Below are 118,172 nucleotides of genomic sequence, written 5' to 3' on the forward strand. Positions count from 1 at the left end.
AAATATTTAAAATCGTTTCAGGATAAATCGTTATCGTAACGATATTTCGTAAAATTTTAAAATTCAAACGCACCTCAGATTTTTCCTGTAATGACGATTCGAGATTTCTCTATAGCTACTTGAAGGAAAACTTAGTATTGTATTCTTAATCCTTAGTTATAAACACAAAAAATTTATGATTTTTCAGCTTCAAAATTACTTGCAAATTTTCGTATTTTCGACAGATTTCGTAAAAATTTGAACTATAAACGCTTATAAAAAAAAATTGTGCCTTTGTATTCTTATAATTTTTTAATGACTATAAGAATAACTTATGAGGAACTTTGTATTAAATTTTCAAATCTTAGATTTAAAAAGAAAATTTTTTATGGATTTCTAACTTATAAGAATTTACGAATTTTCGTGATTTTTACGTATGTTGTCAAAATTAAAATTTAAATGCTTGTAAAAAAAAAAATGTGGCTATACATTTCTTTTATTTTTCAACTGCTATTGTAAAATTATATTTTATGGGCCTTGCATTAAATTCTCAAATCTTAGAATTAAATAGAAAAACTTTTATGAATTTCAATCTAAGATAATTTGAACATTGCCGTAATTTTTATGTATTTAGTAAAAATTTGAACTGTAAATGCTTATTAAAAAAATGTGTAAGTATTTACAGTGATTAGTTTTTGAATTACAACCATATAAAAAAATCAGTTTGGTCAAAAACTGCGTAAAAATTCCAGTTTTTCTGTCATTTTTTTTTGTTTTTCTCGATTTTTTTGAAAACTGTTGGAATATGTTTACTTTTGACCTCTATTATGCACCAAGGATCTTCAATTTTACATCGAAAACCACCCCAAATTTTGAAATCGAAGCATTATTTCGACTAGTTATGCTGTAAACAGACACAAAAAAAACACATCATTGTAAAATCAATACATTCATCACTTCGTTCAGAATCTAAAAATGTCACAATTTTTATTTTATACTAAAACTCTATGTACGATGAAAACAAACCTCAAAAAATAAAATAATTATTTTAGATAATTAATTAAATTAATCTATACATATAATCAAATTTATCTATTTCTGTATCATATCTTCAAATATTCTTATTTATTATAAATATGCTTTTTTAAATGTATATTTTAAAAGCATATTTTGTAATCTTTTAGAGCATAAATATATGCATATTGTAATTCATAAGGTTTGTAGTGTATACCTACCTACTGTATACTTATCATTTTTAAACGATAAAATTTTTTATTATCTTCATAAACGTGCACACTATGCATCGATACAGTGCATAGAGCTTTCACAGTGCTTCGTTAAAATTTATTTTTGATTCACAAGTGACCAGTTCATATTTGTTTATAAGACTTATATTACATATCTTCATGTTTATTTCACGTTTCATGTGGAATGTATTAAAAAAAAATAATAATAAATAATATAAACGATAAAGCCATGATAGATTTGTATACTTAAATATTTTAACTAATTAAATCACAATTTTTTAAGGTACCAGTGACGTTAAAAAATGTTTTTTGTGGTTTATTCGAATTTGTAACGCCGTTTTCCGGGGAACCAATGTGGTTACAAACATTTTTTTTGCGGTTACAAAATGTTACATAATAAATTACATAATACCAAACAGTTTTCAAGTCGACATTTTGACCTTGGGGTGCCAGGGTAACACACCTATTCAAATACGCATAATTCTCATAAGATTATGACGTCGGTGGCTTTTTAAAAATAAAATTTTTGAAGCATTTCACCAACCTCCTTACCCATAATATTATCATTATTACATTATCAACAACATAAAAATGTATTTCCCACAACACAAAATATTTTCTCAGTATGGATATCGCAAACAATGCTCAACAGCGCCTCGCAATGTACCCAAGTGTACCTTGGCCGGGGGCGCTCCACCGCGGGTTTATAAATTATACTACATATAATGATATTTGTTGGAATTATAAACAAAACACCCTAAATAATGAAGTGTATAAGTAATATATTCACGCTATAGTTTAGCAGACGCTGATTATATAGTTTTATAATACTACTGCTTATATGTACTGTGTAATGTAGCCGGGTATACATGGTTAGTCGTTGTTTTATATTACGCCTCTGAGCACTATAGTTATTCCGGAGTGTCCGAATTGGTTCCGAAACGTCTGAATTGGTTCCCGGGTTCTTTCAAAGGGTATATCCGAATTAGTTCCCGAGTTGTTAAAGTTTTGGCCTAATAAATAATACCTATATAACAAACATTTTTTTTAAAATTAAAATCTTAATTTAAAAATATAATATAAATAATAATATATATAGGCGGTAGGTATATCGTTTTTTTTTTTTAATTCATCCATTTTTTTTATAGATATTATTTTCTATTACTGAGGTAAAAACTTATAACGAACATTTAAAAAAATTAAAATCTACTGATTTCGTTATTTTTATATATTTTGTTCATTTCTGTTTTTATAAATATTTCCTTATTTTTAGACTTCAGGTTTTATAGTTTGTTCGAACTTCGCAATTTTATATAAGTTTCAATTTGAACTTCTTTTAGTACATCCATAAATTGAAATATGTTCGGATGTGCGGACTAAAAGCAACTGTTGAATTTGCTGTGAAATGATTCAAAGCAATTAGTAGCTCATTCTATACAACTGGTATATTCAGCCCATATTGTTGGTGGAAGTGAGCTATCTTTTTCAATATAATTTTTAAAATATAATCGAAGAATTCATCAATTTTTCATTTATAATATTAAACATTTAATTTATATTATATTGTATTTTGCTTTTTTGTAAGTCTATATCGGGAACCAATTCGGACGTGTGCCGTCTACCTAGAATATCGGGAACCAATTCGGAAGTGTGTTGCCTGGAATGTCGGGAACCAATTCGGAAGTCAATTTTCAGGTATGGGGACCAATTCGGATGCAGCCAGTTATTCGTATCAATTATAATTATTATTATTATATTATATATACCCGATCTTATTATTATTTACCTTTAACTTCTGGATATCTGTGTACTTCAACAATATTAATGTGCAGGACAGACCGTTTTTGTTTCGTGGTACTACGCAGTTTCTATATCGTAAAACTACTGCGTAGTACAACGATATTACGCTTTATTTTTCTACAATACACAAGATTATTTTCTCGCGAAGGGTCCGGATTTGCCCATATATGGTAGGTACCGGCATTATATCATTATTCATTGTATTGTATCGGGCGTGTAAAATCAGCCTGTACTCAAAAATCCTAAATAAATCGTGTCGAAATTTGACAGGTACACACACATCCACACCTACACACATATATATTATATTTTATATATTATATGAAATCATTGTAGACTTCGGATTATAATTATTTGTATATCTACGTATGCAATTACACATAACATTTTTTTTTTTTACCAAGATTGCATATTTCATCGATTCGTGATAAAAACGGCATATAATCGTATTTTTCTCAAAGGTGAGCAAGTTAATGAAATTAATTAACTCGAGTTAATAGTTAACGAATTATGAATTTAACTCGATAAGTTGAAAATTAATATGGAAAAAAATGTAATATTATAATCGTATTTTAATTCAAGAAACACACTAAATAAAATATGTCTTAAAATCATTAAATTTTTTTTGTTTTTGTGTCTGTGTACAGCATAACTAGTCGAAATAATGCTTCAATTTCAAACTTTCGGGGGTGGTTTCTGATGTAAAAGTGACTGTCCTTGGTGCATTATAGAGGTCAAAAGTAAACATTTTCCAAACAGTTTTCATAAAAATTGAAAAAAACATTTAAAAAGGTGACAGAAAAGCGGGAATTGTTACGCAAAACCAGTTTTCGACCAAATCGATTTTTTATGTGGTTGAAATACAAAAACTGATCACTTTAAATACTTGAAATTTTCGCCAAATGTTTATAATAGTGTTATCTATATACAGTTTAATTTTCAAAATATTTTGACTTTTTTGAGATATTTATAGACAACTGAAATTTTAAATTTTTCTGAAAAATATTTTTGGGAGTGTCAATAAAATTTTTCTGGTCCTATCAAAATACTTGAAAATTTAATACATAGTTTTTCATAAGTTATTCTTATAGTGATTAAAAAATTATAAGAATTTTTTTTTATTAGCATTTGAAGTTCAAATATTGACAAAAATTTGTCTAAACCATGAATATTTGCGAATTATTATGTAGTTCAAAATTCATAAAATTGTTTGTATATATATCTAAGGTTAAAAAATTCAACACTAAGTTTTCCATATGTTTTCCTTCAAGTAAGAATACTCGAAGCATCATTAAAGGAAAAATTTTAAGTGCGTTTGAATTTTAAATTTATACGAAATAGCGTAACGATATAACGATTTACGCTAAAAATACAACATTACTAAATTTATATGTAGGTATATAAAATGTATGCCACAATGGTTACATTTTCGGTATTTTCAACAGTATACACAAAATAATCTCGATCAAGATGCAATTCTAACCTACCAATTAATAGTAATTTGTTTCATTAACGGTATAAGATATAGTAGATAGTAGGTATCATAATCACATAACATTTTAATTTAATATTATTATTACCTATTATAAGTTCGTAGCTGACTAGATAATATAATCACGTCATTTTCTATAAAATAATATGCAATATTGAATTCATTTCTATTATATCTTATACAAATTCAAACATATCTAAATTTTCCATTTAAATACTTGGACATACTATCTTCAACTATGGTCTTTTGTTTTTTATTCTTATAACACGGTATTTGTCCACATTTTGTAATTTGTATTATCTTCAAGTAATAAAATAATATAATTCAAACTTACCTATGATACCTATAGATAATATATATACGATAAAGATATATTAGATTAAAACACGTAAAAACCGATTTTTAGTTGTAATAGAAATAATATTATAGACGTTTATATATTATATATTTAAGAATCGATCAGCGTACCCTATTTATTACATTAAAATATCGATCGGCGCAGTTGATGTATACCTTTTTCCTATCCCATAATTTTTCTTTTTTTACCTGTGATTTTCGGCACAATTGATATATGCACCGCCTCGCAATGTACCCAAGTGTCCTTACTGGAAATTCAAAAAAATGAACGTTAAAAACGATTTAAAATTGAGTATTTAAACTTTAGTTCTTACGTTAGTAAGACGGAGATAATAACACATGCAGGCGTGGCATTTATTAGAAAGTAAAGAGTAATATACTAATTTACGTAAAATTTGGATATTTTTACCGATTACCATTTATATTACCACTCCTCGAACCACCTCTATTGGGTTGGCAGAAAAATGTCTACGGAAAAAAGCCCAGAAAAAAAACTTAATGGAAAAAAAGCCCAAAAATATAAATATAATGTGAACACTTTATATGTATTGGAATGACAACGTAGAGTTTTAATTTAATTATATATTTAATATCATATTACACTATAATTATTGTTATATTTTTACAGTCGACTGGCCTGCTGTAACTATTATTATTATTATTATATGACTATATTATGTACCTACTATTTTTGTATTTGAGTAGCCGTAATCCGGATATAAAATTGTCTATATTTGTTATACTTTTTTCCGTCAGGTTTTTTTTTCTGCGATTCCTTATATTGCTAACGATAAGTTATTACGGTTAAACCTTAGACGGTTATTAGTATACTTCTCTAGTTCCTGTACATAGTACCTACTACCTACAATGACAAAATTTGTTTTAAAGATTTTACTTACGTACGTCAAAATGATAGTAAATTTTTTATTAGATGGAGATTTTCAAAATATAGTTCGTTTAAGTAAAATATGATATTTTATATTCGTAATATTGTTCATTGTTATCATAATAATTATTTTTATTTTTTAGGTAATCTAACTGTGTGATCAAGATAATATTATAAAAGTTATATCATTCAAATTTTAAATTTTTTTGCTATTATTAATTAATAATTTAGATGGCTGTATACAACAGTTAGGAATATATTTAGGGATGTTTTTCAGATTACCGTAATAATATTAATTCATTCAACAGTAAAAAAAGTAAAACAGGAATGCGGTATGTTGTAATACGTCGAATACGAAACTTGAACTAAAATATTGAAACTTTTGTTGTGTTCTCTATTTTTTACCTTATAAACGATTAGTAAGAAAAATCGATTGCTGAAATGTTGGGTGTTACAATAGGACAATTGAACGTGCAGGCAATGACTGGTCATTTTTGGAATGAAATAAACTGGAAATAATATAAATATACACTCTTGGGTTGGTCGTCGCCGCCAGCGGCATGCCGACTATTGTTATTTTTCTACAAAGCCGTTAACACTCGTAGAAATCAAATTGTAGCTGTCAACCTCTGATTTATATATGGCATTAAATACGACCATTGAAATTGCTTACAAAAGAAAAAAATATATATAGAACATTCAGGCGTCTCCGTGGCGGGCGCCTTCATGACGACGGTCCCTGCATATTTGGTCTGAAAAATATGTCACATATTCTTATACATTTATATTATTTTTGTGCTATTGATATTTCATATATAGAATTAACCTTCTACGAATTACAAACCATGACTGGTCATTTTCGGAATGAAATAAACTGGAAATAATATAAATATACACTCTTGGGTTGGTCGTCGCCGCCAGCGGCATGCCGACTATTGTTATTTTTCTACAAAGCCGTTAACACGTGTAGAAATCAAAATGTAGATGTCAACCTCTGATTTATATATGGCATTAAATACGACCAATGAAATTGCTTACAAAAGAAAAAAATACATATAGAACGTTCAGGCGTCTCCGTGGCGGGCGCCTTCATGACGACGGTACCTTGCATATTTGGTCTGAAAAATACCATTGTATCCCCCTGAAACATGAAACGTACACGAGGTTATATTACACTCCAGGCACCGTACAATCGTTAAAATAATATTTGTGAAAGCTGGATTCCAGCTGCTGGAACAATAGGTAACCGCAATTACTCGGGCATAGTCATCCAACAACTTGGAAGCTGATTAATAAATTTCTTGAGGAAGTGGGGGTAGGTAAAACTAAAATATCTTTACATAATATGGAACCCGTAAGAATAAAAAATAAACATGGATCAGGAAAAACTGTAAAATTACAATATTTATGTACAAAGATTGTTAATAACGAGTTAACAATAGCAGAATTTTAAAATAAGATTGCTTAACAAAACGTGATATGGATTAAATTATTATTATTTATTGGCAAACGTATTGCGTAGATCAAATAATTAATTTATAATTACTACGTGTGCGTAGTTAGTGAAATTAAAATGTTTAATAAACTTGATAATGAATGCTATACATTATTTATATAGACCCCTGTTTTGGTGTATCACAACATTATTATTGTTTATAGGTACATAGTTATACATAGTTATAAGTACATAGTTGTTAGATGCATATAATATGTGTAGCCTATAAAACATTAGTTAAATGTAATGTATCCTATTATTCCTATTATATATAATATATGTGTGTTGTACACATGCTTATAGTTTTTGGTTTTAAAAGTTATAAATTTAATATTATCAATCACAATGTTTTACAATTTTAGTTTTAATAAGTAGTTGTTACCTAATAGAATAATAATAATAATAATAATAATAATAATAATAATAATAATAATAATAATAATAATGATAAATATGATCATTGATGATTTGATAGACATTTTGAACAATATTAAAATACATAAATTTACTTAACGTTGCAATTCTTATAGTCATTAGTTCTATTTAAAAAATTCAATAATGATTCTAATTAATTAACCAATGTGTGCATTGACAATGATGCATTTTATATCTCTCTATCTCTCCTACTAATTCCACAATTGCTCCAGGTTTATATAGTGTTCGTATATTCCAAGTACCTACCACATTTTAATTCCGATATCCAATTTCCAGTCTTTTTTCCCAATCTAGTCCGAGGCTTGTTGTTGTTCGATTCCTGAACAGAAATTGTTTATAAGGTCGGGTTGTTAACCCGACGTTCAACCCCCAACCTGGAGGGCAGACAACTCCGATCACTTAAGATCAGAGTGGGGCTATTGCAGCACCCAATGAAGTGCACTGGACGATAGGGATGCCACTTTCCCAACGCCGTAAAATAGTAATAATAATAATAATAATGATAAATATAATCATTGATGATTTGATAGAACAATTGAACAATATTAAAATACATATAAACTGATAAATTAAAGGCTGTATTTAACGTTGCAATACTTATAGTCATTAGTTATATATAAAAAATTCAATAATGGTTCTAATTAATAAACCAATTTGTACATTGACAGTGATACATAGAAATCAAACATAATATTATACATATACATCGAAATTGAAAATCAGTTACAAACATTGGCTATAGAAGGTATGTGCTTTTGAAATTATAATAATTTATGTATTAAACTTACTATATTTTAAGATAACAAAATTTAATTATTTAATCAATTTAAATTTATATATATATATGCATGTTTGACATCAGTAAAAATTCACAATGAATAATATAAAGTATTAAGTGAATTAAGAAATTAATGAATATCACAAATAAAATGGTGTGCATGCCGTGTAGAAATTTTTATGATTAACAGAGCATGGTTTAGTCACGAATTAGTAATAAGTATTAACACAATGTTGATTTTTTTTATTGTGTTTCTGTTATATTTGCATTAATGAAATGAGCAATATAAAAGATATTCTATTTATATATGTGTTTTTCTTCAAGGGTTTTCCTAGTAAATATTTTTTATATACCTATAAACCGAACCTAACTTATATTACAATTATATATATATATAACACATGTCATCATAAGTTCGAACAAATTACTGCTGGTAGTTGTGTAGCCTATAGGTTATTGAATAATACTGAAGACAACAAATTGTATGTTTTAAGGAATTGGAATTTATTTAGTGTAACCAATGGTTTATTTTAGGTAAGGGTAGCCTAAAGGTATTGCAATAAAATAAGTAAGAAAAAAAATGTAATTTGCCGATTGTACTTATTAATTAAACATAGGTATCAATTAATTTAATTATATTTTAAGTTTTGATATAACATTAAACACAATAAAATTAAAAAATGTTATAAAGTAGTAATATGAAACCTATTTATAATATATATATATGTATATGTATATCATTTATAAATTATAATACATATTTGCATGCCAACGACATAAAAATGATGACAAATCTACAATATTTTAAGCATAGTTACACTACTTAAAGGAATTGAAATTCAATTTATTAAAATATATTTTTACATTATATTTTTTCTTGTTTTGAAAGTTGTTTGAAATATTGCAAAAAATAATATTAATATATGTAAGCCAATGAAAAGGTCAGTAATGAAAATTAACAAACAATAGTAGAATTATAATATGAATTGAAGTAATTAAACTTGGTAATACAATATATCAGTATAATATTACATGTATATGTTTTAAGAGATTGAAATTGAGTTTATTGTAGTGTTTTTATGTTTACTTAATACTTATTATTACTTACATGTATGTAACAACATTGTCATAAACAATTGACCCACAAAGCTCCTACTTAAACTCTTATCTATGAATTAAATGTATTGCAATATACATGAAAAATGTCTATCCGATCTGTGTATTCAAACTACTTATATTTTTATTTATTAAAATGCTGGTCGAATAATAAAATAATATATTTAAAAATGAAATGGTGTGCATTCTTATAACAGTGTGATATACCTATATATTTAAGCATTTCAAGTTCAAATTTTGAAAAAAATAATAACCGTAGATTTGACTGATAAATACAATTCTAAAACTTATACCGAGTTTTTTTTTATCATTTAACCTAACCTAAACGTTAATAAATTTTGAAAATATTTTTTTACATTGTTTCAAGTCGTTTCTGTCTAAACTTTAAATGCTTATAACTGATAAACTACTCATCCTAAATTCAGTTGTTATGAATCAAAACATTTATAAAAATATTCTGCTTTGGAATATGAAATTAAAACTCTATGTTGTCATTCAAAAAAGTAAAATACTTAAAAAATGATAAAGATAAAAAATTTAATTTTTTAATAAAAACATTGGTTTTTTAACACCTTGAAACTATGTAAAAAATATTTTCAAAAACATTAATAATTTTTGAAATAATGAGAGTTCAATGATAAAAAGAATCACCCGGTATAATAAATCCATTATAGTTAAATTATAATCTGCGTGCGTCATTTGTTTTTATATTACTATAGGTATTCAGTAATTAAGAAGTTAAATAGGTTTTCAAAATTAAATCAGCATTCACAAACACTATTATTTAAATACCTAAACTATCACTTTGCCTACAACTAAAGAATCATAATATTTTCCTTGGTAGGTACTTTACTATCTAGTTTAGTGTTAAATAATATAAATATTGAAGATTTTCACACAGTTATAACAAATATGATGTATCTATATTAATTAATTAAACATTACACAAATGAACACAATTTCTAAATTTTTTCTTTTCAAAAACAGTACTTGAAAAATAACAATATCTCTTTATATTTGTTAAACTAATTTCTAAGTACAATAATTAGGACACTAGATAATTAAAGATAGGTAACAAATTCACAGCATGAATTTCCTAAGGATTTAGAGTATTGGTGGTTATGTATGGAAAGTAAAATATTTCTCTGCACCAACAGAAGTTGAGGCCAATTTATGCCACTGGTTTTTGAGTACCTTACAATACTACAACTTACAAGTATATATTTAACTCTCATATTTTTTTTAAGATATAATTACTTTATTTAAAACCATAAATGTGATAATGTGAGGCATACTTTTACCTTACCTGCGCCAGTATCCACCAATGACAACCGATTATCTACATATATACATATAAAAAATACTAATTTCTACTAGTCACCTGAATTGTCTTAATTATTATATAAATAATATAAGCAATAAAAATTTAGAGTATGGACTTGTTATTAAATTCATTGTAGATGGTTCTCAATACTCAGTAAAGAAATATGGGTTTCCTGTAGAAATCTACAGTATCAAAATCTGTGCCAAAACTACCCCAGATAATTATGTTCATCACATATAGATTCATCACCTAACCAGTTATCTTTAATTTTATTTGAAAACTCCATACCAATAGATTTCAATGAGTATGTTCTGAACGCCTTGCCAAATTGCTAGCATTATCAGTTTTTGTATGTGATATTTTAGAGTTCTAGATATTATATGTATGAGTTATTTCATTAATTACTTCTGCTATATTACAAAGTATGATTGCCTTTAATTCTTCTACTACCAAGAACGTATGAATATCTAACATAAGTATGCTCATCTATAAAGTGACATGACATACTTAAGTAACTTTTGTTATTGCAAGACCACATATCAGCCGTTGTGCATGTAACATTTTGTTTGGCTATTTAATCAGTTAAAATAGTTATGTATAATGTGTACTTCTTATTTAAATCTATAGAAATGACTCTACAATCTGGTAATGAGGTTGTATCGTCAAGGACACATAAAGCTTTTATGAGACGTTAGAATGATGGTGTATCGCATATTCGCATGTCACCAAAGGTTTCTTCCACAATAAACAAAAATATTAAAATATTAAGTCAATTATCTGAAAAATTAAATATTGACATACTTACAAAGTTACAAACAATACAAAAACAATAAACATAAAAATGTAAATGTAGTATAATTATTACATTTAAAAAAATAATTTTATTTTAACTTTAGGTATTTATTTACCTCAATTTTATCTATTCTTGAGTAATAAAACTTGATAGGTATATGATAAATTCTTACCTATAACCATGTATTAATAATTAGTGTTAGATACTTTGAGTATTTAACCATTGATATTCATCTTAAATTTCAAAATATTTTACTGAATAGTATTATATTAATCTATATTTATATTCTTCGAGGGTTTTATATTTTAAAAAATAGGGTTTGGTATTAAAATTAATTTTATATTTAAAATATGAAAGTAGATTATGTCAAACTGGCACATGCAAAAATGCATTAGAAACAAAATATCTTCATAGATTGTAAGTTTTATTATAACAATTTGGACACTGACTGACCTCAGAGGAATTAATGTATTTTACTAATAGGTAATACAACAAAACCAATAGTGACACGCTCAAACCAATTGAATATAAATATTAAATACATATTGATAGTAATAAAGTGCACCAACCTGATGATTCTGACATGCCGGTACCAGTGTACAACTACTTGATGAAGATTAGAAACTGATGATTAGCATAAATTACATATCATAATCCAACAATGATTATAATGGCCAGTTTGAAAAGAATTTATACCGAGTTATCTATATAACATAAGACTAGAACAAAAACTATTAAAGTGTTTGGTTTTATTTAATATTAAGTTGTTAAAAAAAAAAGATTTTATAAATAAATTATTATAAATAATTTTTAGTGACAACTGCATTTTTAATTCCTTATCTGATATACTATGTACTACCTATGTAATTTAATGTTTTAAAATAAAAATTTTCACTGGTAGTTTATGATGAGTTATTGAGTTCTAACTTATAAGCACGATTAATGATACACTGACAAGTGATAAAAAAACTGGTTGAAAAAATATGGCCCTTACCGATTGATCATGAAAAGGCATATAAAACTTAACTAATCTCTCCTGGTGTAATAAAAAATAGTATTATCTATGGATGTATCATAAATAGACATGTATCCGCTAGAATCGCTAAACATTAGGTCTATATGCATTTGGTGACTCAAACGGAACATTACAATAGGGGCAACATATTCATAATATTTTACACATCAGTTGTGTAACCAGTATACAAGGTAGGATTCGACCTAAAACACAATAGATAACAAAAAGTATATTTATTATTTATAGAAATCAAAAAAACTAAATTATATAAGAAAAAATCAAAAATTATATTTATTAAAAAAAAAAAATGCTTGGGCAAGTAAGTGCTGTTCTGCTGAAGGTACTGCAGTGTGCAAAAGGGTCACTGTAATGGATGTGTGATGGTGTGTAAAAGCTATAAATACAATAAATGTTAATGAATTTCTACTAACTACCAAAGAAATTGCAAATTTTCACAATTTTAATTTCACATGCTTATAAAAATATAAGTACTGGAGATTTACTCTTAACTTTTTTTTATTTTCTACTAAGAAAACTGTATGAGATACCTCACATAGAATAGGTATTCAATATATAAATATGTTATCTCAAAATGTTAAAAACTAAAATACATACATAATAATATAACATTTGTGTAACTATATATTTTAACTTTTAAGTAATATTCTGAGTAGAAATATCAAGATTTAGACTTTATATTTCAAGATGGTATTTGTATTTCAAATTTGGATGGATTTTTATTAAGAAATTGTCAGGTAGGTTACCTAGCGTACGAGTGTACAAGTAATATTTTACTACTTTATTTTTTATTGAACATATGTATTTAATTAAATATCCATAAATTATTTTTATTATTATAAATAATATTAAATAATAACTAAAATCTGAGTAAATATTTTGAAGTACAAAGAATAAAAAATATTTTTTGGTGCCTTTTCCCCTTATTGGATAATTCGGTGAATGGACTGAAATGGTTTGAGCCCTAAGTGAGTCAAATAAGTGGTGACCACTGAAAATTACCTAAATATACATTTGAAATATTATACTAATATATTAGGTATATTACCTTTATTATATAATTAGCGTCCTAAAGCTTGTTTAAAAAAAGATCAGTCAATTGATACTTATATGAATATGAATTGTAGTAGGTAGTATAATATACCTCTAAGACATCGAACTGGAGCACCTATTTGTGTAGGTACTGCTTACAAAAACAAGCAGAATAAAACAAATTAAAACAAGGTATTCCTAAGATGACAACACTACAACAGTAAATCATAAAGTAGTTTTTTGGTATTTTCGATACATATATAAGTTATAAAATAATATATATAATTTACATTAATATTATTAGGTAGTTGCATTCTTAGTTAATTAGAAATCAGTACTAGTTATTGTAGTATCTGAGTTAATATTCAGTGATTATTTAATATTAGTAACAATAAATTTGAGGGGCAAGTAGCTTTTCTTATTGTTATTGGTTATCATAGGCGCCAAGTACATGGGTGCTCGGGTGCTCGAGCACCCATTGAAAATATTCATTGGGTGCGGAGCACCCAATATAATTACAATAGGTAAACCGTTATCACCACGATATCATTATTTTTCCCGGTATTTTCATAAGATATTTTCACAATAACAAAAAGTCGTAAGTTGTAAATCTTTTTGTTTTATGTTCCTCGTCAACTCGTCAATTTTGCAAAAGTGACAAAGGTCTTGCTGTGTAGGTACCTACTGTGTATTCGACGATTTAATTAAATAGTAATTAATAATTATGAAGCGTCAAAATACGTTATTATCTTTTTTCATTAGAACAATTTGTAATCGGCAAAGACAGATATATTACCGATGTCATTGAATTTTATGGAAGTGATTTTAACCGAGATAAATTGATATTACATCGAGATATGTTCTTAGATATTGCAAAATCTAGAGAAGTCTCTATAAAAAGTTTACAAGACGCCGTAAATTTAATGAAATCTGAAAATTTGTGTGTTATGTTATCAGAATTTTCCAAGCTCCTACAAATTGCTTTAATTATTCCAGTATCATCCTGCACTGCAGAAAGGTCTTTCTCAGCATTAAGGAGGTTGAAGACATTTTTGAGATCAACAATGACACAAAATCGTCTCAATGATATAGCTATTCTTCATGTCCATCGAAATGAAGATGTGGATATTGAAAAAGTCGCTAATACTTTTATAAATAAAGCCAAAGTTCGTTAAAACACATTTGAATTGTAATGTAAAATATTTGTATTTTAATTGTTTAAGCTTATAATATTATAATATGTATTACTAAAAACTTTTATTTCATTATAATATACTCAGTATTCATTAAAAATTGTCTTATATTATATTGTAAATATGTTTTGTTACCAGTTTGTAGAAAATTTAGTAAACGGAGTGAGGGGGAAAAGCTACTCACAAATACTTGACATCAGTGGCACGTACAGGACTTTTTTTCTGGGAGATGGGGGTGGGTACAACCCATTACTCCCTCCCCGCCAATGCTTGCGCCATTGTTGTTTACATTGGTAAGAGCACCCAATAGCTTTTTGAAAACCTGGCGCCTATGCTGGTTATTGTTAGCTATAGTTGTAAATGAATTATGAGAAAATATCAAAATAAAAAACCGTTATTGTGGGTAATGCAAATCTGTATCTAAACCGACAATACAATATAAAAGCTAGATCCATTAAAAAATAAGTCAACATATATCATCAAAAAATATTCTAATTAATGCCTCAAAATACCTATTAGTTCCACCATATTTAAAAAAATTTAAACTCTAAATATACAAAGTATATCTATGTCTAACAAATAATGCATACAATTATTGAAATATTATTAGTTAATTAAATGACCAGGCAATTGTTATTTGTTTTGCAATATAAATTATTTTAAATGAATGAATTATTTGTCTTTTCATAATTAGTCCTATGCTACACACATGATAGAATTTTACATTTAAATAAAAATATGTTTATAATATTGGTTGATAATAACTTCAAATACTTGGTATGCATATTTCTTTATTATGTATTATAATTTTATAAAATACAATTATTGAAAATAATATTGATAAATGAAAAGTAAAGTACCCTTGATCACTTATTTTACAGAAAATTTAAATGCTTTTGTCTGTTAAACATTGGCCACTGCCAAGATAAATTTAAGATAAATTAGGTACAAAATTAAATGTTTTTGATATTAAATGATGTAAAAACTAGAATCAGGCAATATTTATTTATGTAAAAATATAAAAAAAAATGTTAGCCTGTGCGCCAGAAAAATCTGGAGCCAGAGTGATTTTTAATGGTATTTTTTGTGTCCGATGTCGAGCGCTTGCGTCTTTGACTGTATCTGGATATATTCGACTGCAGCAACGCGTACCCTTCGGGGAAACTCGCCTGTGAGTTGGCCAACATATGCGGCAAGCCATCGCACGATTTATTAGCGCTAATCGCCATCAGGTACATCATGCCTTCGACGTTTTTGTACATCTTGAATAAGCAAGAACAAAATAAATAGAAAAAACTTAATCAATTTAAACATATTATGTGAGGAAAATAACAAAAGAAATTTGGTGGAAGCACGTATATGTAGGGGCAAAAGATCTTATTCAATCTAATTCAGTCACACCACTATAGCAATTATGTTGTATGATTCCTATGTTTTTCCCGTATATTAAGAGGGCGCAACATCCGTATTTGTTGTCTCGGTGTTACAAGCATATAACATAGCAAATTCTCGCTCAGCACTTTAGTCAGCATACGTTTTACTCAGTTAGCTTAAAAATTATAGTGAATAGACCTACTATGAAACTTGATAATAAGAACATTATCTATGTTTAGATGTAAGTATTTTTATGATACTTCATTTTTTGAGCGAATTATGACAAATTTTATTTTACAATTTATCATACAAGCATAATTCACTTAAAAACTGGACTATCGTAAAAATATATCCAACAAAACACAGATAATTGTACTATCATCAAGTTTCATAATAAGTCAATTCACTCTAATTTTTAAGCTAACAGAGTAAAACGTGAACTGCTGAGCGTAAATTTTCTTTGATACGCGTTTGTAAGACTTAGACAACGAATACGGGTGTTGCGCCCTCTTAATGCTATATGTTATTATATGATCGAACTTTACGTTGCTTTGCGGCGCAGAATCTCTCCGTCTTATTTGATTATAATAATTTTGAATTCAAAATATGAAATGATTTTTTTGAATCACATTTTAATAACGAATTTAAATATGTTTACAAATGGACTGGTTGGAAAATCCTAAACTATTGTAAGCACAAAATACTTACGGCACATCTGACATCGTATTCGTCATTCGATTCGATGAATCGGCCGTATAGCCTCATGATCAAACTTCCATCGGTGTATGGATTTAATGGTGTCGAAGACGATTGTGGCTTACAGTTAAATACCATAACTGGTGGATCATTATCTGCAGAATAAAACAGAATTATAATACACATGTTCAATGAAAGTGTTATGATATTAGGTACAGTATTAAATCCTATTCATTTTACAATATTAGATAAACGTGTACATTATAAATCACTATTAGAAACGGTAAAAATACTAATTAAGAATTGAATGAAATGAAATTATTAATGCTCAAATACAATAAAGCAGGTATAGAATAATAACATAATGTATACAAATTGTAATTTCAAAAATTGTAACATATTTATATATTAAAATAGGTAACTTATACTGTAGAATAATTTATTTATAATATAATTTTTCGTACTCAATCGCAATTAAAATATACCTAACCTTTTTGAATTGTATACTTTTGATCAAATTAATGTCAATTTCAATAAAATATACTAAATTAAAGTGTTAGCAGTCTGATGATTGGTGGTGGGCGGAGGGGCATACTAACATTATAAGAGGAATAAATTGTAGTTTGCAGTAACATTGTTATGGTTATATTTTGTGTGATAATTATTATCAATGTTTTTCTTTTGTATAAAAAATAAGAAAAGCTTTATTTTTGGTATATTTGCTATATAACATATCGACTTTCATAACATTTAAATGTATCACATTTTTCGAAAAATGCGATGCATAATTGGTCCTGCCTGTTTAATATATGTATGGTACTATATTAAAAACTAAAATAATTATTTTTTAACACGTACCTGGCTTACACATACGTTGTCCAAGGTTATTCAAACTTCCAAATATTACGAAAAATGACATTTCTGTATCGTACTTAGTCTGAATTTCGAATTCGATGGTGGCACAACTTTCAACCTTTGACGAATCTTGATCATAAGAAATGACATCAAAATGTCTTGTTTCAATTATGGGGCATCTCCCACGGATAATTGGACTTTCTCTATCTGTATCTGTATGAGTAGCGAAGTTATATTTAAAATAAAGACAATATTTATACAAAATAAAAAAAATTGTTCATAAAATTTAATATGTACAGTATACAATAAGGTTAATGGTATTATAAATTCAATTTAACAAATAACGAAATGGGAAAATTCATTTCGGTACTTACCAAATTTAAAATTATCAGTTAATTGCATGCTGGCTGCCTCTCTGGGAATAATGAAAATACCGAAAAATGACATAATCACTACTACTATCGACGTCATTGTGGTTTTGCCTTTTTATATTTAGGTAAGGTTCAATACGACGAAGAAAATTGACGGAATCGAACTAACAGTTGAAAAATATTATATTATCTAGATGAGTGAGAGAAACGAGACGGATGAACTGGTGAACTGTAAGAAGTTGGTACCTATTCTGATTGCAATATGGTAGTGAAACACCCTTCGCAAGCTATTTTATATGCCGCCTCATCGCTAGTGGTGGCGGTAGCCATGGCCATCCCTTCCACCGGCTGTAAATAAAAGTGACATTATACCACAGGCTTTTACCGATTAATACTCCCGCCCACCAAACAATTTATATTACAGTAATGTAACGTGTTTATTCGTACAATCGTCCTAATAGCGCTGGTCGGTCCGAGCAGGGGCGTGACAAAGGGAGTATAATAATAATAAGAATAATAATTTTGTACACATTTTCTTGCCCATAATTGAAATAATATAAATCACGGTTTGAAAAATGCCACTCCTATACTTATGTGCCGTCCCTGGAGTGCAATGACGTAACCTACCCCTTGAGTCGGGACCGACAACGAAGCAATGAGCCAATGAACTTGCTCGCTGGCGTAGAAGAATATTACGAAGTAGTGTAAATAGTAAATACTCAAAATTATAAATTTATGTGTACGATATTATAATAATTGTGCTGGGTGAATAATTGTTATATCACTTATATCGTTGTATTGTGCAGTTTCTATATTAATAAACCACTGCGTACTACAACGCATACTATGCATTAATTTTTTACAATCCAAAAGATTATTTTCTACAGAAGCGTCAGATTTGCCCATATAAAATATGGGACCGGTATTAAAACGTTGTATTATGCCGGTTGTGTATCCATAGTCTGTTCCTAACATTCCGAAATATCACAAAAATAGTGTCGACATTTGGCGTAAGTACTGTAGTAAACCGACGGAGTCAATTTATTAATTTACTATTATATAATTGATATTGCTAATATACATTAGTGACAAATAACCGAAGCCAATGCGCATATTCAATGTCATAAAAAAAACACTTGTTTTATTATACTATTTCATATTTTCTTGGAATCTCTAAAATAAAACGGCAGAATCGTTTTATTATTTTTAATATTATATTTTAATACGCATCTTCAGTCTTGTAATTTAATTACCACTGCGAATTTATTACAATTCGTAGAAATATTTAATAGCTACGAACGAGAAACACTTTCAACTGCATTTGGCAACATGCATTTCGCCGCTATACATAAGTTCATTCCATTTTTATTTTTTACTTACATTACTAATTTCTCGGGCAGATACTATACGTTTTGTCCTCAAATTTATATACTTTGTGTCTTTTAGTCAATAAATAATTAATAATCTTAACGTTGTGTAAATTATAACTCTGTAACCGTCTCCTTTGAAAAACCTGATTGTCAATCCAACGTCGCTGAACTCAAATAATAGGCGTTAGTGAGGGATCTTTACAGTACCTACACAAAACCCACACACAAAAGTTTAAAGATATATTTGTCAAAAATAATAATTTTTCAAAAATGAATTATATAAACTAAATAAAAAGGTTTTCAAGGTATATATTTTTCTAAAAAACAGATTGCTAAATTGGAGTTAAAAAAAATAAACTATATCAGATTAAAATTTGTATTTTATTCTGTAACATAAAATAAAAATGTAAAATTTTATGCTACACGTACATGTATTAACTTTGTAAATTATATTAAAATTAAAATATTGATTAAAACAAAAGTTATTTAATTTGTCATGTTTTATAGTTCTTTGTCTTGGTTCTAGCTGCGGAGCATAGGTGTATCTCAAGGTCTATCCTAAGAATTTTTATCAAGAACGCATTAAACTTCGGCTACACCCTTCTATCATAGGTTACATATTTTAGATTCTGAACGGAGTGATAAATGTATCGATTTTACAATGATGTGTGTTTTTTTTTTTTTTGTGTCTGTGTACAGTATAACTAGTCGAAATAATGCTTCAATTTCAAACTTTGGGGGTGGTTTCTGACGTAAAAGTGAATATCCTTGTTGCATTAGAGTGGTCAAAAGTAAACATTTTCCAAACAGTTTTCAAAAAAATTGAGAAAAACGAAAATAAAGTGCCAGAAAAACGGGAATTTTTACGCAAAACCAGTTTTCGACCAAATCGATTTTTTATGTGGTTGTAATTAAAAAACTAATCACTTTAAATACTAGAAATTTTCACCAAATGTTTATGTTAGTGTTATCTATATACAGTTTAATTTAAATGTTTTGACATTTTTTGAGTTATATATAGACCACTGAAATTTTCGATTTTTATGAGAATTTTTTTTTGAAGTGTTCGTATAAAAAATTTTGGAAGACCAAAAAAATTTAAAAATTTAATTCAAGGTTCTTTATGAGTAGTCCATATTGTAGTTAATAAAAATTAAATATCGTTAATCACAAATTTTATTTATAAGCGTTTAAAGTTCAAATTTTTACGAAATCTGTAGAAAACGCAAAAATTCGCAATTCATTTTGAAGTTGAAAAATAATAAAAATTTTAATTTTTATAGCTAAGGACTAAAAATACAACACTTAGTTTTCCATAAGTTTTCCTTCAAGTAAGAAGTCTCGAAGCATCATTATATGAAAATGTTAATCGCGTTTGAATTTTAAATTTTTAGGAAATTGAGTAAACGATAACGATTTATCCTAAAACGATTTTAAATATTTGTTATTTTTCAAAAAGTATAAGTCGTAGATACTTGAAAATTTTACCAGTTATTTAGATTGTCATTTTCTTTACAAGATTTAATTTTGAAAATATTTTGACTTTTTTGAAATATTTATAGACACCTGAAATTTTAAATTTTTCTGAAAAATATTTTTTGGAGTGTCAATAAAATTTTTCTGGTTCTATCAAAATAATTGAAAATTTAATACATAGTTCCTCATAAGTTATTCTTATAGTAATTAAAATATAAGAATTTTTTTTTATTAGCATTTGAAGCAGTGGCGTGTTTAGTAGGAGGTTTGGGAGGTCAATTGACCCTCCGCTCATTTGAATTAGTAATCGACTGGCCTCTCAAAAATAAAAAATCCCAAACCTAGTAGGTAATCTAATTCCTCCTGGATTAATGTCATAATATTATGCTTTACGACTCGTAAATAATATTATGTAGTGCATAATAATAGTATAAATATAAATTATAATATTATTTTAAGTAATATTGTGGACTGTGGTACAGTGGCACACCGTAATCGATAATTCGTATTTCGTATAAGACGCTTTGTTATGAAATGTTAACGTCTCTAATAATAAATAACCGAACACAATGTATTGGGAATTCCTATATTTACATTACATGTCGTGCATCAACACTCCTCGAGAGTGTCCAAGTTTATAGATTTTCAGCAGTGAGCAGATACTAACAATATTGTGTGATAATAAATAATAATAATAACTATGGGTGCTAATAAAATTTTCGTATTTACATTGAGCATATTATAAGCGTTGATTTTATAAAATCGTTGTATATTGTTGTTAATTCTGTTGTTTTGTCTGTGTTTTTTCGCAATTTTTTTAAATTTTAATTATGAAACCCATTCAATCTGACATGAAAAAAAAACGGCTATCTGGTGGAGCTCGAAGAATAATAAAAAAAAAAGAAAAGATGGTTAAAGGAAATACTAGTATTTTATCTTTTATAAATACACATACACCTTCTATATTACAAGGTAAGAATTAAGGTTTTAGTACCTACCAATAAATATTAATTATTTATTATTCACATTATAAAATATATAAATATTACTAATCACTTATCTTTTAAAAAAGGTATGTAGAGTAACTTATTTGTAAATCAATTGGAAAAAACGCAATTTATTATACACAGCAATCGGCATACATTTATTACTGAAGTGCGGATTTTAATGCATTAAAAATGATTACTTTATTTTGCTTCAATTTTTATAAATTTAAACTATTAAAAACAAAATAAGTATAAGACATTTCTGTTCTAAAATATTAAAATAATAATTTATAAAATAATTTAAACTTAAGTAGGATTATTTATTAAAAATTAATAATTATACCTTAATTGCAAAAAATTATTATATCCCTTATTGTAACCTTTTCTTATCATAAACAATTTTTGTTTCTATAAACTTAATTAATACAATTTTCTAAAATACTATAGCTACCTATTGTGAAAAAAAACATGGTTCAATGTTAAATATCATGTAAATAATATATAGTAGATAGGTGTAAATAGAAGTAAATATGCTTTGAAAGGAAAATAATTCAGAGTATGCAAATTGATGCCACATTTGACATACCTATAGAGTATAGGTACATATTTTTATCTTTATATTTTAAAAGTTAAAAAATTTATTTCATGCTACCCAGATACTTTATATTAAGTTTAAAGAAAAAAATTGCAAATGCATATAACCCCTTATAGAACTTTCTACATTTTATCAAGTAGATGTTGAATAAGAAAATCTTATTTTGGAGTACAAGTCGTTTTGTTCTATTTATAACCAATTAATTGCAGAAATAAAAAATAAAAAAGTATTTGACAACAATATGTTAAAATTCATGATAGAAAATGATATGATTTCTTCATATCCAAATTTATCAACATTGTATAAAATATATTATACTCTGCCTATAAGTAGTGCAACTGCAGAATGGTCATTTAGTAGGTTGAAGCTTATAAAAACATACCTCCGTTCTACAATTGCTGAGGATAGGTTGTCTAACTTGGCGGTTTTAAGCATAGAAAGAAATGTTGCTGAAGATATGGATTACAACAATGTTATTGAAACATTTGCCAAAATGAAGAAAAGAAGAAAAACTTTTTAGATGCTCTGAATTAAAATTTGTAAAAAACGTATTCTATAGAAGAAAATAAAGGTACCGATTTATTTGTTCAACTGTTATTTCTTTAAAAAAAAAGTGTTACCAGTAGTTAATGCTTTAATATATTACTAATGGTTTTAAAAATTTCATAATTTATTATGAAGGTCTTTAAATAATTACCATTTTAAGGTAGTTAGAATTATAGAAGACGTAGAATTATTTACATTTTAAAATTGATAACCTTTTGTATCATTTATTTATATTGTTTTTCACAAAAAAACATGTATGAGTAGGTATAACATATTTTTTATTTAAAGCACTAAGTCATGATTCGAGTTAAAGAGGTATGAGGACATTTTTGTTTAAATAAATATAACTTGCTTTTAAAAAAGTTGCGTGACCTCTAAAAAATGATGGCCTCTACAAAATGTCTCTGACCCACCGTTTTAAATTCCTAGACACGCCACTGATTTGAAGTTCAAATATTGACAAAAATTCGTCAAAACCATGAATATTTGGGAATTATTTTGTATTTTTAAAATTCATAAAATTGTTTGTATTTATATCTTTGGTTAAAAAATTCAACTCTAAGTTTTCCATATGTTTTCCTTCAAGTAAGAATACTCGAAGCATCATTAAAGGAAAAATTTTAAGTGCGTTTGAATTTTAAATTTATACGAAATAGCGTAACGATATAACGATTTACGCTAAAAATACAACATTACTAAATTTATATGTAGGGATATAAAATGTATGCCATAATGGTTACACTTTCGGTATTCTCAACAGTATACACAAAATAATCTCGATCAAGATTTAATTCTAACTTACCAATAAATAGTAATTTGTTTCACTACCGGTATAAGATATAGTAGATAGTAGGTATCATAATCACATAACATTTTAATTTATTATTATTATTACCTATTATAAGTTCGCAGCTGACTAGATAATACAATCACGTCATTTTCTATAAAATAATATGCAATATTGAATTCATTTCTATTCTATCTTATACATAAAATGTGCTTGGGATTTTTTTCTGCAATTCCCAAGTCCTGCATCAATATTATTATGTTATATTTAATTCGCATATAAATAGTGTATTATACAATATTCATGATCCTAGCTAAATCATACATGTTTACAAGTACATGGTAATTATAACGTTTAAATCGTTTAATATTTAAAATTTGAAAATCACTTCATTCAAATACGCATAATTCCCATAAGATTATGACGTCGGTGGCTTTTTAAAAATAAAATTTTTGAAGCATTTCACCAACCTCCTTACCCAAATATTATCATTATTACATTATCAACAAGACAACAACATAAAAATGTATTTCCAACAACACAAAATATTTTCTAAGTATGGATTTCGCAAACAATGCTCAACAGCGTCTCGCAATGTACCCAAGTGTACCTTGGCCGGGGGCGTTCCACCGCAGGTTTATAAATTATACAACACAATATTATGATATGAATGTGCAGGACAGACCGTTTTTGTTTCGTGGTACTACGCAGTTTCTATATAGTAATCCTACTGCGTAGTACAACGATATTACGCATTAGTTTTCAACAATACACAAGATTATTTTCTCGCGAAGGGTCCGGATTTGCCCATATATGGTAGGTACCGGCATTATATCATTATTCATTGTATTGTATCGGGCGTGTAAAATCAGCCTGTACCCGAAAATCCTAAATAAATCGTGTCGACATTTGACAGGTACACACACATCCACACCTACACACATATATATTATATGAAATCATTGTAGTCTGCGGATTATAATCATTTGTATATCTGCGTATGCAATTACATATAGGTAATCGACTTTTTTTTTACCAAGAATGCATATTTCATTGATTCGAGATATAAATGGCATATAATCGTATTTTTTTCAAAGGTTAGCAAGTTAATGAAATTAATTAACTCGAGTTAAGTTCAGTTTAGAGTTAACAGTTAACGAATTATGAATTTAACTCGATAAGTTGAAAATTAATATGGAAAAAAAATGATATATTATAATCGTATTTTAATACAAGAAATACACTAAATAAAATATGTCTTAAAACACATACTACATAGTAGGTAGGTACATTGCCGATAACTCCTGAACTAATTACGAGAACTATAAATAAATACACATAAATTTAATAATATAATAAATTACTTTTTGTCAGTAAAATTCAATTTTTCGTAATTTTTTTTTTTTTAATTAAATTTTTAGTGCATATTTCCATGCATATTTCCATGCATATTTCCATGCATATAACACAGTATTTTCACTGCATATAATCAGGTTCATTGTAAATGATTTGTATTTTGTATACAATATATTACATGTTTTAATTCGGGTTTTGCTGCTGCAGCTATGGTCATACGAGAATTAAAATAGTAAAATGCATTCTCCTAGTAAATATTGATCTCTCTTTCAGGTATATAGTTAATCTTTCTATAAAAACCTTGTATCGAAAATTCGACTTTCCGAAGAACACACATCTCGTGTATTGTAACGCAGGGGCCATGGCAATATGGCATTCCCTTCAAGTTACCGAATGTTCGACTTATAGAGATTCCATTGTATCATAATATGAAATACTTGTATAAAATCTCTATAAATATATCTTAGCCATTTCAAGAATTAAAAACTACCTTCATGTATTGGCTGTTATAATTAGACAAAATGCAAAGTATATTATAATATATTATTTTGAAATACAAAAACCTGAGGTTTGAATGATAAAAATATTTAATTGTCCTTACTGGAAATTCAAAAAATTGAACGTCAACAACGATTTAAAATTGAGCATTCAAACTTTAGTTCTTACATCTTACGTTAGTATAAGACGGAGATAATAACACATGCAGGTGTGGCATTTAATAGAAAGTAAAGTGTAATATATTAATTTACGTAAAATTTGGATATTTTTACCGTGGATATTTTATCCTTGGATATTTTGACCGATTACCATTTATATTACCTTTCTTTGAGCCACCTCTATTAGGTAGGCAGAAAAATGTCCACGGGAAAAAGCCCAGAAAAAAAAAACTTAACGGAAAATAAGCCCAAAAATATAAATTGTGAACACTTATGTATATACCGTTTTACCATTTTATTATTTTATCCTTATAATTTTTTAAATTTTTACTTTATGGAATGACAACACATATTATTTCATTATAATATACTTAATATCATATAACACTATATCCAACAAAATATTAATACCATAATTATTGTTTTATTTTTACAGTCAACTGACCTGCGGTGACTTTTATTATTATTATTATATCTATATGACTATATTATGTACCTACCAATTTTGTATTTGAGTAGCCGTAATCTGGATATAAAATTGTCTATATTTGATATACTTTTTTCCGTCAGGTTTTATTTTCTGCGATTCCTTATATTGCTAACGATAAGTGTGATAATAACGAGATTGATGTGATAATAATGTCATCGATGTGATAATGTTTTAATATTACTATCATGGTCATTCTAGTGTTATGACACACGCTTTTTGTATAATATACTAGTAAACTACTGTTGTTAAGTTGTGCGTTGCATATTTAAATAAAGAAATATTTGTACGAGCAATTATTAAATATTGTAAATTATTAAAATAAAACATGGTGCAGTCATTAATTTGAGGCAGATTCAATTGGATGAATTTTGTATTGGCCGCACGAGACACTGTGAATACATAAAGCATAATACATTGATGCATTGAAATCCATATTTCACAAGAATTGAGTTCAATAAACCAAATTCACTTCAAATGACACGCAACTTAGCTGAAAATTTTCGTGTGTTCAGACGAAGTATCCAAATATATTTTGATGCTACGGAGTCGCATTTGAAAAAACCAGGAACTCAGGTAGCTATTTTATTAAATCTATCGGGGCCTGAGGCATTAAAAATTTATAACACTTTAAAACCCAAAGAAAATACTGTCCTTGAAGTATTGAAAGTTTTGGAAGCATACTGCATTCCACGAAAAAACGAGACAATGGAACTATATAAATTCTTTTCCCGCAAACAAATGGAAGGCGAACAATTTGACAAATTTTATGCTGATTTGAGAGAGCAGGTGAAGTCGTGTGGTTTGGGTTCATGCGAATACAAATTATTAAAATCACAAGTTATTCTTGGTGTGGCTGATCGATAATAAATTGCAAACAAGATTACTCTGTGAAGACATGTCCCTGGAGAAAGTAGTGAACCAGTGCAAAATCATGGATCAAATGGAACTCAACAGAAAGTTGGTCCAAGATGAAGTTAAATTGGTGTACAACATCGAGGACGGTCAGAAGAAGTTTCAAAACGCAAAAGGAAAGAAGGTGAAGACTACCTCAAACTATCCTAAACAGTCTACAGAAAAGGTACCGGGTAATTTTATGATGTCAAATATTAAATATATAAATGATTGTAGTAGATGTGGTAAATCACATAAGGTAAGGGAATGTCCTGCATATAAAAAAAATTGTAGTAATTGTGGCCTGTTAAATCATCTTAAGAGTAAGTGTAGATCAGGGAAAGATAAAATGGAAAATCAATTTGACAATTTAGAAATGGAGTTTTTAATAGACACTTTGGTGGTAAAGGTCATGAATATAAATCTAGCAGATAGTGAAATAAAAAAATCTTGGTTTGAGAATATTAAAATGAAGTAAAATTTTTAGGCTTCATATTTAACGAGCTTGGTGTTACTCCTGATCCAGAAAGAGTTAGAGTAATTCAGGAACTAAATAAACCAAAAAATAAAAAAGAGCTTCAGTCGTTTCTGGGTATGATAAATTATTTAAGATCTTTTCTACCAAACTTATCCGAAATTGTCACCACGTTTAGGGAATTATTAAAAAAAAATGCCTTGTGGAACTGGAATAAACAGTGTCAGTTAACTTTTATTAATCTAAAAGAATCTCTTTGTAATATACCTACATTAAAAAATTTTGATAACAAATCTGGATTAGAAATACAATGTAATGCTTCTGAAAAAGCCATTGGTTATTGTTTATCCCAAATGAAAAGTCCTATTCATTTTGCATCTAGTTGCAGCGTTTTGCACACCGAACAAGCAACACGTATGTTTCGCTTTCGCAGTTCGCGAGTTAGTGCTGACTAAGTTATTACAATTTTTGTTGTTGTTAATATTTACAATGCAAACCACGGCCTGTCGGACGGATGGTAAGTTTTTATAAACAAATATTTTTTTTAAGTGGGTCACACTAAAACTGACCGAATTGCAAAATGTATGCAAATATGGAGGTCGATTCAAATCTGCCGCATAATATAACAGTTGATGCTAGTATTTGGACACAAATACAAAACGACAATGCGACCTTGAAACAAATGGTAACGGAATTGCGATTAAACAATGAGAAATTACAACTTCAGATTTCTGAAATGAACGCTGGGAGCTCCAAAGAAATTTTGAGCTCGCCAAAAAAAATAATCAAAGGGACGAAAGAAGTAGCGAAAACTTCTGTAAAAATCCATAAACCACCTCCAATAACAGTATGTGGTGTAAATGATTTAAAAAAATTAATGATTAATTTAAAACTCGGAGAAGCTGAAGGACACGAGCAACAAAGGAAAACTTTGGCTAATGGTGAAATTAAGATACTAACAGGCGACGAACTATAAAAGTATTAGAAGAGCAAAAAGTTGAGTATCATAGATACCAACTCAAAACTGAAAAAAAGTTTCGGGTGGTAATTCGTGGATTACATCTTGAAACTGATCCCTGTGATATTAAAAACGAATTATCCGAGCTAGGACATTTTGTACATACTGTCACGAACATTCAAATAAAAAAAAAGTCGACCCTAACAACAAGTTTAGTGATCGAACTATTGTAAGACTTCCATTATTCTTCGTGGATTTGGAACCACAAGCAAACAACAAAGATATTTATAATATTAAAAACTTGTGTTATCATATAATAAAAGTAGAACCCCCAAGGAAAAAAAAAGAAGTTCCACAATGCAAAAATTGTCAACTATTTGGTCACACTCAAAACTACTGTTTCAAAACACCACAGTGTGTAAAATGTAGTGAAGGACATACTTCACTAAATTGCCCTAAGTCTAAGAAATCAAAGGCGAAATGCGCAAACTGTGGTGAAGCACATACTGCAAATTGGAAAGGATGTATCACTTATAAAAATGCAATAGAAAAAGCTCACCCTAAAAAAACTACAGCAGTACAAAGAATACAACAGAAACCTGCGAAACCAGTCACTCAAGAAGTTTCTTTTGCACAGATGGCTAGTTCTTCAAACAAAAATCAAAAGGGTCCACTGATTCAAACCCATACACAACAAAACCAAAATGTACCGTCGCTATCTGACGTTATGTCAGCATTAACAAAATTAAATGAGAGATTGAGCAGGCTTGAAAATAGCCAGCCGAAAACCAAAGCGCAAAAGAAAAAGAAATGAGTAGAACGCTTCGAATCATAACATGGAACGCTAATGGGCTTGTACAACGAAAACAAGAACTTGAACATCTTATGAATAACGAAAAAATTGACATAGCTTTAATTTCAGAAACCCACTTCACAACGTGGACCACTCTAAAATTACATGGCTATCGAATATATACAACAGAACATCCGAGCAATCGCGCTCATGGAGGAACTGCAGTAATAATAAAAGAAACAATTAAACATTATGAACTTGATAAACATCCTCAAGAATATTTACAGGCAACTAGTGTCCATATCAATGACGGCAACAAAGATCTAACTATCTCTGCAATTTATTGTCCACCAATACATAAATTAGATGACAAAAAGTTCACTGAATTCTTCCAGACACTCGGTAGCAGATTCATTGCTAGAGGAGATAATAATGCCAAACACACATTTTGGGGATCGAGATTGATTACCACCAAAGGGCGGAAATTGTTCAAATCAGCAAATACAATTAAAGCACAATTCATTTCAACTAGAAAACCAACATATTGGCCGACTGACCCAAATAAATTACCTGAACTTATTGACTTTTACGTAATGAAAGGAATTTCATCAAATTATACGGAAGTTGAAGGACTATTAGAACTTACGTCAGATCACATTCCTGTGCTTCTCTCATTAAGTTCTGATGTGATAATGAAACAAAAAAAAATGTCCATAACAAACAAAAAATCTAATTGGGACCTATTCAGAAATACCCTCGAAGAAAAAATAATACTTTCAACACGATTAAGAACAATAGCAGATATTAATATTGCCGTAAAAAAAATAACCTATGACATTGTTAGTGCAGCGGAAATAGCAACTCCGGTAGCTATCAATGGTAATCACCAGTTAACTTACCCACTAGAAATAAGAAAACTAGTCAAACATAAACGTCGAGCGAGACGAACATGGCATAGTACACGGAACCCAACGGATAAAACGGAATGGAACAGAGTAAGCAAAATTCTTCATGACAAAATCAAAGAAATGAAAAATGAAACATTCAAATCATACTTAAGTGGTCTCACTGCGACGGATAATACTGATTATTCATTATGGAAAGCCACAAGACTCATGAAGAAGCCCCGTGTTCAGATACCACCACTCCGCAAAGAAGACGGCACCTGGGCACGAAGCGAACAAGAAAAAGCCGAAATATACGCTCGGCATCTTGAACACGTATTTATGCCAAACACTATTGACTCTGAGCTTGACACCTTGCAATGCCAATCTCTTAATGCAGCACGTGAAAAAATCAAATATTTCTCACTGTTGGAAATTGCAAAAGAAATAGATAACTTAAACCCAAAAAAATCACCAGGCTATGATGAAATTAGTCCAAAAATACTGAAAGAACTTCCAAAGAAGGCTATCATTCATCTTACACACATATACAACGCTATTTTGCGCTTGGAATACATTCCAGAACAATGGAAACGGGCACAAGTTATTATGTTGCTCAAACCAGGAGAACCACCTGAAAATGTCACATCATACCGACCGATATCACTCCTTCCAAGTTTATCTAAACTTTTAGAGAAACTTCTGCTCAAACGCCTAAAACCGATTATAGAGGAAAAAATCTTATACCAGAACATCAGTTTGGGTTTCGCAACAAACATTCAACAATCGATCAAGTACATCGAGTTACTAATGTGATTAGTAAAGCTCTTGAAGAATAAAAGTACTGCTGTGGAGTATTCCTTGACATAGCTCAGGCTTTTGACAAAGTCTGGCACAAAGGACTCCTTATCAAACTGCGTGATCAGCTGCCACATACCTGGTGTGCACTTCTTGAATCATACTTGACTGACCGTCAATTCCGAGTCATACACGAAGAAGCGATAACCGAATGGAAAGATATATCAGCTGGAGTACCGCAAGGTAGTGTTTTAGGACCTATTTTGTATTTACTCTATACGGCTGATATACCAAACGATGATAACACAACATTAGCTATGTTTGCCGATGATACAGCAATTTTGTCAACACGTAATAGTCAGCTTACTGCAACCAATAACTTACAGAGGTCAATCAACAATATCTTTGCCTGGACAAGACGTTGGAAAATTAAGATTAATGGCGATAAATCGGTGCACGTTAACTATACGTTACGCAAAACCGAAACCATCCAAATAATATTGAATCAATCACCAATCCCACAACAAAATTGCAAAATATCTTGGAATGCACCTTGACTCTCATCTAAACTGGAAACACCACGTCCGTCAGAAAAAAATTCAGATTAAAGAAACAATGCGAAAACTTTATTGGTTAGTCGGACCTCACTCCGAGTTAACCATAGAAAACAAACATCTACTGTATGTAGCAATTATAAAACCGATCTGGATATATGGCATTCAACTGCGGGGTTGTGCCAGTAAGTCTAACATCGATGTAATACAACGCTGTCAAAATATTGCACTTAGGACCATCACTGCAGCCTACCGGTTCGAAAGAAACAATGCAATTCACCGTGATATGATGCTGCCTACAATTGCAGACGAAATTCAAAGGTTTGCTCGCAAACACGAGACGAGGCTAGATCACCATGTCAATCCATTGGCCATTCAATTATTAGATAACTCCAAGGATATCCGACGTCTTAAGCGTCTGAAACCATACGACTTAGTTTAAGATTTTAGATTAAGGCAGGAGACACTTCATTGGAAGTGACTCCATCAACGTGTAATATAAATATATATATATTTTATGTCAAGTATGTAAAATATGTGTAATTGTCAAACATATTTATAAAGACCTTTGGGTCGTTTAAATAATAAAACCCCAGGGCATTTAAAAAAAAAAAACCTTACCTTCTCAGGACCACCAATCACAACACAGCACGCACAAACGACACCACCGTAAGAGTTAAGTGGCGAATTAAAAAACCTTCTGGTCATTTTACATTCATAACAAACACGGCTATGGATAGAGGAGACCGTAACGAAATAAAAAATAATATTACCAGAATCAAATCCCCATAATTGTACCAATGGCTAGGTAAACCGTACCGACGGGAAACACAGTTACGCACGGCGGCACACCTGTGGTTTACGAGTCGGTACGGGGCACAGTATATAAGCCGGTCACATTTACGAAACGCCATCATTCGTCCGCCAACAACACTACCTGAAACAAGGCGACAACCGACGATACCGCAGCGAAGACATTCGTCAAAACGAGGCGGCAACCGACGTTACCATCACGGGAAGACAGTTGACGTTCCCGACGTGTGTACATCGTGCATATTCATTGTACGACATAATACCGAGGCAATTGTACTGTAATACGCCGTATGCAAATACCAGCGGCCCTTCACACAGTTCTGCTCACGGTTGATTCCAATTTGCGACTGACTAAAAGGGCTCTTTTTAGAGCCATCAACCATTCCCCTAGTGTGCCTGCATAGGTGTCACTACGAGTTGTATTATCATATACTCACGACTTGTTAGAGACCGTGAGAAAGTTAGTATATGCTCATCCCTCGTTAATATTATAATATTTATTGTTTGTAAATAAATTACCAAATGTTGTTAAGTTATCTGTCGCGCCTCTAAAGGCCTGATACCGCCCGCCGTGGCCGCTTCTTTAAGCCAGTCACGCGGTTCGGATATAAAAGTTATTATTATATGTCTTAAATTCAATAAACCATCTTGAGTATACCAAACTAATAATCAGTGTACGATTATTTCCGTACACGGTACATCGAGTATCGATGCACCGTGTCAGGTTGCATATGCTCAGGTAGAGTAGGAAATGTTGGCAATTTCTTTTGCCTGTTCAAAATTCCATTCATTAATTTATGGTCAAAAAATAAAAATATATACTGACCATCAACCTCTTGAACTATAATGAAAAAAGATATTCATAAAATACCTAATAATCGTTTAAAAAGACTTAGACTTAAGCTATTAATATATGAGATAGAGTTGCAATATTAACCAGGTCTTTTTATGTATGTTGCTGACCTTCTCAGTAGAAATTATGTAAGAAGAAGTAGTACTGGTAAGGAAGTTTAAGGGATGTAATTCATACTGTCAGTGATATTGAATTAAAATACAAAAATTCAAAAGAACAAGAGTTTATACACAAAACGCAAAATGATGAAGTACTTGGAAAAGTGATTGAGTATTGTAAATCAGGATGGACTAAAAAAGTTAATGAGGATGGTGAGCTCAAACATTACTGGAGGCTGAGGAACGAAATTATATGTAATAAAGGATTATTATACTACCAAACGAGGCTTTTAATACCAAAGGTACTTAGAAAATACATAATTAATAAGTTACATGAAACTCATATGGGGATTACAAAGACTAAAGCAAGAGCGAAACAATTATTCTACTATCCGGGTATAAATGCCCAAATTGAAAATTTGATACTCTCTTGTGCGGCGTGCTTAAAATTTAGTAGGTCTAAGATTAAAGAACCAATGTCATCTCATAAAATTCCAGATATTTCATTTTACAAAATTGCAGTAGATATAGCTGATTTTAGAGGAAAAAGCTATTTTGATTATTGTTGATTACTATTCTAGATGGATTGAAATCTTAAAATTATATAATAAAACTAGTGATGCTGTGATAGAAGTTCTTAAGGAAGTATTTAGCAGATTAGGTGTCCCTAAACAACTAATAGCAGATAATATGCCAAGAAAGTAATTGAAAATTTCAATGAAGGACAGTTAGTTGTTGTACAAGACAAATTTAACAAAAAATGGAGTCAAGGTAAGATTCTTAAAAAACTACCAGAGCCAAGAAGTTATTTAATCAAACTTAAAGGAGGTGGTACTTTGAGAAGAAACGCGCAGTGGTTAAAAAAAAAAATACAAAAATATGGTGAGCAAAATAGTGAGACTATTATTGATGATAATGAGGAAAATACTGAAACTGGTATGCAAAGTAGTGAAACTGTACTTGAAAACAATGAGAAAAATACTGAAACTAGTGAGCAAAATAGTGAAACTGCAATTGAAAATAATAAAAAAAATACTGAAACTAGTGAGCAAAATAGTGAAACTGTAATTGAAGACAATGAGAAAAATATTGAAACTAGTGAGCAAAATAGTGTAACTATAATTGATGATAATGAGGATAGTAATGAGACTGATGAAAAAAGAACAAAAAGGGGTAGAGTGATTAAAAAACTGTTGTCTGATTGAGTTAAATCTAATATATTATTAATTTAGTTTTGTAATGGTAATTATAAGATTAGTTATGAATTATGATTTCTAAAAATTATTGTTAAACTGATTTTATACTGTTAATTAATAATTATTATTAACTGTAAAATTGTTTTTCTTTATACACATTATTATTAACTGTAAAATTGTTTTTCTTTATACATATTATTATTTATTATTAATTGTCAGAATTATTAAATGTGAATTAATCTTAACAGGGGAGATGTGATAATAACGACATCGATGTGATAATAATGTCATCGATGTGATATGTCTTAATATTACTATCATGGTCATTCTAGTGCCATGACACACACTCTTTTTGTATAATATACTAGTAAACTACTGTTGTTAAGTTGTGCGTTACATATTTAAATAAAGAAATATTTGTACGAGCAATTATTAAATATTGTATATTATTAAATAAAATTATAAAATAAAACAATAAGTTATTAGGGTTAAACCTTAGATGGTTAGTATACTTCTCTAGTTCCTGTACATAGTACCTACTACCTACAGTATAAGGTACCTACTATCTCTAAGTAATTTTATATTTCTGTGACTGTGTAATTTTAGTCAAGCAATGATCTCCGAACAAAAAGAACAAACCAAAGTTTTATCTCAATTGATTACTTTTATGATGAATAAATAATTTCAATTGAAGAAACTTGCATTACTATGCATTGTTATAAAATAATTCTGTAATCAGTAAAATTAGTATTTATCTTAATTTGTTACATTAACCAATGTGAAGACTGACTATTTACCTATAAAATTGGAAAAATCAATTTTTCAAATTAATATTAGTATTTGTATTCATAATTTGTTAAAAACTTAAAATATATTATATGAAATGTTTTCTACTTCAAATAATTTATGTTATATCATCTTAAATAGATAATTAGTATTAATCTTAATTTTTTATACTGAACAATGTAAATACTGACCATTTACCTGTAAAAATAGAAAAATAATTTTTTTTTTAAATTTATATTAGTATTTTTATTCATAATTTGTTAAAATATTTAAGGTATATAGACTGATTTGTTTAAACTTGTTATTACTTATATTAAATGTTTTGTACTTGAAATTATTTATGTTATAATATAATCTTAAGTAAAGTTTTTTATTGAGTCAATAAATTAAGAAGATCTCTTCGTTTTTCTTCTCCTGTCCTTATTTCTACTCGGCTTGTTTCAACTCGTTGATGTGTGTTCACCATATAATTTTCGTCCCTTATGAAGGTATCTAAAAAATCGTCGTTAAGCAAACAAAAATTATGTAGAACACAAGTAGCTAATATAATAATTGAAGCCATTTTTATGTTATTAGTATCAATGAAAAGTAATCTTCGCCATCGTCCCTTCAATAAGCCAAAAGTGTTTTCAATCGCAACTCTGGTCTTGCTTAGTTTAGTATTAAATTTTCTATGTCTTATAGTTAAATTTCCATAGTCCTTAAAAGGTGTAATAAGCCAACTTGTATTGGTATATGCTAGATCACCAAGTAAATGATACTTTCCATAAAATAGGCTTTTAGGTCCTTCAGTTTCAATTTTTTTAAAACATCACTATTCGAAAAAACTCTTGCATCATGAAGACGGCCTGGGTAACCAATATTGACATTGGTAAACAAGAAGTTTGAAGTACAAATAGCTTGCATGATAATAGATTTGTTTAATTTTCGGTCAGTATAACAATCCTGTTGATCTAAAGGGGCTTTTATACAGAAATGTAAACCATCGATTGCACCAATAACATCTGGAAAATCAGATCTGGACTTAGTCTTTAGCCAAAATGAGAGCATCTTCTTTACTAGGCCACGCTATAAATTTTGGAGACAGTTTACATAATTCTAAAATTACATCTCTGGTAACACACTTTACAGTAGATCTTACCACATTAAAAACCTCTGCTACTGAGCCCATTGAACCTTCTTTTGCTAGGTACCATAATGTTATGAGAATTTTTTTTTCAACAGACAAAGGTTGATTTCCTCCAGAGTATTTTTTAGTTAAATTACATTCTTTTAAGCAGATCTGTACAAGTTTAAAAAATGTTTGACGCATCATTCGAAAATGAGAATGGAAATCACTGTCTACATAATCTTTTATAATCGTATCTATAGGATTCTGCAACCTTATATGACTTTGACGACTCAACAACAACTTTAGTATTCTTAAATTTGTTTTTCTTTTATATTGTAATACATTCCAACATAACTGTCTATATTTTAGAACAGTTGATTGCGACTCCATAATATAGCTTAGCATTACTAGTACTAATTCACTTTCATCATTCATAATGAATAAGGTATAAGGTTTAGATATTTAAATTAAAAAATAAAATAAGTATAGGTACATTTTTATTTAATTACCATTTTATAGTTATCACACTATCATTTATCAGTTATCACCACAAACTTAAAAAAAAATACTGTACAGTAAACAAAACGTTTTGGCGATATAGCAACCAAGTGGTTATTTGAGCAAACGATTCTAAATCAGCCATCAGGTTGCTCAAAACTGCGTCGCCAAAACACGCCTATTCTTTTACGATCTTTTGACGTTTTCAGTTAACAGTTTTTCACTTTTAAAAATATAGAATACTTTTGATTTTATATGTTCAATGTTGTCGTGTTGTATTTGTTAGTTTTGAGTACAATTTAATAACTATGAGTTTATTAAAAATCAAACGTGAACGCTCCACAAATTTTATTGACGGCGAACTGCAACTTCTTGTCGACCTGGTGGCTAGTCAAAAACATATTTTGGAAAACAAAAAAACAGATGCCGTAACAGCCAACCTAAAAAATAAAACTTGGGAAGCATTAGCAAATAAATTTAATTGCAAAAGCCTAAATGGATATCGTAGTCCAAAATGTTTGAAATTAAAATATGAAAATTTAAAAAAAACTGTAAAAATCAAGTTGCGAGATGTGAAATCTAAACCCTGTGTAACAGGAGGAGGACCTCCAATTCCATTAAAAGCACTCAGCAAATTGTCCCCTATGGAAGAACAACTAAATAATATGTATTATAGCATAAATAATAATATAAATAAAACTCACAGGTTGTCGGTGCACTGCTGGCCAGCCGCTGCCTAACTATATAATAATAACATAATCACAAAAACATGAAAAATGGTATTCACACAAATGTAATAAAATAGGCGATTAGCGCCGACACAAAGGTATAATAATTTAATTTGTATCACAATATAATAAGTAGGCCCTTCTGGCCTATATTCAGTTTCCAATTCTTTTAGTTTTTGTACAAGCATTTCATGACTGTATGTATTTTGATCTTCAATTCTGTCACTGTCAAATGCTGACACTTTACCACTAAAAGCTAGAGGGTTCAAAGATCTTAGTGCCGGATCAGACTAGCGTTTTTTCGGCTGCCGATAATACGCAACCGATCGGTAAACGACCGAGACACCTATAATTAACATTTAATCCGCGTTGTTGTGTCTAGACTAGACCGTTTCTCCGAACCGTCCGAAATCGGTCTGGAATAATCCGCGCGCTGTTGCGGTTTGGTTGCGACGATGCGTTTCCGCCGTACACAAAATTACATTCATTCATTACAGGGCCGTCTACACTGAGCGTTTTTCGGTTACCGTTACTTTTTGAATAGTGCACTTTTCAGTTTTTTTTTAATATTTAAATATTTTTTTATTTTAACACAATAAACATGTATTCAACCGAAAAACTTATAACCGAGGTTCAAAACTATCCGTGTATTTGGGATATGAGCTCAAATGATTATATGAATAGGGACCTAAAAATCTCATCTTGGTTGAAAGTAGCCGAAGCAGTATACAATTTGGAATGGGATAATTTGGAAGCTGCTGAAAAAGAAGAAAGAGGTAAGAAAATTAATCATATGATTATAATAATAGGTTAAATAGGTATAAATAAATAAATAAAATAATACTATTGAACAAAATAGTAAAGGTAAGTATTACTATACTATATGTACCTACTTATAATGTATTATGTACTGTATAATACGAAATTGTATTAAACAAAATAATAACATTATTTAATGCATATAATTTATACAATTAAATTCAAATACATGGTGATATCATAGATACAAAAAAAAAAATTTTTTTTTTAAATAATATAATTTATAATATAAAATAAAATATACCTATCATTCTTCTAAAGCATTCCGTATTAGAAAAGTTCCGCTCCATCAGCCATAAAATAATCAGCAAAATTATCTCTTACGTCTATTCCACTTCTATTAATATTTCTTCCACAAGATGTCAAATTATCCAAATTATGCACATCAGTTTCTTCATCGTAATTATACCCATCTCTCTTTCGGATAAAATTATGGAGAACACAACATGCTTTAACAATATCATCGCAAAAATCTGGTTCCACTAAAATAGTCGTGTGCAAAACTCGCCATTTATTGGCCAAAACTCCGAAAGCACATTCCACGGTACGTCTTGCTCTCGATAACCTGTAGTTAAACACCCGACGAGTGTTATTAAGTCCACGACCTGGAAATGGTCTCAATAAATTTGCGTGAAGACCAAACGCTTCATCAGCGACAAAAACATATGGCTGAATATTGTTTTCGGTTAAAGGCAATGCAACTGGGTCCGGAATTTGAAGTTGTTGCGAGTATAACATTTTTCCAAGCACACTTTGTCGAAAAACGCTAGAATCGGCTTCGCGACCATATGCGCCTACGTCGATGTATATGAAATTTAAATTAGCATCGACCACCGCCATTAATACTATTGAAAAGTATTTTTTATAGTTGAAGAACAGAGAACCCGAGTTTTCTGGATTTTTGCATCTGACGTGCTTACACAACGCTATCACAACGTGTTATCAATTGCTCCAAGACAGTTCGGAAAATTTGTTTTCGAATAAAACGTTTTTGAAATATCTATCCACTTTTCTTTATTTGGTTTTGGCATTTCTGTGGGTTGTAGGACTGACCATAAAACCTGACATGTTTCTCTTACAATTCCGTTTATCGTACTTTTTCCAATACGAAAGTCAAAATGCAACGCAGCGAAATGTGTCCCAGTTGCCAGGTATCTGTTAAAGTTTAACAAAAACCTATTTTTAATAAATAAAGTAATTATATGATGTGCATTATACAATAATTATTGTAATGGTTGTATTATAATTTTAAGGTATTTTTTATTTCATTTTAATTATATAAAATAAATTGTTAATTAATAAGTAATTTTACAATTTTAATTAATTTTATGGATGATTAAAAAAACTTGAAAATTGAATACACGATTCCTTATGAGTTGATCTTATTGTAGTTAAAAAAAAATCAAAAATCGTTAGTCACAGTTTTTTTTATAAGCGTTTATAATTCAAATTTTTACGAAATATGTCGAAATCACGAAAATTTGCAAGTAACTTTAAAGTTGAAAAATGATTTTTACATATGTTGTCAAAATTCAAACTTTGAATGCTTGTAAAAAAAAAATTGTGACTACGCATTTCTTTTATTTTTCAACTGCTATTGTAAAAATATGTTAGGAGCCTTGTATTAAATTTTCAAATCTTAGAATTAAAAAGGAAAACTTTTATGAATTTCTATCTAAAATTATTTGAATATTGCCGTAATTTTTACGTATTTAGTCAAAATTTGAACTTTAAATGCTTATAAAAAAAAATCGTGCCTACGAATTTTTAATATTTTTCAACTTCTATTGTTACAATGTGTTAGAAGCCTTGTATTAAATTGTCAAGCTTTTCTACCGAACAAATACATTTTTATCGATATTATAGAAAAAAAAACTAAAAAAGTTTAAAAATTAAAATGTCAGTAAACGGCTCAAAACAAATCTAAATATTTTGAAAATTTTATCAAATATATAAAACGCCTATATAAACATTCAGTCAAAATTTCAAGTATCTGTGGTAATTTGTTTTAGAGTTACACCAAAATAAGGAAATCGCTAAAAGTGAAAATCCAATGTTTGTAAAAATTTAAATTTCAAATGCTCATAAAAATTTAATTTGAATTTCCGGTGGAATTTTTATTTGTGATAAAAATTGAAAAACTTGTAAGGAATCTTGTATTAAATTTTTAAATCTTAGATTTAAAAAGAAAATTTTTTATGAATTTCTAGCTTAAAATAATTTTCGTGATTTTTACGTATTTTGTCAAAATTTAAACTTTGAATGCTTATAAAAAAAAATTGTGACTATGGATTTCTTTCATTTTTCAACTGCTATTGTAACAATATGTTAAGAGCCTTGTATTAAATTTTCAAGCTTTTCTGCCTAACAAATAAATTTTTATCGATATTAATTTTAAAAAAACTAATAATGATCAAAAATTTTAAATGCCTATGAATAGTTCAACTTAAGTCGAAATTTTTTGAAAATTACATGGCGGATAGAATATACTTATATAAACATTAGGTGAAAATTTCATGTATCTATGGTCATTTGTTTTAAAGTTACATCAAAAACCAAAATCAATTTTGTCGAAAAATGAGTGTGCGTAAAATTTCCCGTTTTTCCCTTAATTTTTAGTTTGTTTTTCTCAATTATTTAGAAAAGTATTAAGAATTTTTTACTTTTGACCCCCCCAAAGTACCAACTAGATTCACTTTCTGATCGAACGAGGTACTGAAGTCAAAAATCGAAGCATTTTTACTGTCCCAAAACATGATGACAGACACAAAAAAATTTTTTTTAAAAACACACATCATGGTAAAATCAATACATTCATCGCTCCGCTCAGAATCTAAAATCATAAAATTGTTTGTGTTTATATCTAAGGATTAAAAACACAACACTAAGTTTTCCTTCAAGTAGCTTTATAGAAAACTCGAAGCATCATTATAAGAAAAATTTAAACAAATTTTAAGTGCGTTTAAGTTTTAATTTTTTTTTTTCGAAATAGCGTAACGATAACGATTTACCCTCAAACGATTTTAAATATTTGTTATTATTCAAAAAGTATAAGTGGCAGATACTTGAAAATTTCACCAGTTATTTAGATTGACATTTTCGTTAAAACACTTTTTTAATTTTGGTATTAAAATCAGAATCTAAAAATTACATTATAACTCATGATAGCTTTAATACGTACCTAATATAAAATTAAAATCACAATAATTACTGAATATTATTTTTAATTTAGTAAAAGAGTTAAAGAATAAAAAATGGAAACATGTTCGTGATGCATATTTAAAATATATGTCTGAAGAAAAAAGTATTAGAAGCGGATCAGAAGCAACACAAAAAAAACCGTACGCATACGCACAAATCATGTCATTTTTAAATACAACTACTAAAAAAAGAAAGTAAGTGAATTAATTACTTTTATTTTGTTATTATAATTGCTTACTTATAATAATTAGAAATTAAATAGAGTATAGGTGCTACTCGTATATTATATAAGAATGATATTTTAAAAATATTTTTTTAATTTTTTGGCAATGTTTATGTCTCTATCTTAATTATGAAAATCAAACAATATTAATTTAATAAATCATTTTAAACATAAATGTATATTTAATTTTTAGAACGACCGATAATTTTGACAATGTAGAAGACGATACAGGACGTCTGCACTGTTTAAGCGATCTAGATGATGATTCCTCCGAGAAACCAGCGAACGTTTCATCTAACCTTATTAACTATAATAATACACCAAAAAAAATCAAATTACTCCATTTCAAAGTAATTTACTTGATCAACTAAAAAAAATCAAGAAATGACATCAAGTCCAGACATGAGTATTGTAATGTCGTTTCTTCCTTACTTAAAATTATTAAACGACGAGCAAAAATTAGAATTTCACCTAAACAGCCTTCAATATTTAAAAAATATTTTAAAATATCCATATCCACCCGTACAGCAAAATATACTCCATGAACCACAACATCAGTATCCCGTTCCAACTGCTCCTATACATCTTAATAATTATAATACAATGAACCAAAATCCATCGTCTAATATACATTATAATTCCATTTCTTATTCAAATGCTCAGATTTACCCATATTCATATCCAGCATATACACAACCTAACTATACTCATTCATCATCCTCTAATTCAGACCACAATATTCCAACCACACTTACACCCACGTCACAACCATTACCATCAAACCAGAAACAATAAAATTTATTTTGATTGACTATTTATAATAAATAATAATTATAAGGTATAAAACACAACCAGGTAGGTAATAAAATATACATGATTTTATTTTTTCTTATTATTAATTTTTTGCATATTGAAAGTTAAGCTTTATGCAATAATGTTTTCCTTTATTATTTTTTGTATTATGTTTTTGTTATTATTTTACAAATTTAATGATATTGTGATTTGAAGAAAAGGAGATATTCTAAACTTTGTAATGATATTTAAAATAAATTATAAACTTTTATTTCAAATAATTTTTTTAGTATATTAAGTACCTACTTTATAGTAATAACTAATAAGTATCGCTATCCATAATATTATGACATCGTTTTGGGTGTATATCGTCACCGAGCGAAGCAAAGATGTATTAATTTTACAACTGAGTGTTTTTAAAAAAAACATTTGTTTCTGAAAAACTTATTTTTTTTTATAGAAAAAATTCTACGAACATACATGTAGAGAGAGGTTTTTTTGTAGCAAAAGAAAAAGTTTTCCAGTTACTTATTGTACCAGGCACCAGCTAATATTAAATAAGCAATAATGTGATGTGTTTTAGTCATCACATATTATACCTACGTTTTATATAAAAATGTAAAATGTATAAAGTAACCATTAGCCGAGTTTATATAATCTACAATTTGTATGTAACTGATTAGTTAAATCAGACTATTCAAATCCCAAAATGGAAATCCAAACTATGTTTTAGTTATTTGATTCCTTATAAATGAAACAGAAAATTTAGTTAATAGTTTAACCATATTTCAAGGCTCAAGTGAAAATGCACTATTTAAGTTTTTGGGTTTATACCATCTGCCTATATTTAGTTAGGTATTTTATTTATCAGAGACCAGAGTAGTATTTTGTATTTTTTAGGCTGTCTAAAATGATGTTCATGGAGTTGCTAAACATGATACAAGATGATCTTCATCATAATTTACACCGGAACATGTCTTTGTCACCAATGCTTCAGCTTCTGATTGCACTTAGATACTATGCAACTGGTGCTTTTCAAGTAATTTTTTTAGAATTTTACGTAATCTTCACATACATTTTTATTAGACCTTTGAAATATGTTATATAAAATACAGAGATATATAAATGTATTATGTTATATTTTAAGCAGTTCTACTGTGATATTAAATTCTTCTACTCCATCTTCAAATTCAATAATTTCCACATCATCTTGTACATTTTGAACACATCTATCAGCGTTTATTGGATCTTAAATATAAAGAACTCATATTAATTACTAAAACATTTTGAAATTAATACAATAGATAATATGTATACATAATTTTTGATTCTATGAATTATTAAAATCCTTTTATTTTAGATTTTTTTTTAAATAAAAATTTACTTTAATACAGTAATATAAATACACCATATCATATATTTACTATTTACTAATATTGGCTGATAGGTTAGGAATCAGAGTCTTACCCAATTGCCCTTCTTAATTTTTATTTGCATTATATAATTTATATATAAGTAACTAGGACATACCAGCATAGCCATAATCATCATCAAATTCATTTACTAACGGAGTAATTTGGTCTTCAATTACTGCAATTACTTGCTCACTTAATTGGTTCATACTTTGTTTGTATTGTCCTCCGCCAGTTTTAAATTTTTCAACCTGTAATACAAATAATAACATAATTTGAATACACATTAAATCTTAGTCAGTCACTTCTACTAAATAGAAACATAGAGTTTGCATAACAGTAATTTGGGTTGTCAGAAATATTAAATTTATAATTAATGTCACGTAATTGAAAATCATGCTAGAACACATTTCATTTAAAATATTTAAGATCAAAACTTTTACTGAGTGTCTATCACCAATAGTTATTTTAAGGGAGATAGGATATATTAACTAATAATGGGACTTACTTTATCATTTTTATTTTCACTTTTAGCAGTTTTACTTAAATATTCAAATAAATATTTGATTTCATCTACTGTTCTGACACCTGATGTTTGGTACAAATTAAATGTTTCAAGAACATTTGACCATGCTTCATCCTTTTCAAATAAATGGCCACTAAGCTGTTAATAATAATAATAAAAAAAAATTGGATATATGAACTTACATTGTTTTTTATCTTGTGCCTATACAATTTACAAGATTACAAAAAACTTACAATAGATGAACGTTGAGATTGGACCAAATCCAGAACCATGGATTGTTCCTCATCCGTAAATAGTTTAATGATTTTATACATTAACACCTATTTTAAATATAATGTTTTCTTATATTTTTAATTTCATTAAACAGTTAATTATAATATTATATTATAGTTTTATCATAACTTTGTATCAGTGTACCTGACGACAACAATAACACAGGCTAAATCATACATAATTGCAACACATTCTTAGTATTTATCTATAAATTTTAACTTACTTTATCATCACTAATTGATTTTTTTGCTTGCCTTTTGGCCATATACGGTTTTTAGCTGTTTAACAGTTCTAATACCAGTTGTTTGCTGATCATTGTATTTGATAACAATATCATCCCATATTTTGCTTTTATGTTTAATGCTAAAAGCATCAGTCTAAAACAATTAATTTGAATAGGTGTAAAATAAATTAATACATCAATATTATAAGTACCTACACTAATATCATTGTTTTGTTTTGCTAACTAAATTTGTTATACATACCTTTATGTTTTCAATTATATGTTTGTGGGGATTAAGTTCAATGAGCATTTTTTTTTCTCTTTCATCAAAATTTTTGGTTCTTGAATTCTTTTTTAACAACATACTTTCATTAACCTTTGACATTTTAAAATTGTCGACAGTAGACGGTTATAAAATAACAATACTTACAAATTTTAGAATAAATATAATAATTAATATTCGAAATTCAAATAAGTAAAATAGGTACGAATATGAAATAAATATTAATTTAATAGGGGAGATTAGTGTGACGTCACAATCTATAATGATAACGCGTCTGGTTCCAAACAAACTGTTATCACGGTTCATTCCATAAGAAACGCATTGACCGTTTATTTTTTTTGATTCTTTTGGTTTTTAACCCTTTAATAATTGATTTCTTATTTTTTAAACTGGCTTTATAGTGTTGTATATATCAGAAACTTTAGGTGTTAGGTCTTTTAATCATGGTCAACTGCTGGGCACCCCAGTGTTCACATAATTCTGTAAGAGAATCGTGTTCTTTTTTTCGTTTTCCGACAGATGTGACATTACGAAATTCTTGGGCGAATTTAGTTAGGTAAGCTTTATTGTTTATTATATTATTGTGTTACTTATACTATTAATTCTATAGTAATATTATTATAATTGTTTTATTAGGAGGGCAGATTCTATTCCATCAAATAATAGCCGATTGTGTAGCTGTCATTTTAAAGATGGTTTGAAAGAAAACAGTCCGTCTATATTTGCTTGGAATGAAAACAAAATAATGCATTTTGTTTCCCCTGAAAAACGTAAAAGGTAATTTTTATTGTAACATATTATATTTATAATTATTATACACTTTATTTACATCTTACACATGAATACTTCATGGAAAATGGAGAAAAACCACGGTGCATTTCTTGTGGAACCAAACTAACTGTCAACCACTTAATCATTGAATGCCTCCAATACACAGAAACGTCTATATACCCAACATATAAGAAGCAGTATTTGGACAGACACAGACACCATCACACACATTTTTAAATTCTTAAGCCATACCAGCATGTGTTGTTTCCGTCTTACATACATACAATATAGCAAATATTTGTTCTGCGGAATCAATTTTATGCTGTTAGCTTTAATAATAGAGTAAATTTACTTATTATCAAACTTAAATATAATAATATTATCTAAGACATCTCATAGGCTTTTATTGATATTTTAATTTTTAAATGAACTGTAGTTATAACAGCATAAAATTGATTCCTCTGAATGAAAATGTGCTATGTCGTATGAATTTAAAACGAAGACAGCACATGCGGGTATTGTAAATTGAAATTGTAAACTGTAACTAATGGCCTTTGTTGCTAATGTCAATTAAGATCAATAATAAAAAAAAAAACTAATTTAAAAATTACAAAAATGACAGTTTATAATAAAAATATGTTTATATTTATTACAATATTGCAATAAAAATAAAAATATAATAATTTACCTATTTGTTATTCAATTCATCATAGTTACCTACTCCAAATTTCCTTGAGTATATAAAACCATAGGCGTGTCCAGACCTTGGACGCAGAGGGTACAACCTGGTGCATACCTAAGGGGCTAAGGCCCTTTTTTGAACAATTTTTCTTAATTCATGGTGCTACATGAAATCGCAGTGGGTGCAGGTGCATACCCTGTACCCCACTGTGGACACGCCTATGTATAAAACTATATTGATGGCTAATAATAATAATATAGGTAATAATCCAAATTAATTTATAATTTAGAACTAAAACAGTAAGATGTAATGTCGAAGAACAATGTGATAATACTGCTGCAAGTGATTCAATTATTAATGAAGAATCTAATACTGAAAGTGCTGAAATAATTGTTGAAAAAAATACAATTCTGGAGAAAAATGTTGAATGTTATTTTTTGAAAAAAGAAAACGAAGACTTAAAAAAAGAAATTGAGATCTTAAAAAGACATCCATTTGGTCATCATTCAATTTCAAAAAATGATAATATGTTTCAATATTATACTGGATTAAGTGAAGATATGTTTGAAATAATTGTGACACTGTGTTCAAACGTTACATTTAATTACTACTTAGGTTGGAATGTCACTTGCTTTTCATTAAAAGATCAAATACTTATGACTCTAATGAAATTAAAGTTAAACTTAGGTCATAAAGACTTAGCTTTTAGATTTAATACCAGCACATCAACTGTATCTAATATTACTTTAACTTTTATTATTTTATTACATGATATATTATTCAAGTCTCTAATGGACAATGTTCCATCTCAACTAAAAAATCAACTTTGCTTACCTAACTGTTTTCAAAGTTTCCAAAATTGCCGTATGATTATTGATTGTACTGAGGTATCGTGTGATATACCTAAACAATTAGATCAACAAAAGTTGACTTATAGTAATTATAAGCATAGAAATACTCTTAAAGGATTAATAGGTATAGCACCCAATGGGGTCATAACTTTTGTGAGTAAACTTTATCCGGGATCAATTTCAGATAAAAAAATTGTAGCTGATTGTGGAGTTTTAAATATATTTCAACCAGGTGATCTAATTCTTGCCAATAAAGGCTTTCTTATTTCTGATCTTCTTCCTAGTGGAGTTAATTTAAATATTCCACCATTTTTAGTTTCACCTCAATTTACTCCGAGTGAAGTTGTAAAAACCAAAAATATTGCAAGAGCTCGGATTCATGTGGAACGTGCAATACAAAGGTTAAAAGAGTACCATATTTTGTCCCATATTCCTAAATGTTTGTATGTAAAAGCTTCAATTGTTTTTCAATTATGTTCAGCATTGGTTAATTTTCGAAATCCTTTAATAAAAGAAATAGACAATTTATATATTTCTGATGATTAATTTCTTTTATAATGTAATAATTAAAGTAGGTAGGTACATATATTATATAACAAAAAAATTTTGACAAGATAGTTTAGTATGATTTACAATAGTATATAAATGTATATGAATATTGTATTATTAGATTATAATATAATATTTTAATAACGAAATTGTTTAAACTGTTTCATGTTTAATTTGTATTCGTATTGTTTTTTAATAACCATTGAATGTATACTGAAAAATAAAAATCAATTAAGCTGTCAATATTTGTAACCCAGTTAATATTTTTTTCAATTTCCACAGCTACTATACTTTTAGTAGTCCAAATGATTAAAATACAAGCTTCAGATTTAGTTAAATAGATTTGACCTTGAATTTGATCAAAATATTCATGTTTTATATTTAATTTATAATTATTTATATCTGCATCAAAGTATATTATATAATCTGAGTTGTCCGATAAACACTGTTTTAAATCTTGATTGCGATACTTAAATGGACATTTGATTTCAATACAATATTTTTTATTATTTATAGTAGCAAGACCATCAGGACTTGCACCTATTACTCCTGCTTCATGAATCCAAATACCAGTAGATAAAACATCAATTTTATATTTGCTTTTAAATTCATTTAATGCCACTTCTTCATGATTTTTACCCCATTGAATAGATCGTACTGAATTTAGATTGTAATTGCCTAAAAGTGTCTTAAATAATGATGGTGGAAACTTGTTTCGATGAATGCATTTCAAAACTTTGTGGAAATTGCTTGCGGTAATTCTATATTGTCTATAAAGGGACCATTTTATATTTTCTGATTGGCCGGTTGTGTATGTAGCTATTTTTTCTATTTTATTTTGGTCTAATTTAAATAAATTAGAAATAAATTCTTTTTTACTGATAGCACATTCAAATTCTTTAGAAAATAGTATAGACTCTAATGGTGGTAAATTTACAATATCATTTAAATGGTTAATAGGTTCTGGTTTCAGTAACCAAGAAAATCCTACTATATGGTTACTTAGTTTAAGCTTTTCAAAACATAGTTTTTTTAAATCGCAGTTAGTACTTTTAATTATAGAGAAATTATCTGGGTAGAGATCATCGATAGATTTAACAATATCATCATCAACTTTTCTTTTCTTTTTCCAAGAGCATTCAGAGTCAGTTACCGATATATGTTTATGGGCATGTAATAATAAAGCCATCATATGGCTACATTTAGTTTGTCCTACTGCACATGAGCATTTAGCATATTCTACAGAATTATTCTTTATACAAATCTGAAATATTAAGAAAGAAAAATCTTGTAAATGTGTAATATAATTTATAATTTTGTAAAATAATAGAGGCACAACTAGAGATGTTTGATCAATCTTAAAAAGTTATATACCTAGTTATTTTTACATTAGTAATTGCACAACCTCAATGAAATCTAAATCAATTAATAAAAACTAAGTTCACCTCAACATCATTTAATTTATTTTTCATGCTAGAATGCACATTTCCTTTTAAAATTCCCAAAACATAATTGCAACTGTGGACATTTCCACTTTCAAAATGGTTTTCGCCTTTAGCAATAATCTTAGAATCACTAATAAATTCAATTATCTTATGAATTTTTATTATTGATGCCATGTTTTAAAGTAACTAGAAAATATAAGTAGGTACATTGTAAAGATTTTATGTTATTTGTGTTAAAAATTAAATATAAACAAATTCTAACACTAAACAGCAAATAAATAAGTAAAATTTAATTTTTTTTTTATGCTAAATAATCAATAATTTGAACACTACTGAACATATAATAATACATATAATGTATACCAATTAAATATTATTATATGCTATATCTAACTTTTGACCAAGCATGTCAAACATTAAGAATAAACTGGGCCAAGAATATTGAACAGAAAACTATGCAAATCAATTGAAAAACGAACAGAGTCCGCTCAGCGTTTGACATGCTTGCTTTAGGATATAAGTTTTAAATATAAAAGTGAATCTACCTACATAAATATTGGTTAAATATATATATTTTAATATGCATACAATACTATAAAATCAGTTTTATAACTAAGAAAGCAATTTTAAATGATGAAAAAACCAAAAGAATTAAAAAAAATAAACGGTCAATGCATTTCTTATGGAATGAACCGTGATAACAGTTTGTTTGGAACCAGACGCGTTATCATTATAGATTGTGACGTAACGACTAATCTCCCCTATTAATTTGTATTTACATTTATGAATTATGATAAGAATTGTTTAGTTTAGTTTTATCAAAAAAATATGGTTTAATTTGTTTGGTAACCACGGTTATCAATAATTTCATATTTCTTTATGTAACCCGAAAAGAGTTTATACAATCATTAAAAACCTTACAGAGCCGGTAACAAATTTACAGACTGTTCTTTATGCAACCCGCCCTTACTCTGTTGGGCCAGAAGGGCCAATTTATTATATTTGTATTGTCAACCACAAGGGCTACACATCTGCATTATTATATTTATATTACTTAGCCATAAGGGCTGTGATTTATTAATATTATATTTTTATACATTTGTATTGCTGTGATTTTATTATATATTTGTATTATTATTATTATTGTGTATTGTACAGCAACAGCAACTATTACCAAAAATCTTGTTACTATTTTATTATTATTTGTTTTATTGTACACACCCACATATTATATACACACATAATACACAAAAAATACACATAATCCACAACACGCATTACGTAGCTCGATAGTATTTGCCCGGCAATCCCGACCACTGCTGTTCGAGCTATTACATCACTACACACCCAGCTAGTCCTCGCATATTTAAGACCTAGGTGTTAGTGGTGAGCAACAAAGGTGTCCGGAGTGCGCATATTAACATTATATGCTTCCGGCCCTGGCAACGACCATTGAAATTGCTTACAAAAGCAAAAAAAAATTTCAATAGAACATGTAGGCGTCTCCGTGGCGGGCGTCTTCATGACGACGGTACCCTGCATCTTTGGTCTGAAAAATATGTCACATATTCTTATACATTTATATTATTTATGTGCTATTGATATTTCAGATATAGAATTAACCTTCTACGAATTACTAACCATGACTGGTCATTTTTGGAATGAAATAAGCTGGAAATAATATAAATAATATACATTCTTGGATCAGTCGTCGCCGCCAGCGGCATGCCGACTATTGTTATTTTTCTACAAAGCCGTTAACACGTGAAGAAATCAAAATGTAGCTGTCAACCTCTGATTTATATATGACATTAAATACGACCATTGAAATTGCTTATAAAAGAAAAAAAAAATTCAATAGAACGTGTAGGCGTCTCCGTGGCGGGCGCCTTCATGACGACGGTACCTACCCTGCATATTTGGTCTGAAAAATACCATTGTATCCCCCTGAAACATGGAACGTACACGAGGTTATATTACACTCCAGGACCGTACAATCGTTCAAATAATATTCGTGAAAGCTGGAACAATAGGTTTCCGCATTTAATCGGGCATAGTCATCTAACAACTTGGAAGCTGATTAATAAATTTCTTGAGGAAGTGGGGGTAGGTAAAACTGAAATAACTTTACATAATATGGAACCCGTAAGAATAAAAAATAAACATGGATCAGGAAAAAATGTAAAATTACAATATTTATGTACTAAGATTGTTAATAACAAGTTAACAATAGCAGAATTTTAAAATAAGATTGCTGAACAAAACGTGATGTGGATTAAATTATTATTATTTTATTGGCAAACGTAATGCGTAAATCAAATTATTAATTTATACCTGTTAATATATCGTATAGACAACTATTTTTTTAAATATTATAATTATATTATTATTATACTGTAGATTAGATTTTTAAAGACGTATAACTATTTAAAAAATATTATTATTATATTTGGATCAATGTTTGTATCAGGGCCTTGCACCCGATTTAACCCGAACCACTAACACCCCTATACATGTGTTTTTCTTTAAGGGTGTTCCTAGTAAATTTTTTTTTATATACCTATAAACCGAACCTAACTTATATTACAATTATAACAAAAATTAATTGTTTAATCAATATAAATTTATATATATATATATATATATATATATATATATATATATATATATGCATGTGTGACATCATTTAAAAATTCACAATGAATAATAATAAGGTATTAAGTGAATTTAGAAATTAATGAATATCACAAATAAAATGCCGTGTAGAAATTCATATGATTAACAGAGTATGGTTTAGTCACGAATTAGTAATAAGGATTAATACAATGATGATTTTTTTTTATTGTGTTTCTGTTACAATTGCATTAATGAAATAAGCAATATAAAAGATATTCCATTTATATATGTTTTTTCTTCAAGGGTGTAATTTCCTAGTAAATTGTTTTTATATGCCTATATAACCGAACCTAACTTATATTATATTTATATACATTTAACACATGTCATCATAAGTTCGAACAAATTACTGCTTGTAGTTGTGTAGCCTATAGGTTTTATTAAATAATACTGAAGACAACATATTGTATGTTTTAAGGAATTGGAATTTATTTAGTGTAACCAATGGGCAATGGTTTATTTTAGGTAAGGGTAGCCTAAAGGTATTGCAATAAAATAAGTAATAAAAAAAATGTAATTTGCCGATTGTATTTATTAATCAAACATAGGTACATAGGTATCAATTAATTTTATTATATTTTAAGTTTTGATATAATATTAAACACAAAAAAATTAATAAAAGTTATAAAGTAGTAAAATGATACCTATTTATAATATATATATAATATCATTTATAAATTAAAATACATGTTTGCATGCCAACGACATAAAAATGATGATAAATCTACAATATTTTAAGCATAGTTACACCACTTGAAGAATTTAAATTCAATTTATTAAAATATATTTTTCCATTATATTTTTTCTTGTTTTGAAAGTTGTTTGAAGTATTGCAAAAAATAATATTAATATATGTAAGCCAATGAAAAGTTCAGTAATAAAAATTAACAAACAACAGTAGAATTATAATATGAATTGAAGTAATTTTAACTTGGTAATACAATATATCAGTATAATATTACATGTATGTTTTAAGTGATTGAAATTGAGTTTATTGTAGTGTTTTTATGTTTACTTAATACTTATTATTACTTACATGTATGTAACAACATTGACATAAACAATTGACCCATTAAGCTCCTACTTAAACTCTTATCTATGAATTAAATGTATTGCAATACACATGAAAAATGTCTATCCGATCCGTGCATTCAAACTACTTTTATTTTTATTTATTAAAATGCTGGTCGAATAATAAAACAATATATTTAAAAATGAAATTGTGTGTATTCTTATAACAGTGTGATATACCTATATTTACTGTACATTACATAAAATAAATATAATATTTGCTTAGGTGCGTTAATAACAGTATTTATAATTAATATATGATTGTAATGTAAATAATTACATTACATCATTGTTGAGAGCAAAGGATATGCATGACATTTACAATTTATTAAAGTGAGCATAATGTAGCATTATATATATATATCTATATCTGTGGTTTGGAGCCAAAAGCTGATATGTGGAAAAAGTAAATTTTTCAGGAGAGCAATTTCAAAATTTTATAAAACCATAAAATACATCATTTCCAACTTATGAATCACTATTGCGTGCCACAAATTAAATTTTTATACATTTCGTAGATCATGATACAAATTACATTTTGATGATATTTAAAAAAAAATGTATTTAATATTCTTTTCAATACATTTAGATAATACCAAAGTAGTTATCATATTTTGGCACAATTTTTGGGGTAGGCAATTAACATAACATATTTTGACAATTTAACTTTATTCAACTTAATCCTTTTTATACTCAATAAAATATATATGTAACATAATATTAATAATAATAATAATAAAATAAAATTATAAGTGATGCCATACAAAATAAAAATAAATTAATAAAATCTTTAGTAACACCATAAAAAAAAAAAAAATAAATATCAGAAAAAATATATACTCCATAACTAATAAAATATATTAATAGAATATTATATTTCATAACAATTAGTAAAACTTATTCATCATCTGATGATGATATTATTATATATAGGTGTCTTTAGTCCATGGTAAAAAGGGTGGTTCTAATATTGGTCTAATCAATGGTAATAAACTTCGGAGATTTTTTTTTTCTGTGTCAATAGGGTTAGGTTTATTATAGGCCTGTGAAAGTATGACTTGAGATACAATAGTTGGTTCTTTTCCAGATCTTGTTTTACCTGTTATCTTACGGATGTCTAATTTTCTAAATGAAGCTTCTGTGTCTAATGAATTTTTGAATTGAATAATACCAAAAGACTTGTCATACCTCAACAAAGATATTTTCAACCAAATAATTTTATCTTTGTTCTCATCTATGTTTCTTTTATTTAGAGTACCTGATAAAAGTGCTGGAATTTTTTTTAAATGTTCCATTTCCATTTCCACAACTCTTATTGGAATTTTCCCTCTGACATCCCGAACAAAGTTATACAGTGATGTGTTTTTATTTTATTTTTATTTTGTTGTATCTGTGTAGGTTACTTTAAAACAAATGACCATACCATTATTCTATACACGATACAATTATCAAAATTTTCAAAATAATTTGATTTGTTTTGAACTGTTTAGTGTTTACGGACATTTCCAGTTTCCAATTTGTTTAGTTTTTTTTGTATGAATATTAATAACATTTTATTTGTTGGGTAAAAAAGCTTGACAATTTAATAGAGAGCTCCTAATACAATGTTACAAAGGCAGATGTAAAATATTACAAATACGCAGTCACAAGGTTAGGTTAGTTTAGGTTAGGATAAAAAAAATTACAAGGAATAATAAATCCGTTATAGTTAAATTATAATCTGCGTGTTTCATTTGTTTTTATATTACTATAGGTATTCAGTAATTAAGATTTATCTTAATTTTCATGGCACTATCTACTTAAATAGTATCTAGGAATCTAATATAGTTTATTCAATTATAATTATAATAACAAGAAGTTAAATAGGTTTTCAAAATTAAATCAGCATTCACAAACGCTAATATTTAAATACCTAAACTATCACTTTGCCTACAACTAAAAAATCATAATATTTTCTTTGGTAGGTACCTTACTATCTAGTTTAGTGTTAAACAATTTAAATATTGAAGATTTTCACACAGTTATAGCAAATATGATGTATCTATATTAATTAATTAAACATTACTCAAATGAATACAATTTCTAAATTTTTTCTTTTCAAAAACAGTACTTGAAAAATAACAATATCTCCTTATATTTGTTATACTAATTTCTAAATACAATTAGGACACTAGATAACTATAGATAGGAAAACAATTTAACAGCATAAATTTCCTAAGGATTTAGAGTATTGGTGGTTATGTATGGATAGTAAAATATTTCTTTGCATCAACAGAAATTGAGGCCAATTTACGCCACTAGTTTTTGAGTACCTTACAATACTACAACTTACAAGTACTTATACATTTAACTCTCATATTTGTTTTAAGATATAATTACTTTATTTGAAACCATAAATGTGATAATTTTATGCATACTTTTACCTTACCTGCGCCAGTATCCACCAATGACAACCAATTATATACATATAAAAAATACTAATTTCTACTAGTCACCTGAATTGTCTTAATTATTATATAAATAATATAAGCAATATAAATTTAGAGTATGGACTTAGAATAACAAATTTCTATTGAAATTGACCTAGATGATGTGATTGAAGAATTTAAAGTCCTTATACCAAGAAAGAAAAGGCCCGAGTTTTAACTATTATGTATAATGTAAATTTTTATTTCAATAAACATGTTTGTTATAAAAGACTTCTCTTTAAATTAAAAAAAAAAAAATGTTTTTATTCAAAAAAAGATGAAAAGCCTATTTTTATGGTAATAAAAATTAGTAACCAGGTGTTTAAGATGAAATGTTATGTACAAAAAATTTCATAAAAATCTGTTTAGTTCTACAGTTGTCTAGGAGGCAGTTTTGTGCGAAGCTAACTAAAAATTTATCTGGATAAAAAAATGATAAATTTTTTAAATTATAATATTAATCTACACTTTTTTTGTTTATCAATTTATACTCAGCAAATAAAATAAAATAAATTTAACTTTTATCCTTTTATCTTATAACTAAAATATGGTATTTCATAGTTATAATATATAATTTTTATCAAATTTTAAGATTCATTTTCATTGATTCATAATTATTTTTATTTGTTTTTGTCATAAAGTCAATTGTATCTTTATTTTTGAAGGTTGGGTACAAGTGTGCAACATGTAGATTTTATCATCATTTATAATATTATGTTTAACTTCGGTATTAATTTGATTAATTATAACAAAAGTTTATAATTAAGTAAGATTGTATTAAAAGAAAAACAATGTAGGTAAATAATGAACAACAAAAAACATGTACATTTATGTATAGGAAATTGGGAAATAAGTAATAAATGATTTGTTTTAATAAAATGCATTCTTTGCAAGTAAATTTTAATTTTAAAAAGCAATATATTACAATTTATATGATACTTATGGAGTAACATTTATAGCAAAAATATTAAAAAGTAATTCATTTATTATCTGTACTTTATTCTTTTTTTTTGAATCAAGTATTGTAAGTCACTAAAAAGCATTAACTGAATAGACTTATAAATAAAATATTAAACAATACGTCAAAAATAATACTTATAATATAACTAAATATATATTGCAGTAATACAACTTTTATATTGCAATTAACTATTAAAATATATATATAAAAAATTTAACTAGTTATTCAAAAAATGGTTAATAAGTAAATTATAAAAATATAGTAAATACATATCATACTAAAATATTAAAAAAAAAAAACAAACTTCATAAAGTATAAAAAAATGTTACGATATATTTTACATAATATTATTAACAACTATTAAATTCTTTCATTAAGCACCTACAACACAGTAACATTTCAGAAGTCTTATCCTGAAGCCCGTTTCTTCATGGGGTTGAGATTTGGTATCCACTACTAAATAGTTTCAACTGGTGCTGAAGAAGGGAGAGTGGTAGTATTATATTTAAAAAATAGTTTTTTGACAATTGGGAATGTGTCTCACATGATCAACTTCAAGTCTTTATTTTTGGAATCTAAATAAGATAGTGCTTGTACAGTTCCTCCATTAGTACTATCTACATTTAACTGTACTCTAACAGCAGCTGAACAATCAATTGAATATTTACTTTGTGTTAAAATACCATAACATTTGTCATCACTACCAGCAGAATCATTTTCAATGGAATTAGAATCTGAATTGGTTAATGAATTCATAAAATTGCATTCAGACAAAAATAAAATTTTACAGTAAGTTAAATATCTATTAATTAGGTACCCGTGAAAGTTTAAACCTATGATGAGATATTGAAGGAATGTTATGTGGCTTACTTTAAATGTTTTCTAAATCAAATATAAAACTAAATCTTGTTTCAAGCTTTTAATAATTGATAGTTCTAAATCTCTGAAATATATTAAATTTGTCTTTTGAATTAATATAAGTCTTAACGAAATTATGGTAGTTGCGACATAACCCAAAAAAAAGATAATTCAGATTGTAACTTATCAAGTGAAATGGCAAGCGGTTCCATAACAAAATAGTAGTCTTCTAATTACTAAAATACCCATCATTTTTTGTTAGCTGTTCAAGTTTTAATTCAATAAATGAAGATTTTACAGTTTCCTTATGTGCAATTATTTTTTTTACAGCATCATATGAATAATTTCACCTTGTTATAATAAGTAAAGGAGATTTGAAATTACAGATTTCATATACTTTGTCTGATGCTACTGTGTTTCAACTTAAAAGATTCCAAAAACTACATAATTTATTAAAAACATTTTTGGAGGTTATTTTATAACACTTACCAGAAATTTTGTCAACATCAACAGTTGCAATCAAGCTAAGGGTATGTGAAGAACAAGTTATATGATCTGGTAATCATAATACCTATATCATCACTTTGGCCATATCTTCAGAATTAAAAAAAAAAAATGTGGAGAAATCTACAGTATCAAAATCTGTACCAAAATTATCAATTTCTACCCCATATAATTAGGTTCATCACATATAGATTCATCACCTAACCAGTTATCATTAAACTTATTTGAAAACTCCATACCATATCAGTTTTTATATGTGATATTTTAGAGTTCTATATATTATATGTATGAGTTATTTCATTCATTACTTCTGCTATATTACAAAGTATGATTGCCTTTAATTTTTCTACAACCTAGAACGTATGAATATCTAATAAATCATCTATAAAGTTACCTGACATACTTAAGTAATTTTTGTTATTGCAAGACCACATATCAGCCGTTGTGCATGTAACATTTTGTTTGGCTATTCAATCAGTTAAACTAGTTATGTATAATGTGTTCTTCTTATTTGAATCTATATAAATGACTCTACGATCTGGTAATGAGGTTGTATCGTCAAGGCCACATAAAGCGTGTACTACCTAAACTTTGTACTACCTATGTAATTTAATGTTTTAAAATAAAAATTTAAAATCAAAAATTATATTTATTTAAAAAAAAAAGCTTGGGCAAGTAAGTACTGTTCTGCTGAAGGTACTGCAGTGTGCAAAAGGGTCACTGTAATGGATGTGTGATGGTGTATAAAAGCTATAAATACAAAAAATGTTAATGAATTTCTACTAACTACAAAAGAAATTGCAAATTTTCACAATTTTAACTTTACATGCTTATAAAAATGTAAGTACTGGTGATTTACTCTTAACTTTTTTTTATTTTCTACTAAGAAAACTTTATGAGGTACCTACCTCACATAGAATAGGTATTCAATAAAAATATCTCATTATCTCAAAATGTTAAAAACTTAAATACATACATAATAATATAACATTTATGTACCTATATATTTTAACTTTTAAGTAATATTCTGAGTAAAAATATCAAGATTTAGACTTTATATTTCAATACAGTATTTGTATTTCAAATTTGGATGGATTATTATCAAGAAATTGTCAGGTAGGTTACCTAGTATACGAGTATACAAGTAATAATTTACTACTTTATTTTTTTTTTTGAACATATGTTTTTAATTAAATATTAATAAATTATTTTTATTATTATAAATAATATTAAATAATAAATAAAATCTGAGTAAATATTTTGAAGTACAAAGAATAAAAAATATTTTTTGGTGCCTTTTCCCCTTATTGGATAATTCAGTGAATGGACTGAAACGGTTTGAACCCTAAGTGAGTCAAATAAGTGGTGACCACTGAAAATTACCTAAATATACATTTGAAATATTATGTTCATATATATTATTATACCTTTATAATATCATTAGCGTCCTAAAGCTTGTTTAAAAAAAGTTTAGTCAATTGATACTTATAATCATATAAGTTTTAGTAGTATAATTGTATAATATACCTCTAAGACATCGAACTGGAGCACCCATTTGTGTAGGTACTGCTTACAAAAACAAGCAGAATAAAACAAATTAAAACAAGGTATTCCTAAGATGACAACACTACAACAGTAAATCATAAAGTACATTTTTGGTATTTTCGATACATATATATGTTATAAAATAATATATATAATTTACATTAATATTATTAGGTAGTTGCATTCTTAGTTAATTAGAAATCAGTACTAGTTATTGTAGTATCTGAGTTAATATTCAGTGATCATTTAATATTAGTAACAATAAATTTGAGGGGCAAGTAGCTTTTCTTATTGTTACTGGTTATTGATAGTTATAGTTGTAATGAATTATGAGAAAATATCAAAATAAAAAACCGTTATTGTGGGTAATGCAAATCTGTATCTAAACCGACAATACAATATAAAAGCTAGATCCATTAAAAAATAAGTCAACATATATCATCAAAAAATATTCTAATCAATGACTCAAAATACCAATTAGTTCCACCCTATTTAAAAAAAATTTAAACTCTAAATATACAAAGTATATCTATGTCTAACAAATAATGCATAAAATTATTGAATTATTATTAGTTACTAAATGACCAGGCAATTGTTATTTGTTTTGCAATATAAATTATTTTAAATAAATCCAATGTGAAATATTAAATTTGGAATTCATAATGATTTTAGCAGTAAAGCATCATAAATTTAAATTAAACTACACAATTTTATACTTAATATTCCTTTATTATTATTTATTATTAGGTATTACATTATTACAAATACGGACAAAAATATTGATAATAATGATATTGATTAGGTATATGGAATATTTGAAGATGTCTTGAAAAAATTTGAGTGTACAGAAAACTATTAAATAATAAACATTGAGAAAAAATGTCAAGTACCCAACGAATATTATTTATTTTCGAGTTTATTAAAAAATAAATGTAAGATACGTATTTATAGAAAGTTTCAAAATTGGCTCGTCAGACAGACCTTGGATCAGAACAAAAACCGAAAAATATCTTTATTTTATGTCAAGCTTTTGTGTGCATGACATACACAACCACATTTTAGATATCACACATTTTTTAAAATTTGAGTTCATATTTATGAATTATTTGTCTTTTCATAATTAGTCCTATGCTTACATACACACACACAGTGCTATCCATTGTGTTAAAATTTAAGCACTACTACTACTACACCTATAGGCTATAAGTTCCGGTTGATAGTATTTTAAATATAAATAAAAATATGTTTATAATATTGGTTGATAATAATTTCAAATACTTGGTATGAATATTTCTTTATTATGTTTTATAATTTTATAAAATACAATTATTGAAAATAATATTGATAAATGAAAAGTAAAGTACCCTTGATCACTTATTTTACAGAAAATTTAAATGCAAGATAAATAAAGTACAAAATTACATGTTTTTGATATTAAATGATGTAAAAACTAGAATCAGGGCAATATTTATTTATGTAAAAATATAAAACAAATGTTAGCCTGTGCGCCAGAAAAATCTGGAGCCAGAGTGATTTTTAATGGTATTTTTTGTGTCCGATGTCGAGCGCTTGCGTCTTTGACTGTATCTGGATATATTCGACTGCAGCAACGCGTACCCTTCGGGGAAACTCGCCTGTGAGTTGGCCAACATATGCGGCAAGCCATCGCACGATTTATTAGCGCTAATCGCCATCAGGTACATCATGCCTTCGACGTTTTTGTACATCTTGAATAAGCAAGAACAAAATAAATAGAAAAAACTTAATCAACTTAAACATATTATGTGAGGAAAATAACAAAAGAAATTTGGTGGAAGCACGTATATCTAGGGGCAAAAGATCTTATTCAATCTAATTCAGTCACACCACTATAGCAATATTATGCTGTATGATTCCTATGCTTATCCCGTATATTAAGAGGGCGCAACATCCGTATTTGTTGTCTCGGTGTTACAAGCGTGTAACATAGCAAATTCTCGCTCAGCACTATAGTCAGAAGTTCACGTATTACTCAGTTAGCTTAAAAATTATAGTGAATAGACCTACTATGAAACTTGATAATAAGAACATTATCTATGTTTTGTTGTAAGTATTTTTATGATACTTCATTTTTTGAGCGAATTATGACAAATTTTATTTTACAATTTATCATACAAGCATAATTCGATACGCGTTTGTAAGACTGAGACAACGAATAAGGGTCTTGCGCCCTCTTAATGCTATATGTTATTATATGATCGAACTTTACGTTGCTTTGCGGCGCAGAATCTCTCCGTCTTATTTGATTATAATAATTTTGAATTCAAAATATGAAATGATTTTTTTGAATCATATTTTAATAACGAATTTAAATATGTTTACAAATGGACTGGTTGGAAAATCCTAAACTATTGTAAGCACAAAATACTTACGGCACATCTTACATCGTATCCGTCATTTGATTCGATGAATCGGCCGTATAGCCTCATGATCAAACTTCCATCAGTGTATGGATTTACTGGCGGCGAAGCCGATTGTGGCGTACAGGTAAATACCATTACTGGTCGTTCATTATCTGCAGAATAAAACAGAATTATAATACACGTGTTCAATGAAAGTGTTATGATATTAGGTACATTATTAAATCATATTCATATTACAATATTAATTAAACGTGTACATTATAAATTACTATTAGAAACGGTAAAAATACTAATTAAGAATTGAATGAAATTAAATTATTAATGCTCAAATACAATAAAGCAGGTATAGAATAATAACATAATGTATACAAATTGTAATTTCAAAAATTGTAACATATTTATATATTAAAATAGGTACCTAATACTGTAGAATAATTTATTTAAAATATAATTTTTCGTACTCAATCGCAATTAATGTATACCTAACCTTTTTGAATTCTATACTTTTGATCAAAATAATATTAATTTCAATAAAATATACTAAATTAATGTGTTAGCAGTATGATGATGGTGGAGGGCGGAGGGTCATACTAAGATTATAAAAGGCATACATTTTAGTTTGCAGTAACATTGTTATGGTTATATTTTAATTTTTTTATTTCCAATTAAATTAATAAAAATGGCTATACATTTAATAACATTTGTGTGATAATTATTATCAATGTTTTTCTTTTGTATAAAAAATAAGAAAAGCGTTATTTTTAGTATATTTGATATATAACATATCGACTTTCATAATATTTAAATGTATCACATTTTTCGAAACATGCGATGCATAATTGGTCCTGCCTGTTTAATATAATAAATGTGTTGTACTATACTAAAAACTAAAATAATAATTTGTAACACGTACCTGGCTTACACATACGTTGTCCAAAGTTATTCAAACTGCCAAATATCATGAAAAATGACAATTCCGTATCGTACTTCGTCTGAATTTCGAATTCGATGGTGGCACAACTTTCAAACTTTGACGAATCTTGATCATAAGAAATGACATCAAAATTTCTTGTTTCAATTATGGGGCATCTCCCACGGGTAATTGGACTTACTCTATCTGTATCTGTATGAGTAGCGAAGTTATATTTAATATAAAGACAATATTTATACAAAATAAAAAAAAATTGTTCATAAAATTTAATATCTACAGTACCTATATAATAAGGTTAGTGGTATTAGAAATTCAATTTAACGAATAACGAAATGGGAAAATTCATTTCGGTACTTACCAAATTTAAAATTATCAGTTAATTGCATGCTGGCTGCCTCTCTGGGAATAATGAAATTAACGAAAAATGACATAATCACTACTACTATCGACGTCATTGTGGTTTTGCCTTTTTGTATTTAGGTTAGGTTCAATACAACGAAGAAAATTGACGGAATCGAACTAACAGTTGAAAATTATTAAATTATCAAGATAAGTGAGAGAAACGAGACGGATGAGCTGGTGAACTGTAAGAAGTTGGTATTCTGATTGCAATATGGTAGTGAAACACCCTTCGCAAGCTATTTTATATGCCGCCTCATCGCTAGTGGTGGCGGTAGCCATGGCCATCCCTTCCACCGGCTGTAAATAAAAGTGACATTATACCACAGACATTTACCGATTAATACTCCCGCCCACCAAACAATTTATATTACAGTAATGTAATGTGTTTATTCGTAAAATCGTACCTAATAGCGCCGGTCGATCCGAGCAGGGGCGTGACAAAGGGAGTATCGAATTCCTCACATTTTATTTAAGGGATGGGTGATCGTTAAGGCACATAAGAATTTTGTACACATTTTTTGCCCATAATCGAAATAATATAAATCACGGTTTGAAAAATGCCTCTCCTATACTTATGTGCCGTCCCTGGAGTGATATATAAACTATATCAGATTAAAATTTGTATATTATTCTGTACTATAAAATAAAAATGTAAAATTTTATGCTACACGTACATGTATTAACTTTGTAAATTATATTAAAATTAAAATATTGATTAAAACAAAAGTTATTTAATTTGACATGTTTTCTAGTTCCTTGTCTTGTTTCTAGCTGCGGAGCAAAGGTGTATCTCAAGGTCTATCCTAAGAATTCTTGTCAAAAATGCATTAAATTGCTGCTATACCCTTCTATCATAGGTTACATATTTGAGATTCTGATCGGAGTGATAAATGTATTGATTTTACAATGATGTGTGTTTTTTGTTTTTTTTTTTTTGTTTTTGTGTCTGTGTACAGCATAACTAGTCGAAATAATGCTTCAATTTCAAGTTTTGGGGGGTGGTTTCCGATATAAATGTGAATATCCTTGGTGCATTTAAAAGGTAAAATGTAAACATTTTTCAACAGTTTTCAAAAAAATCGAGAAAAACAAAAAAAAAATGACAGAAAAACGGGAATTTTTACGCAAAACCCGTTTTCGACCAAATCGATATATTTTTATATGGTTGTTATTCAAAAACTAATCACTGTAAATACTTGAAATTTTCACCAAATGTTTTTGTTAGTGTTATCTATATACTGTTTAATTTTAATGTTTTGACTTTTTTTGAGTTATTTATAGACCACTGAAATTTTCGATTTTTATGAGAATTTTTTTTTGAAGTGTCGGTAAAAAAATGTTGGAAAATTTAATACAATAGGTTCCTTATAAGTTGTTTTTATTGTAGCTACAAAAATTAAAAATCGTTAGTTACATTTTTTTTATAAGCGTTTATAGTTCGAATTTTTACGAAATCTGTAGAAAACGCGAAAATTCGCAAGTCATTTTGAAGTTGAAAAATCATAAAATTTTTAATTTTATATAACTAAGGACTAAAAATACAACACTAAGTTTTCCATAAGTTTTCCTTCAAGTAAGAAGACTCGAAGCATATAAGCAATAAGAAAATGTTAATCACGTTTGAATTTTAAATTTTTACGAAATAGCATAACGATTGATCCTCAAACGATTTTTAATATTTGTTATTATTCAAAAAGTATAAGTCGTAAATACTTGAAAATTTCATAAAATTAATAAAATATCATAAAATGTATGCCACAATGGTTAAACTTTCGGTATATTCAACAGTCTACACAAAATAAACTCGATCAAGATGTAATTCTAACTGACCAATTAGTAGTAATTTGTTTCAGTACCGGTATAAGATATAGTAGATAGTAGGTATCATAATCACATAACATTTTTAATTTATTATTATTACCTATTATAAGTTTGTAGCTGCTTAGATAATATAATCACGTCATTTTCTATAAAATAATATGCAATATTGAATTCATTTCTATTATATCTTATACATAACATGTAATTGGGATTATTTTCCGCAATTCCCAAGTCCCGCATCAATATTATTATGTTATATTTAATTCGCATATAAATAGTGTATTATACAATATTCATGATCCTAGCTAAATCATACAAGTTTACAAGTACATGGTAATTATGTCTATGTTCGGTTTAAGCAAGTACCGATAAGATATAACGTTTAAATCGTTTAACATTTAAAATTTGAAAATCACTTCATTCAAATAAGGTGAATAAAATAAAATAATAAAAAATAATAATAAATAATAAAAATAGTAAATTTCATCATACCATACATTTTTCGTAATTTTTTTTTAATTAAATTTTTAGTGAATATTTCCATGCATATAACATAGTATTTTCACTGCATATAATAAGGTTCATTGTAAATGATTTGTATACAATAAATTACATGTTTTAATTCGGGTTTTGCTGCTACAGCTGCTGTGGTCATACACGAATTAAAATAGTAAATTAAATGATGTTTTTCGTTGCTAACTCTTAAAAAGCTTGCGCATAAACATGTATCGTGGATTTTGTGGGAATGCACAAAAACAATTTAATTTAAATATAATATTTTTGTACAATACGTATGGAATAGATTATAAGAACATAGTTGTACATCACAATTGCATTCTCCTAGTAAATATTGATCTCTCTTTCAGGTACCTATATATTTAATCTTTTTATAAAAACCTTGTATCGAAAATTCGACTTCCCCAAGAACACACAAATCATGTATTGTAACGCAGGGGCCATGGCAATATGGCATTCCTTTCAAGTTACCGAAAATTTGACTTATAGAGGTTCCATTGTATCATAATATGAAATACCTGTATAAAATTGTATATAATATGTACTGTAATGTATGTAATGTATACTTGATACAAAACTTTATCAAATTTAATTTGTATTATTTTGTATACATAGGTACATATTGTAATATTGTATTGTATTAATTATTATATTCATTGATGAATTATTTTGAATGAATTATTGAATTACTTTTTATACAGTATTGTATTTATTTTATTTATTTGACTTTTGTATAAAAATTACCTAAGTACAATATAATATATTATATTGTAATAAATTATTACATTTAGTGCATATGTTTGCATATTTAGTGATTTTTTAAATTTAGAGCATATTTCTTAAGTTAAAAATTTTTAGAGCATATTTTATAATTTATAAAGATACAGTATAAAAACTCGTAAATAAATAAATACATTTATATTGAGAGAACTTACTAGATATCCTTATATCGTATTTTTCAAATTTCTATTTGACATTAAAAACAATATTTTTCCCAAATTGATTTTATAATATATATATATATATATATATTAATAAATTTTAACTACAGCTAGCTTTATCGGCTTTATCTTATTACGTCGATCAACAAGCGCGACCGTGCCGAATTTAATGTGTTTTACTTGCTCAATATAATTTTCTATTATAAAATAACCGTCCGCAAGACCGCAGCCAACGCACCAAATTCTTAGGATGATGTGGAGAGGAGCTTTTCGGTGTACAAAATTATGTTGACAGATAACAGGCGGTTGTTCAAATTTGAGAATTTATCAAAATCGTTGATTGTGAATTGTAATGTGTAAAAATGAATCAGAAGATATTATTACTGATATTGTGATATTGATATTATAGTTAAATAATAAATATAGGTAATAGTGTAATACTGCAATAGACAATAGTTATATAGATAAATGGGCAAACCAAGACCAACAATAACACTACCACGAAAATTCGATATCGTGTCAAATTCCTACTCTCGGTTTAACCCACCCGTATAGATAGTATTTATATTTACATTCTACGGAGTAAGCGGAAAAGCCATGGTTCCTGTGAGTACATTATTATAAATAGTAAATACTAATAATTATTATCCATGAGCCTATAATCCATATTCTATATATTATATTATATATATATATATACAGTGGTCGAAGTGGGGGGATACGGAGGGATGGCATCCCTCTACTTTTTTGTACGTACATTTTTCATCCCTCTACTTATTTTGTCTAGAATAACGCATTCCTCCTAAGACTTGTGTTTTAAAATGAAATAATTATTATGATTTTTATAAAACATTTTATTTTTCGTATGTTAAAATATCTAAACGTCATTTCTGACAATATTTTGTTGATAAAATGATAACTGATGAGTAGATGTGTATGCGTGAACGTGAGTCGATCAATTTCTAAATTTAGCCCATGGATAGAATATTGGTTATGAGTGTAATGACCACAATTTAACATGTATACTTTTGATAAGGTTTTAAGCTTTATGATTATGGTTAATGCGTGTCAGTACTCACTTTAGTTTATGTCATGCATAAACAAAATGTGAACTATAAAAAAAAAAATACTATACAAGGTATGAAGAATATTACGATGATATCAGGAAATCTGAATTGTAAGGCATCCCTCCACTTATCTTGAGCCATTTCGACCACTGTATATATATATATATATATTTTATATAGCTTTTAGAATTTTGGAATGAAAAAAAAGTAATAATAATAATAATAAACTAACTAGTTAGTTATTTTTCCAACGAGTTAGATTAGAATTATTTTACGCTTTCAATTCAACTCGTTAAGTTTGAAAGTTATTGTATATTAAAACTAACTAGTTAAGTTAGAAAGTTACTTAAAAAGTAACATTAATATTGTTCATTATTATCATAATAATTATTTTTATTTTTTACGTAATCTAACTGTGTGATCAAGATAATATTGTAATAGTTATATCATTCAAATTTTAATTTTTTTTGCTATTATTAATTAATATTTTAGATGGCTGTATACAACAGTTAGGAATATATTTGGGGATGTTTTTCAGATTACCGTAATAATATTAATTCATTGAACAGTAAAAAAATAAAATAGGAATGCGGTATGTTGTAATACGTCGAATACGAAACTTGAACTAAAATATTAAAACTTTTTTTGTGTTCTCTATTTTTTACCTTATAAACGATTAGTAAGATAAATCGATTGCTGAAATGTTGGGTGTTACAATAGGACAATAGAACGTGCAGGCAATGACTGGTCATTTTTAGAATGAAATAAACTGGAAATAATATAAATATACACTCTTGGGTTGGTCGTCGCCGCCAGCGGCATGCCGACTATTGTTATTTTTCTACAAAGCCGTTATCACTCGTAGAAATCAAAATGTAGCTGTCAACCTCTGATTTATATATGACACTAAATACGACCATTGAAATTGCTTACAACAGAAAAAAAATATTAATAGAACGTTCAGGCGTCTCCGTGGCGGGCGCCTTCATGACGACGGTACCCTGCATATTTGGTCTGAAAAATATCATTGTATCCCCCCTGAAACATGGAACGTACACGAGGTTATATTACACTCCAGGCACCGTACAATCGTTCAAATAATATTTGTGAAAGCTGGAACAATAGGTTTCCGCATTTAATCGGGCATAGTCATTCAACAACTTGGAAGCTGATTAATAAAATTGAGGAAGTGGGGGTAGGTAAAACTAAATTATCTTTACATAATATGGAACCCGTAAGAATAAAAAATAAACATGGATCAGGAAAAAATGTAAAATTACAATATTTATGTACAAAGATTGTTAATAACAAGTTAACAATAGCAGAATTTTAAAATAAGATTGCTTAACAAAACGTGATGTGTATTAAATTATTATTATTGTATTGGCAAACGTAATGCGTAGATCAAATTATAAATTTATAATTACTACGTGTGCGTAGTTAGTGAAATTAAAATGTTCAATAAACTTGATAATGAATGCTATACATTATTTATATAGACCCCTGGTTTGGTCGTTTGGTGTATCACAATATTGTTATTGTTTATAGGTACATAGTTATACATAGTTATAAGTACCTACATATGCATATAAAATATTAATATGTGTAGCCTAGAAAACATTAATTAAATGTAATGTATCCTATTATATATAATATATGTGTTGTACACATGCTTATAGTTTTCGGTTTTAAAAGTTAGGTTAGGTTAGGTTAATTAATTAATTAACCTAACTAATAAGTAGTGGTAGTTACCTAATAGAATAATAATAATAATAATGTTAAATATGATCATTGATGATTTGATAGACATTTTGAACAATATTAAAATACATAAATTGATAAATTAAAGGCTGTACTTAACGTTGCAATTCTTATAGTCATTAGTTATATTTAAAATAATAAATAATGATTCTAATTTCTAATTAATTAACCAATTTGTGCATTGACAGCGATACATAGAAATCAAACATAATATTATACATATACAACGAAATTGAAAATCAGTTACAAACATTGGCCATAGTAGGTATGTGCTTTTGAAATTACAATAATTTGTGTATGAAACTTACTATATTTTAAGATTACAAAAATTAATTATTTAATCAATTTAAATATATATATACCGTGTGTCCCAAAAAACAGGGGCCACTTTACCACTCATTACCATGAAAATATTTTTCAATTCTGTTTGCGGGACATTAAACTAGACTAATGGATCATAAATTTCTATGACTTACAATTTTTTTAACACATGTATCCTGCGCATGCGCAATAAAACTTACATTTTTTTTAATGGCAACCTGTAATTTGAATATCATATTCGGTTTTATCGATTTTTTTCAAGCCATTTTGATGTATCAACTTGTGTCCTAAACCCAAAATTGACTAAACTAGAGCTATGGAGAATTTAAAAAATTAAAAAATTAAATTTATAATAAGTTCCACATTTTAATAGGTATATAGGTAGGTAAATAACAAAAATAGAAATACCAATGCTCATTATTTTTTTAATAGATACTTAATTATAGGTAATTCTGATGGAAACAAAAATACGCTTCTTCTTCTTTTTTGGTCTCGGCCAATTACGACCATATGCAATTTCATAATGTGTAATAATAAAATAAGATAATAATTCATAAATAGTAAATAGTTAATTAATTTAATAATAATAATTTTGATTGTTTGTTGCATGATGTTTAAAAAAAAAAATAAGTACGTACTACAGTTAGAAAAAAAAAATTAAATAAATTTAATTTTTTAATTTTTTTAATTCTTCATAGATCTAGTTTAGTCAATTTTGGGTTTAGGACACAAGTTGATGCATCAAAATGGCTTGAAAAAAATCGATAAACCCGAATATGATATTCAAATTACAGGTTGCCATAAAAAAAAATGTAAGTTTTATTGCGCATGCGCAAGATACATGTGTTAAAAAAATTGTAAGTCATTGAAATTTATGATCTATTAGTCTAGTTTAATGTCCCGCAAACAGAATTGAAAAATATTTTCATGGTAATGAGTGGTAAAGTGGCCCCTGTTTTTTGGGACACACGGTATATATGCATATGTGACATCAGTAAAAAATTCACAATGAATAATATAAAGTATTAAGTGAATTAAGAAATTAATGAATATCACAAATAAAATGGTGTGCATGCCGTGTAGAAATTTTTATGATTAACAGAGCATGGTTTAGTCACGAATTAGTAATAAGTATTAACACAATGTTAATTTTTTTTATTGTGTTTCTGTTACATTTTTATTAATGAAATGAGCAATATAAAAGATTTTCCATTTATATATGTGTTTTTCTTCAAGGGTGTTCCTAATAAATTTTTTTTATATACCTATAAACCGAACCTAACTTATATTACAATTATATATATATAACACATGTCATCATAAGTTCAAATAAATTACTGCTGGTAGTTGTGTAGCCTATAGGTTATTGAATAATACTAAAGACAACAAATTGTATGTTTTAAGGAATTGGAATTTATTTAGTGTAACCAATGGGCAATGTTTTATTTTAGGTAAGGGTAGCCTAAAGGTATTGCAATAAAATAAGTAAAAAAAAAAATGTAATTTGCCGATTGTACTTATTAATTAAACATAGGTACATAGGTATCAATTAATTTTATTATATCATAAGTTTTGATATAACATTAAACACAAAAAAATTAATAAAAGTTATAAAGTAGTAAAATGATACCTATTTATAATATATATATAATATCATTTATAAATTAAAATACATGTTTGCATGCCAACGACATAAAAATGATGACAAATCTACAATATTTTAAGCATAGTTACACGACTTGAGGAATTGAAATTCAATTTATTAAAATATATTTTTACATTATATTTTTTCTTGTTTTGAAAGTTGTTTGAAATATTGCAAAAAATAATATTAATATATGTAAGCCAATGAAAAGGTTAGTAAAGAAAATTAACAAACAATAGTAGAATTATAATATGAATTGAACTAATTAAACTTGGTAATACAATATATCAGTATAACATTACATGAATGTATTAAGAGATTGAAATTGAGGTTATTGTTGTGTTTTTATGTTTACTTAATACTTATTATTACTTCCATGTATGTAATAACATTGACATAAACAATTGACCCACCAAACTCCTACTTAAACTCTTATCTATGAATTAAATGTATTGCAATACACATGAAAAATGTCTATCCGATCTGTGTATTCAAACTACTTATATTTTTATTTATTAAAATGCTGGTCGAATAATAAAATAATATATTTAAAAATGAAATGGTGTGCATTCTTATAACAGTGTGATATACCTATATATATAAGCATTTCAAGATCAAATTTTGAAAAAAATAATAACCGTAGATTTGACTGATAAATACAATTCTGAAACTTATACCGAGTTTTTTTTTATTATTTAACCTAACCTAAACGTTAATAAATTTTGAAAATATTTTTTTACATTGTTTCAAGTCGTTTCTGTCTAAACTTTAAATGCTTATAACTGATAAACTACTCATCCTAAATTCAGTTTTTATGAATCAAAACATTTATAAAAATATTCTGCTTTGGAATATGAAATTAAAACTCTATGTTGTCATTCAAAAAAGTAAAATACTTAAAAAATGATACAGATAAAAAATTTAATTTTTTAATAAAAACGTTGGTTTTTTAACACCTTGAAACTATGTAAAAAATATTTTCAAAAACATTAATAATTTTTGAAATAATGAGAGTTCAATGATAAAAAGAATCACCCGGTATAATAAATCCATTATATTTAAATTATAATCTGCGTGCGTCATTTGTTTTTATATTACTATAGGTATTCAGTAATTAAGATTTATCTTAACTTTCATGGCACTATCTACTTAAGATAGTATCTAGGAATCTAAGATAGTTTATTCAATTATAATTATAATAATAAGAAGTTAAATAGGTTTTCAAAATTAAATCAGCATTCACAAACACTATTATTTAAATACCTAAACTATCACTTTGCCTACAACTAAAGAATCATAATATTTTCCTTGGTAGGTACTTTACTATCTAGTTTAGTGTTAAATAATATAAATATTAAAGATCTTCACACAGTTATAACAAATATGATGTATCTATATTAATTAATTAAACATTACACAAATGAACACAATTTCTAAATTTTTTCTTTTCAAAAACAGTACTTGAAAAATAACAATATCTCTTTATATTTGTTAAACTAATTTCTAAATACAATAATTAGGACACTAGATAATTATAGATAGGTAACAAATTCACAGCATGAATTTCCTAAGGATTTATAGTATTGGTGGTTATGTATGGAAAGTAAAATATTTCTCTGCACCAACAGAAGTTGAGGCCAATTTATGCCACTGGTTTTTGAGTACCTTACAATACTACAACTTACAAGTATATATTTAACTCTCATATTTTTTTTAAGATATAATTACTTTATTTAAAACCATAAATGTGATAATGTGAGCCATACTTTACCTTACCTGCGCCAGTATCCACCAATGACAACCACCCAGTGTGCACTATAGTGGATTATACATTTATAAACTCTAAATCAACGGTGGATTCTTAGTTTATTTTAAGTTTGGTTTATTTGACATTGATTCAGCGTTGTTTAAATTGTATAATTTTAGTTTACAATTAAACGGGAAATAAGTTTTGACTAAGCGGTTATTCAACGTTGAATATTTTATAATAATATTTGTTTAAAACCTAGTGTTCAAATTGTGAACTATAATATTTTTAATATCCTTATCAGGATTTCTATATCACCGATCATCTAAAAAAAAAAATATTAGCCTGTATGGAGTTGAATTTTTCATCTTGATTCCAAAAAATGTAATATTTAATTTTTTTAGCAATAACAGTTTGTAAGTTTTAAGTAAAATAAACTATATGCTATTTATGGCACAATACGTGAAAACAATTCAAAAGATTTGTGGCATTTGTGAATTGTTTTCATATAGGTAGTATAATAAATACGACAATGATTTCATCAAAAAACTATTATGATTTCAAGTTTATTTTTCAATATTTTTGGAAAAAGATAATATTGCTGTAATAATAAAGGTAGGTACAATTTTATTTACAATCTATAAAACTTATTTTTATGAATGTAGTATTTTAAAAACTATATAACTTTCATTGTTTGAAGAAACGTTTGGCACGATACATGCTTTATGTATATTAGACATATTATCTAATATATAATGTTCTATTGCTCCTAAATAGTTACATAAGTACACACCAACGTTAATTGATGAAACATTAATACCATCAGAGCTTCCAAAAAATTCATTTATGCATTGAAATCGTCTTCCTATAAAACTTGTTTTGAACTTGTTATTACTTTGAACTAAAATATTTTCTACAACAAAAATAAAGTAATTATTTATGTCATTATCCATTACAATTATGCAGTCGTCTCGATGAGTATATAAATGTTGTTGTTCTAATTTTCTTATTTGAATAGTAAAATGTTCAAATTTCATTTGCCTATATTGTTCACAGTTTGCAAGCTCACTGAATAGTGGTCCATTATTATGAATTTCTTTAAAAATTGGAAAATTGTTACTAGTTGGAAAATATTTTTCTTCCCTTGCTAACCTATCTTCAATAATTCTGTTGTACAATTCAGTTATTGCATATCTTCCAGATTTTAAGTACCTTTTTAATCGGCCTAAGAAATTTTCATACCAGAACGCATTAAATTGATTTATGTCTCCATACCTTAATACATCATTGGGAAGGTGAAGTAATGAATGCACATTGTATGAAATTAAAAATGTCCCATATACAATTCCAAAAGTGTCAACAAAATATCTTATTAATGTCTCTGCAAATTTATTCTCATCCTTATTTGTAGCTCTAGGTGATGAAAGTATACGCATTGCACAGTAAAATGCAATAAAGTTCTTGTAGATAGGATCCGGTACAATGTCTTTAAATATTAATGCCCCAGTATATAACATTATTTGCCTTAATTCAGTTGCCTTAAAATCATGATATTTGTTTAGTGACAACGGTATGCGAGCAAAATCTGTGCTCAAAAATGGTGCAATTGTTTCCATCCTTTTATTTATTTCCTTAATTTTTATTGAAGGAAGTCTTACACATCCAAATGATCCAGTTTGCTTGATCGACCCATTTACTAAAAGTCTAATTATCTTTTTCATAATACCTACAGTAAATAATAATATAATAATATAATATAATAAATATAATAATAATTGACATTATTTACCTAAACAGCATAAATGTAGGTAATCTAATGGAAAATTTGAAACCAAACCTAAAGATGGTATTAATAGTAAAGGTGTATCCCCTGTATGATGTTCTGGCTGCAATTTCTCACGAAATGATTTGTCGTCTCTTAAATTTGCATTGCCATCAGGAAAACACATACGATTCTCTGTATAATATCCTTCTTCTGTACATTTTTCACAAGCAAAATAAGCCATGTGTCCTTTGATACACTTCAAAAATGACCTATAAATTTAAAAAATGTACTTATAGGTAACGGTTTAAAATTATAAAGGAAGTAAATGTAACAGATACCCAAGTGTCAGTGGCATGCCGAGAAATGTGGTGACCCTGGGGTCTTTAAGAGACAGAAGCCCTCTTTAATACAGAAATTAATAATTATATTATAATAAATATATCTAATTGCCCATTTGAAAAACCGATGACTTTTATAGTTAGATAACCTATACAAGATAATAAACACTGCCGCTGTACATATTATTTTTGAAATATAAATAAAATTATTTTCAAAAAAATGTTTATTATTTTGTTTGATCTAATGAGAAAGATTCTGTGCCCCAACTTGAACATACTTTGGAGGCCCAGTAGCCCTAGCTTAAATACGCCACTGCTAAGTGTACACTTAATCCAGATAGTTTTTTAAGTTTGTGATGTGTAGGTAAGAGTATAATAATTAGTCATAATTCATACCTGGCAGGTGCATCAGCTATAAATCCCATAAGTTTGACATTATATATTTGATTATTTAACTCAAATCCATTATCTAAAATATGATTAATGTCTTCAATTAGTCGTTCCAAGTATTCCGTGACATTTCCTGGCTTTTTGTCCCCACAATAAACTCCAATCACAAATGGAAGGATTTGTTCAGTATCCAATTTTAGACCTCCCATAATTGGCCAAAATTCATGACCTAATATTGGTATTCCGTCTATTGCTATCCAAACAGGTAATACATTTAATTGTTGCAAGTGTGGATACTGTTGCAATAAGTGTGTTAAACCTTCTTTTAGTCCCAAATGAAAATATTGACCGTTTTCCATTTGAATTATAGATGCACTACCAGATTTAGGACAGTTTAATAGAGTTCTAGAATCTAATGGTAGATTCTTTAACTCATTGAAATCTTCAACATTGTGTAATAAGTGCAGTAATTCAGTTACTTTATTCCGTGGTATATTTCCATCAATAATTAAACGAGCTAATTTTTCTTTAAAAGTATATGTATTTAATACTGAAATGGGTGGTAAACATTGTACTACATTCTTATTAGGGTCTACGATATCATTTGGTTCAATTTGCAGTTGAGCAGACGATGTTATTTTATTGGTTTCCAATTCTATATGCTCTTCTAATGGTGATTGTGAATGATTCTGAGGTACTATACTTGAATGTTGGGTTATGGTTATTTTTTGATTTTGTAGTCGTCGTAACTGACTTGATCGCTCTAATAGGCGAGTTGGTATGTACGGTTTTTTTGGCATTTTTTCCTGTAGTTCGATACTTCTCTAAATTTGTATATTATATTATATTATAGTGCTTCTAAATTCTAATAGGAAATTGGCGTCAAATAGACCAAATAGTACCACACACTCATAGATAATATGATTGTAGATAACAAAACGGTTATCTTGTTATCTGTTTCATGTTTTCAGTTTACTTGGTTACTTGGTTACTCAGTTACTCTATGGTTAGATTTAACCTAACCTAGAATTGTTTATAATTTATTTATTTCCACGTTTCACTAATCATCAGTAAAATACTAAAATTCAATACCAAATTTAATTTGTTTTCTGGAATTTTCTGTCATTTTATAAGTTACAAGGATGAGTATTCTGACCAACTACAGTTTGGAATTAGCCACTTTTCAGTATGTTCTTGTTGATTTTCCTGAAGACAAGAATGCATTAGCTTTAGTATGCACAAGTTGGATATTTTATTGCGAAGATTCATCTGTTTACAAATGTAAATGGCCAGGAAGCATAAATGCCAACAAGTTTGCTAAAAAACGTGTTAAACCATCATCAAACTGGGACATATTTTCATGTAATATAAAACGGTTTTTTCGTAAGTATATACTTGTTATATGTATTTGTATAATATAATATTACACATATTAGGTGTAACTGTCTGTCTGTTTAGCAACTGACGATTGGGTTTTGTTTTTATTTTTGACCTAACATCAATAGTACTTAATAATTATATAGGTTTATTTTATTTATCTTATGGCTACTAATTATTACACTCCTTTAACACACATCAATTCAAAAAAATCAATATATGTTAATACAAATAAAAGTATAACAAGTCATAAAAAATCATGAAATCAACAAATATAGGTAATGTATAATAAGTAAAAGTGTACATGCATGTAACGTGGGGCTAAAGTGCACTTTACCACCCTATGAACATTTTTTGATAGGTTAGGCCGACCCACAAATTCTGATTACTCCATTGTTCTTAAATAGGGAACATAAGCAAATTTCAAAAAAAAAAAAATGGGGTGGTAAAGTGCATTTGTTCCTAACGTAGTAACATGATAACATTTTCTAAACATTTCAAGCAAAGTGAGGATTAGAAGGTACTTAAAATTTTTGTAACAATTAAAAATTTTCATATTTATTTCCTGAAAATTAAACAATGAACAAACATACAAAACCATAAAATCTCATCCCCGGTTACTATAAGCTAAGATTTTAATGAAATATATTAATGGTATATATTATTAAATGAAATACCTTTAGGTACATATGAAGCCGGCAATGATAATTTAAAATCCTATACTTCTGATGAATCATTTGTGGATCCAAATAAACGAAAACTGTTCCCCAATAAACGTTTTTGTTCAAGTTCAGACGATCAATTGTTAGTTGGATTAGAAAAGAAAACTAAACACCTTGAAGTTTTTACTTTACCACCTATGCCTTTATATCAATCTAGTAAGTTTTGTGTGTGTTAATTAGGTAATGTTATTAATTAATGTATGTAAATAAAGTTTTGAATTAATGTTCCAAATCCTTAGGTAGGTAAGTTGATTATTTAATTATTTTATTTAAAATTTATACAGCTCAGAAAGTTGAAGTCCCTATTGAATCAACACCACCACACAGTGAGATCGTGATAAATGACTTTAATATTTCACCTCCAATGTTCAATTATCACAACAGTAATGATTCTTTGACCACATTTGTAGAAGATATAAATTATCAGAACAAATCCTCAGAACAATCAGTAATAGGTATTTTTTTATTTTTATTAAATTTTATAGGAATAATTCCCAATTATTGGGAACTGTATACATGTTTAACACTTTTGAATTTTATAAGTTTGTAATTGAATTGTAATAATTTTTATTATTTGCAGCTACATTGAAAGATTCACCTGAAGTTCCTTTAATTAATAGCCAAGTAAATTCGCAACCGACTTTTGGAATTGATCAAGTCACTAACCTACTTAATGATGGTAGGTACATATATTATGTTTGATGTTTAATCACTGCTAAGCTAGTATACTTCAATTCATATATATTTTTATCTAATAAGTAGAAATACGACAATGTTTAAATCAACATTTGAATTAATATAGTCACCATATTGCAGGTTTATTAACTATTATTACAAATTAGTTTCAGATCAGTACAAATTAATCCAAAACACATTAAATGAAATTAAAGTAGACATTGTTGACATACAAAATCAAATCCAACATCAAGGTTTACTTTTGAGATTAAACCATGGAAATGTAGATGACGACTCACTTAAACTACCATTCGAAACAGTTTTAGAATTGGATGAGTTTGAGTTGAATCTCAAAGTAGACGATCTTCATGAAAGTAGAATGGTAAATATTTAATTTAACGAAATAGGTAAATAGTAAAATTCTATAAACAATTAATATTTTCTCCGCAGAAAAATTGTCTACTAAAAGTTGGACACGTTAAACAACCTTCAAAAACTGTTTACAATTTATTAAAAAAAGTGATGACAAATAAAGTAGCTGAAACTTTTAATATTACTGGAAAAGGGAATAAGAAAGCATTTGGAAAATATAAAATATCCCAAATAATACAAAGTGAGTTGATATATTTTATTTATTATATATTTGTATCTATATTAGAAAATAAATATATGTATACTCAATAATGTTTAATAAATTATATAATAATAATTATATCATTTAACGGCCAATGAAAGTAAGCGAACCATGACCTATAGTTGGGAATGGTGGGATGCGCTAACCGTACCTAAGCTCGTATTTTGCTGATTTGCCAATATTTTTTGTCATGCTTAATACTCTAACTTAAATAAATGCAACTGTCAATATTAAAAAAAAAATAATTTTACATAATATTTATAATATATGATAATAAAGAATTTACATCTTTGTAATCTTTATTTTTATTGTTTGTCATCATTATAACCACCCGGCCTCTTCAATTATTTCTAGTTGATATGCTATACCACTTTAGTGGTAAATTAGCCCATACTGAAAAAAATGTCCACTAATATTAGTTATTAGGTTAAAGTTAAGATCGGGTATTTTACCGTATAATAATTATTTACTTTTTCATTTTTCAGATGTAGTTTATTCCTTACAAGGTACAACAGAAGTGGATTATTTGAATTTTTTGGGTCTATGGCTGCGTCAATCCAATAACCGTGGGGCTAACTAATCATTTAATTTATATTATTACTTAACCTAAGACTGGTTATTTATTTTTTTTATATATATATATTATGTTATTAATATTAACTTTATGTGATGAAAACTATATAATATTTGATTATTTACACCTAAGACTGGTTAGTTGTTATTTTTATTTTTTTTTTATATATTACCATGTTATTAATATTAACTTAATGTGATGAAAACTATCTAATATTTACACCTAAGACTGGTTAATTGTTATTTTTATTTTGTTTTATATAATATTACCATGTTATTAATATTAACTTAATGTGATGAAAACTATCTAATATTTACACCTAAGACTGGTTAATTGTTATTTTTATTTTGTTTTATATAATATTACCATGTTATTAATATTAACTTAATGTGATGAAAACTATCTAATATTTACACCTAAGACTGGTTAATTGTTATTTTTATTTGTTTTATATATTATCATGTTATTAATAAATAATTAATAAAAGGTACTATAGGTATTTTCATTATTTTTTCAACTTTATTTAGCAAAATTTAAAAACTTATCAAAACTCAAGATTTGACACAATATTATAAAAATGAAACGGCTTGCTAAAAAACCATCACTAATATAAATAGTTGACATGACATCAATAATAAATTATGAAATTCATTGAACGTTGATTAAACATATTTTAGACATGGTTAATATACAGATATTCAATGTTGATTAAACGTATTTTATACATGGTTATTATATAGATATTAAATGTAGATCATCTGTATATTAGACATGGTTATTAAACAGATATTCAATGTTGATTAAACATATTTTATACATGATTATTATATAGATATTAAATGTTGATCAACTGTATATTAGACATGGTTATTAAACAGATATTTAAAGTTTAATCAACGTTTAGAAATCCATGTTTAATAAATGTATATTATGCTTACAAGTAAACCACTTCTAAATACGATATCCACGGTTTATCGTGGAGATCTCCACATTTAATAAACGCTTAATAAACTGATTTTTGCACACTGGGCAATTATATACATATATACATATAAAAAATACTAATTTCTACTAGTCACCTGAATTGTCTTAATTATTATATAAATAATATAAGCAATATAAATTTAGAGTATGGCCTTGTAATTAAATTCATTGTAGATGGTTCTCAATACTCAGTAAAGAAATATGGGTTTCCTGTAGAAATCTACAGTATCAAAATCTGTGCCAAAACTACCCCAGATAATTATGTTCATCACATATAGATTCATCACCTAACCAGTTATCATTAATTTTATTTGAAAACTCCATACCAATAGATTTCAATGAGTATGTTCTGAACGCCTTGCCAAATTGCTAGCATTATCAGTTTTTGTATGTGATATTTTAGAGTTCTAGATATTATATGTATGAGTTATTTCATTCATTACTTCTGCTATATTACAAAGTATGATTGCCTTTAATTCTTCTACAACCAATAACGTATGAATATCCAACATAAGTATGCTCATCTATAAACTGACATGACATACTTAAGTAACTTTTGTTATTGCAAGACCACATATCAGCCGTTGTGCATGTAACATTTTGTTTGGCTATTTAATCAGTTAAAATAGTTATGTAAAATGTGTACTTCTTATTTAAATCTATAGAAATGACTCTACGATCTGGTAATGAGGTTGTATCGTCAAGGACACATAAAGCTTTTATGAGACATTAGAATGATGGTGTTTCGCATGTCACCTAAGGTTTCTTCCTCAATAAACAAAAATATTAAAATATTAAGTCAATTATATGAAAAATTAAATATTGACATACTTAAATTTCAAAATATTTTACTGAATAGTATTATATTAATCTATATTTATATTCTTCGAGGGTTTTATATTTTAAAAATTAAGGTTTATTATTAAAATTTATTTGATATTTAAAATATGAAAGTAGCTTATGTCACACTGGCACATGCATAAATGCATTAGAAACAAAGAAATCTTCATAGATTTTGTTGCATATTCAGCATTTATATTATATGATATTACACCTATACTGTTTATACTAACAATAATAATAAGTATCATATTACGATCGGTGGGGACTGTCCATCGGTTATTAGCGAGTAGAAATATATTGTACGTCATTACGATTTATACTGTCAACAATAAATGTCTATATAATACGTTTATGTTATTATTTATATTTATAATACATAACAGATTGTAAGTTTTATTATCACAATTTAAAATGATTGTGGACACTGACTGACCTCAGAGGAATTAATGTATTCTACTAATAGGTAATACAACAAAACCAATAGTGACACGCTCAAACCAATTGAATTTAAATATTAAATACATAAAAATAAATTTAATTATACTAAATTGATAGTAGTAAAGTGCACCAACCTGATGATTCCGACTTGCCGGTACAAGTGTACAACTACTTGATGAAAATTAGAAACTGATGATTAGCATAGATACGCTAAAATCGCTAAACATTAGGTCTACATGCATTTGGTGACTCAAACGGAGCATTACAATAGGGGCAACAAATTCATAATATTTTACACATCAGTTGTGTAACCAGTATACAGTACGAGTGTACAAGTAATATTTTACTACTTTATTTTTTATTGAACATATGTATTTAATTAAATATCCATAAATTATTTTTATTATTATAAATAATATTAAATAATAACTAAAATCTGAGTAAATATTTTGAAGTACAAAGAATAAAAAATATTTTTTGGTAACCTTATTGGATAATTCGGTGAATGGACTGAAATGGTTTGAACCCTAAGTGAGTCAAATAAGTGGTGACCACTGAAAATTACCTAAATATACATTTGAAATATTATACTAATATATTAGGTATATTACCTTTATTATATAATTAGCGTCCTAAAGCTTGTTTAAAAAAAGATCAGTCAATTGATACTTATATGAATATGAATTGTAGTAGGTAGTATAATATACCTCTAAGACATCGAACTGGAGCACCTATTTGTGTAGGTACTGCTTACAAAAACAAGCAGAATAAAACAAATTAAAACAAGGTATTCCTAAGATGACAACACTACAACAGTAAATCATAAAGTAGTTTTTTGGTATTTTCGATACATATATAAGTTATAAAATAATATATATAATTTACATTAATATTATTAGGTAGTTGCATTCTTAGTTAATTAGAAATCAGTACTAGTTATTGTAGTATCTGAGTTAATATTCAGTGATCATTTAATATTAGTAACAATTAATTTGAGGGGCAAGTAGCTTTTCTTATTGTTACTGGTTATTGATAGTTATAGTTGTAAATGAATTATGAGAAAATATCAAAATAAAAAACCGTTATTGTGGGTATTGCAAATCTGTATCTAAACCGACAATACAATATGAAAGCTAGATCCATTAAAAAATAAGTCAACATATATCATCAAAAAATATTCTAATCAATGCCTCAAAATACCTATTAGTTCCACCATATTTAAAAAAATTTAAACTCTAAATATACAAAGTATATCTATGTCTAACAAATAATGCATAAAATTATTGAAATATTATTTGTTACTAAATGACCAGGCAATTGTTATTTGTTTAGCAATATAAATTATTTTAAATAAATCCAATGTGAAATATTAAATTTGGAATTCATAATGATTTTAGCAGTAAAGCATCATAAATTTAAATTAAACTACACAATTTTATACTTAATATTCCATTATTATTATTTATTATTAGGTATTAGCGTATTACATTATTACAGATACGGACAAAAATATTGATAATAATGATAATAATGATATTGATTTGGTATATCGAATATTTGAATATGTTTTGAAAAAATTTGAGTTTTCAGAAAAATTAAATAATAAACATTGAGAAAAAATGTCAAGTACCCAACGAATATTATTTATATTCGAGTATATTAAAAAATAAATGTAAAATATGTATTTATAGAAAGTTTCAAAATTGGCTCGTCAGACAGACCTTGGATCAGATCGAAAACCGAAAAATATCTTTATTTTATGTCAAGCTTTTGCGTGCATGACATACACAATCACATTTTAGATATCACACATTTTTTTAAATTTGAGTTCATATTTATGAATTATTTGTCTTTTCATTATTAGTCCTATGCTCACATACACACACACAGTGCTATCCATTGTGTTAAAATTTAAGCACTCCTACACCTATAGGGCTATAGGCTATAGGGTATAAGTTTCAGTTGATAGAATTTTACATATAAATAAAAATATGTTTATAATATAATTGGTTGATAATAATGTCATAACTTCAAATACTTGGTATGAATATTTCTTTATTATGTATTATAATTTTATAAAATACAATTATTGAAAATAATATTGATAAATGAAAAGTAAAGTACCCTTGATCACTTATTTTACAGAAAATTTAAATGCTTTTGTCTGTTAATCATTGGCTACTGCCAAGATAAATTTAAGATAAATTAGGTACAAAATTATTAAATGATGTAAAAACTAGAATCAGGGCAATATTTATTTATGTAAAAATATAAAAAAAAATGTTAGCCTGTGCGCCAGAAAAATCTGGAGCCAGAGTGATTTTTAATGGTATTTTTTGTGTCCGATGTCGAGCGCTTGCGTCTTTGACTGTATCTGGATATATTCGACTGCATCAACGCGTACCCTTCGGGGAAACTCGCCTGTGAATTGGCCAACATATGCGGCAAGCCATCGCACGATTTATTAGCACTAATCGCCATCAGGTGCATCATGCTTTTGACGTTTTTGTACATCTTGAATAAGCAAGAACAAAATAAATAGAAAAAACTTAATCGACTTAAACATATTATGTGAGGAAAATAACAAAAGAAATTTGTTGGAAGCACGTATATCTAGGGGCAAAAGGTCTTATTCAATCTAATTCATTCACACCACTATAGCAATATTATGCTGTATGATTCCTATGTTTATCCCGTATATTAAGAGGGCGCAACATCCGTATTTGTTGTCTCGGTGTTACAAGCGTGTAACATAGCAAATTCTCGCTCAGCACTATAGTCAGAAGTTCACGTATTACTCAGTTAGCTTAAAAATTATAGTGAATAGACCTTCTATGAAACTTGATAATAAGAACATCATCTATGTTTTGTTGTAAGTATTTTTATGATACTTCATTTTTTGAGCGAATTATGACAAATTTTATTTTACAATTTATCATACATGCATAATACACTTAAAAACTGGACTATCGTAAAAATATAACCAACAAATCACTGATAATTGTACTATCATCAAGTTTCATAATAAGTCAATTCACTCTAATTTTTAAGCTAACAGAGTAAAACGTGAACTGCTGAGCGTAAATTTTCTTTGATACGCGTTTGTAAGACTGAGACAACGAATACGGATGTTGCACACTCTTAATGCTATATGTTATTATATGATCGAACTTTACGTTGCTTTGCGGCGCAGAATCTCTCCGTCTTATTTGATTATAATAATTTTGAATTCAAAATATGAAATGATTTTTTTGAATCACATTTTAATAACGAATTTAAATATGTTTACAAATGGACTGATTGGAAAATCCTAAACTATTGTAGGCACAAAATACTTACGGCACATCTGACATCGTATTCGTCATTCGATTCGATGAATCGGTGTATGGATTTACTGGTATCGAAGCCGATTGTGGAGTACAGGTAAATACCATTACTGGTGGATCAATATCTGCAGAATAAAACAGAATTATAATACACATGTTCAATGAAAGTGTTATGATATTAGGTACATTATTAAATCATATTCATATTACAATATTAATTAAACGTGTACATTATAAATTACTATTAGAAACTGTAAAAATACTAATTAAGAATTGAATGACATTAAATTATTAATGCTCAAATACAATAATGCAGGTATAGAAGAATAACATAATGTATACAAATTGTAATTTCAAAAATTGTATCATATTTATATATTAAAATAAGTACCTAATACTGTAGAATAATTTATTTAAAATATAATTTTTCGTACACAATCGCAATTAATGTATATCCAACATTTTTGAATTTTATACTTTTGATCATATTAATATCAATTTAAATTAAATATACTAAATTAATGTGTTTAGTAGTTTGATGATGGGGGGAGGGCGGAAAGGCATACTAAGATTATAAGAGGCATAAATTGTAGTTTGCAGTAACATTGTTATGGTTATATTTTGTGTGATAATTATTATCAATGTTTTTCTTTTGTATAAAAAATAAGAAAAGCGTTATTTTTGGTATATTTGCTATATAACATATCGACTTTCATAACATTTAAATGTATCACATTTTTCGAAAAATGCGATGCATAATTGGTCCTGCCTGTTTAATATATATGTATTGTACTATATTAAATACTAAAATAATAATTTGTAACACGTACCTGGCTTACACATACGTTGTCCAAGGTTATTCAAACTTCCAAATATTACGAAAAATGACATTTCCGTATCGTACTTAGTCTGAATTTCGAATTCGATGGTGGCACAACTTTCAACCTTTGACGAATATTGATCATAAGAAATGACATCAAAATTTCTTGTTTCAATTATGGGGCATCTCCCACGGGTAATTGGACCTTCTCTATCTGTATTAGTAGCGAAGTTATATTTAAAATAAAGACAATATTTATACAAAATAAAAAAAATTGTTCATAAAATTTAATATCTACAGTATATAATAAGGTTAATGGTATTATAAATTCAATTTAACAAATAACGAAATGGGAAAATTCATTTCGGTACTTACCAAATTTAAAATTATCAGTTAATTGCATGCTGGCTGCCTCTCTGGGAATAATGAAAATACCGAAAAATGACATAATCACTACTACTATCGACTTCATTGTGGTTTTGCCTTTTTATATTTAGGTTAGGTTCAATACAACGAAGAAAATTGACGGAATCGAACTAACAGTTAAAAATTATTAAATTATCAAGATAAGTGAGAGAAACGAGACGGATGAGCTGGTGAACTGTAAGAAGTTGGTATTCTGATTGCAATATGGTAGTGAAACACCCTTCGCAAGCTATTTTATATGCCGCCTCATCGCTAGTGGTGGCGGTAGCCATGGCCATCCCTTCCACCGGCTGTAAATAAAAGTGACATTATACCACAGACATTTACTGATTAATACTCCCGCCCACCAAACAATTTATATTACAGTAATGTAATGTGTTTATTCGTAAAATCGTACCTAATAGCGCTGGTCGGTCCGAGCAAGGGCGTGACAAAGGGAGTATCTAATTCCTCACATTTTATTTAAGGGAGGGGTGATCGTTAAGACACATAAGAATTTTGTACACATTTTCTTGCCAATAATCGAAATAATATAAATCACGGTTTGAAAAATACCACTCCTATACTTATGTGCCGTCCCTTGAGTGAACAATGAACCTGATTATATAATGCAGTGAAAATACTATGTTATATGCATGGAAATATTCACTAAAAATATAATTAAAAAAAAAAATTACGAAAAATGTATGGTATGATGAAATTTACTAACGAAAAGTAATTTATTATATTACATTTATGTGTATTTATTTATAGTACTCGTAATTATTTCAGGAGGTACGGGAATGTACCAACCATGTAGTATGTGTTTTAAGACATAAAATATGTCTGTGTTTAAAAATGTGTGTTTCTTGTATTAAAATACGATTATAATATTACATTTTTTTTCCATATTAAATTTCAACTTATCGAGTTAAATTCATAATTCGTTAACTGTTAACTCGAGTTAATTAATTTCATTAACTTGCTCAACTTTGAGAAAAATACGATTATATGCCGTTTATATCACGAATCGATGAAATATGCATTCTTGGTAAAAAAAAAAAGGCTATTATATGTAATTGCATACGCAGATATATTAATGATTATAATCCGAAGTCTACAATGATTTCATATAATATATAACATATAATATATATGTGTGTAGGTGTGGATGTGTGTGTACCTGTCAAATGTCGACACGATTTATTTAGGATTTTTGGGTACAGGCTGATTTTACACGCCCGATACAATACAATGAATAATGATATAATGCCGGTACCTACCATATATGGGCAAATCCGACCCTTCGCCAGAAAATAATCTCGTGTATTGTAGAAAAATAAAGCGTAATATCGTTGTACTACGCAGTAGGTTTACGATATAGAAACTGAGTAGTACCACGAAACAAAAACGGTCTGTCCTGCACATTTATATTATCATAATAGGGTAAAGCATGTAGTTATTGGCACCTTTAGTAAAATTCGGATTTCATATTATTTTATTTTGTGTTTAACTTGATTTAACTTATCAAATTATCTTTAATTTGTTATAAAATATTCTTATCTATCCATTTTTGTTATCAGAAATAGCTTGAGAATAATATTTTCTTTTATATTAATTTAATTCTTTAAAAATATCAAAAATTGTAGTTATTGGCATCCTTAATCAAGTTATTGCCACTCTCATTTCTAGTTATTGGCATGCCTCAAATTTTCATAGAAAGTTTCTATAATCTACCTATTACCTAGTCTAAGAAATATTATCTTATGTAAAATATAGTTTAATAAAATATCTATAATGGACAAAATAGATACATTAAATATAAAGCAAATATGGCACAAATACAAATAGAATCACTTACAATTGTTTGGCATTAGGTAGGCCTTTACACTTAAGGTAGGGATGAATCAGTGGCATTGTCAGAAATTTCAAAATATGGGGTAGGTGGTTGTGGGTAGTTTTTAAAAAAATATGTAGGTGGCTATCGACACACACCCCTCTAGTTATGACAAATAATAATATTTTATACATAAATTATACAATGAGACAATGAATTTTCATATCCCTTATAAATTTAATACAAATCTTTTGCAAAAAGAAACGTCCAATTTACGGGGGGTTAAACCAAATGACCCCCCCCCCTTCCCACTGAGAGTACGCCCATTGTAGGAATGCACCTTTAGTACCAAAATTAAGCACACCAGAATTACAAACAATTATGCACTAATAATAAACAATACAATATAGAACATCTTCAAGTAAATCTTTATTTAATATACCTTACTAAACAACATTAAAAATACTATAAAAAAGAGAAAAAAAATATTTGATATACCTATTGCAGTCTTGCATCAGTCAAAATTAATTATAAAAATATTTTTAAAAAATAACACAAGTAATTAAAATAACGTAGATAGTTAAAACTTTTAAAACAAAACAAAATTATAATACATTATTTAATTAACGTTATACAGCCTTTTCTCAGTTGCAGTCTTGCATCAGTCTTGATAAATTAATTATTTTTATACATAAGTATTAAGTACATATTACAAGAAAGATCAGTTCTTCAATTGAACTGAACTGAATTAAAAATTAATTATAAAAATATTTTTTAAAAATAACACAAGTAATTATAATAATATAGATAGTTAAGACAAATAAAACAAAACAAAATTATAATACATTTTTAATTAATGTATACAGCCTTTTCGCAGTTTTGACAAATAAAGAGAATATCTTCACAATTGAGATCATCATTGGTATCTTTCATAGCACATCGTTGATGGTATTTATTGTTGCAAAAATTACACTCAACACCCAAATCAGTAACTTTTATTTCAGTGTCACATGAAATACAACAACCACTTTCAATTACACTATTAAATACATTTATATTGAAAGGTTCTTCAAGATCTATGTCCGCATTATTAGTACCTTCAAAATGTTTATAACTAATAGTTTGGCTAGTGACAGTTGTCGGTTTTTTATTTTTATTAAGTACTGGAAAAAGATTTTTTACAACTTTTTGCTTTGTTAATTTAGTGGGTTGATTTGCTTTTAAAATTTTATTTTCCTCCCTAAGTCTTTTTCTTGTTTCTTTGTCTTCTTCAATTGTTCGTTTAGCATGTTCTTTCTGTTCATACAAATATTTCCAATTTTTGGATGTTATAACATAAGGAACTCGTTCAGTCATTCTATTGTTTTTTCGCTCAGGGGTTACAGGCCACACAAGACATGACTCTATTGGTGTTATATTTAACTTTTTAACATTAACAAGGTTTGTAGGTGTGTTTACAGGTTTTTCTAAAATGTTACTTGATGTTGTGATATATGTCTGTTGTTTTAATAGTTCATTTTGATTATCAATAACAATACAATCAGGAGATTGTGCTTTAAAGTTGCATGGTGATATTTGATTAGTACTATTAATATCATAAGGTTGGGCAGTAGAATTTATTGGTGATAATCGAATAGTGCTCTCATCACTATTATCCTTCTTTAATTTTTCAAATAATCTGTACAAAGTAAAAAATTCTTCTGAATACTTTTGGATTTCTACCTCATCATGTATGTTGTTAAACTTCTCCAATGTTTCAGCACCAACAATATCAGAAAAATCATTAAAACTTAGTCGAGTAGCATGAGCAGTATTAGTACTTTTGGTAATGTCACTATTATCTGTATCATTTAATTCAGGACCTTTATTTTTTCCTAAACATTTCTTAAAGTCTATTTGATTTACATTCCATGGGTATAACCCTCATGCCCTAAAACCGTTAATCAAAACTTCACTTTTCACAGTATTTTTTATGACTTGATCTAATATTGGGGCAAAATCTTTCTTTGTAACTGCACAATTTGGATTTTGATTACGCCACTCAAATAATCCCTTTTTCCAACCAGACTTAAGAGGTTTAAATGCGGCCACATCAGCTGGTTGTAATATTCTTGTAGCATTAGGATACAAAGCAATAAGAATTATATTTAATTGCGAACACAAATTGCTTAGTTGGTATGTAAGGTGACTTTTATGCCCATCGACAAAGAGAATAACAGGAAATTGAATACTATTTTCAATCAAGAAAGGATGAAAAACATTAGCAATGTATTCATAAAACACTTCAGCCTTCATCCAACCTGTATCAGACCTTCCAACGCCCCAATTAGGAGGTACAGAATCAATTATATGTTGGGGAATACGTTTATAGCCATAGATCACCATTGGGTGACACATAATTCCTGCCGCATTGAAGGTAAACATAACAGTTAAATTTTCCTTCTCGTTTCCTTTGGCCACTTCATAGACATCTTTTGCCCCTTTTGGCCCTAGGACAGACTTTGTTTTAGGACAAAGAGAAAAACCTGTTTCATCTCCATTGAAAACTCGAGAAGGATCGTTTAAAATAATTGACAAATTTTCATCTGATAAATATTGATGAATATCGTCAAACCACTTCCTAATATTTTGCTCACTTACATTTGCACTTGCAGATGTCACGTGTTCACTTGTTCTAACTGAGATCACAGGGTTTCTTCTTAAAAAGGCTTTATACCAAGCAATTCCTAAAAATAAAAATAGTACCTATAATTAATAAATGTATATTTTAGATTTTCCTAAGTAAATTTCCTAGCATACCTTCAAAGTTAAAATACTTTTAAAGCAGTAATGTAGAATCAAGCGAAACAGTAGGTAACTAACTTAGTGGATACCCAGAACCATAAGAAATGTTCATACCCACTGTATATATAACAGTATTTATTTACCTCTGAGTACAAAATAATCTTGTAATAAACTTTAATATCATATTTCTATAGACAATGTTCATCAAATTGTTATTTAATAACAAATAATTTTAAAATTTTAAATATTGAGTACCTACCTATACCTATTTAATATGGCTCAATAAAAAAAATAGTGTGCCTCAATCTAATTCTTACTAACTACATATGTTTTTAATGAAGTAATGTATTATAATTTATTTAAAACAATAACTTTTATGTTACTCTTAATAAAATAACCTATTTAATAACTATAATAATAATTTACTCAATAAGTTTTTAAGTACCTACCTATTTAAACTAATTTATAAACAAACAAATAATATTTTCTTTTAATTTACATTTTTTTCTTAATAAAGTAACATTAATAAATTACATTAATAGGTAGGTATTTGTTAAATTTTCAATAAAAAGTCCTATGGTACAAAGCATTATTATTAAATTGTTCATGAATTGTTTGTCAATTTATTTGATTATACATTAGACTAAACAGCTTTGTTAGTTGTGTTTAAATAATAATGATTATTATTTTATTTTAGTTAATATTTTATTAAACAGTTAATACTAATATTAATGTATTTTATTTTGAATTGTTTCAAACTTAAATAAAGACCTAATAGGTACATAAAAAACAATATAATTACCAGGATAATTATTTTTAAACGGGCTAGACCTTCCTTGTTCATCTAAGAACTGCTTGACACTCAACTGCAAGTCCTCCTTGCGTCTAGGAAATCCCTTTTTAGAGCATTCCAAAAGCCACCGTACTAGAATTTCTTCTTCTAATTTGGTTAGGATACTTGAAGGGCCACAATTAAATGTTGGTCTGTCTCTATTTTTAAGTCTAAATTGCAAGGTTGATCTATTGATGTTAAATTGTTTAGAAGCTGCTTTTTTTGACATGCCATTATCAACAGCTAGTATTGCTGCAGCAATATTATCCTCACAAAAATTAGTTGATTTTTTTGGCATATCTAGTTGTAAAAAAACATTTAATTGTTAAAAAGATATTATTTTAAACACTAAGTAGGTATTTTTGGGTAGTGTTAATAACTAAAACATAATTATTTACAATGAAGTTCAGTTATTGGCACCCTATGCCAATAACTGAAATAGGTTTAAAATAAAATCTAGTTATTAGCACCTCAATTAATAATAATATCAAAAATGTAATAATTTTAATATTGTTACTATTTAATTGAAATTGTTCTTGTGAATCAAATAAAATATTCCATTATAGCCTAAGGCCATTAAAACTCGAATAATAGCTTATTTTACAGGAAGTATTTGTTAACAAAAAAATATGATTTCTTACCTGTATGGCTGAAGTGACGGAGTGCTGTTTTGTTGATGCACTTTACTTATCAATTAGTTGAAATAATATGTTGATAATTTTTGGAGCGAAAATTAATCAGTATAACCAAATATTAAAAAAAAAAAATCATTTCTAGATCAAATACCGCACTATTTATTAATTAAACAATTATAGTGTGCCAATAACTACATCAGTGCCAATAACTCCATGCTTTACCCTACGTAGTATAATTTATAAACCCGCGGTGGAGCGCCCCCGGCCAAGGTACACTTGGGTACATTGCGAGACGCTGTTGAGCATTGTTTGCGAAATCCATACTTAGAAAATATTTTGTGTTGTTGGAAATACATTTTTATGTTGTTGATAATGTAATAATGATAATATTTTGGGTAAGGAGGTTGGTGAAATGCTTCAAAAATTTTATTTTTAAAAAGCCACCGACGTCATAATCTTATGGGAATTATGCGTATTTGAATGAAGTGATTTTCAAACTTTAAATATTAAACGATTTAAACGTTATATCTTATCGGTACTTGCTTAAACCAAACATAGACATAATTACCATGGACTTGTAAACATGTATGATTTAGCTAGGATCGTGAATATTGTATAATACGCTATTTATATGCGAATTAAATATAACATAATAATATTGATGCAGGACTTGTGAATTGCGGAAAAAAATCCCAAGCACATTTTATGTATAAGATATAATAGAATTAATGCTTTCAATATTGCATATTATTTTATAGAAAATGACGTGATTATATTATCTAGTCAGCTACGAACTTATAATAGGTAATAATAATAATAAATTAAAATGTTATGTGATTATGATATCTATTATCTACTATATCTTATACCGATACTAAAACAAATTACTACTAATTGGTCAGTTAGAATTACATCTTGATCGAGTTTATTTTGTGTAGAATGTTGAAAATATCGAATGTTTAACCATTGTGGCATACATTTTATATACCTACATATAAATTTAGTAATGTTGTATTTTTAGTGTAAATCGTTATATCGTTATGCTATTTCGTATAAATTTAAAATTCAAACGCACTTAAAATTTGTCCTATAATGATGCTTCGAGTTTTCTCTATAGCTACTTGAAGGAAAACATATGGAAAACTTAGAGTTGAATTTTTTAACCTTAGATATAAATACAAACAATTTTATGAATTTTGAACTACAAGATAATAGTAACCGGAAAAAAAAGTCCCGAAAAAAAGTCAGTTGTACTTCGTATTTTAGTGTGTAAGTGTAATGAATAAAATGCTTGTACATATTATATATTTGTCATCTACCATAATAAGTAATAAATAATAGAAAAAAAGTTTACTAGAACTCTACCAAAATACTATTATTATAATTATGTAGGTACCTTAAATGTATTTATTATTGACTATTTGACTTATTTATTATTGACTATTTATTACTGTATTACATTTTATTATTTTATTATATGACTTTTTATGTAACTTTAACGCATTTTTAATACAATTTTACCATATTTATTATTTATACTTAAAATTTGATATATTTTCATTCATTTTTAACGGGACTTTGTATTAAATTAAATTAAACTATATTTTAATATGTGATTTAAGTAAGTAATTAACATTTTTTATGATATCTGTACCGCAGAAGTCAACTAACGCAAGTCACAAAAAGTAGATTTTTCAGGAGAGGCAAAACAAAGTTTTTAACATGGATTTTTGGTAAAATTGTTTTTCTGTGTCTTTATTTTTGAACATATTTCATCAAAATTTTTTTATAAATACTAATACAATATATTTACTTTTATTGAAATATATTTATAACATTATATATAACATTTTATAATACTTTTTTTAAATTCAATTGTTAACATTATAAACTAAAATCACTTTTCCTCTGATTAAAATATAATTATTTCATAACAATATAATATAATTAAATAACATAAGAACACAACTAAATCAAAATTAAAATTTATTTTATAATACTTCAACATAAATAGGAAACTTTTTTTTATAAAATAACATTTAACTTTTATTGAAATATTTTAAAACATTTTATAATACTTTTTTTTTTTAAATTCAATTTTGAACTATATAAACTAAAATCACTTTTGCTCTGATTAAAATATAATTATTTCATAACAATATAATAATAATACATAATATAATTAAATAACATAAGAACACAACTAAAACAAAATTAAAATTTATATTATAATACTTTAACATAAATAGGAAACTTTTTTTAATAAAATAACATAGTAATGATTAATGACTATTTAGTTCTTATTATTATAATAACTGACTAGTAAAGTTTTATTCTGGATAATCAGCAATTTTATCATCATATTTCATGTTTGTATAAAAGTCATGAAATATTCTTGGCACCCATTTAAGAGCTGTTTGTAAATCTTTGTATTTTAATTTACTTATAGGCTTAGGCTCACTTGTTACTTGTGGTAAATGTTCTGGCCAAACTGAACTTCTAGTTGTTCTGTTTAATGACACAGTTTTAAATTCTTTTTCAGCGAAGTCTGTTTTAAACATTAATAGTCCTTCCTTTTCTTTTTCTAAACGCAAATGAACAATTTCAGAAATCTTTACTTCTTTTCTTCTGTATATTAATGGAGAATTTTTAGAATTGTATAGACATTGAAAATCCAAAAAGTCTTCCAGTTCCATATTTATTACCTCAAAAGGGTTTTTGTTTTTGCAAGACCTAATAAATTGTTGCCAATCCCATGGTGTCATTATACTTGAATGTTCAATTTTTTTTTTTGCTCTTTCAATAATAGAATGATCACTGTCTACTTCCATGTGGGTGTGACCTCTCAAAAGAAATTTGTGGTTTATTATTTTTAAATTTGGCATTTTTTTCAACAGCCACATATACAAAGTAACTATCATAAAATTTCTATTCTGTCCAGCACAATTATCTGACCATATATTTAATTCTTCAATATTAGATTCTGTTTCTTTTAATTGTAGGGCCCACTTCAACACACACGATGCAATTTCATTACCACCTCGACCACCTTTGGTTTCATCCCAAAGAACACACGTTGCTTTGTTAAGAGTATCATCGTGTATTGTTAGGTTAAGTGTCCATAACTTCCTCAAATAAAAGCTCTGTCCATTGGTTAAATATGGAGTTGGAAGGCATTTTTGTAAATCAACCATTATGGTTTTTTTGTTACAGCCAGTTTCCTTTGCTTTAAGTTTGTCTTTTTTTTTTTCAGCATATCTTAGTTTTGCTTCATCTAGATGGGATTTATAATTTTTTTGTAAACAAGCTTCTTCTTCAATGGTTGAATTTTTTATTTTTATTATAAATTCATCACAAATGTCACAAGAATCATTAGCAGGCTCTTTAAACGCTAAGTTAAACTCATTATTAAATATCTCAGAGTACAACCAATGCTTAGCTATATTAGCCGTTGGTACTTTATGTTCTTTACAGTTATCAACATAAAGTTTATACATTTTTGATATATTTAGTTCATTTCCTAAATATTTCTTAACAGTTTTCTCTCTGCTATAATGGCTTTCAATTGCTGGAAATGACTCAATATGTTTTTTTACACCATCTCTTATGTCATCACTTATTTTATTTGGAGGGGCATGATAACCCCTTCTATCAAGAGAAACCATACCACCATGTGTTTTCTTCTTCAAAGCAGTTCTAACAAACATGTCTGATATATTCAATGTGTTAAGGTAAAACGTTTTGCACACATCAATTTTATTTTTTATTCCTGTGTTCACATTTTCAATTTCAAATGAATAAACTAAACTCTTTTGTCTTACACCAGCACGATTTCCATTACGTTCTCGTTTTCTATCCACACATTTTTCTTCAATGCAAGTGGTAATGTATTGTCTCTTCAAATTTATATCCTTATCTCCATCCCAAAATGTACAAAATATTTTTTTTCTATCATGTTCATCTATTTTTTCACTGCACTTTTTTTTACAGTTTACACAAGGAGGCTTTAATTGTTTGCATTGAATAATTTTATCACCTTTCTTTGACAAATATGACATTCCTGAAGCCAATCTCTTGATTCCAAAATAATTCGCAAATATTCATGGTTTTGACGAATTTTTGTCAATATTTGAACTTCAAATGCTAATAAAAAAAATTTTTATATTTTAATCACTATAAGAATAACTTATGAGGAACTATGTATTAAATCTTCAAGTATTTTGATACAACCAGAAAAATTTTATTGACCCTCCAGAAAATATTTTTCAGAAAAATTTAAAATTTCAGTTGTCTATAAATATCTCAAAAAAGTCAAAATATTTTGAAAATTAAATCTTGTAAAGAAAATGCCAATCTAAATAACTGGTCATCCATAGATAAAACTATTTGAACTGATTTCCACCAGGAGAGATTAGTTAAGTTTTATATGCCTTTTCATGATCAATCGGTAAGGGCCATATTTTTTCGACCAGTTATATTATCATTTGTCAGTCTATCATTAATCGTGCTTATAAGTTAGAACTCAATAACTTATCATAAACTACTTGTGAAAAATTTTATTTTAAAACATTAAATTACATAGGTGGTACAAAGTATATCAGATAAGGAATTAAAAATGCAGTTGTCACTAAAAATTATTTATAATATATTTTATAATAATTTATTTATAAAATCTTTTTTTTTAACAACTTAATATTAAGTAAAACCAATCACTTTAATAGTTTTTGTTCTAGTCTTATGTTATTTAGATAACTCGGTATAAATTCTTTTCAAACTGACCATTATAATCATTGTTGGATTATGATATGTAATTTATGCTAATCATCAGTTTCTATACTTCATCAAGTAGTTGTACACTTGTACCGGCAAGTCGGAATCATCAGGTTGGTGCACTTTACTACTATCAATTTAGTATAATTAAATTTATTTTTATGTATTTAATATTTATATTCAATTGGTTTGAGCGTGTCACTATTGGTTTTGTTGTATTACCTATTAGTAGAATACATTAAGCACTCTGAGGTCAGTCAGTGTCCACAATCATTTTAAATTGTTATAATAAAACTTACAATCTATGAAGATTTTTTGTTTCTAATGCATTTATGCATGTGCCAGTGTGACATAAGGTACTTTCATATTTTTAATATCAAATACATTTTAATACCATACCCTAATTTTTAAAATATAAAACCCTCGAAGAATATAAATATAGATTAATATAATACTATTCAGTAAAATATTTTGAAATTTAAGATGAATATCAATGGTTAAATACTCTAAGTATCTAACACTAATTATTAATACATGGTAATAGGTAATAGTTTATCATATACCTATCAAGTTTTATTACTCAAGAATACATAAAATTGAGGTAAATTAATACCTAAAGTTAAAATACAATTATTTTTTTTAAATGTAAAAAATATACTACATTTACATTTTTTTGTTTATTGTTTTTGTATTGTTTGTAACTTTGTAAGTATGTCAATATTTAATTTTTCAGATAATTGACTTAATATTTTAATATTTTTGTTTATTGTGGAAGAAACCTTTGGTGACATGCGAAACACCATCATTCAAACGTCTCATAAAAGCTTTATGTGGCCTTGACGATACAACCTCATTACCAGATCGTAGAGTCATTTATATAGATTCAAATAAGAAGAACACATTATACATAACTAGTTTAACTGATTGAATAGCCAAACAAAATGTTACATGCACAACGGCTGATATGTGGTCTTGCAATAACAAAAGTTACTTAAGTATGTCAGGTAACTTTATAGATGATCATACTTATGTTAGATATTCATACGTTCTAGGTTGTAGAAGAATTAAAGGCAATCATACTTTGTAATATAGCAGAAGTAATGAATGAAATAACTCATACATATAATATATAGAACTCTAAAATATCACATACAAAAACTGATAATGCTAGCAATTTTGGCAAGGCGTTCAGAACATACTCATTGAAATCTATTGGTATGGAGTTTTCAAATAAGTTTAATGATAACTAGTTAGGTGATGAATCTATATGTGATGAACATAATCATATGGGGTAGTTTTGGCACAGATTTTGATACTGTAGATTTATCCACATTATTTTTAAATTCTGAAGATATGGAAAGTGATGATATAGGTATTATGCTTATTGCAACTGTTGATGTTGACAAAATTTCTGGTAAGTGTTATAAAATAACCTCCAAAAATGTTTTTAATAAATTATGTAGTTTTTGGAATCTTTTAAGTTGAAGCACAGTAGCATCAGACAAAGTATATGAAATCTGTAATTTCAAATCTCCTTTACTTATTATAACAAGGTGAAATTATTCATATGATGCTGTAAAAAAAATAATTGCACTTAAGGAAACTGTAAAATCTTCATTTATTGAATTAAAACTTGAACAGCTAACAAAAAAAGATGGGTATATTAGAAATTAGAAGACTACTGTTTTGTTATGGAACCGCTTGCCATTTCACATGATAAGTTACAATCTGAATTATCTTTTTTTTGGGTTATGTCGCACCTACCATAATTTTGTTAAGACTTATTAATTCAAAAGACAAATTTAATGTATTGCAGACATTTAGCACTATCAATTATTAAAAGCTTGAAAGAAGATTTAGTTTTATATTTGATTTAGAAAACATATAAAGTAAGCCACATATCATTCCTTCAATATCTCATCCTAGGCTTAAACTTTCACGGGTACCTAATTAATAGATATTTAACTTATAATAAAAATTTATTTTTGTCTGAATGCAATTTTATGAATTCATTAACCAATTCAGATTCTAATTCCATTGAAAATAATTCTGCTGGTAGTGATGACAAATTGTATGGTATTTTAACACAAAGTAAATATTTAATTGATTGTTCGGCTGCTGTTAGAGTACAGTTAAATGTAGATAGTACTAATGGAGGAACTGTACAAGCACTATCTTATTTAGATTCCAAAAATAAAGACTTTAAGTTGATCATGGTTAACACATTCCCAATTGTCAAAAAACTATTTTTTAAATATAATACTACCACTCTCCCTTCTTCAGCACCAGTTGATGCTATTTAGTAGTGGACACCAAATCTTAACCCCATGAAGAAACGGTCTTCAGGATAAGACTTCTGAAATTTTACTGTGTTGTAGGTGCTTAATGAAAGAATTTAATAGTTGTTAATAATATTATATAAAATATATCGAAACTTTTTTTTATACTTTATGAAGTTTGTTTTTTTTTTAAACATTTTAGTATGATATGTATTTACTATATTTTTATAATTTACTTATCAACCATTATTTGTATAAATAGTTAAATTTTTTATATATACATTTTAATAATTAATTGCTATATAAAAGTTGTATTTACTGCAATCTATATTTATATTTTAAGTATTATTTTTGACGTATTGTTTAATATTTTATTAATAAGTCTATTCAGTTAATGCTTTTTAGTGACTTACAATACTTGATTCAAAAAAAAAGAATAAAGTACAGATAATAAATGAATTACTTTTTAATATTTTTGCTATAAATATTACTCCATAAGTATCATATAAATTGTAATATATTGCTTTTTACAATTAAAATTTTCTTGCAAAGAATGCATTTTATTAAAACAAATCATTTATTACTTATTTCCCAATTTCCCATACATAAATGTACATGTTTTTTGTTGTTCATTATTTACCTACATTGTTTTTCTTTTAATACAATCTTACTTAATTATAAACTTTTGTTATAATTAATCAAATTAATACTAAAGTTAAATATCATATTATAAATGATGATAAAATCTACACGTTGCACACTTGTACCCAACCTTCAAAAATAAAGATACAATTGACTTTATGACGAAAACAAATAAAAATAATTATGAATTAATGAAAAGGAATCTTAAAATTTGATAAAAATTATATATTATAACTATGAAATACCATATTTTAGTTATAAGATAAAAGGATAAAAGTTAAATTTATTTTATTTTATTTGCTGAGTATAAATTGATAAACAAAAAAAGTGTAGATTAATATTATAATTTAAAAAATTTATCATTTTTTTATCCGGATAAATTTTTAGTTATCTTCTCACAAAACTGCCTCCTAGACAACTGTAGAACTAAACAGATTTTTATGAAATTTTTTGTACATAACATTTCATCTTAAACATCTGGTTACTAATTTTTATTACAATAAAAATAGGCTTTTCATCTTTTTTTTAATAAACATTTTTTTTTTTTAAATTTAATTTGAAGCCTTTTATAATAAACATGTTTATTGAAATGAAAATTGACATTATACATAATAGTTAAAACTCGAGCCTTTTCTTTCTTGATATAAGGATTTTAAATTCTTAAATCACATCATCTGTGTCAATTTCAATAGAAATTTGTTATTCTATGAATATCAACGTTAATTCATCCAAGAACTGTGGGGTCATCGCTGCAACTTGATTACAAAGATAATGTAAAGATATTTTTTAAGTGTTCACTGGTCAATCATGCTGATGATTATTTTAGTTCAGAATAGAAAAATTTTGTTTGGTATCAACTATTCAACTATTATAATAAACAATAGACTTTTTCGTATTTAGACATTGTCGAGTTAAAAATGTAACCATCGTCATTTGTAAAAAAATATAAATAGTTAATACCTACACTAAAAATAAAACCCATATTTCTTTACTGAGTATTGAGAACCATCTACTATAAATTTAATAACAAGTCAATACTCTAAATTTATATTGCATTACTATTTTTTAATCAATAACTAACCAGTAGAAATTATGAATTGTTCATGTGCTCTTAAACGTCTGCTTGCATACTTCATAGTCCACTTATGCTTACCGTTTACAGATTATTATAATAATTAAGAACATTCAGGTGACTAGTAGAAATTAGTATTTATAGTAGTAGTCGCCGCTTATAAGACTCACTTTGGGACCAGCACAAAGTGAGTCTTATAACCGAATGAACCTTATAGGCGAAGTGGAAAAAAAAAATTAATTACGTATTTATAAATTTTATTTTATTACATATTTTGCTTTGATTTTATTAATACATACATTAAAATAATTAAACGTTAATACATATTACATATAAAAATTATTTTTGAAAAAAATTAAATTTAAATAATTAAACGTAAATTTATATTACATATAAAAATTATTTTTGAAAAAAATTAAATTTAAATAATTAAACGTAAATACATATTACATATAAAAATTATTTTTGAAAAAAATTTGTAATTTTAGTTTGTTTTTTATTTTCTTCTAATATTCCGAAAATATACTGTTCGTATTCGTATTGTATATTAAAATTATTACCACGGTGATGGACAGCTCTCCTTATCACGTCTAAAGCCTCCAGAACCTCTTTATTTGATGGTGGTTTAACTACGACGTCGACTTCTTCTTCATCGCTTTCGTCACTCTCCTCATCGTTGGTGATTTCATTTATAATAGACTGACAAATTTGGTCCTCAGAATACTGTTCAGAAGTTTGGAGATCACGATCTATATCCATCCAATCCTCATATGTTTTTTCAGCGAGGTCTTTACAATGGTCATCTTCTTCTTCCTCCTCTTCCTCAGTTTTGACGAAGCCTCCGTGACGAAAACAATTTCGAATAGTCACATCACTAATATTATTCCACGCTTCATTGACAAAATGTAAGGCCTCGAGAATGTTGATTTTCTTGGAAAGGTCATTAGCCTTTAAAGTCGAAGTTGACTCACATTCAAACATTTCATCAATGAGAGTGATTACCCTTTTTCTCATTTTTAGTCTATAGTAAGCTTTAAGTGTACGAATAATTCCTTGATCACAGGGCTGAATAAGTGATGTGGTATTAGCCGGTAAAAAAACCAGTTTTATATTTTTCAAGTTCAAACTTACATTGTGAGCTGTGCAGTTGTCTACTAAAAGTACAATTTTTCTGTCTAGTTCATTATCCCATTTGATCAACCACTGACTAAAGATTTCTTGAGTCATCCATGCATTTTTATTCGCTGTATAATCAACAGGTAAAGCTTTAACTCCTTTGAAACAACGAGGTTGCTTACTCTTCCCGACAACAAGCAGTTTCTTTTTTTCTCCCGTCATACTGGCACAACACAAGATCGTTATTCGTTCTTTACATGATTTTGTTCCCTTTGCTTTGTCATTTTGAAGAACATAAGTATGCTCAGGTAGTGCTCTAAAGTACAGGCCAGTCTCATCAGCATTAAACACATCAGAGGGTGAAAATTCGGAGATGATTGAAGGCCATTCATTTTCTAGCCAAAAATGTGCACTCGTAAAATCTGCGTCACCTTGTTCTCCGTGCATTTTTTGGAAACAAATGTTTTCTCTTTTTTTCCACCGATGGAACCACCCCTCTGTCGCTTTGAAGTCAACCTTTCCCATTTTTTCTGCCAATTCTTCAGCTTTTTGGCGAAGCAAAGGACCTGACACGCGAGCATCTTTATTTCTAACTTTTACAAACCATTCTTTCAATGCACGTTCAACAGTATCATCCTTTCCACATCTTTTCCTTTTTCGACTTTGCGACTCATTTTGTAATGCTTCACATTCAATGTTTTCCCTATTCTTCAATATTCTACCCAATACCGATTGTGAAATGTTCGGCCTAACTGCTGCATCACGTTGTCCCATCTTTGGAAGTTGATCATATTTTCTTAAAATGTCTAGTTTGTCATTCAATCTAAGAGCACGTCGCGTATTGGCACTCATGTTAACAACAAGAAAAGCACGCGTTGAAATTCGAATACCGACTGATCGTTCATTGACTCATTGTACAACAATTAAACCGTTGACTGCAATGATAACTGAGTATGTACATGTGCACGTGTACGTATGTGTATTTATGTACCCGTAATTACGATAACTGTGCAGCCACCAGATAATCAGTACACTATAATAACGATAATCGTTGCGATAAATGTGAACTTTTATCTGCGATAAAAATTATTATACGTTATTAGGTACCAACAGAAACTAGAAATAATCAACACGAATATTATTTAATTTTTCAATACCAATTTATTTCTAAATTATAACCAAAAAAGTTTGTTTTCTACTATTTATTTTACGAAATTTGAGTCTTATAACCGAAGTGTTGAGTCTTATAACCGATTTTTTTTTAATGTATTTGGACACGTCCGGACCGTTCCAGACGATTTTGAGTCTAATAAGCGACTGAACCTTATATCCGTGAGTCTTATAAGCAGCGTCTACTGTATATCATCTTCATCTTCAGAATTAATTTCTTCATCAGAATCAGGAATGACTAAATGATTTTCTGTAGGATCAATAGAATCTTCATCAGTGTCAGAAACAAAACATCTGCCTTGTTGAGATATAGGTGTATATAAATCATCATCATCAGACCATTCAGAGTCTGAACTGCTATCAGGTATACTTTGCACACGTGAATAAAATGAAGTTGAATTAATTTTCACCGATAATGGAAAAATTAACTGTATGAATATTTCGAATACTAGGTATAACATAATTTATAAAGCACACAAAAGTGAAATCATAAGTGCATGATGTCCCAAATTTGGCACATACACAAATTTGATTGTATCTAAACAAATATTTGATGTACAAATGTGTACTTACCATGGTTGGATAGAGCGTAAAATTTTGAAGGAGATCATATTTTTTTTAACGAAATTCGTACGTTTAAAAATGTCTTATCATTGTTTGAAATCAACAACACAACTGATAACATGTTAATTATTATATTCATGATGTTATTCGTAATAGCCAGCACAATTTTAATCCTAGAGGGCAGCACCTTACATAGTTTTTATATGCCTTTTCGTGCCGAATCTGGCCATGCATGCAGTTTTGGAATATTTCAATTATTTTAGACACAAATAATAAAAAACCAGTATGTGCCACATATGGTACAATATGCATTAAGGGGATATATTATAAATAGGTATCATGTTACTACTTTATAACTTTTTTAAATATTATTGTGTTTAATGTTATATCAAAACTTAAAATATAATTAAATTAAATGATACCTAGTTTTAATTAATAAGTACAATCGGCAAATTACATTTTTTTTCTTACTTATTTTATTGCAATATCTTTAGGCTACCCTTACCTAAAATAAACCATTGCCCATTGGTTACACTAAATAAATTCCAATTCCTTAAAACATACAATATGTTGTCTTCAGTATTATTTAATAACCTATAGGCTACACAACTACAAGCAGTAATTTGTTCGAACTTATGATGACATGTGTTATATGTATATAAATGTAATATAAGTTAGGTTCGGTTAAATAGGTATATAAAAACAATTTACTAGGAAATTACACCCGTGAAGAAAAAACATATATAAATGGAATATCTTTTATATTGCTTATTTCATTAATGCAATTGTAACAGAAACACAATAAAAAAAAAAAAATCATCATTGTATTATTATTATTATTTAATAATTAAAAATTAACAACTTATTACTAATTCGTGACTAAACCATACTCTGTTAATCATATGAATTTCTACACGGCATGCACAACATTTTATTTGTGATATTCATTAATTTCTAAATTCACTTAATACTTTATTATTATTCATTGTGAATTTTTAAATGATGTCACACATGCATATATATATATATATATATATAAATTTAAATTGATTAAACAATTAATTTTTGTTATAATTGTAATATAAGTTAGGTTCGGTTTATAGGTATATAAAAAAAATTTACTAGGAACACCCTTAAAGAATAACGCATGTATAGAGGTGTTAGTGGTTCGGGTTAAATCGGGTGCAAGGCCCTGATACAAACATTGATCCAAATATAATAATAATATATTTCAAATAGTTATACGTCTTAAAAAATCTAGTCTACAGTATAATAGTAATATAATTATAATATTTAAAAAAATAGTTGCCTATACGATATATTAACAGATATAAATTAATAATTTGATCTACGCATTACGTTTGCCAATACAATAATAATAATTTAATCCACATCACGTTTTGTTCAGCAATCTTATTTTAAAATTCTGCTATTGTTAACTTGTTATTAACAATCTTAGTACATAAATATTGTAATTTTACATTTTTTCCTGATCCATGTTTATTTTTTATTCTTACGGGTTCCATATTATGTAAAGATAATTTAGTTTTACCTACCCCCACTTCCTCAATTTTATTAATCAGCTTCCAAGTTGTTGAATGACTATGCCCGATTAAATGCGGAAACCTATTGTTCCAGCTTTCACAAATATTATTTGAACGATTGTACGGTGCCTGGAGTGTAATATAACCTCGTGTACGTTCCATGTTTCAGGGGGGATACAATGATATTTTTCAGACCAAATATGCAGGGTACCGTCGTCATGAAGGCGCCCGCCACGGAGACGCCTGAACGTTCTATTAATATTTTTTTTCTGTTGTAAGCAATTTCAATGGTCGTATTTAGTGCCATATATAAATCAGAGGTTGACAGCTACATTTTGATTTCTACGAGTGATAACGGCTTTGTAGAAAAATAACAATAGTCGGCATGCCGCTGGCGGCGACGACCAACCCAAGAGTTTATATTTATATTATTTCCAGTTTATTTCATTCCAAAAATGACCAGTCATTGCCTGCACGTTCTATTGTCCTATTGTAACACCCAACATTTCAGCAATCGATTTATCTTACTAATCGTTTATAAGGTAAAAAATAGAGAACACAACAAAAGTTTCAATATTTTAGTTCAAGTTTCGTATTCGACGTATTACAACATACCGCATTCCTGTTTTACATTTTTTACTGTTGAATGTATTAATATTATTACGGTAATCTGAAAAACAACCCCAAATATATTCCTAACTGTTGTATACAGCAATCTAAAATATTAATTAATAATATCAAAAAAATTTAAAATTTGAATGATATAACTTTTATAATATTATCTTGATCACACAGTTAGATTACGTAAAGAATAAAAATATTTATTATGATAACAATGAACAATATTACGAATATAAAATATCATATTGCGCATAAAATAGCTGGACACTATATTTTGAAAATACAAACTTTCCAAAACCTAGCGCTTCGTAAATTATTAAATGCCCCTCCCTATGTATCTAATCATACTATTCATTCAGATTTAAAAATGCCTCTAGTGCATGATGAAGCAAAAATTTATTATAAACGTTTCCACCACCACTTATTATCTCACCCCAATCCCCTCGTTAGAAATCTCTCTACCCCAACTATCCCCGGAAACCCTCCAAGAAGGTTAAAACGTAAATGGTGCCGTGACTTGCTTATATAAATCAAGTACTAAATAATTAAGTACACTCAAAAAAAAAAAAAAAAAACGAGCGAGTGTCATTAATGGGTGGCTGCTCTCATCAAACGTAACATGTAGTATATAATTTATTGTAAACTGTTTTTATATTAATATTAATTGTTTTGATACCTTGTATATATTCTGTCTCACATTTACTTATTGTGCCTGAGGTATAGATTGTAGATTTCTTTTATAAATAAAAAAAAAATATTTTAGTTCAAGTTTCGTATTCGACGTATTACAACATACCGCATTCCTATTTTATTTTTTTACTGTTCAATGTATTAATATTATTACGGTAATCTGAAAAACATCCCCAAATATATTCCTAACTGTTGTATACAGCCATCTAAAATATTAATTAATAATAGCAAAAAAATTTAAAATTTGAATGATATCACTATTACAATATTATCTTGATCACACAGTTAGATTACGTAAAAAATAAAAATATTTATTATGATAACAATGAACAATATTACGAATATAAAATATCATATTGCGTATAAAATAGCTGGACACTTAAACGAACTATATTTTGAAAATCTCCATCTAATAAAAAATTTACTATCATTTTGACGTACGTAAGTAAAATCTTTAAAACAAATTTTGTCATTGTAGGTAGTAGGTACTATGTACAGGAACTAGAGAAGTATACTAATAACCGTCTAAGGTTTAACCGTAATAACTTATTGTTAGCAATATAAGGAATCGCAGAAAAAAAACCTGACGGAAAAAAGTATAACAAATATAAACAATTTTATATCCGGATTACGGCTACTCAAATACAAAAATAGTAGGCACACAATATAGTCATATAATAATAATAATAATAATAATAATAGTTACAGCAGGTCAGTCAACTGTAAAAATATAACAATAATTATAGTATAAATATTTTATTGGGTATAGTGTAATATGATATTAAATATATAATTAAAATAAAACTCTATGTTGTCATTCCAATACATATAAAGTGTTCACATTTATATTTTTGGGCTTTTTTTCCATTAAGTTTTTTTTCTGGGCTTTTTTACGTAGACATTTATCTGCCTACCCAATAGAGGTAGCTCGAGAAGAGTTAATATAAACGGTAATCTAAATAATGTATAGAAAAGTACATTAAATAAATGTTTATTAAATTTCATCAAAATGTAATTTGTATCATGATCTACGAAATGTATAAAAATATAATTTGTAGCACGCAATAATGATTCATAAGTTGGAAATGATGTATTTTATGGTTTTATAAAATTTTGAAAATTGCTCTCCTGAAAATTTACTTTTTTCACATATCAGCTTTGGCTCACAACCACAGATATATATATATATATATATATATATATAATGCTACATTATGGTCACTTTAATAAATTGTAAATGTGATGCATATCCTTTGCTCTCAACAATGATGTAATGTAATTATTTACATTACAATCATATATTAATTATAAATACTGTTATAACCTAACCTAACCTAACCTAGAGAACACAACAAAAGTTTCAATATTTTAGTTGAAGTTTCGTATTCGACGTATTATAACATACCGCATTCCTATTTTATTTTTTTACTGTTCAATGTATTAATATTATTACGGTAATCTGAAAAACATCCCCAAATATATTCCTAACTGTTGTATACAGCCATCTAAAATATTAATTAATAATAGCAAAAAAATTTAAAATTTGAATGATATCACTATTACAATATTATCTTGATCACACAGTTAGATTACGTAAAAAATAAAAATATTTATTATGATAACAATGAACAATATTACGAATATAAAATATCATATTGCGTATAAAATAGCTGGACACTTAAACGAACTATATTTTGAAAATCTCCATCTAATAAAAAATTTACTATCATTTTGACGTACGTAAGTAAAATCTTTAAAACAAATTTTGTCATTGTAGGTAGTAGGTACTATGTACAGGAACTAGAGAAGTATACTAATAACCGTCTAAGGTTTAACCGTAATAACTTATTGTTAGCAATATAAGGAATCGCAGAAAAAAAACCTGACGGAAAAAAGTATAACAAATATAAACAATTTTATATCCGGATTACGGCTACTCAAATACAAAAATAGTAGGCACACAATATAGTCATATAATAATAATAATAATAATAATAATAGTTACAGCAGGTCAGTCAACTGTAAAAATATAACAATAATTATAGTATAAATATTTTATTGGGTATAGTGTAATATGATATTAAATATATAATTAAAATAAAACTCTATGTTGTCATTCCAATACATATAAAGTGTTCACATTTATATTTTTGGGCTTTTTTTCCATTAAGTTTTTTTTCTGGGCTTTTTTACGTAGACATTTATCTGCCTACCCAATAGAGGTAGCTCGAGAAGAGTTAATATAAACGGTAATCTAAATAATGTATAGAAAAGTACATTAAATAAATGTTTATTAAATTTCATCAAAATGTAATTTGTATCATGATCTACGAAATGTATAAAAATATAATTTGTAGCACGCAATAATGATTCATAAGTTGGAAATGATGTATTTTATGGTTTTATAAAATTTTGAAAATTGCTCTCCTGAAAATTTACTTTTTTCACATATCAGCTTTGGCTCACAACCACAGATATATATATATATATATATATATATATAATGCTACATTATGGTCACTTTAATAAATTGTAAATGTGATGCATATCCTTTGCTCTCAACAATGATGTAATGTAATTATTTACATTACAATCATATATTAATTATAAATACTGTTATAACCTAACCTAACCTAACCTAGAGAACACAACAAAAGTTTCAATATTTTAGTTGAAGTTTCGTATTCGACGTATTATAACATACCGCATTCCTATTTTACTTTTTTTACTGTTGAATGAATTAATATTATTACGGTAATCTGAAAAAATCCCAAAATATATTCCTAACTGTTGTATACAGCCGTCTAAAATATTAATTAATAATATCAAAAAAATTTAAAATTTGAATGATATAACTTTTATAATATTATCTTGATCACACAGTTAGATTACGTAAAAAATAAAAATAATTATTATAATAACAAAGAACAATATTACGAATATAAAATATCATATTGCGCATAAAATAGCTGGACACTTAAACGAACTATATTTTGAAAATCTCCATCCAATAAAAATTGAAGAATTGCAAGAATTACAATTGTCATACAGAATTTAAATCACAGAATCTGTTAGAAACATTTTTAAAATTGATTAATGATGTTAGCAAATGTTTTGGTTTGTATGGATTTGTCGATGTAAAGTGTATTGGTTATGTTGAGGCTAGTTCAAAAGATATTCAATTATGTTCTGGTTGTCAAGAATTACTAATTGATGATTTTCAAACAATAAAATCCAAAATTATTAAGGATCTCGAAAATTATGTAAGTTTACTGAATAATCCTTAGTTCTAATGTATTAATGTTTTTGAAAATTTATTTTTTTTTATAATTTTAAGTCATTGCTATCTACATAAAAAAAATTATGCAAGGTATCAACATTTTTATTATTATAATTTTTTTTAATTTTTTTACTTTTTGAATCATAACATAAATTTTTAATTTCATACTGAAAGCAGTATGTTTTTTTGAATACTTTTTAGATATATTAAAATGTAATTTTATCAGTAGTTATAATACTTACAAATAAAAATGAGTTAGAATGGTTAAGTGGTGCAGGGATACCCCATAAAATGTATGATTATTAGTTATAATAAATAAACTTATGGTTCAAAACTTAATTTTTATAGATCGAAATTTTTGGTATAATATTATGGTTTTAAACATGATATTAAATATGTAGAAATTTTAATTTAAGACTTAAAATACTTATAATGACTAATGGTTTAATACTAATGATACAATTTTTTTTTTTTTTTGAAAACCATTGTGTGATAATGACTTAAAATTATATGAATTAAATATTTTCAAAATCATTTGTTTTTTTGAAAAAATGAGTGTTTTATATTTAATGGATAAATTTGTTTATAAGTGGCTTATAAATTATTTATTTTTTTTGTTATTTTTATTTTATAGCTGGCTGACAAGAGAGCAAGGTTATTAAAACTAAAAAAATAAAGAATATAAGAGAATATCTTTACAACAATCTGGAATTTTAAATATTATGTTTAATATTATATCAAATTCAGAGCATATTTTAAGTAATTTTCACTGGGTGGCACTTCAATAAAATTGTCTACCAGAGGAACATAAAAAGAAAATCAACTCTCCTATCTCAACAATTTTGATATAGGTTTATTGGATACACGTCATAATGTCGCGGTAATTTTGTCGCTGTAAAAATGTCGCTATAAAAATGTCGCGGTTAAAATGTCGCGAATACAAAAATATCGCGATGTCAAAAATATGATTAATATAATACTAATATATTATAATTAGGGTTCGGATTTATATGCAAAAATATGTTGCCAAAAATTGATTTTATAGACTACAGAGTAGTACTACACAATACACAATACCTATTATACGTAAAACGAACACAGATTACAAACTGCTCGTCGCAGTGTTCATTATCGCATTTATATTTTATATTGATATTTTAAAATTAGTTACAATGATATTATGATAAGATATCTGGTATTTCAGCCGATAAAATTGCGTCCAGGAATAATCTATATATCGAATAATTTTATAATGTACAGTTTACACAAATAAATAAATTGTATTTTTATGTCAATTGATATTGGAAGTTATACGAAATTCCACGCAGGTAGTCGTTAATTGATCGATTTTCATAATCATCACATATGGCTTTAAGTCGAATTGCAGAATCTTTGTATTTTTTCTTTTTCGGAGGTTTGATGCCAGCAATATACTGTTCAATTTTTAGACGGTTTAAGCTTTCTTCTTTTTTCAGTGAATCGATAAAAATCCAAATAGATGGATGACGAGAACTTAACATTGAACTAAAACAATTATGCCAACCCTCGACTGAATTGTTAGTTCATGGAATATCATACTTTAATAATGCATAACAATTCCATACATTTATAGAAAAGAAAGGGGCTCTTCTCGCTCTCCGGCAGGGTCTTCCGATCCATGTGTCTTCGAAATAGTTGATTAAACCTGATAGACTATCTTCATTTTCTCTATAAAACTCGGAATCCAACAGAGATTCAAATGCTGAAATTACATTATTTTCAGGTACATAAGCTAAGGCTGCTAGTTTTCTTAATTCGAGTGCAAAATTTGAATCGTTTGTATACCTAACTTGTAGCCCATTTGATTGTACATGTCGCCAAATAGATTGTGTTAAATGGAAAAAACACCCTTTAATGTTAATTGATGGAAAAACATATTTTGAAGCGTTCATACAGTGGCGTCATTTCAGGTTTTTTTTTCGGGTGTGCAAAGTTTCAAGCAGGCCATTTTGATATATCACCAGGCCATATAAAAATAGATATACATACGTATATGTATATTATACTGCATTCAATATTTCCATACATTATAGACCGGTTATTACTATTTGATTTTAATCATATAAATAATTGTGCATTTGTGGCTCGTGCATTATTTTAGGCTTCAGCAAGGCGCAGGCCAATTGTAACATTCTAAAAGTAAGGGGTGCAACCGCACACCCTGCCACCCCCCAAATGACGCCCCTGCGTTCATAGCAGCTTTTTCAAAATCAAACATCATTGATTTTGGATTAAGCTGTGGTTTTAAAAATTTTAATGCTAAAAACATGCGTTTGTATCTTCTTTTTTATTAGGAAGAAGTATATAAACAGCTGGTACAACTTTTGAATAATTTATTCCATGAATAGTATAGAGTTGGTGGAAAATACTAGGTACGCAAGAAAATGTACCATCGCATAACCAATGTTCACATTGTTCCATCAATTGTAAATTGTTGTCGGTAGTAAAAATTAAAAACCGGTCTAAGTTATTTTCGTAATCAATGCTATCATATTTTAAAAAAAGCTCACCGGTTGAAGTTTTTGTGTAATTATCTGGTATTTTGAGTTCAGTTACTGATTTTGGATCAGGAGGAGCTGATCTTTCTATTTTTCTAACTCGTTGAATTGTTCGTTTTAATCCTGTTGTACTCGGAAATTGACCAGCTATATTGGAAGTGGTCTAAAATCATAAATTAAAAATAATTATTATATATTATTATTATTATTATATTATTATATATATTATATTATTATATATATATTATAATATATTATATTATATTATTATATTATTATATATTATATTATATTATTATATTATTATATATTATTATTATTATTATTATTATTTTATACTATGTTTATAAACTATATACCTGTAATGTCAGTGTTCCTAATACAGAATGGGTACTAAGTTGAGTAGTTTCTGCAATATTTTTAAGTCTTGCCATTGCTTCTTTAGCTTCAACTTTTGCAATATCGGCCACATGGTTATGTTCAGTAGTATGATCTACACTTAGTCCAGATGAATGTAATCGACCGCGACATTTCTTTGAATTATACTCTACGCACTTCCAAATAATTTTATTTTCGTTTTCTCTTTCTTTCTTGTATAAAAAAGAATTAAAATTCAGTAATTTTCCATTTTTTTGGTTTATTATATACTCAAATGCCATAATGTACAGATTATATTATATTATAGAGTTTCTGTTACGGTTGCAGATTACACACTAATATGTATACTGAACTTTATTTTCGTTTTATTACCTATGTTACTTTAATCTAATCTAATCATACCTACGACCGAATGAAAACCGGAACTGTGAGCCACATCGGCGACTACGGCGATATATTACTACCTGCGACATTTTTGTTTTGGCGACATTTTTATCGCGGCGTTTTTGCTGCGATCTTTTTAACACGACATTTTTACCGCGACATTTTGACGCGACACCAGGTTTATTAACTGTACTCTACTGAAAAATACATCTACAAGTTGTATATAGGTTTATTTATTGAGAATTTGAGATATTATTATTATATCAAAATAACCGATTTTTCAATAATAAAACTTTGATAAAATAAGTAGAACAGAGTATATATATTTCTATCAGTATCTGTATTTAAAAAAATATGTGTTAAAATTTAAAATGATATGTTTGAATCTATGGAAAAAAATGTTTGTACAAATTCTTGATTCTGGTATAGCTCTAGGTCAGGTAGTTTCCTTCTTTTCTCTTTAGATTCCAGAAACTTAGCATTTTAATGACAGCTATATTATAATAGTATACACTAGGTATACAGTCAACAAACAGGATAAGATCATTTCTATTTATCAGTACTAAAATTCGTCCAATATGGACTTTTATAGCAAATTACGGACCGATTGAAAAATATTTCTCGAAGGGCCGAGACTATCCAATCCAGCCCTGGACGTGTATAAGTATTTGATATTTCAATCACAGAACAATGCTATGAAATATATGAATACTTCTAAGCAATTGTATAAAAGTAGTATAAAATTTACCTATACAGTGTATGGTCGCCTAGCCTGTCTTTCATCAGGAGTACAGGACGAAAATTCAAAATATGTAGAAAATTAGAAATGTTGTAATATAGCTCCTTATTCCCACCCAACCTTCAATTTACAGTGACGATCGACGACTCCCGAAGAAGTTGATAGCATTGTTAAAATTACGTTTACTATTTTTGTACTACATCAGTACAACTATATCTATTCGTATAATTTATATTATCAATAGGTATATAATGTAAATAATTCCGACAAAATAGTTGTGAGCATGTGAGCATGTTCTACATTCAATAAAATATTATTATTGTTTATTATATAGTATGGGATAAACTATACAAGAGTCGAAAGCTTAAAATAGTTTTATGTTCTTTATACATATATTATATACATAATAATTGACATTGGTACCTATCGGTCGTTATGAGAATGTATTAGTCAGTGGCAGTGTGGCACGATCACCCACCAGTGGGTAGCATTAAAATATCACTGGGGGGCACTAGTGCCCCGTACTTTGTATGTTAAAATATGCTTTGAATTATCAATTTAATGTATTATATTCATTGTATTCCTTTATTTTTAAGTGTGTTTATAAAACGGTTATATATATATTTTGAAATTATAATTGTAAGTCATGTACCTGTAGTTCTCACTGGTTATGTAAATTTTGAACACAAAATGTCTCTATGTTAATTTTATATTATTATAACTTATATAATTTTGTTTGAGATTTGCATATCAAATAAGTAGGTTATGTATTCTTACCACTAACATAATTGTATACATACATATTTGAAAATTACTCGTTCTTTATTTATTATTTAGTATCACAATAGTTATAAGTAATAGGTAAATAGTAATTTATCACTCATAAATGCTAATTATTGTTTTTATATTCTAAGTTGCACACAATAATAATAAGTAAAGCACCTACTTGACCAATGTGGACTTGATGAGGGGAATGTCTTCCAATCCACTTTATTTACTTGTAAAAAATTACGTTGGTAAATTTATTTCGAGTAATATTAAACTGTCTTTAAGCTCCTTTATTGAATACAGACTAATATTTATATTTTAATTCTAATTACATTTATTTCCTAGTGGAATGATTCATATTTAATATTTGTAAGGTATTATTTAAGAATGACAATTATTTAGTTAATATCATATTTAAAAAAATATGAACAATCTATAGGTATGTACTATATATTGTTATATATTACATACTGAGGTGCCATTTCAGTTGTAAATAGTGATTTTACAAATACAAAGGCCTTTTTTCCATATGATTTTATTATACAAATAGTTGCCATTAATAACATAATATAATATATTAATACAGACAAGCAAATTAGAAGAAATCACTATTTTTTTTTTTCTGTGTTCTTGGTGACTATTTTTAATCTCAAAAACTAGTGGAGCGTTTATATGTTTTCAATACAAAGTTATATCTACCATAAAGCTTATAATATACATCTGTATATAGGTGATAGACAGGCCACAATTAATTTAAAATTGTGTACAGTTATGATTTATCACACATATAATGAATAAACAATTTAAATATATGCATTATAGTAGGTATATAGACTTATGTTTAAGTTGGATTTTTCTTTTATCAATATCTGTGATTTGGTTTTAAGAATCTCCAAATGTTTTGTTCCATTTACAGCCTTGTAGATATTCAGTGGCATCCGTAGAGATAGAATAATTTGGTTTATTCAATTTGAAATAAATCTCTTTACAATTTAAATAATAAAACTAAATTAAATATTTAAATTGACGTATAGGTAATCAAAATTAAAATATGCTATAATATTAAATTATTATATAAATACGTTAGACAAATATACAAGTAACGAGCGTACAAATTGTTTAAACGTTTATTAGTTACTAGCCCGTGCTATATAGTTTTAGTTATTACCACGAACTAAGATTATCAATTTTTGCAAATTTTTTTATAAACTAATCTACTAATTTCATAAAATTTATCAAAACATAATATTATTTGAATTCGTCATGAAATATATTTTAAATACACTTTCTTGAATTTTTCAATATCTAGGTACATTTTTTATAAATTGATTAATTTTATTAAAATTTGAAAAAATACTTTTAGCATTTTTAACCTAAGTATTAAATTATTGTTATATTATTCCTTCGATTTCTTACTGATTAAAATATTTTTTTATGGTTTTATTTGAATAATGGATATTCTTATGAAGTTATGAACTAGGTACTGTTAATAATATAAATAAAATACAAAATTTATAATTTGACATATTTCAAAAAACCAGATCAGTTTTTAATTATTATTTCAACTGCAATTTAAAAAAAAATTTATCTTTTCAAAATTATAATATTTGTTCAGTGTTGATTTGCTTTTCTAAAGTGAGTTCCATTTCCCCGGGGCTTAACATTAATGTGGGACACTGGTTGTACTGCCTTTGCGCCGGCCATGATAACTATTAAGACAGGTTAGGTACCTGCTTAATTAATTTAATATTTTATTTTTAAATAAATTTAATTTAAAATAATATTTTGTGTTTAACCGATTGAATATTGTGAAATTCTCTATTACAATGTATTACATTCGTACAAAACACTCATACTTGATCATAACGATCGTATAATATAGTAATATAACGGGTGTTACGACCGTAGTTGTTTAGCATTGTCATTTTCGATATAATGGTGGCTAGTGTTAGGGTCTTGTAGGTATGTAAACTAACCCTGTTTTATTTTTGACTCCCATTTCTGCTAATTTGCATGTTATGGTAAAATCTAAAAATTATATTAGATAGGTAGGTACCTAAATTGACTTTGGAAATTGGAATGCTGATTCATAACTCTGTCAAATTAATATAGCCTATATTTATTGTACAATAAAATATTGGAGATTTTATTAGGTACTTCATTCATGGCATAAAAAAAATTTAGGAACTTGGTTTAATAAATTGTAGCTTATGCACAAAATAATTGGTTAAAGCGCTTATTTGGATTTATGTATTTAAATCAAGAAGATGTATCTGATTGTTTTTTTACTTGTTTAATGTCAGATATTTCAGACAGCAATGCCATACTAATGTTATACTCACAATATTCTGATTATTTATTAAAAATTTATATAAAAGAAATTTCAAATACCAAGAGACTTTTTTTTTTAAATTCGGTGTTACCATAATGTTAGTATTGACTATTGAGTTCCTACTATAATATAAATGATTACAATAAAATAAAGTATCATAATAAAATAATGAATAAAAATGAAAATTAATTTTATTTAAATAAGTACTTAAGTAAATTATTTATTTACTAATAAATATGTAAATTAATTGTATATTAAAATAAAAT

At 27.4% G+C, this 118,172-nt stretch overlaps 5 protein-coding genes and 3 pseudogenes across 5 annotated transcripts; 4 read left to right on the top strand and 4 right to left on the bottom strand.

Moving 5' to 3' along the window:
- Positions 1-38,555: 38,555 nt before the first annotated feature.
- LOC149059450 (uncharacterized) lies at positions 38,556-42,992 on the top strand (annotated as a pseudogene).
- Positions 42,993-46,079: 3,087 nt separating this feature from the next.
- Positions 46,080-47,668, top strand: LOC149059451 (uncharacterized; the record flags this gene model as incomplete). Its single annotated transcript, XM_089224265.1, has 3 exons — positions 46,080-46,262; positions 46,343-46,483; positions 47,449-47,668. Coding segments are annotated over exons 1-3 (474 nt in total), but the record flags the coding sequence as incomplete, so codon positions are not given.
- Positions 47,669-47,719: 51 nt separating this feature from the next.
- On the top strand, positions 47,720-48,556 carry LOC149059452 (uncharacterized). Its single transcript, XM_089220608.1, has one exon. The coding sequence runs from the start codon at positions 47,720-47,722 to the stop codon at positions 48,554-48,556; it is 837 nt and encodes a 278-aa protein (XP_089076734.1).
- An 8,974-nt stretch (positions 48,557-57,530) lies between these two features.
- Positions 57,531-57,936, bottom strand: LOC149059453 (uncharacterized; annotated as a pseudogene).
- A 16,241-nt stretch (positions 57,937-74,177) lies between these two features.
- LOC149059454 (uncharacterized) lies at positions 74,178-76,934 on the bottom strand. Its single transcript, XM_089215844.1, has 3 exons — positions 76,141-76,934; positions 75,431-75,675; positions 74,178-75,367 (listed from the first exon to the last, which is right to left on the bottom strand). The coding sequence occupies exons 1-3, from the start codon at positions 76,932-76,934 to the stop codon at positions 74,295-74,297; spliced, it is 2,112 nt and encodes a 703-aa protein (XP_089071970.1). The 3' UTR covers positions 74,178-74,294.
- Positions 76,935-77,276: 342 nt separating this feature from the next.
- On the top strand, positions 77,277-80,621 carry LOC149059455 (uncharacterized). The gene is made up of 7 exons (XM_089215845.1): positions 77,277-77,517; positions 78,195-78,389; positions 78,518-78,688; positions 78,814-78,912; positions 79,076-79,290; positions 79,359-79,521; positions 80,028-80,621. The coding sequence occupies exons 1-7, from the start codon at positions 77,277-77,279 to the stop codon at positions 80,120-80,122; spliced, it is 1,179 nt and encodes a 392-aa protein (XP_089071971.1). The 3' UTR covers positions 80,123-80,621.
- An 8,666-nt stretch (positions 80,622-89,287) lies between these two features.
- Positions 89,288-92,781, bottom strand: LOC149059456 (uncharacterized). The gene is made up of 2 exons (XM_089216418.1): positions 92,356-92,781; positions 89,288-91,495 (listed from the first exon to the last, which is right to left on the bottom strand). Exons 1-2 carry the CDS (start codon positions 92,681-92,683, stop codon positions 90,693-90,695), a joined length of 1,131 nt encoding a protein of 376 aa, XP_089072544.1. The 5' UTR covers positions 92,684-92,781; the 3' UTR covers positions 89,288-90,692.
- A 19,273-nt stretch (positions 92,782-112,054) lies between these two features.
- LOC149059457 (uncharacterized) lies at positions 112,055-113,420 on the bottom strand (annotated as a pseudogene).
- Between the last annotated feature and the right edge of the window lie 4,752 nt (positions 113,421-118,172).

This window comes from Diuraphis noxia, unplaced genomic scaffold (genome assembly GCF_037042655.1).
Source record: "Diuraphis noxia isolate RWA-SAM2 unplaced genomic scaffold, SU_Dnox_SAM2 contig0001, whole genome shotgun sequence".
Taxonomy (NCBI): domain Eukaryota; kingdom Metazoa; phylum Arthropoda; class Insecta; order Hemiptera; family Aphididae; genus Diuraphis; species Diuraphis noxia.

Bases quoted from the DNA above. Each gene is read 5' to 3' on its own strand.
- LOC149059452 (XM_089220608.1), top strand. From the start codon at position 47,720: ATGTTTGAAATAATTGTGACACTGTGTTCAAACGTTACATTTAATTAC.
- LOC149059454 (XM_089215844.1), bottom strand. From the start codon at position 76,934: ATGCCAAAAAAACCGTACATACCAACTCGCCTATTAGAGCGATCAAGT. The intron at 75,676-76,140 runs GTATGAATTATG...TTAAATTTATAG, and splicing joins ATAGCTGATGCACCTGCCAG to GTCATTTTTGAAGTGTATCA. The intron at 75,368-75,430 runs GTAAATAATGTC...TATTTACTGTAG, and splicing joins CCTACATTTATGCTGTTTAG to GTATTATGAAAAAGATAATT.
- LOC149059455 (XM_089215845.1), top strand. From the start codon at position 77,277: ATGAGTATTCTGACCAACTACAGTTTGGAATTAGCCACTTTTCAGTAT. The intron at 78,390-78,517 runs GTAAGTTTTGTG...AAATTTATACAG, and splicing joins TATGCCTTTATATCAATCTA to CTCAGAAAGTTGAAGTCCCT. The intron at 79,291-79,358 runs GTAAATATTTAA...TTTTCTCCGCAG, and splicing joins ATCTTCATGAAAGTAGAATG to AAAAATTGTCTACTAAAAGT.
- LOC149059456 (XM_089216418.1), bottom strand. From the start codon at position 92,683: ATGCCAAAAAAATCAACTAATTTTTGTGAGGATAATATTGCTGCAGCA. The intron at 91,496-92,355 runs GTAATTATATTG...TTTTATTTTTAG, and splicing joins GTTTAAAAATAATTATCCTG to GAATTGCTTGGTATAAAGCC.